General features: G+C 36.0%; 2 protein-coding genes across 3 annotated transcripts; one reads left to right on the top strand and one right to left on the bottom strand.

The window, feature by feature from the left end:
- The first annotated feature begins 9,743 nt into the window (after positions 1 to 9,743).
- LOC135410693 (microcephalin-like) lies at positions 9,744 to 109,039 on the top strand. The gene is made up of 5 exons (XM_064647401.1): positions 9,744 to 9,786; positions 11,888 to 12,051; positions 18,074 to 18,151; positions 76,934 to 77,041; positions 101,912 to 109,039. Exons 1-5 carry the CDS (start codon positions 9,744 to 9,746, stop codon positions 101,942 to 101,944), a joined length of 426 nt encoding a protein of 141 aa, XP_064503471.1. The 3' UTR covers positions 101,945 to 109,039.
- On the bottom strand, positions 20,819 to 61,711 carry ANGPT2 (angiopoietin 2). 2 transcript variants are annotated; one of them, XM_064650354.1, is made up of 9 exons: positions 61,052 to 61,711; positions 40,171 to 40,326; positions 37,985 to 38,106; positions 36,145 to 36,377; positions 33,771 to 33,898; positions 26,992 to 27,093; positions 26,279 to 26,445; positions 23,426 to 23,556; positions 20,819 to 22,113 (listed from the first exon to the last, which is right to left on the bottom strand). In XM_064650354.1, exons 1-9 carry the CDS (start codon positions 61,334 to 61,336, stop codon positions 21,953 to 21,955), a joined length of 1,485 nt encoding a protein of 494 aa, XP_064506424.1. In that variant the 5' UTR covers positions 61,337 to 61,711; the 3' UTR covers positions 20,819 to 21,952. The 2 variants fall into 2 exon arrangements, with proteins under 2 accessions (XP_064506424.1, XP_064506425.1); XM_064650355.1 differs by lacking the exon at positions 40,171 to 40,326 and having other exon boundaries at positions 61,052 to 61,710.
- Positions 109,040 to 110,718: the final 1,679 nt, after the last annotated feature.

The raw sequence follows: 110,718 nt of genomic DNA, 5'->3' as shown, positions 1-110,718 counted from the left end.
AAAAAAATTGTTTCCTAGTTTTAGAAGGATATAAGAGGCTATGGATGTCTTTTAAAGCATCTAACAGTATGATATCACTAGAAATGCAACTCAAATTTTACAGTAAAATAATCCTTAATATACTATTTTCTGAGTGAATAGAAGAAACTCTTTAACCACATAAAAAAAACAGTTAAATATCATGAGGGATAATTTAAACTGTATTTTCTCAAATATGACAGTATGGACTTAACTGGAATTCCTTCAGTTTTGTTTTTAAACATTCATCTTGGCTTGTATTTCTATAGCTTTTGGATTTGGGTGAAGGTACATGTGTCAACATTGAACTGATGAGATTTTTTTGAGAGGAGGGAAAACTTTTGCGAAGAGTCTAAGCTTGTGCTGTGAAACAATTGGTGTCACTAAATTTCTGCTCACTCAAAAAATTACATATTGGTTGTTTTTTAGAATCTTTTTCGAGAAATAGTGGCTTAAGTAGATGAAGAGTTTTGATTTTTTTGTTTGCACAGAATTAAGAAAAAAACCCACTTCACTGTTTTTTTGGGGGGTTTCTCTATAAGATTGGTAGGTATTGTGATTTTTGTTTCAGAGACTATTTATGAGGTCTTACATAAAGTCAGAACATATCTTTTATTATTATTTTTAGGCAAGTAGGAAATTGCTCAAGATCTATCCCTGGTGAACAGTAGATAGGGATAAGTATTGAGAATAAAATCCTGGAATCCCAGGTTACTTGAAGTACATCTATATCATCTCCATCCTTTTATTTAAAAGTCTATGCATTCTTGGATTTCATGGTGGAAGGGAGGCTTTAGTGCGAGAAATAGATGTAACTCTTTCTGGCTCAGAGCATGAGGGGAACAGTACATAAACATTGTGGAAGAAGTGAGAGCTTGGAGTCCGTGCTTGAAGTGTACATACCTCATTGCTGAACATAGGTATATATTCTGTTCTTTTCCAGTTTTGGGGTGCAGTGTTACATTTAGCGCTGAGGTCATAACCATCATGCCAGAAAACCAGCCAATCCACTGGGCTGCAGCTGGTTTGACAGAGAATCAGTGTAAAACTGAAACTGTTTTCCCTCTTGGCATCAGAAACTACCAGGAGGAAAAGGAACTGCTGCTTAGATCCTCTTTTCTTTTTTTTTTTTTAATTTAACTCTTGGAAAAATGAATGCCCAACATCAACCTGCTGGTGTCTGACATGACTCTATAGGTTGGAAATCCTTTAGTTGATACAACTGCTTTCTAAATTATAGTCTCACAGATCTTGAAAATTGTTGAAAATCAACCTGAACAAAAGACTTCCTAAACTCCATTTTATCAGCGTTTGACATGTCTTCATTGAGATTTTTTTAATATTTTAAAACAAATATCACCATGCTTTTCTACATTGAAATTAAACATTTTATAGATTAATGGTGTGATCTTTGTAGAATCGAATTACGAGCTTACACACAAATCTGTGTGGAACAGAAATATAAATATGCAATCAGCTAAACAGGAAAAAAATCTTGCAACACATTACACACACACTATACAAAAATCCTTTTTTTCAAAGATTTGTGTGCAAGTATGATTAATTAATAATTCTTCAAGATCCTAAAAAATTTTTTTTTCAATTATTATTCTACCCTTCCTAATATTGCTGTTGCACTTCAAAGCCTGAAATAAGTATTGTTCAGTTGTTTACCATATTGTCTGGAGTGCTGTATAGCTTTAACTTAGGTTGTTTACTATCATCAACAAGTGGGTTACAATCTTGTCAGAGAATTATTTACTGAAGTTTATGATCTTGTATCTTAACACAAAGTTAGCATAAATCCTGGCTTGGCTCTTTTGGGCTGCAAACATGTTCAGGATTATATTCACCTCAGATTCCACTCATTGCTGTATAGCTGGCATCTCCAAAAGACTTCAACTATCCAAATTAATGTCACACTGTTACTTATTGTGCAAACCCACCATGTAACAGTTAGGGGGATTCAAAATTGTTCTTTCCCTCTAAAAATGGTTCCATCCCTACAGCCTGCACCATGGAAATTTGTCTGTGCCTCAGTTGCTTCTGCCCAATGACCTGTTATGAACAGAGTTAATGAGCCAGTGATGTCTGCAATGAAGTAGCTGAGGCAAACATCATTTCTAATGAACCTTCCATGGTGAGTGGCAACCACTATTACCAAAAATCAAATGAGTGGCTGATGAGGTCTTAAATATCAAACCATTAATTTTGCTGAAGCTACTCTACTGTTGCCCACTACCCTTGGGCTTGTTTTTTATCTTGCAGTTATGGCACAGCTTCTCATTTGAAGCTTTACGAAGTGCTTTTAGTTGGTCATAAGTCAGCTGTCCAAAGAGATTGTTTGCTTCATTGGATCATAGTGAAAGCATAAACACTTTTTAATGTCTGAACAGATGAAACACATTCACTCCCACGTGATACTTAATTTTTTGTTGAAATTATTTACAGAAGGTTACAAACTAATTTTGTTAACCATGGTGAAGCTGGGATTTGGGGGGAGAAGTTCATGTTGCTTAAAATTTCAGCGGAAACTCACAGATCATTTGGGAAGGTGAGTATACATTGGGCATTATTTGGTACTAATGACAGAATTAATTTGTGCCTTAGTGTTGTCTTTAAAATGTTTCTTCTTGCCTATATGAGGTTTCTCTGTAACATAGTGTTGCCCTATGATAGCCCTTGTTCCTCTTTCTCCTGTCTTGTGACTTTTTTGGGGTGAGCGAGTGCCCTTCCTTCACCCAGTCTTTCATCTTCTGTTAGAATCTGAACTATGAAGTAACTTTCTCCCCCTCTTAGCATCCCGCTTCATGAAATTCACTTCTGTCACATTGTCTCTTTCTTATATTAGAAAAAGGTTCTTTACCCAGAGGGTGGTTGGGCACTGGAACAGGCTCTCCAGGGAAGTGGTCACAGCACCAAGACTGACAGAGTTCAAGAAGCATTTGGACAATGCTTTCAGGCACACAGTGAGATTCTTGGGGTTATCCTGTGCAGGGCTAGGAGCTGGACTTGATGGTCCTTGTGGGTGCCTTCCAACTGAGGATATTCTATGATTCAGTGATTCCTCAGGTTTCTCATAATAAGGTCTAGAGATGAAATTTTCCTAGTGAAAGACAGTTGAGAACTGGACTGCTGCTCTTCCTGAGCAGTGGACCCGGAAGCCAACCCCTAATTGGTACCTGTTGGAAAGACTTAAGCTTCCCATCAGAATGGGAATCACTGCTGCCTGTGCTTATAGAAATGATAATAAAACTTTTCATGTCATGTTGATTGACTTGGAAGTTTTTTTGTTGCAGCCAAAGGACAGGAAAGAAGCATCTGCTCTCCCCTTAACCTTTGGCTATTCTAATAGAAAAAGTCAGTCTCCAGTTTTGCTAACGATCGCAGACAGGTAAACATGTCCCTTAAACTTGCAGAATGCTGTGAAAGCTATCCCTTGCTACAGAGATTTTGTATCCCCTATGATTGACTTTTTTCTCTTAAATATAGTTGTTAGCTATGATTGGTTGTATGTGGAAAACTGAAAATGTCAGTAAGTTGTAAACTCTGACACTGCTAGTCTGAAAAGTCTGAAACCACTCATCATCTTTCATCTTGCAAACAGAAGTTCTAGGGGTTGCTGTGTCTGCGATTACAGGATTTCTCATGTTTTCTAGTATTTGGCAGTGAAGGAAAAATGGTGCCCAGGCACATGTCACATCATCTTATTTTTCTGTCTTCTAGTAGCCTACTTTGTTTTTTCATCTTTCCCCATGGCAGGATTGAATTTAGTTAGAACGGGTGCATTTTTTCATATCTTTCTAAGACCAAAGCAGAGGTGCTATATTTGGTTAGGAAATTACAGTTGAAATTGACTTTTGCAGCCAGAGGAAACTGGAAAAATGTCAGTATCAAAGGACTGATAAGAGGAGAAAGGCTAGCCAGAAAGTAAATTACAGCTTTGAATAATTGCTGTTTAAAAAATACTGAATAATAATCATTCATTACAATTACCAATTATTTTCAACTATGAGCCACAATTACTTGAATAAATTAATGTATTACAATTTATAGATTGTTTATAAAAGCAGACTTAAGGTTTTGGATCCAAGTTACAACCTTCCTAGATAAAAGCAAAGTGAAATTAACCTGATTGTTGAATATTCCTATGCTAAACATGGCTCTGTCTTTTGGCTCATGTACTAGTAGGACTGAAGATTGTTACTTCTGAAATACTGCTGTAAAGATCAAAAGTCAGTATAAGAGTTCTAAACCAATTTCAAAACCATCTGATGGACTTAAAATAGCCAGAGAAGAAGGGATTTGAAGTATACAAACAAGATAGGATAATAATCCTGTACTCTCCCTTACACTGTATTTGCATACACATGCACTGCTTTCCCCTGCCTCCCTCCTGGCCTCCAAAAAGGAGGTATATTGGCCAAATCACATAGGGCAAGTATCTTGTTGAGTCCTAAAGGAGAAGGTCTTTTTTTGCTCCATCAAAGCATATATCTGGAGATAGAGAGTACTCTGAGGAATATTTCTTTCAGAACTTCAGTCAACTTTAAGGCACAAGAGGAGCATTTGGACTAATATACAATTCAAAAGTGCTATTTATTGGTTGAAATCCTTTCTTGAAAAATATCTGAGGCCTAGGTTCTTGACTCAAAGACAAAATGAGATCCAATATACTTAAGCTGGAATTCAACCAGTCACAGATGTAAAATTATTATTGTCAAGTTAATTCTTTATGTGAATGCACTTTATTATTGAAAACTGACCTGGAAAAACATTTTATGGTCTAATTTCCATTTGTCACTTATGAAACAAAACCCATGACGTGCTTAAGGAAGGAAAATTTGAGCTCACCTTCTTGAAAAGCAGGTCGTACAAAATGGGACTTTTTTCTTCTTGTCCTTCAGCTCCAAGAAACACCTGCTCAAACTTAGAAGGAAGAAAAAAATACGTTTTGGACACCTTCTTTCTGGGATTGGTAAGTTAGCATACAGGAAGTATCACGTTATTTTTTAAGTACTGGGGAGATTTACAAATGCTATTTCCTCTCAGCTACTGAAATGCATGTTTTATATTTCAGATGACTTAGAAAAATCTTTCTTTCTTGGCAGACTCTGAAGAAGTACTTAATGCAACTGTGCTTCTAGAAAATATATAAAGGAAAGCTAAACTATATAGTTTATGTAAAAGCTTATATTCCAGACCTCAAAAATAATTCAGAAAGAAGTATGTTCTGAGTCAGAGTACAGATAATACCACTCTTCAGGATTCAGAGATTAATGATAAATAAAAGGACCAGTTAACTTAATACCACCTTTTCCAGTGTTTTATTAATAATAATTCTGCTACAAACATGCATTAGAACTCACAGTGATGCTCAGCAGATGTCTTTTTGCTGGTCAGAAAAGAAAGTGCTAACTCAATTTTTTTTGGTTGTTTTTCTTTGGGTCGGGTTGGATTTTTCTGCAATAAAAGCAACATAAAAAATAAAATAGACACAAAGAGCACAGAAGAAAAATTGCATAGCGAGGGGGGAAGCAATTAACTTGAAAAATGTAGAGCTGAAAATTAGAACATAGTTTGGCTAAGTTTTCCACTTGGTAACTGTAATTAAAGAGAACTGCTTGTCTTATTGAAGCAATAAAACAAAATATTGTCTGCTTAGCAAGTGACCTCTAACTTGGAAAAATATGCAGTTCTGAATGCAAATGAAATAACAGTTTGGAAGAAATGAAATTTATTACAATTTCTATGTTTTGTGTGCGTTCTTCTGCATTCTGAAGTCTTTGAATAACTTTTAAGTGCACTGACAGGACATTTTTTCAGAATACTCCCTGTACCATCATGTGTACCATGTACTGTAGCCTAAAAGCCACAATTCAAAAGCTGACTTTGCAGGGTAAGGTCAGGACAGGCTGCAGGTTTCCTCATTTGTGTGGATCCAGTATTTTCACTTACCTATAGACAAGGTATTAAAAAACTGTTAACAAACATTTCTGCTCTGAAGCTGAAGAAGCAGCTGTAGGATTTCAAGCTGCTCTGGTCCTGGTTTATATTAATGCTTTTTTTTTTTAACCCAAGTTTTGGCAAAAGTAGTAGTATGATTAGTGATACTTTCATAATGTATAAAAATTGCAGGGAACGATATTTTTTTGCACATTCCAACACATCCGGATCTAGCTTTAGAGTTAATGCTATACAAGGAGCCACAAGAACCTAGTGGAGTTCCTTTTTTTGGATTTAACTCCAAACTTTGACTAAAAGAGCTTAATTTTGATAGCAGCGAGCCTTGGCTTTACATGCTGAAGGAGAACATCATGACCATGCTGAAACATACATATTTGACTTAGATGAGTTTTTCCATGCAGAAAGATTGGACAGAGAAAAGCAAAACCTTGCTTTTAAGCCTTGGTTTTTGCCTTCTCAGGCTGTCACATCCCAGAATCCTTTAATGTTCATGATTTTTTGCAGATCTCACAATATGTATTAAGACAGTATGAAGTGTGTCCTCATAATTGTATAGTCTGACCCCATGTCTGATTTCAATCATCTGACCTAACCTGTGCAGTAGAGTGTCTAATATTGCAGTCCTTTCACCACAAGAACTATTACTTAATTTCTTACTAGATGTCTTTTTTGAGTGTTTATTCTTAAATTTTGAGTTTATGTAACTTACTATTAATACTAATTATATTCATGTTCTGATAGACATATCTAATATATATTGTTGCATTGTTGTTATTTTTGCACAAACTCTTTGTTTGTAAAACTCCAGTGTAGAATTGAGTTGGAACTTCCAAGAGCAATTGAATGTGACTGCTTGCTTGGAGTTGGAAAGTAATGCAGTAGAAAGTCTTTTGGCTAAGAACAGAACAAAATTTGATTACAGAGAAGTTCACTTTGTCCTCTCTTCAATGGTCAGGCTAGCAGTAGAGTAAGATATCAGCACTAAGTATTACTGGCAACAAGTTAGAATTCGGAAACTTACATTTCCAAAAATACTACATTGAATTTCTCTCAAATATTTCGATATAAAAGTTGCATCTTTTTGTCTTGAAGTTTTATTCCATTCTATTATTGATTTTGACATTATTCTATTATTATTCTATTATTATTCAATTATTTACATTTTGACATAGTATACATTTTCAGTTCTGAAGTATTGTAGACCTTACATGTTTATCATGAATTTAAAAGATTATTGAATATGCTGCATGATGTTGCTTCTGAAGCCTTAAATAGATGCGGTTTGTGGTTTTCAAATTTACCTACCCACAGAATGAAATTACCATGTGTATGTTGAAATGACTCCGTCTTATGTTATCTTTAATATCTGCCTTGTCAGTGGTATCTAAATTGTGTTCTGTTTATGCAAAGAATGTTCATATAATGAACAGTCACGGTGCACATTATTAGTCTACATTCTGTAAGTCTAATAGTCTACACAGGTAATTCCAACTCCATTCTTAAATGTGACAAATTGCTTGATTGCTCGATAGAGAACAGTTCTGTACTGATAAGAGAAGCCGGAGTTGCATCAGAGTATGTTCTCTCTTCTGTTCTTTGATTCATTAGTGGGTAAAATGAGTTACCCTCAAGTCTTTTTTTGGCCTGTACTAGCAATTCAAAATATTTTTGTGGTCTCAGGTCAGTACACTACTCAAAGGAAACTTTGGGAGCTTATTACTTGGGTTGTGGCAATATATTGGAGTGCAGAAGTGGGAATTATTTTTTCTTGTGGACCAATAGTTATCTGGAGAAATAATTTAAATTCATAAATTGATTTTGAAAATTAGGAGTTGTTTGAAATAATTTTATAAAATTCGGTCAATCTACTTTTTTCTACAAAATTAAAATGTTTATGTATTTGTGTATGTTTATGTAGCTACAAATAATTCTTAGCTAAGGTTTTCAAAACATCTTCTTACATGCATTTTTGATGACTATGTTCTGTTTAATTATGTATTTCTCTGATGCTGCTAAAATTCATGTTCTGTGCTACCTTTGTGCATGTTGGAGGCCTTCATGGTCGTTGCTGATGAACTCTCTCCTTTTCTGACTTCTATAATACTAATTCTTAAAAAGCTTCTTTATAGTCCATATGAGGCAAACACTCCTGCTTTGCACATAAGCTATGGGTGGTATTGCAGAGGAAGGCAGGGGTGCTTTTTAAGGTGTTTCAGAGTTGCTGGTTTGAGGATTGCTGTACTCTTTGAGTATCCCTTGTGTGTTACATTACATGAACAACTTCTATTTACTAGAAAATATTGAAGAGTGAAGGAATGTTTACTTAACCTGAACATCAAATACTGAAGGTATTTGATTTGGGTATATACCCACTATACTGTAAAAATAAAGTAATAAAAATTATATTTTTCAATAAATATACTCTTGTTTCTGCAGCATCTGGGCTAATCTCTGCCTTTCTTTTGGAAGAAACTGGAATTTTAAATTACAGGTTTTCTTTGTTGTAGGTAAGCTGCCTTTTCCTTTCCATCTGATCAGAAGGAGAGGGCGGAAAACAAATACTATCCTTTTTTCTGTGGCATCTCAGACTGGAAATCCTTTGCTTTTTGTTTTTGCTAATGAAAGCTTACACTACTGTCTTCTGCTATATCAGATGCTTTGATACAAGACATAATGGAAATGGTTTCCTTCCTTCCTTGTCTTCAAAGTTTAATATTTCTATTATATGTGTTAATTAAATCAGACTCTTCTCCAGGTAATACTGTAATTATGAAGTGGTTTAGTCCTTTTAATGGAACAGTTTCTAACTGAAATTTTTTTCAAAGGGGAATTTTTTTCAGATTTTTGATATTTTCTTGTCTCTTTCACATCTCTAGCCAACAAGGATACTGGTTATGACTGGTGTCTTCTAATTATTGAACATTCTATTTATTCAGCACACAGTTTAAATTTGAAGGTGGATAATCTTGTTATGTGTATGCAAAATTTTGGGGCCGTGCACTTTATTTCATTCTGTGTTCTGGCTAGAAATTCATACACACATGTATATGTCACTGCTGTTTGCACTGTGTGTGTTTCTGTTGCTATGGTGCAGACTGAAGTAGTTCCACAGGTGAGCTCAGCAGGGCTTCAGAGCAATAGAACTAGGATTTTAGGCAAGTTTTGAATTTTTCTGAAGGAAATGTAAATAGTAGTTGTACGTAGTAAATGGTTCAGCCCAAAACTTAGGTTTTCCCCGTACATTTTAATTATTTATATTTAAAAAATCATAATCTAAAACATAAGTTTAAAACGTTTTCTTTCATACAAATAGTTGCAGAGTAAATATCAGTTGTAGGCTTTTTAGCCCCTTAGTTTCAAAATATTTGAAGCAGCTGCCACTGCATATTTTGGGAGAGAGTTAATAATTTTCTGGCATGCTCTTATCATTCTCTTAGAGGTCTTACAGCATAAAGAACATCCAACAAAAACACAATTCCATATTTCATACTACACTTGCTTACAGTTTTTTAATTCTTTTTCAAAACTCAAGATATTTTTACTATCCATAAATCTGTTTCAGGCTTGATATACTTAAATCTTAATGGTTATATAGATATAAGTGCTCAGAAATGGCATTTAGTGGCTGTTCTTTCAGAAGTTTTATGTAAATGGTTGTCAATAGCTATTAACAAGTATATATGTCAGAAACATAAAATGTAAGTAATACTTTTCTGGTACTTAATGTGAATGGATGCTAGTAACACCAAGTTTATAAAATGGTCTTTGCAAGTCGTGCACTACAGGATCACTGTGGAGGAGGTAAAGATCACAGCTACAGTGCAGATAGTAGGGGAAAACAGAGGCTGTGGTCTGCCTAAAAGAGGAGAACAAATCCTGGCAGAGCTGGGGAAAATTTCATTTTTTATAAAGAGGTCATTATTTTATTATTTCTTTTATGTTGCTTGTATATTGACTTTTCCCACTAGCCAATTATTTCATTAAATTAAAATATCTGGTGATAACAATTGCTTTTCTTCAGAACCTTTTTGTCAAGACTGTGCTTTTGGCTGACTACAGCTGTAGGCATACATCAACTTTTAAATGGGTGAAAGGAAAGGGACTGCTTCCGAAAGAACTAAAGAACAGAAAATAGTCCTCCAAAATACAACCCAGTGGTCAAAAGCCAATTTTACTACCCAGTAACTACAACCTCAAAAGTGGTTAATTAGAATTTACATTTTAAGATACATGAGTTCAGTGGTTTCATAGCATCAGGTTTTGAGATTATATTAAATGCTGCTCACTGATTCACAGCCAGCAGCTACCTATTTTTCTGATTTACAAATCCAGTGAAATTTTGCTGTAAATTTTCATCCATCAGTTTTTGCAGTTGACTCAAGTATAAACTGGTGAGTTTTCTCTGCCATTTATAAGACATCTCAGATTCGAGTCTTGTACAACAGGAATTTTTCATCTCATTATAAGGAATTTTATGTAGACATGGGAAAGAACTAAGAAAAGGTTCAGGTAGAGCATGGAAATACATCCCCTGAGCATGCACTCTGGGCAGGACCAGCCACTGCGGGTTGCAGCGTTGTGAAAACATTCACTTGTAGGCTATGTCAAGTTAAAACTCACAAAATGTAAAGGGAATAGTAAATATTCTAGTAACAAGCAAAGCCATATAGCCAAGGCCAGAATTCACACTGGAGTGGTCAGTTGTTTGATTTTTTTTGAGTATCTCAGCATACAATATCGCCTTTTAATTTGTGTGAAATTAGTTTGCTACACTGTTTTTACTATTAATTTATTTGTTTTAAACTTCTTGAAAAATAGATTGCTCCAATCTCTATGAAGAAGTTTTTGCAGTTTTCTTTGAATTCCACTAAGTAGTTTGGTTTTTTTTAGCTGGGATACTTTGGGAGTTTGTAACAGATTTCCTTTCTGTGGAAATCTGGAAATGTAGTGAGAATGAAGTAACCACAGAGGCTTCTGGAGATGCTCTGAATGCTCTTTCGCTCTGCGTGTCAGTGATTAATGTTTTACCTGAAAAGATCACCAGTGTGATAAATGTGATAGTGTTCAATGTTGTGCTTAATTACTTTATCTTGTGTCAAATGCCCTGGATGTTTCAAAGTCAGTGGGGGGAGCAGAGAGGCCACCAGAACTTGGTAAAAATAATGATTAGTAAGAACAGTAAATTGTTCTCTTGCAACAGTTTTTCTTTAGTGATACCAAGATCTTACTCTTTTCACAATGATACATTTATGTGCTTCAGCACAGCTATGTAGAGACCTCAAATTAGAATTCCAGTTATAGGTGGACATTCTGGAATTTATATTTAATTTTAATTGTATTTAAGGATAAGCGAATTTTTAATTGAAACATTTGCTCAAATCTGTAGGTAGAAAGCCAGACAGAACTTTAGGATTTCTCTCTAAATTTAGACACAGCATATTATTCAGATGCTGAAAATCTCATGCTTCCTAATGAAAACCTGTTAAGAGTGCTATGTCTAAATGTTTACATTTCTTGGTAATACTTTTTTGATAGTACTACAAAAGCAACCAAGAATAAGGCTCTGTTGTACTGGGCATTGTACACAAACAACATATTAGATAATTCTGCACTCAAAAGCTTTTATTTAAACAGACAAGATAGATGGGGGGGACAAAAGGGCTTTGAAGTGCAAGTAGATATGACTGTATGATAACAGAAAAGGGTCTGTTTGGACTCTGTTGAGAGGGTAGTGAATTCGGGGCTACCAAGTGTGTAGAGGCTTAGTGAGAAAAGGACAAGAAATTATTAGTGAGGAAAGAGATGAGTTTGAGTTAATTTGTGTTGGGTGTATATGCTTTTATAATTCTGTAAATTCACTCAATGTTGTTTGGGGTCTTTTTTTTCCTTTTCTTCTTTTTAGGAAGCAGTAAGACAGTAATTCAGGTGATGAAAAGAACTTGGAGACTTTTGTTCTCAAATGATGTATGTGGAACAAGAAGTCATGTAGTTACTGGGGATCCTCATCATACCTTGAATGTTATGCTGAGAATTGCTCATGGGTGTTGGATTGTTTCTTATGAATGGGTGAGAAGTGCTTTTTAATTTTACTACACGATAACTTAAACTTATTTTGTATAGCTGAAATATCAACTGTGCTTGGGTCTATGTTACATACAATGGTGCAATGTTCAGATATTCAGACTTACCTAGAATTAATTCAGTTAGATGAAATTTGTCTGTGTGAAGCTCTGTTACTGTGAGTTACAGTCTTTCAGCGCTTAATCTAACCAAAGAATTTCTGTATTGTACCTCATTATGTATTTTAGGAAGGCCTGAACTTTTATCTCATGTATGAGAAACTCATCTCTTATGCGTTATTTTTGGACAGACTAAAGGCTAAATAAACCATTTCTGCTCAACGTTAGCCAGCTCACATTATTCAGATTGAATTTTTTGTATCCTGATAATATATTTCTGTTCTGTTCTGAAACATGCATTTTGTTCAGCATTTGGTAAAAATTAAGGGGAATTGTTAGATCCTTTGCTGCAAGTAGGAAAAATATAAAATAGAAATAGCAGTGACTGGGTGGGGAGCTTACCTGTCAGCCCAGGCTTAAGCCATCTCAATTGCTCCCTCTGATAATGGAACTATTTCTGGAACTATGAAACATAGCTGTTGGAATTTATATGGAATTAGCTCTTCATCTTATACAGAAAAGGTTTGTTGAATAACTTTCAATTTTGTAGTTTCCTTTTTCTTACAAATACTTGAAAATTTAATTGTTGGGCTGAAAATAAACTCCTATTGCCTTTTTGGTTTTGAGATGTCTGACACTTAGCAGTGTGTAGCTTGTCCTGTGTGATATATATGCAGTCATCTGAAGTTGTTGTGGTATCCTTCAGGGTTTTCATAAATTCTTGGTGATTAATTTCCCTTGGAATAGAGGGTTTGCATCTTTCGTCACCTTGAGGATCCAGTAATGTACCTTTGTGGCAAAAAAAAGACTAATAGCTGCATTAAGCTTGGCTGCCTTAAGAAGAACACATTTGAGCCAGGGGTTTGGAAAAGAAAATCTCCAGACATCCTTTCCAGCTGCAACTACTATATGATTCTTTGCATCTATGAATTAAATACACTGAAATATCTGTCCCACACTTGGCTTTGTATGGAGCATTTAACAAGTCAAAACGTAATTGCTATAAGCTATTTTTTCATAAGAGGGTAGTCAAACATGAAAGCTGCATTTTATCTCAGAAAAAAGCTTCAAATAACTACTGAGACAGTAAAGATGTAACCAGTACAAAATAGCTTCCTGTGTTTGTACATAAGACAGTATTTGGATAATCAGTATTCTGACAATTGCTGTCCTGGCATTTCACAGCCCATTTTATACTCTGAACTTCTGTGAACAAATTCATGGTGAAACCATCTACCCATACTTTTTGTAGACTGTATTGATCAGTAGTAATGCCAAATTTTGTCCTCCTGTCTTATAGTCTACCTTGTAGACTTATTCCCTCAAGTAATTAAGTAATCTCTTTCACTGAAATAAATTAGTGCTTTGAACTTTTTTAAAAAAATTATTTCTTAACTTGGTTAAATCAATGAATCTTATAATGTAAGAGCTTTTTTGTCTTATTTCTAATTGTGTCACTGGCATAATTTTGCCATCTTTTAACCCAAATTAATTAACTGAAAAACTAGAGAAGAGAAAGCTGAAGCCTTACTTAACCATCATTCAGTAGATGGAATTCAGGAATTCAGTAGAAAATTAGTTAGGAGAACTTCATTTAAGCAAAATAATCTTCTCCTTTTATTGATGCTACATTATTGAATCCTTTGAATGTAATCAACCCTATCATAAGTACTTTCACTGGTAAAATAGTTCAAATTGGATAATTAAAATAATCGATCAATCTGGAGAAATTAGTTACACTTTTTAAACAAGGTATTACTTTTGACTAGTGATGCTTATCTTTTGTAAGATGTCTCTCAACATTTTGAGAAGTCATTTACGTCTGCCTTTTGACTTGTAACATGGAGATAGTTTAGACTGAAATATTCTTTTTCTTCCGAGAAAAACTTAAAATTATATTTTTAAAGATGGATGTTGGAGAAATACCAGATTTGCCATCAGACATTTAATCTTCATAGCACTCTATTTATATATTCCAAGATGAATTATTTGAGTACAAATACCATATGATCATTCAGTGTGCTATCTGGATGGGTAAGAGACCATAAATAATGACTACTCAAACAGTGTGTTTTCAGATCATTGAGAACTTGATGTCTGACATACCTTTCCCTATATGATAAGAGAACATAGCTGATATGGATAAGCAGAGGAAAACTGCACCAAGGCTAAACTTTTAGCTGTATAACCTACAGAACACTTTTGGAGCTCCATGCCATACCGGTTGCCTGCTACTGAATTACTTGAAATAGCCCATACTTGAGGATGAAGTAACAGATTGATCAACTTGATTCTAGAGTCCAAAGCCAAAGGAAAACATTCTTTAAGGTTGTAAGAAGTCCACAGAAAAAATATACTTTTCTCACTCTCTTCTTCCTTCTCTGTTTTCTCCTAACTTGGGTCCTCCATGATCAGGAAGACTGTATTCTACTGGAATCTGGTATATTCTCAATATCTGAATGTTATCAGCTGTATTTTCCTAGCTTCTGATACTCCTATATCCAGCATTCTTACTTGATCCATACAGTACTGCTTTATCATTACAAGTTAAATCTTCTGTAATTGCACATTTGAAAACTTCTAGATAGCCCTTTCTTCTCAATAGAAAAGTGTTTATATTCTGAAGTATTTCAACTAAGAATAATATTGCAAATCATAACTTGGTTTTGTCCTATATGAATTTGAAGCATTTTTTCTAGTGTTGCTGTGAATATATACTAGTTGAAAATTTGTCAAAGGCAGAAACAAACTTTCAGTAGTTTGCAATGGAAAGCTCTTGTCTTTGTTTTCATGACAACTGAATGTTTTAGTGAATGGTGACCTAATTATTTGCTCCAGGACCTGTTCATGAACTCAGTATCTAATTTTCTTTTTATCTAGGAACATAGATACAATGCCTTTGTACTCAATTCCAGAACCATGATAGACAAGCATTAATCCATCTTTTGTTAAGACAAACAGAATTCATTTCTAAACAAAATTCTGTAAATACTACAAGGATTGATAGATCTGTTGCTGTAGAATTGGCCTGGAAAAGAAAAAAGGGATTACTTAATCATAACTAATCTTTTGGGTTTATGTTTTAATCTACGTGAGTTGTTGTCCAGCTACTTTTGGTACAAACATAATTTTGGTACTATAAGGACATGATGTACACATTACACAGCATGGTACATCTGTTCCTGCTGAAGATTATTTATGAAGAATTTATTTTCATGTAGCATGTCTCTGTGTTAAATTTTCTTGGTTCAGTTAAAAGAGAAGTGGAATTAAAAGAGAAATGGCTTGGATTAACAAGTTTTTTATTTTCAATAAATATACACAACTATAAAACTCACAGACTTCAATATTCTTACTTTAAATTGCTAGAAGTAATTGTACAAAATACACACAGCTACCACTTTAAAATTTATAATTTACAATCCTAAGTTGCAGACTGTATGTTTTTAAGAAGTTACTATACTTAGCTGAACACAGAAATGCATTATTGAGTTTTGAATATTTGTTAAATGTCACTGATTTATTAATGTGCTTAACTCTTATTTTTATGTTTGGTATGATATAGTGACTGTAGAAATTACTTTCTTTTTTTGTATATGCGTTGCATTTTCAAATATGTGGTTGTACATCTTCTAAAAGAAAACATAATATTCTTTGGAATTCTGTGATCAAGTTCAACAATAAGTTTGAAGATATGCTGCTTTTTATTACCAGCAACAAATCACTGTTCACTTCTAGTCACCTGCAAAATTAGATACCTCCCCTCACAAGTCAAACATGACTTGTCACATCACACAAAGCACCAGCTTTTGTAGCAGTTCACATTAAAAGTTGCTGGTTTCCCTGGAAGTCGTGAGACATAAGCTGCTTTCTACTGAAAACTCTAGAACTTAATTTATAAAATAATTTTTTTATCAAAAACAAGTTTGGAATTTTGCTTCATGTAGCAATAGATTGGGGCAAAAAAGTCCTTCACAGAAACTTACTTTCCTACATACAATTAGGCCATTTTATAAAGTTATGTTGCTAGTTTATAATCACTCTGTTCAGCTTAAAATTTTTCATCAATGAGTTTTAACATTGTAGAGGATAACTTTACCATGCTCAATATCTACAATGCCAGTTTTTATCCAAGTAGAATAGCTCACAGACTTGTTCCTAAATTTTATGAGGTAATGTTTTATAATTAAAATTAATAATATATGGATTTGTATGGCATCTTCCAAAAGAAAGAAAAATACAGAGTATTTCAGTTATTGTGAAACAAGCATGGGAATAATTTCACGCACTGATGAAATTCAGCTTGTTCTAGGGTGAATAATGACAGTTTAATGGTGCCTGGCTGTCCTAACAGTAAGAAACAGGCATCATCTATTTAAAATGGTGAGAGAGCTATTTAGGGTAAATGTGACAGAGTTAGAATTATTCTAAAACAGGGATTTACTCTCTGGTAAATTCCATATATCCCATTTTGGGGGTATATGTATGCTTCTTGTTCCCTTAATACTGTTTGTTGCTCTAGGAGAGCAGGGTAGGTACTCGTAGGTAGCATTGCTTGCTTTGGCTTGTATTTAAGAGGTGCCAGATGGCAACTGCTGGAAGGATGTTGTGAAGCTTAAATATCTTTTAAAGGGAAAAGTTGTTGAGTGGAATGAGTGGGCAAAACTGGCAAAGAATTTACCAGTCTTTTACCTATATAAGAAGCTTTATGGCTCACCACTGATAAAACCAATGAGGAAAATAATCTTGTCTTCCATCAGAATGTGCTTCTAAATTTAGACTATCTACAAATTAGTAGCAAAATGTCCTTTATATGACTCAAGGACAGAGCCAATGTAGAAATTTCACTCTTTTTCATTTTCTCATTAAGATGATGCTTTTACCAATTGAGGGATAGTATCTAAACACTATCTGGGGGCTCTTAATATTTTAGTCTACCAACTGCAAATTATGGTAAATTGTTTTGAAGAATGGTTTAGAAAATCAGTGTGGAAAAATATGCTGGATGAAGTAGTTTTGGGAAAGTTTTACCAAAAAAAAATAAAAGTAGTGTCTTTCAGAAATTAAAATACAACCATTTTAAGTAGGTTTTTTCTGCTAACAGTTTTGTGATGGCGCTGATGGGAACAAAAGTCTGAAAGTAGTCCAAAGTGTTAGGATTGCTAGTCTCCAAGGATCATATTGATCCACTGTTTCAGAGCTCAGTTGAACACAAATGATTATGTATTTTCTAGAGAGTCAGTGTTCTGCGCCTTTTTTTGTGCTCTAGAATGTGACATTGACAGAGGAGGGGACCAAAGTGAATTAAATTGAGTTTTTCTTCTTTGCAGGCTAATTTACATATGTAATGTATATTCTATGCAATAGTTACGTAATCCTTGTCACCATTGTTTAACATCTTCATTTATGATCTGGATGATGGGGAAGAGTGCAACCTCAGCAAGTTTGCAGATGTTAGAAAACTGTGAAGGAGTGTTTCGTACACCAGATGGGTATTCTTGTTCAGAGGGACCTTGAGAGGCTGGAGAAATGAGCTAACAGAAACCTCATGAAGTTCAATGATTAACTGAACCAAGAGAACAGAACTGATATAGTATAACTTCCCTTTTGGAATCTTTGTTCTAATTCTATGTATTGTGATGAAAATAAGTTGACTTTTCTAATACCCTCACAAGGTTTTAAATTTTAATGTAGCTATGCATAGAAATATGGCTGGTATTTTAATGGTTTGTTTCAGTTGTAAAATTTGTATCCTCTCTGATTGCGTGATTTTTCAGCAAATCATTTGGTTTGGATAAATGAAATATCAAACAACTGTTGCAACAGCACTGTCACTTCTAATTACACATTCAAAGAGTTTATTTTTTTAGAAACTATAAGAGCTCTACTTGCTACCTATTTAATTCTAGGTTCTGTGGTCTTTGGAACTGGGCCATTGGATTTCAGAAGAACCATATGAGCTTTCGTCCAGCTTTCCTGCAGCTCCTGTAAGTTTAATGGTCCTTTAAGCTTCTGAACCTTCTTTTGTTTATCTGGGAAATGACTGGCCCTCTAAACAGGTTTTGGGAACAAGAAAGCCTACTAGAAAAAAATATTTTTTAAAGCAAATACTGTAAGGAGTTATTTTCTCCTTTGTCCACTACTTTTTGAAGTGTGTGCAAAAACTCTGGTATGCGTGGAAAATGCAAAAAATTGATCCACCAATTAACATCTGAATAAACCAGGATCTTACTGAAGTATAAATGTACTTTAATTTTGTTTTTACCTGTGCTTGTATATAAAATGGAGAGGCATGCTATTGCCAAATGGAAAGACTTGCAGGTCCTGGACTCAATTTTTTTGATCCAGAAATTTCTTGGGCAATGGAAAATTACTGTGGTTTTCTAGAACTGCTAAGTAGGAAAAAATTAAGCATTTTTCCTGCCTGTAATGATCATTCTCAAATACTGATTCAGGAACAAGTGCAAAAGTGTGCATATCAGGGGCATTGTGTACCTGTGCAGACCTGCGAGTATCAGTACTTCATATGTTCTAATCAATTAAACAGTAATTTTATTTTTGTTATAAATCAAGTGTTTACTGTTATTTCATTCCTTCTGAAATGTTTCCTCTCACTTCACTTTGGTGTTTGCAGTTGAAGCCATGCAATCCTCTTTAGATAAAATGTCATTTAAAAACATATTCACTCTAAAATTTCACATTCGTGTTGATAAATTGCTCCATTTTCCCCCTAAATGAAAAAGTCTCATTAAACAGGTGATCTATTCAATATCTACATCAATATATTTGATCACTTTCCCAGAACAGTCATGAAAAAGTCTTAAGCTTTAGAAAGACTTGTTTTCAACAAATCAAAACTAGCCATGCAATATTGAATTATTTTTGTCATACGTTTTTTTCCAAAATAAATAAAATTTATGTCAACTGGAAGTTAACACTATTTTTCTCTGCCAAGTTGAGCATTCATACTGTGCCAGATTCCATCATGGTTTTTAAGAAGCTTTTTGTGGGTTGGTTTGTTTGGTTTTGTTGGCTTTTTTTTTCCTTGCTGTAAATTATTGGGGTGGATATGCTTAGTATCACAAATATTGGGAGCATTTTCTTTAGTTGTCTAATTAAAGGCAGCAAAGCAGGAAATGCAGGAATGTATACTCAGCATTTTTATTAGATTTCACAGGATCATAAAATATTTTAGATTAGCAGGGACCTCTGCAGGTTGTGTAGTTCAACACTCTGCTCCAAGGGACTCGTCCAGTCCACCCTCATGGTAATGAGAGAATAAATTAAAAAGAAAATTTACATTTTCCAATTCCGACTTGTATTTGCTGCATCTTGTCCCTGTCCCTTGTCTCACTGCAGCGCACCTCCCAGAAGAGTCTGGCTCTGTCTTCTCTGTGTCCTCGATCAGGCAGTTCTAGGCAGCAGTAAGGTCTCTCCTTCCCCTTCTCTCTCTAGCCTGAAAAATGCCAACTCTTTAGGCCTCTCTTTGTGTGTTGTGTACTTGGTATGCACAGCTCCTTTGCTACCTCCTTTATTACTTGCTCTCTAAGACATTTCTTAGGAATTCATGAAAGCAATTTTATGACATATTTTGTTTCAGTTTGGGATTCATATATCCTTACAAGTTTGCTATGAAAAACAATAAAATATTAAACAGTAATTTTAAGTACACTATTTTTGCAAGTCTTCAGACAATGACTGTTAATTTACATTCTTTAGATTTATCTAAAATCAGATCATGAAGTAATATTAGAAATATTTTTATGTATCCGCTATCCTTTAGTAGTGATGACACGTTTAGTGAAGAATGGTGGTGGTGTGAGTGGTGGGGTTCTCTGACAGCAGCTTTAATGACTGTCAGTATAAAATGGAGAGTTTTCTTCCATCTTTCTCAAAATCATTTACTGTTTTCAAGATAGAATCATAGAATCATCAAGGTTGACAGAGACTTACAAGATCATCCAGTCCAACCATCAACCCAGTACTGCCACTGTAACCCCGAAACCACATCACCCGGTGCCAGATCCAGATGCCTCTTAAACACCTCCAGGGATGATGACTCCACCACCTCCCTGGGCAACCTATTCCAATGCCTGGCCCCTCTAACAGTGAAAATTTTTTCCTGACATCTAATCTGAGTCTCCCCTGTCTCAGTTCAAGGCCATTTCCTCTATTCCCCTCGCTGCAGGTGCAGCAGAAGAGGCCAACCCCCACCTGGCTACAACCTCTGTTCAGGTAGTTGTAGAGAGTGATGAGGTCCCCCCTGAGCCTCCTCTTCTCAAGACTAAACAATCCCAGCTCTCTCAGCTGTTCCTCATAAGACATGTTTTCTAGACCTTTAATGAGCCTTGTTGCCCTTTTTGTAACTAAGCTTGCTGAAATTTTTTGCCTGAGGATTTTGTCTTGTTTTTGGCTATGTTCTTGCATTTTAACTAGTTCAGTCATCTGCTGAAAGTAAAGTTTTACAAAAATAATACATTAAGGCTAAGACTAAGCATGAGAAGTAAAAGCTAAACTTAATTTTGGGAAAAATCTCCATAAAATTATTTTGTGTGATTTATGAAGAAATATCTTCTCAGTCTGAACTGGAGTGTTTAGTACGCAATTTTAAGGCATATAGTAACAAAATGAGAAGGAGGAAAAAAAAGCAAGGATCACCTAGTAAAGTAATTTATTCACATTGTGGCATACATTAAGGGCCTACCTACAGAGAATTTTTAGGGAGAACTCCTAACCTTACTGAAAAAAAACAACAGTGTGACCTTTTAGATTACTTTCAGATTTTTGTTTCCTGTTTTTAAAATGTAGTAATTTGTATCATAAGCATAATTTTAATTGTATCAAAGAACATGCATATGTTTTTCAGATAAGTTATTTTTACAAAACATATAGATATACTACAGCACCAGGTGATAAATGATTGTCATAAACAACCGGACATCTGGTGTTAATGCCGTTGTCTCAGTTTGTAGAATACTGATCAATTATTTTACAGGTAAATGACAAGGGAACAAAAAAGGTACAATCTTCATAAAAATATAAAGAAATACATACTATATTGTAATTTATAGAGATTTTTGTAATTTAAAGATAGTTACTGTAATAGTACAAACTGAAAGAAATGGTGGGTTTTGTACATGGTATTTCCCCAAGAATAAATGCAAACTATTCAAATGCTATTTTTCCTCTGTTAAATAACATAATATAGGCTATTGGAAAAAATCCCCAAATAAATGTAAGAATTGTTTAGGAGATTATGGAGGGAAAGAATGTATTCTCTGACTACAGTATTGAGCTAATTACAGGAAAATATTTTTTTATATACATAAAGGGCAAACATGACACAGAAAGATAAAGATAAATAGTTCTAGATCTAGCTAAGTGTTTTATATTAATGTTTAAAGTACAGTGGTGAGGCAAAACGCGTATTTCTAAAACTATTTTAGGGTTTTTTTCACAGTTCCAGTTACTTACTAACACATACATAGCATAAATGATTGGTAAAACAGAGTCCTTGTCTGCCAGTTTCTTGGATGTTCTTTTTATTCAGTCATTTGGCCAAATCACTGTTATATCAGGTTGATACTTTAGACTTTGTGTCTGGTTAAATAATATGAGCGTTAGCTGATCAAGGCTATTGCAATTCAGGAATTATACTGAACTGACCCCTTCAGAGGACTAGTGCATGTTTTCTGGGCTTGAAAAATGAGACAAGTTGCAGATGTGTGTTTATATGCTTGGCAAATTAAGTCTTTGAAGACTATACAATTCACATAATTCAAAAACATTTAGAAATCTGCTGGTCGTATCATCATAGTTGTAGCTTTGAGAGAGTATCCCGAACCCTTCCAGTAGTACCACTTGATCCCATTAAACTTGTTGTTGTTCTGTCGTAATGGATAATACATTCCATTGAGGTTAGAAGGACCACAAGCATCAAACCACCATCCTGCAAGACAGAAGACAAACATCAGCAGAAGTAATTTTCAAAATAGTATATAAGGTCACTTTGTTGTCCAGAAATGAGAAAGAAATCCAAGTCCAGTTTGTCATTCTTGTGATTTGGAACTGTCAGTATAAAATATTTGCCTCAAAGTCAGGAAAGAAGTATATTTTATGTATCAACTACCTATTCTTGAAGCTTATGTAATACATTGTACTTTAAAATTGAAAAGGGAAGGTGTTCAATCAAGCTTAACAACATCAAACATTGTTGACAGTCTGAGGGCAGAACACAAACTATAATGATATCAAGTTGTGTTTGATTTTATTTACTCTTTGGTAAATTCCTGGTCTTCACAGATTTGAACTCAATTCTTTCTAGAGGGTTAATTCAGTTCTCTGTGCAGATCGGTTCAAAACCTTCTGAAACTTGGTAAGAAGGAAAAGGAAAAAAAAAACAGCCCTCATTATGTATCCTTATAGTCCTGACCTGTTAGTGGGTCATAAGGAAAATTTATTTTTATTAATATTATTTTTATACTTCTGTTATGATGGTGATAGTATATGTGTTCTGTTTTGCAGGGCAGTAATCCAATTATCCTTTTGGAAAAACTGAAGCTGTCTTTTTTTCTTGCAACTTTCACTAGAGGAAAACAAACCGTTGCTTAAGAGATAACAGGAAGAGAAGTCAAATTTACAAAGAATTTGTTTACATTTCAGAACGTGGAATTCTAGATTAAAAAATTATAGAATTTGGTTGAAGATAAAAATATCACTTAGAACTCAAATAACTAGTAAACGATCATTAGAAAAATGTAGATATCATATCGGTGATGTATCTTTACCACTTCATAATTATATCAAAATATATTTAGAATTCATGTTGCCTTCTGTAGCATGTGCAGTACACAGCAGCTTTTGGAGATTTTCTCCTCTGGGTAGTTAGGGAAAGAGTTTATGCCTAAAGAATCAGGAGCCATTTCACTGACGAGCTGGATCTCTGAAACAGGGTTTTTTCAGGGAGTTGTGTTTTGATCTCTGACTGTTATTTCATTCCTTGGAGGAAGAATCTGCTGTCTTTCTGGTTAGTTCCACAATTACAGACTTTCTTGTAGCCCAGCTTTAGAGACTTTTTTCCCTCCACTTTTAACTTCTCTTGTTTTACTTTAACTAACAATTGTAAAATGATAAAATACTTCATTTGGAGTCACCATACTAGTAGTCAAAATTTACTAATTCAAAATTATCACTGTTTATCTCGTAGACAATTTCACTGCCAATAAAAATAGGAAGACTGAAAAGCATAAAAACATTCCTACCTCCTGTTAACATTTGTGAACATTTGCAAATACATTTGTCATTGTCTGCATCCTTTGTGCTAAAATCATTTCCTGGTTGGCTTATACTGCTTATTTTGCCCGCTGTCCCAGTAAGTCCTTTAAGGTAAATCCTGTAGAAGTGAGAAATGGAAAAACAATTATTAAGTGGAAGTTGATGGTATCTGATCTGCAAAATAATGATGGAATACTTTGCAATAAATATCCTGTTCAAATAGTTAAGTTCTCTTCTGGCCAATGTACTGTTGTAAGCTGTTTTTCAGCATAATGTTTTCATGTGAATAGAAATGGTCAGCACAATATTCTCATGAACAGCCTCCACATTTATAGAGATGATGTTCATGTCATCGTATTAGAAGCAAATTAGAGCAAGTATATAATAACTCCTGGAATTTTTCATATAGATCATGTATTTCTTAATACTGAAATACACTGTTCTACTTTCGTGCCGCGGTAATAAAAATATTTTTTTATTAAGTTTAGAAGTTTAAAACAAAAGTTTTGGTTCCCATTTTGCTATTAACACAGCATAGCAGTTTATCATGACAACTCTGCATATATCAGAAATAATAGCATTATCTGGAGTATTAATTACAAGCTAGTGACTGGCATTTTAAAAGTTGCTCAGTGTTTCCCTTTCCACTTTCCTAATTATTCTTCCTTTTCACATCCCTCATAGATTTATTAGCATGAAATCATCGCAGGTATTTAAGTTTTCTTCAATTCCCTGGCAAGGTAAGCTTTCAGTGAGGCTGCTGCTGTGTTGGGATGTGCTTACACAGGTGCTGATGCAGTCGCAGTGGGGAGAGACAGAGCACCGAACTGGAAGGATTTGAACCCTCTACTCCCATAGTATCTCTTTGGTGGTTGCATTTCTGTATCGGATACCTCATGCTTCTCAGAGGCATTCTATTTGTTTAAGGAGGAGATCTGAATCTCTGAGGAGAATTGACTTGTCCCTGGGTCAATCTTTATCTTGCATGTAATTCTCTGCTTATGATAGAAGTTGTCTTTGGGAGTTTAACAGATTATTTTAACACATTTTATATTCCTTATTTGAAAACATATTGAATTAATGAATTTTTACTCATTTAGCTTTCAAAAGATCAGCTCATTACAGATTTCTCAAAAATGTCTTTCCAAAAAATTATTCTGTTTTTTTCTTAAGGTGAGTTCAAAATTATGTAAGCAAATTTATAACATAAATTATATTAAAATTTCCAAGTATAATGTATGCACCTAGGCTTGATCCTTAAATATAATTTGAAGTCTAATGTAAGCACAGTATTATTCATTTACTGTTATTAATAATTTTTTTTAAGTACATCTTAATATAAGAGAAGATGAGAGGCAGTGGATGGAAATCGAAATGAGAGGTTCTGACTAGGTATCAGGAAAAACTTTTTTTGCCACGAGGACAGACAAGCAGGTTGTGCAGTCCCCACTTCTGGAGGTTATCAAGACATAACTGAAAAGCCCTGAGCAACCTGGTTTGACTTCTTAGCTTTGAGGTCAGAAAGTTTGATTCAAAGTCCATTCTGATCTCAGTTTTTCTATAAAGAAATTTCAGTTTTATGGTCCAACTCATAGTCTTCCCAGCATTTGGAATGTATTAATCTTTTTTTATGTTATGGATCACAAATTCATAGAATGGTTTGGGTTGGAAGGGACTTTAAAGATCACCTAGTTCCAATCCACCTGCCACGGGCAGAGACACTTTCACTAAACCAGATTGCTCAAAGCCCTGTCCAGCCTGGCCTAGAACACTGCCCTCCAGATGGGGCATCGAAAATACTCTTAATTGAACACTTTCTTTGTTTTTTTTCTTTTTCATAATGTTAAATATATTCTTTAAACCACTCCATGTTATGATGCATTCCATGTTTGGTTGCATATTATAAGAAAGTTTCTTTTACCATCTTAGTTTTCAGTAATTATTTTTTAATATTGTAAATAGACAAGGGTAATGACCCAATTTGCAAAGGTTGCCTTTCTAAGTATTTTAAAGCATTACTTAAAAAAAAAATCTCTGCTGTAGATTCTGACTGCTTCCAGATGAAAAAATATTTACTTTGGAGCTGAGACAACTGTATACTACCAAGGCATTAAGATCTAGTGTTTTGTGGGGGGCAGATGCTGATGGTTTGGAATTGCTTTGCTTGCATATAAGACTTGAGTTGAAATAACAGCATCAGTTCTCTCAGGTGTCAGACTGACTTTATTTACAACAAATAGCTGCTAGAAATCTTGGAGAAATTCACCTAAATGTAGGTAATTTTTCTGTCCAGTCACCTAAAGCTCCATGATTCTGTACGATTATTAAAGAGAAACATTTCATGGACCATGTAGTAGGAAAGCTTCTGTTATACTGTGGAGTCTCTAGCTTCTTCTCGAACAAGTCAAACAGTATCTACTGCATTTACAGAGAGCTGGGAGAATGAACTATGAACTGCCCATATATTTTAGCTGTGGATGATATTATTTCAAAATGTATAATACTATGATAGTATTTATATAAAAAGTATTTCTTTAAAATTTATATTATTTCTTATTCTGAGATGTAAGAAGAAATTATGAAGCTTTACATTTTACAGGATGATGGGAGCATAATTAATAGGTCCATTAAAATCTGGTGTGTACTAGTAAAATACACATTTTCTCCTTTGGAAAAAGAAATAATTTTTTTAGGCAATAGGTAAAAAATGGAGCAAACATTATTTTCTGAGTGAAATGGAAAATAGTCAAGATTTGTACAAAATAAGTTCATGCATCTACTCAGTTTAGAATTATTACTATCAGAGCTTTGTTTTATTCAAGTCTGATTTTTCTGCTTACCTGTATTTTAGTTCTTCACTTGCTAGAGAGAAGTGGTCATACAATGAATACGCCTCATTTCCTTCCCAGTCTTTCAGGTGTATTTTAAGAACATAACGCTTCTGATTAGTCAGTTGAGAAACAAACTCATTTCCCAGCCAGTATTCCCCAGCAGGATCACCAAATCCCTGTAATTCAAGGTATATATTTTAAACTATATGTTATATTAAAGGTTTGTTTTGTTGGGTTGGGGTTTTTTTTTGCGTTTGAAATTGTCACTTTATCTGTTTTTAAGTTTAGTAGTTTTCAAGTCTGTCAACTGAGAATTTTACTGTGTCTATGAGGGTTATTGGTCTGTAATATTTCAAAAAGTTAATTTCAGCAAAGACAAGCTCAGGAATCTGAAACAGTGAATCAGTATTACTTCATAGATTTGGAGCAGTTTCGACTGTTGCCACTAGAAACACAAATATAAATAACTCAAAAAATGTAGACATATGATGGAACAGTTGATTAAAGAAAAGTAAGGTTTCTCTTTAAAAACAAACATCACACTTGCAAGTCTGCTTAGACAAACAACTTATTGGACTCTGACATTTTCTAAATGAGCATCTAAGGACATAGACAACTTTTTAAAGTTGTTTACATTCTAAGGATGCTATTAATGTAACTTTAGTGTATTAGATTTCAGATAATAATAACTAATATTTAAGGCTTCAGAAAACATTGCTTACCATCTTGTACTCTTTCCATGTCCGGTGAAAGTCCACACTGCCATCTTCACGTCTCTGAATAACTGTCCAACCTCCTCCACCAGTTTCCATGTCACAGTAGGCCTGTCAGAGTCAGTATGTAACAGCATAAGTCATAGCAAAACAAAAACAGAAAGGCAAGTTGTGCAAAATATGTGTTAAAAATGCAGGTTTTTCATAGCTGACATACAAATCAGTTGTGGTTGTCCACAAATAAATGTGATTCCTCTGTATATTCCTCTGTATCACACTTAACAGAATACAAATGACACCTTAAAAATAGCTGGTAGCTGCTGTTAAAGGAAGAAAAAAAAAAGGAATGTAATTTCTTATTCTATGCTTCCCTCTTGCACTGGTATTTTTATGAGTTTCCTTGCGATATATTTTTTCTAAAAGATGTTTTCACTTCTCCATTTTTTTTTGTGAGAGATCCGTTCAAGTTTCCCATGGCTTTTCAGAGTATACTGTCAAGTTCAGGCAGTGAGCAAACTGAAATATATTTTTATTTCCACAGTCATTGTTCAGTGCCTTTGCAAATGGTCTGACCCCAAAGTTAAATGTAAGTGTAGAACAGTTATTATCTCAAACTTAAATCTTGAAGCCATGTTATACAGACTGCAATGGATATCTTATATTCTTGAACAAAAAGGTAACAACTATAAGATGTTTCCAAATATTCCTAAATCACCTTTGATTTTACCAAGTCATTGCTAAAACTTTGAAAAGACTGACATGTAATAGGCAGTTCACTGAACTCAGTTTTAGAATTCCCAATAAATGCATCTCTGGGACATAAAATTCAAGTTTATAGGTGTCTTGCTCAGTCAATCTCCTTCTAGATTAAATCACTACAGTGTCAGAGATGAAAGGTATTTCTGAAGGTGCCAGTGTACTGGGGAGATGCTGATGGAAAAAAAGTCTTTTGACAATTAACAGGAATTTTGGAGTGATCTTTGGGAGAAATAGGGGACAAATTAACAAGAAAATTTTGTAAATATGTGAATATCTAGTACATTTTTTCTTAAGAAAGGATTTGAAATTGTTGCATCTAATTCTGCTTTTCTGAAACTAACAGAACTTATATCTAGATGTGTGAAGTTAGTGGAGCTAAGCTGGTGTAACTCAGTACAATGAAAGGCAAAGTGAAGTCAGGATCTGTTTAAATTGCATGTTAGTACCAATACTATCTTTAAGGAAAATATTAAATTGCTTATAGAAGTATTCCTGTCTGAAGAGTTCACAGTTAATGCTCTCTCATTTGTAAATTTAATTTTTTTTTACCACTTCCTGCCAAGATACTAAAGTTCTGAGTCTTCTTCAGAATTATTTCACATCTTTGAAAAGTTTTTATATTCTATTGTATTAAACTACATTAACTTCTAATCTGTATTCTAGATCTTTCACCTATTAAGTGAAGTTGCATCTTCCCATTTACAGATGTGGAGCTAAGATTTGGCTTCTTACACTTTGATAGGATATTTCATCTGTAGAGACTAATTAAATAAATAAATAAATAAATAAATAAATAAATAACCTAGCCAAGCATCTCAGTATGAATTTGGATGTTTCCTTCCTTGTTTAAAAATTCTCTCAGTGGTCTTACTTATTACCTAATTTATTACTGCTGCTCGTCACAATGTGCCTATAGATGTCCCAAATCATGACTGAATGACACTGTATGGCTTTTTCATCCTCTTCTTTGGGTCACTGGCTTATCAGTGCTAGCAGTTAGCAGATTTGAGCTCTTTGAACTGTTAAACATCCCAGAAATTCATTGAAAAAGTATGACTTCAGAGAAGCCAGAATTTCCTTCTGTCCTATGGCAGTTTTATATGTGTCATTTTAGAAAGTAAGGTGTACTCCTTACTAAATTTTCAATGTAGTTGGTCCTTTTAGGGTATGTGGATTGTACGTATGTGATACGCACACACATGTATATATTTATATAATTCAAACACGGTATTTACAGTTCAAGCAGTGTCATATATACTGTTCAAAGGCATCAGACTTCTGAAGGGAAAGAAAGCCCTTACAGCTGGAAATATCAAATATATTAGTGTTTCAATAGGCTGTAGCACATTAGAAATCCAAAGCAGATACTTTATTTTAAGCTTGTATCTAGACTCTTTGTTCAACATCAGAGAATCATAAGACATTCAATTTGAGATTTTTAGGAAAGATAAAATACATAAGGAAAAGAGTTGGATTAGAGATTACTTCTTAAAGTATATCATGTGAATGGAATTTAATTGAAAGCAGCAACTTTAATTTATACTGATGTGTGTAATTCCTTACATCTCAAAGCCTGGTTTTTCTTTGTTTTTACTAACATCTTTATTTAATGACCAGTAAAAAATTGGTAACAGTATATAAATTAAATTTAGTAAAATAAAAATTATCTTGTAAAGGAAAGGCAGAAGATGTAAGAGATCAGTCTGTTTCAGAAAGCTAACTCATGAAGTGTAATCTACATGTATGTGTGAAAACTAATTTCCACAGAGGGCTATGAGGAAGGATACTAAGAATGGGCTAAAGCAGATGCAGATACTTTTGTTAAGCATTGCTACAAGTTAAAAAGCTGATTTAACAGTGGTAAAATATCATTAGTTGTAGAGAAAGTTGTTGATTCTGAAGCTTCGCCCCACTTGAAAGAACAATATAAGCAGTCAGATGGAGAACAGAACTGTTTCACCCTTCTTTGAAACATGGAGTTTTTAAGTACGTACAGTAGGAGCCCATGTATTAATTTACTTGAGCTGCAAGTCCAGTTGATATTGCTACTGTAGACGTTAATTGATGGGAGTTTTGCATGTTACATTCTATTTCCTTGATGCCTATCATCTAAATTTTGATTCAGTTGGAATTATTACTTTGAAGAAATAAATGCCTTTAAATAGCAGTTTATTTTGTTCTAATGAGATTAAAATATTCTTGAATAGTGAATGACTGTGGATGTTCTACATAAAACATTCCTGTAACAGGCAGGAAAGTAAGCAAATGGTAAGACAACTAGCTGTTATAGGCACTGTAGGTTTGTTGGGATAAATGCTGGGGTACTGCAAATTTGTTCCCAAAGGGAAAAGCAACTAACTAGGAACTGAAACACATAATAAGAAATTGGAGAAGAGATGTCCATAAAAATCTCATATAGATTTTTTTTTTACCAGTAGCGATTTTAAGAAGTTTATGTAAATTTGTGAGTATAATATTTCCACACCAAAAAAAATTCATGTCAGTCATCTCTAAGGCTTTCTTTTATCACTTATTACTAGAACAGAACTCTTCTGACCTTTCAACCTAGCCTAGGTTTTATATTCAAAAGGAAGACATGTAACATTTGATAAAACTAGTAAAAATAGATACCAAGATTAGACAGGCAACAGGAGTCTTCAAACAGATGCCAAAAAGAATAAAGAGATTAGCCTCTCAAGTTACAACAAATTGGAATGGGGAATATTTGAAGTATCTTGTGAACTGCTTCAGTGCTTACAATTCTAGCAGCTGTAGCACTGTGAGAGGGTATTTGGGATGTGTTTTCAGACGTACTTTATGAATGGTAAGGCTCAGGCTGAGTTATCAGGATGAAGATCCACTACAGTTTTTATGCTAAAGCAGGTGCAGTTCAATGATTTTGTACTCTGCTTTCTCTATCTCCTAGAGATGTGACTAGATAAGAGCTGCAGTCCGAGTTTCCTTGTTCTGAAAAAAATAACTACACACACTGTTTATAATTTAATTTACCCTTATACCAGGTACCAGTGAAAAGACAGATGGTGACACTTCTAAGATTCACAGAAAAAAAAACAAAATCATCTTACTTATTCTTACTGTATTGGTGAAGCTACGCATATGATCTTTCTTAATGCTTGGCATTGGAAACAATGTGTATGTGTGTTTTAGACATAAAGTCCATGTCATAAGCTCCTTGTGAAATTACTAGCTAGTTTTTTGGAAGGTTATGATAAACCATTTTGTTGGTGAATTCAACCTTGCCGAAATCACTTCCTGCGAGAAAGTTTTGGTTAAAAGGCCTTGGCTCTGAATGTGTGTCAGTTCTGGGACAAAAATTCAGCTAAACATGGGTGGAAATGGGAAAGGCTTAGCCACTGTTTCAGTCACTATTTTAAGCTTTGGAGTAATACACTGGTAACAGTTTTATGTACTCTGCCTGGCTAAAACCAGGAGGTTAATTGGTTCATGCAGTTGCTGTAAACATGAAACTATTCACTTTTCTTGGGTTTGCCTCTGCCATTTTTCCTTGTGTCAGCAGTCTTTTGCTGTTTTTCCTCGGTGTTTTTAAAAGGACTTAGCTTTTGTCCTGGTGCAGAACAGGAAAGCTTGAAAATATTAATGGAATTAAATAATTGTTTTCCTCTCAACTCTCATATGCAGTTCCTTAGTTTTGGATTATGATGGGAGACAAATTAGTAAAGTGGGATCAGTTACAGATTACACAGGAGTTGTTTATAAGCCCATTGAGAGGTCAGAAGGTGTTACAAGAGGAAAAGATGAAAACATAAACAGCAGTGCAGCACTTTTGGCAAATAAAAAAGGTCACTCTGTTTCCTGGTCTGAGTAGCCATCCACATCATAAACAGTTGAAAATGGTGTAACATGTTGATTATCCCTAAACCTTCACTTCCCTTGACAACTCCTCTATATTTGTATAAAAATCAACATCAGATTAAAACTTTTTAGGCTCTTATTTTCAATGTCATATGGTAAGTAAAACCTTCCCTGTCTTTTTTTATCCGAAGTGGACAGAATACAATTTAAATTCTTTAATATTATTAAATTACTGATTTAATACTAATTTAATTAAATTAGTACATTTTAACTACTTTTTAGCCTAGTCAGTTACCAAAATGGGTATTTATGTTAAGTTTTTTAAGCCTCCATGTTCAAAGCATTTAATATTTTGTAGTCTATGAAATTTGTGATTTTACTTTTGAAAATGCAGTGTAAAGTTTATGGCAGAAATTTTCATTCTGTAATATGTCCTGCACTTGCATCTGATTTTAGAAAACATGCATGCTCTGTATATTATATATGACAGTAAAATTAACACCAAAGAAAAACACTTGAGACAAGTAATAGTAAGAGATCCAAGGAATGTAAACCTTCCTGAAATGTCTAACAAAGACTGCTGCAATCTATTACTTCAGAGATGTAGTAGCTTGCGTCTCCTTTAGCTATTAAAATTGTGATTGTAGATATCTGTGCTATTTAAATACCATTCATCTTTACTTTATGACATCTTATGTAACTAATTTTCTTGTGAAACAGATGTATTTAGACTAGAATATTTGACAAGAAAACTAACTTTTTTTTTCCCCAAGAGAAGCAGACTGTGAATAGTTTCTCTAGATTATATCTGCAAAAAATTACAGGTTTTATCTATTGTATTTTATAGGTCTTACCCAAACAAATTTCTTATTTCCTTTAGCTGAGAGCTTTGTAAATGTAAAGATCGCAGTCTGGCTTGGGCTAAACGAAGTTCTGGCACTTCAAAGACTAATCACTAGTGAATTTCATTTCTAAACCTTTGCTATCCAAGCTTGGGGAAAAAATGCTTTCTCTGTCTGGGTTTTACCAATTGCTTTTCCACATATGACTCATTTTTCTCTGGTTTTTTAAATTTTCTGTTAGTTTTTCTGATGTAATAAAGTAAAGACTTTGGAATTCCATAAAATATTTTTTTTGTGTGTGTAAGGAAATGTCTACAGTAGAAATTAGAAAATAAAAACATCAGAAAATTATTTAGTGTTTGTCTAAGAAATATATTAAGCATTTTTTTTCATATTCGAATGTCCTTTAGCCTGTTCATCTGTGTCTGAATAGTTAAAAGCAAACATTCATCTTTTGAGCCCCATTCCTCCCAATGCTCACTACAGGTTTTGGTTCTCTATCCTCACAATCCACGCGTGACTTTTCTCCCTTTCACATTCTTTTGACCGTTTCAGCTGACCTATACTATCTGAAGTTTTATCATTTTATTTATTTTAGTAGATGGAGCATCTGTCAGGCATCCAGTGTTTCATCTACTGAATGCCATTTTTGGCTCAAGGTCTCTTCTATAGAGCTATGGTGTATGGCTTTAAGTGAAATTGATGCTGAAGTTCATTTCAGTTAAACATAAGGGGAAAAAATATCCACAGAGGAATTTAAACTGATCTAGTGAAACCACTGCAAACTCACCTTTTATTTAAATCAGAGCAATAATTTCCAGAAAAATCCTCTCTGTTACCCAGTGTCAGTCGTGCTGATCTAATTGTTAATGCAAGTGTTACACAAATGTCCTTAAAACTCTGTCATGAGTATACATCCATGAGTACTCTTCTGCGTCCCTGATTTTACCTCCTTTTGCCATGTGAAGGGACTTGGGCATGTGAAAGAACTAAGAATTTAAGAGGAGATAGGAGTCTGCAGATCATGCAAGAGCAACTCTGATGGAGTTACAGACTTTATAAAGAAATGTCAGTACATTATTGCTTTAGCTGCGTTAATTTTTCAGAAAAAAAAAAAGAAATTCTGGCATGCTGACGCAAACAACAAAATGCTCATTAATTTTAAAGGAGCCAGGATTTCACCTGAAGGACTTTTTTCTTCCTGTTAGATATTCTGACTTAGGAGTGATGAAATGCTTATAAAAAGACCTTGGTAAGTAGTAAACTTCACTATTAACTAGCCTTCAAAATAGCATATTTGTCAGATCAAATAACTTTTAACATCCAGTATGCCTAGGTAGCTCTTTATCCTACCTTCTTTTCTTGTGCCGTGTTTGAAACTGTTAAAGTGTAGATTCCACTTGTTGTCAGTCCAGATTTGAAAGCTTCAGCACAGTCCTTGAAGCTGATTTGCTCCTCTTTAGCTATGAAGTTGTTTTTAGCTGTTAAAAATACAATTGAAATGGAAGGCATTAAGAAGAGACAAAAGTTACTAAGAAGCAATTTATGATCTAATCAGGGTAAAGCTTTGCAGCTCCAAAAGATATGCCTGGCCCTGAAAGAAATGACAGATCAAGATACTTATTATGTATGTTGTTACTTTGTATAATTTAGAGACATTATTCTGATAGGAGTCTGGTTGCTTGATAAATTGAAAAATGCCAATACTTATGTTGAATAAGAAAGGATATTGCATGACATTCAGTTAAACAGTTTCTGCTTCCACTCATTGCCTTTGCTGGACTCTTATGTGTATTACAACCTATGTGCTCATTAACTATTACTACATAAATACTTAACTAGCAAGTGATTATATTAAGAATCACTTTTGGGCAGTACTCTAATATTGTAAAATCCAATGTAAGAGTTATGAAATCTTTTATAATACAGCAGATTGGTGGAACTACTCTTACAAAGATTTTAGATATTTTTCTTTGCCCCTGTGCCGAGCAGGAACAAGTTTATATGTACCAAACTGAAGCTTGGCAGCTCAGCCTAACCCGCTGAAGAGACATCCCTTCTGGAATTGATTTATGCAAAAAATACATTTTCATATGTCTAAGCCTTCTTATTCTACAGAACAATCTAAGGTTCATCTTTTCGTTCAGTACTTTATAACTGTGGAGGTTGGAATTTCCTGGCATTTTGCCTGCTGACTGATATTTCATATTTGAACCTTTTGGGGTTGGTTCCGTGTGTTTTCCCTTTTAATTAAATCTAAAAAGCACAGTCAGTTACTACAAAGGTTTAGGTGCCATATAAATACATGCTTATATTACAGTTGCTTATTATGTTGGTTTTAGCTTGCTTATTCATTATTTACCTGTTTAAGTGTTTTGCCTTACATATAAAAATAACACGTTCAGTGTCTTAATTGCTTTTCCACACTCTATTGTTTGTATACTGTCTTAGAAGCTTTCCCTGCTAATTTTGTCTTTTTGGCAAACATTCATTATTTTTTCCACTCTGGGTTTAACAGTGCTGTAGCCAACATGACTTTGACTTGTTTACTTATTTGTGCACTAGCATAGCAGATAACATCAGCAGGAACATGTACAGCCTTGGTAATGGCATTTAAGAGGATAGCGTCAGTTATCAAGACAAAAAAACTTGGGATTTACTTTGTTTAGAAAAACCTACAACATCATATTATTTAGGATACTACTGAAAGTAAGGACTTCCGAACACTCTTTTCCTTTTCTGTGATCTAACTTGCAGTAATGTAACACAGACTACCTATACTGTCTTCTATGGTGTAATGACAACTTTTAAAATTTTTTTCTGGTATTTAATTTTAAATCGTTTTTTAGAGGTTCTGTATGTGTGTATATTTTAAGCCCTGAGAACTTTATGGGCAAATGTGCCAGATTCTACAGTCTTTTCTATGGAACAACTATACCTTCTTAATTTGTCCAGGTTCCATATCAGACATAAAATTCAAGGCAAGGAATGTTTAAATCTTGTGTAGCCATAACTTTGTGGTTTGTGTGGGGTTTTCTATGGAGCGTGTGAACCTGCACAAATTTGGAAACTATGCTCTGTGTCTATGATTTGTTGCAGGGTTGTCAGGCAATTAGGGGTGAGATTCTTGCCTATAAATTTGCTAGGCTGAGGGATTTTTAGGATGACCAAGGAAACTTCAGTGGAGGACTTTTGGGAGTACCTGTTGGCCTGGGCTGCTGCTTTCTGTTGTTGGGGGTAAAAACTATGCCTGTGCTGATTCCTTTGCCTTTAGCAGCCACTATAATTTGTCCTTTCTTTGATGAACTCTATGTGCATAAAGCAATGAGAGGTGGCAGAAACAACCTGTGTGAGCCAGGAAGAAATGTTGCAGGCCTACATCATGCAGTCTAACCTAGATTGGTCAATTGGTATATTGCCACGCAAATGAATGCTATGTGAGATGAATGACACTTGGCATCTCTCTATTTTGTTGAACCACTGGAGAAGTGGGCAGGCAAACCAATGTAAACCACAGAAGATGAACAAAATGTTGAAAAGGAACCACATAAATGATGTTTTTGTTTCCCCTACTCCCCTAAGAAGTAGGTTAATCAACTCAGGCAAAAAAATACAGACTTTTTGAGAAGCAGGTGTGACAGAACTAGGTGTAAGACTTTATAGGTAATAATGTACCTAAATTAGAAAATAGCACAGAAATCATATAAGCATATCTGCTTTTACTTACAGTTTGGTGTAGATATCATAGTAAGCAAGTTATGAACGGTCTCCATCAGATCATGTTGTTGTTTTTGCAGAACTGAGTTGTTTACTGTAGCTGTAACTAACTGTTTTTCTAGTTCTTCTATAATAGAATTCTGTCTGGATACTAGGACTTGAAGCTGATCTTTTTCATCTTTTATTGACTTCAGCTGAAGTGTGTGCTTGTCTTCCATCTCAAGAACTCTTTTTTCTAGAAAGCTAAATAAAAGATTACAATTAGGCTCCCCAGAAACAATTTTGAACTGATGTCAAGCCTGTTGTAGAAGTTTGTTTCTTCATAAGTACTCAATTTCATTCTCTGATGCCATATCTGCAGTAGATGACTAAATGAAAGTTCAGTTTCATACATATGCTTTAATTTATTATATAGGTGCATTAATAAAAAACATTGTCTGCTATAGTCTGTTTTGCAGGCTTTTTGGGTGTTTGATAATTCAGCATTATTAAAGTAAAGATATAGTGACTAAGATTTCATGGATTTACCCTATTAAAAGATGAAACTTATTCTCATCTTCAAACAGATGAAACTGTGAACTTTTCAAACATCCTATAATTAAAATATATACTTAATATGAATAAATGTTATGGCATTAAGACAGGGAAATGTGCAAATAGTTACTTGAAGATGTGTTAGCCATCTCCAGTTCTGGAGCTGGTATGATTAGGTCTCTGGATGGAACATTATTTCACTGCTAATTGTTCTGATGCAGACACTGAGAAAGCTGATGTTAAAAGGTGCATGGCCAGAAGACAGAAGTTCACCTAAAATCCATTGCTATTATTGAAAAAAAAATCCTGAATCTTATGTTTCAAGCAGATATAGCTCAAAGTCACATTGCCTTTTGTTAGGTGAGAAACAATGCTTTTGTGTTTACATGGATGTTGCAAGAGTAGTCTAAGATCTGCTGAGTTCAACACCAAAGAAAAGTGACCTTTAAAATTCAGTATTTCCTTCACTTTCCATTTGATAAGGATGCTTGCTCTTCTTAAGCTGGTAGATAAACCTTTAGGGAGCATATGTAAGTGTAGTAGAGTAGGGAACAAAAATGTCAAAACATGTCTCATGGGTTTTTTAAGCTAATTCTTTCAAAATAAAAAGCACTTTGCACATATGGTTCTCATCAAAAAACATGGTTTTGAAGGAGACAACTTACTGTTATTGCTGCTTTTAAATTTCTCTGTAAACTATTTATTGCCAAAAGTAAAATAAGACCCTGGTGATATGGAAACAAAACCAGCTGAAAAAAGGTATGAGCCTTTGGACCACAGCTGAGTACAGAAAAGGATAAGAATAACAGTTGGATATTGGTCTGAATTTCAAACATTGACTAGTAAGGAACATTGAATGTGATTAGTGTTTTATATTTCTCATGTTAGAAAAAAATTGCGGCCATGACCTGGTTGTTCATTAGGATAGCTGTGTACTACATGGAAATAAAATTTTGGAGATGTGGTTGCACTCAATTAGTTTGAATCAGGTTACTGATAACTTCATCTTGATCAGTCTAAAGAAGAATATAAATTGGCTACAACTGACGTACTGAGAAGTCCTGCAGTTTTAGCCTTAAGTTCCTTAAATAAGGGAGAACTTTAAATAGTGAAAAATGATATATAAAGAGAATATGAGAAGAAACCTGCATGATCTGCTAGGCTTTAAATAATATATGACCTTTGTAATGAGCATAGCTGGGTGTGGGGAGCTTGTGTACCAGGGCTTATTTTCCTACTTCAGTATATTTGTTTCTAAAACTATTAGAAGGGCACTTCAGGGAATAGCATTTCATTGGGCTGATAGGCAAACTTACCTGTTTTTTTCTTGTAATTTTGTTATCTCATTGGTCTGATCTGAAATCTGTCTTTCAAGTTTGTTTGTTGAAAGAGAGTGCTCCAAAAGCTGAAGTTCAAGTCTGGTTGTCTGGTTTAATACCTAAATAAAATTTACAAAAAAAATTGACAATTAAGATACTTCTCTTATATAAATTTTAATTTTGTTATGTTCTGAAATCATGCAAATATCTTCTTAAGCTTATGATTAAAAAATATATATTTTTCAACACTTAATGTGGGCACAAATGTTCATGGAATCAGAATGAAGAAGAATACACATAGTTGCACTAATTTTATTATTACGCTACCATATATGAGTGGGAATATTTCAGTAGTCTGCTACATTTCTGATTAATGGATGAGAGTTACTGTGTACTTTAGCTTTGCTGTTATACTTTCCCCTCTGTTATGATAATTCTTACTTCATTACTGGAACTGTTATGGTTGTTGCTCAAAGAATGAGTTGAGTTGTTATCTCAGTCTGGTGTAGAAAGTACGTACTCTCTCGCTGAAATCTTGGCCTAGTCCTAAAATCACTTGATAGTTCCCTCCTAGCTATTTTTCCCAATCCCAAATTATATTTTCAAATGTTTTTCCTGTGAACCACACTTTTGTCAATTCATTCTTTCCATTTTAATGTTACCTTTTCTAAATGTATTGTTTACACTTTACTTGCATCTTTAAATCAAGAGATACAGATACTAGGAAACATGGAAGATAGTGTTTGGTCTGTATGGGATTGCATTACTTTGAGGCATGTTTTCTAGAAATATTTTCTCATTGTTTTAGAACAGCTTTTTTTAATTCAACAGAATTTGGCTTTCCTTGACAGGAAGAATTGATTACTCATGTCCTTCATGTTAAACAGTCATTCAGGACATGATTTCACACTTAAGTGTAATTGAAAACTATTGCCAGAAGTAAGTGTCCTTGAGAGAGCAATTGTTTGGTTAATTTCCTTATGTTGCTAATTAAGCCTTAAACCCAGTCACCAGTAATTTCAAGCAGAGAAGGAAAGTTACAGTCAGGATTTTCTTCCTCTAAGCAGAAAATAATTGAGTAATTTCCATAAAGACATTACAGTGAATGAATAAATACATTCTCTCAACATGTGCAAAACATTAGGCTCCTGAATAATGCAATCAGAAAGTTAAATTCAGTACCTCTATGAGCTATGAACTATCAGTTTATCAAAGAATTCACAAAGACTTGTTAAAAACTGGAATTTTATTCACTGGATGAATTCTACAGATAGTAAAATGTCTAACATGGATTTTAGATTTTGTATGCTATTTATATTATATAAAATGTTATGTGCTGCATGCTATATTCATTATGTGTTTTGGCAGTTACATGTCTGAATTTTCCCACCATGTCTGCAAAAATACAAATGCATGCCATTCTACATTGATTGGACTTGTCCTCCTATTAATATCTGCATTCTGTTTAACAGAATGTTAATGTTTTTCAATTAAACCATAATTAAAGATAAACCCTTTTTTTAAAAGTAAGTTAGCAAGTAATATGTACAGCAGGGAGGTTTACTTCTGTGTGAATATGCTTTTCTAGAAGCCTTCTAATTTCTTTTTTCTTGATTTATCTCAGATTTGTTTATGTATCCCTCTGTTATCCATAATACAGTGCATTGTGCTGGAACTGCTTAGAGTATCTGTGAAAGCATTCATTAAAAAGACACATTTTTCTTGACAAGTTAAAAAAAAATAGAAAAGTTTCAATTTTAAGAAGCAATGAACCTGGTAGATGGAGCAAAGGCAGTTTGAAGGAACTTTCTTTTACCTAAAGTGGTGAATAATCAACAGAGATATACAATGAAGGTTGTATGAAAACACACTAGGACCCAACTGATGCTTAGATATAGTATAGTAGTTTTAAGTACATTCTGTTTAAAGATTAATGTAACAGTTATCTTGCTGGACTTACTTCAAATCCTGCTGTAAAGGAAATCACTCAGGTGACAACACTGGGCTTGAGATGGAACTAGGTATTATCAAATACTAATGTATCCTTAGGCTGGGTGGAGCTCTTGGTGATAATGATTGACTTGTAATTGTTGAACTAAATAGTGTAACAATAAATGGTGTTAAATGTATAGTTGTAGTATTTGGGAAGCAGAAGCATTTTTAGGTTGAAATTCATTACTTACTTGTGCTTCAACATCTGTTAATTTGCGGGTCTGTTCAGCTGTTTGATTTAGTAAGTTTGTGCCTATTTCAATCATTACTGCAGTCTGGTTCTGCACTGCAGTTTGCTGGATCTCTACCATTTCTTTCTTCATACTGTCTTGGATGTAATTCTCAAGCTACATGGGAAAGGAAAGAGAGAAGATAGTTGCATTCTTTAAAATGTTGGAAAGGGAGGTAGTACAGTAAGCCTGCTTGCTGCCTTGCTGAACAAATTTGTTCTTTGTCCTTGTTATGTGTTTATGTGAAGTTTCCCAATGTTAAGTTCTGTGAGAGGAAGGGCAAATGTGATAAGGAATGTGTGGCCACTCATTTTCTAAGGGAAGGAACAGAGATTTGCAGTGGTAGATAGAAGGTACAGTGGTAAGAATGCTTGTGGCACTTGGAAGATTTTCTGCCTTAGTGCTCCCACTATTTTAACCATCAGAGGAGCTTCACCAGCTTTGGCAGCGATGGGAATTTTTTAGAAGACAAAAGTTTAAGAGTTTAGTCATCTTCCTGTATTTACAGTTAAATATTTTCAAAAGCATTTTTCATCACATGACTAGTAGTCAGAGAAGAGGTCAGATGTCATTTAAAACTCTTACATGCACATTTTTGTCAGAGAGAATTTCAAATAAAGACATGAAACCATAGAAAAACCTATAAATACTTTAAATGCTTAGGATTTAGGAATGCAAAAGTTGTTTAAAATACTTGATTTTGAAGTAATTTCTGTAATTGGGCTTTTTTAGTAGTCATTTTATAACAGAGTACACAGCTTTCAAGGAAAGCAAGGAGAAAATAAGTAGCAAGGATAAAATTAAAGTAACCTTATATATGTCTCCTTCCACCTGTCTGGATTATCAAAAAGCAGTCTGATTTTTGTCCACACTTCTTTAATATCATTTTCTCAGTAACACTGCTAATACTTCATATTTCTTTCATGGCTTATGTTTGAACTCAAACCATTGACTGGTGAAATTTCTAGAAATTTCTAGAATCAAAGTTCTACTTCAACACAGTTCTAACAAGAGATCCATAATAAATTTTGAACTTCATGCTGTACCTACAAAGAGGATACTAGCTAATAACAAATAGCTAATGTCATTAAGCACAAATTATAACATATGACCAATTCCTAATCTAAGTAAAATGGTAAAACAGATTGATATCTTGAATTTCTGAAAATATTATTTTGATAATGCTATCTTGATATGAATGATGGCTTGTAGTAAGGAGAAACTTTAAACGTTACTGCATGGCTACTTTCCATATCAGTGAGGAAAAACATCTTATGATTTCATATTCTATCAAACCATGGGGGGAAAAAAAGGACATATAGAGGAAAAAAAAAAAGGAGTGAGACATCTCAGGTATCAAAGAGCTACTGTATGAGAAAGCATTGAAAATATTGCATCATCTTTAATTTAGAAAAAAAGGCCCACAAAAAGTAAAAAGAAAGACAGCAATGAATAGATCAACAAAGATAGACTGTTCATGAGCTTTGATTCTTTTATGAAATAGTTGTGGATATTAAAACTCAGTCTTCAAGGTTGATTCCTTTTTTCACTAGAGATCAGAATGATCCTTTTTCAGTGGAGATCAGATGAGAATCTCAGCAAAGTCATACAGGATTACAGAACTGCATGACTTCTTTGAAATTGTTATCGCTGAGTTATTCCAAAACACACAACTAAAAAATGAGTTAATTCTGGGCTTAAAGGTAAGGTAAACATTTTGTGGTAGGCTTAGGGAATTGCCCATTTCAAACACACAGCTGTAAGGTTGCTCTGATTACAGTATGCAAAACCTGTGATTACAATTTAAGGCATCTGGTGGTTCTGGTTGCCAGATTTTTATACCCCTTGTCACCATGCTTGCAACCTTAGCAAGAAGTTGTTTAGACATACAGATCTGCATTTTCATAATTTATCTTATTTGAGTATCTGTAAGTATAAGCATATCTCCAAGTATCTGACCTCTTTCAAATAATCTCATTGATGTGGTGAATTCTAAATCATTGAAGTATTCTCTTGATTCCAGTTTAATGGTTACGTCTTCACATCTGTTTTTCAACTTAAAAATATTAAATAAGTAGCTTAGGGAATATGGTATCTGTGCTTACTTGAAAGCACAAAATATGAACACCAAAAGGGATTTATATTAAGATTTAAAGCCAGTTTCATTATCTGACTTATTTATTCTAATTTAGAGTGACATGAAACATCAAAATTATATTGACCTATTAAGTGGCTTTGGAGCTTCTTGTGGTTTTTTTCCCTAAAAGTCCTACAAAGCATGATTACATAAATCCCTTCTGTTTTTTACTTCATATTCACCAGTCCTCTCCCACTTTTGTACATTCTCTGCATGTACATATCATATAAAATCTCTTTTCCTGACCTGAACCAAGATACGTACTCATCCCTCTGCTTATATTCCAGTCTCTCTTCATCATAAAATGCAAAACTGTAGAAAGCAGGACTTTTTACAACTTTATTTCCTAATTTTTTTTAAATGGCAGGTGCTTTCATCTCTCTTCAAAGAATGATGTTCATCCAAAATGCCCATCATCTCCCACTGACCTTAGTGAGAGCAGAACGTTCCCATTGCATACTCTCAGAAAGCAAGACCCTCAGCTTTCCCTGAGAGGGAGGTGGAAGATCATTTTAATTCAGGCTCCAGTTCCCACAACCACAGCTGAGCTTCATTGACAACACTGAGGATTAGCAGCCATTTTGCCAGACTGCAGTTCTTTGTGGCACATTTCTTTGTAGAGTACCATTCATCAGTTCCTGCAAAGGAGCCTCCTTCCTTTGTAAGCAGTAGCACACACAGAAATTGCTGAAGGGAGAAGAATAGGCTGAGTCATTTAAAGGAGGGAAAGACACAGGAATGAATGCTGCCGTCCCCATCTGTCAGTTGGGAAGTTTGGCAGTTTGGTTTGAACAGCATGTCTGTCATCTTCAATATTTTGCTCCAATTTGGAGGGTGCAGCAGCAATTATTGGCTAGATTTCTCCTTTGCCACGTAGCTAGTTATGGGAAAATAATTTTTAATCTCTTTTTAATTCAAATAATATTTGGCATGTAAGAATTGTGTTGATATATCGTAACCTTGATTACATGATGGTTATTTCAGACAAAGAAATTGTCAAAACCTAATAGCTGACTATTAGTGATGCATCTTCCTTCAGAAATTCTGTTTTTGAGGGAGTAAGTCAATCAATGAGTCCTAACTTAAGGCAATTACAGGGGAGAGGAAAAGAGGTATTAATACATTCACTTTTGAAAGAATGAATATTTGATAGCATTTCAGTGATTTTTTGTGGGATTTTTTTATAAAACATTCTATCTTTTGTGTAAGAAGTTGGCTTGCATGTATTTTGGAATAAAGTAAATATAAATATGAAAGCACAGATGGGGAAAAAACATGCCTGAAAGTATGTTTACATTGCCAAAAAGCTGGGAAAGTTGAAATAATTTCACAGTTAAAATCTGTAACAGTTAAAGTGATGCATTTTTAGAGAGAAGAAATTCTCTAAGGTCATCACTTTGGGGCTGTGTCGTGGTTTATTACTTCAAATTACATAAAATCATAAAGTTTGATGAAAATACTTTAGCCAAGTTGCCAAAAAAACAAGGACAGGTCAATCATAGCGGAACACATTCCAGCACATTGCTTTTGTAGCCAAGACTGTCCTTTTTTAAGCAAGCTTTAAATTGACAAGAAAGAAAAGACGTGTAGAGTATGCACTAAAAGAAATTTGTTTTCTAACCATTGGCAGAGATAGTATTAATCCTTTATGAAGAATTGTCAGTACTTACTCAAATGAAAAGCCTTCCTGACTGCTATCATATCGTTTGTTACATATTGCAGAACAATTTTACGAAGAATCAGTGACTTATTTTTGCATTTCAAAGACGCTTTGAGTTACCAATTTTTTCATTTACAGTTACAAATGAGATCTTGCTTTTGTTCTTTGCTGCCAAATGTTTAATCTGTACTAACTAAGCAGTCACGTTCCTGGCAGCATTTATAGCTACATGAATACATACATCACTTCTTTGCCAAATGCTACCCCATATAAATGGTACAAATAGTAGGGACTGCTTATTTTATTTTATAGAATTTGTCAGTTGTTGGAGCAGGCTTTCCAAATAAAGTTTGGTGATTTTCTTGATGTTTCTAATCTGATTCTGTCAACTGTAATGTTTATTTTCAGGGAGAGATAATGTTAAATATGAGTTTAATATTTAATATGGTACTGTGTCCTGTATGAACAGGTTGTATTACAACACATATTGCATGTTTAGTCATGTAATGTAGATACAGAGAAAATTGCAGGGCTAATGACATGTATGTGGTGTTTTTTCCTCTAGCTTTTGTTTTGAATTTCCAAGAGTGGAGTAGATCCAGCAGAAAACCTAGCAACAGAAAATACAATGTTTACAGCTAGGCATTTTTTGAATGTGCATTTGAAGCTACAATGTTTGACATATGTAGAAGCCTGGGCAGTAAGGCACAGACTGTCAACTGAGGGGGGGATCAAGACCATCAAAAGACCCTCAAAGTCCCCCAACCCATTTCTGTAAAAGTCCGGAAGAATGGATTGTGTGTGATGACTCATTTACGTGAAGAGTGAGAAACTTAATCCCAGGGTGGGGAAAACTCACCTATAAAAAGGTATCCCTCCAAAGCCTGGGTGGCACCACAAGGACATTGGACACCTTCTCAGCTGTTCTTTTATTACTATTATTATTAGAAGATAGGGGCAAACATATGCCAATTTCCACGCCAAGTGTGTAGTTTGTTAATAAAAATTCTTGAGCTTTTTTTTCTGAACCATTTTGGCTTTTGCCACTCTTTTACAACCACAGGCATCTACAACTTTTAGGTGTTCTCTTCCGCATAGGAGTGAGATGTGATACATACATTAAATTGTCAAAAGCTTTGTGAGTTATTGTTCTCACATTCCTACTAAAAATGTCCTGTGCTTTATTCAAAATTTACCTTTGTGAATTTAAACCATAGGAACTTAATCAGCCCTTCCAATACCTGTGGTCATCATCTTTGGGGTATTTTATTCCTCAAGATGTTTGGTATATTCACAAAAGTGAGCAAGATGGAAAAGGTACTTAAGCATCCATAATCAGTTTTGCTGAGTTCTAGTGACAGGGCAAAGTACAAAAACTGCTGATGAGACTCATCAGTTCTCTTCAAAATACATTTTCAGAGTACAGATGAGACCTTCCTACTTCTCATACTCCAGATGTCTTGAGTTATCTTTAACCCAGTAATGCTTGGTCTTAGTTGCCCTGCCCTTTTTTCAGAGTGGCAGTGATCTTTGGATTGTGGCCACATCTGGTTTCTTCATGAGTCATCTGAAGTAGAATTTAGCCCATAAGTTGGAACATTTTTTTCAAACTCTGTGCCAATGTGCAATTGTCTCATTGTAGAAGGTTATCCTTATATGCCATAAAATCCTTAAATTTCTGATTCACACATACATTTTTGTACATAAAGACAAAAATATGGGTTTTTAAAAGACTATTTTCACGTACTTAACTTCCAATTGAGATACTAAATATTTAAATCGTTTATTTGTAGTGTAATTGAAGTTTCTACATGAGGAAGTGTTTCTTGGGATGAGCCACCTTGGATCCTTGGATATGGTTAACAGTGAAATGTAATGTAGTCTTTAAAAAAGAAGAAACCATGGTCACAATTTCATCACAGCAGTTCATATAAGCAATATGTAGTATTTTATCTATATCTATATATAGAGAGAGAGAGATAGATATATATATATGCTACACATGCTGCTTAATGTGCATGTATGTAATTGCCAGGCTCTCCATGTGCACTTATATTTGTATTTCCATATCACTTTTATGTGTTGTGTATTGCTGTTGTGAAGCCAAAATACTGTACAGATTTCAGTTTTGTTCTCTTTAGAATAGCTTTTCATACTTGTTTTCACAGTCTGTCAATGTTGCTACTGCTTAAATTCAGAATAGAAATAGAAGGATCACTATCCCTTCCAAGAGTCATTTATCTTGACAGACCTAAGGGAACACATTTTTAAGGGCATTGCATCAATCCCCATCAATCAGACTTCAGGCTATTTTAAATCAGCTTTTAATAAAATAATTTATTTCTGTATGTTTTCTGAAAGTCATTTATCAATTTTAGTAGCTTATAACTTTTGGAAAATAATATTGCACTGCAGAAGGAAAAAAGCAACATTTTAAATTGCATTTTTATCTTTTTCCTTTTTTTTTTTTCTTTTTTCCCTAGAGCAGGATGTCCCCATGGTCTATGTGCTGTTTCTCAAGGGAGGAAAAAAATTCCTTTGGGAATGTATATGGGAATGCTTGAGATGTCTCTATGCTATTAGATTCTTACATGCTGCATTGAACATGTCTGCCTGTCCAGACCTCTGGCTAAGATTTTTCTCTTATCTCATTTTCCTGTCAGCAAACAAGAGGTGAAAAGCACATCATAAATGAATACTATCTGGAAGTGAGCTGAGATTTACTGGAAAATATTCAAGCTAAAATTGTGTAATAAAATACTAAAGATTTAAATGCTAATTGTTCAAATAATAAATACAGACTTTAAATGATACACAGGAGATGGTTCTGTTAATGACTCTTGTGCATTAAATGAAAGCTTACCAAGTTATTCTCACATCTGATTACATTTCATTTAGACAAAGCTGTTTGTTATGCTTTTATAATTTACACTTGCTAGCAGAAAAAAATCGCCCCCCCCTTACTGGCAATAATCTACTTACATAAAAACTAAATATTTCATTAATATAACATGAAACAAAATGCATTAAGTGCCTTCATTGTCTGTGCAAATATTTATGAAGAATGACTTTCACTCTCTGTTCTTGAATGGAAGTATTTTGTACCTAATACTAAAAGTTACTACGGCACAATCATGCTTTCTACTGCATGTCTTGAACTACAAATGTTACAATCCAAGTGATGATGTAGAAAAAGCAAAAGAGAAAGAAAAAGGGAAGAGACTGAGAGCTGAAACAGTCCCAAAGGCTAATGTAGAGTTGAGCTCCCACCATTCCAGATGCTGAGCTTGTTTTGTACATGTGATACTACACTACTGCTTTCCTAACTAATGTGCATTTTCATATGTTTTGTCATTTGGAGGATGACATGGGTTCTTCATACTGTATATGATGGTTATAGTTTCTATGGAGCATTTTTGGGGAGTTGTACATTAAATTGCAAATGAAAAATATTCTTGAGATTTAAAAAAAATATTATTAATAGAAACTAAATAGTCACCTAGACAACCATTTAATAGTGTGAATTTAGATAAGAAAAGAATTTGAAAAAAAACCCACAAAATTTAACAGCAATATCTTCAAAATTAAAATCAATTATTTAGTGATTAGCTGAACTCATTAAGAATTAAGGCTGTTCATTAAGGCAGTAATTTAAGATTCTGAATCACCATTTTTCAGGATCTCAGCTAAGTGGTATTTCTCTTAGAAATCAGGGAAGGAATTCATAAAGTTCCCATTAGTCTAAAAATAAAGAATAAATAAATAAATAGTATGAGTCATGAATGGCATTTTGCCGAAGTTCAGTAGCACTGAAGCCAGGAAGACAAGAAGCCAGTGATGCTTCTGCCATTCACTGATATGAATATAAATATTTTTTATATGCAACAATCCATCCCTATTCAAAATTAGAATTCTTTATGTATAAACAGTATAAGAAATACTGCTAATCAATATTTAATTTTTAAATACTAGATTGTGACATTCAGCTGTAATTTCACAAATTGAATAGTCAAACTTTTTGGAGACAAGCCTACATGTTTTCAGTTATATCTTGTACTTGTGTGCTACCATCGGGGAATCAGGACTTTACCAGACTGGTGTAAAGATGAGATTCTGCCCTAAAAAGGTGACATCTGAAAAAACACTTGCTATCCCAGATCTAAATAATCCTTTCCCATTTCTGTATTTCTGTCCATTCCACTGAGTATTAGACAGCTGAAATAAACTTGCTATCAGATATGCTGGTGGGGATACTTATGACATTTTTCATGAAAAACATTGGCTATGTAGCCTTATAAACTTTACAAAATATTTAGCAAATTTATCTGCCACAGATAAAGTCATTTATCATTTTTATCTCAACTTAGAATATCAAGTGATTTTTTTATGAACTCCTCTTTCAACAGGACTGCCTATTTTAAAGAATAACTCATGATGTGACCAAGCAAATCAGAGTGCAAGTTTGTGAAGAAATATGAAGCAAATTCCTCTTTTCAAAACATGTTATTGGGGAAATGAAAAAGAGCTAGGCATTCACAGTTCATTCTCAGCATTGCTTTCTAGGGAAGCAGTCATCTTGCATTCCACTTCCAACCAGAAGGAAGAATGATTTGGAGTTCAAGGATCAAACTAGTTAGGAAGCTGTGGAACACAATTAGTCCCTTTTGTGAGCTATAAAACTGGGTGTCTCCTGTTTCAAAGCTGTGTTCACAGAGCATCTTTCAGCATGAAAAATCATTAGATTTTCCTTTTAAGCTTCACAGATAAGGAAACTGAAAGCATTTTTAGTAGTTCTTAAACTTTGCAACATACTGGCATCTAAATATAGTTTATGGAGCTTTTCTAAGGTCTTTTTCTTGAAGAAGTTTCAATGATGATGCTAGCAAGAGACAACCAGTCATTTGAGCTGAAGGCCTGAAAATTTTTCATGCTCAAGACTTTGGGGAAGTACATGTCAGCTGCTGATTTCAGTTTTGAAGAACTGAATTTCTTTACTAAGAATGCAGGGGGGAAGAAAAGTAATTTCCTATCAAGTGCTGTAATTCTTTTTTTAAGAAATGCTGCATCTTTCTCTTTACTGTTTCCATTGATAATATGTTAGATGGACTGAGGAGGTGGGGTGTCTGAAAAGCTGCTACATTTACATCACCAGCCTGAAAATTCCTCTCTTGCTGGACCAGACCTGTCAGAGAACCTCTCTGAAGTTTCCAAAACACTGGGCAGGGCAGCAGGACTCAAAAACCAAAATAGGCTTAACTCTGACTACAGAAAGCACTAAGGGCTGCCTTAAATAATAGAAGCTCAGGTTAACCTTGGCTTAGTTTAAAAAATGAGCATCTTGATATGTTCTTGTCAAATGCCACTTATTTATTTCTCTTTGCTGTTCCATTAGCACAGTTAAGAGTCTTTCATGCAAAAGCTTCTGAGGAATTCCATGCTTGAAAGTTAAAACAGGAAGCTACTGTGTTGAGCTACTGTGTTAAGAGTGGACAAACACAAATATTTGGAAGCAAGATCAGCACATATAGGCAGCATATTGCAGAAACAAAATGTAGTGTGTGATACAGAAAAAAATATTTTAAATTATATAATCCTGATTAAAAATACATTTTTTTTTTGCCTCAATACCTAGGATTATCCATCTAAAAGCAGGCAGTTTAATTTTTTGGAACAGGAACAAGATGACAAGTCTTTCCATCCATTGCTTCCAATAGTTCCTCTTTGTCTGTGGTACCCCCTAAACACTCAGGCAGTGATGGAAAGTCACCGCTTGAGCTGAGTTCCAGTCAGTGCTCCTGAAAGCCTGACACCAGGCAGCTGCCAGTTGGTGCTCTTCTATGAAGACCAGAAACTGAAGCCAGATTCTCCCCCCCAAAAAATTATACTACTGGCATTAATAGTAGAAGAGGAGGAACTCTCACCAAAAATGGCTGAGAACCAAAGCTGTGTGCTGTAGGATGGGTATTTTATAGGAGGACACTGTTCCCTGTCTGTCAAGATCTGATGGGAAGGGCCACTTAAGAGGGAGACTTCTATATGCACTTTCCAGAGACTCTTGGATGCAAGACTCTGCTCTCAAGATGAGTAACCACATTAGCAACAGAGAAAGTACAATGACGTTGATACTACATGCACCTAGCCAGGAAAAGAAGCTATCTGTCTCAGACTTGAGAGGTGGGCCCATGCAAACCTCATAAATTTAAACAAGGCCAAGTGCAGAGTCCTGAACCTGGGTCAGGGCAATCCCAAGCCTAAACACACACTTGGCAGTAAATGACTGAGACCAGGCCTAAGGAGTGTTGGTGGATGAGAGGCTGAACATAAGCCAGAAATGTGCACTTGTAGCCCATAAAGTCAGTTGTGTCCTGGGCTGCATCAAAAGGAACATGGCCAGCAGGTTGAGGGAAGTGATTCTGCCTCTCTACTCTGTGCTTTTGAGGCCCAACCTGGAGTGCTGCATCCAGCTCTGGATCCCCCAGCATAAGAAGGGGATGTGGACCTGTTTGAGTGGGTCCAAAGGAAGGCTACAAAGATGATCTTGTGGCTGGAGCACCTCTCCTATGAAGACAGGCTGAGACAGTTGGGATTTTCCAGTCTGAAGAAAAGAAGGTCTGTGAGACCTTAGAGCAGCCTTCTAGTACCTGGAGGGACTACAAGAAAGCTGCAGAAGAATGTTTTTCACAGGGTCATGTAGTGATAGGACAAGGGGGAATGGCCTTAAGCTGAAGGAGAGTAGGTTCAGGCTAGATAGTAGGAAGAAATTCTTTGCTGTGAGAGTGGTTAAGCGCTGTAACAGGTTGCCAAGAGAATTTTTGGACTCCCCATCCCTGCAAGTGTTCAAGGACAGATTGTTTGGAGCTCAGAGTAACCTGGTCTAGTGGAAGGTGTCCCTGCCCATAGCAGGGTGGTTGGAACTAGATGACCTTTTAGGTCCCTTCCAACCCAAACCATTCTATGATTTTGTGAACTCTCAGGAGAATATCCATGCGGTTGAAGATTAAAACCAAATCTAACAATAAGGACAAACAAATCCAGAGTGAGAATCCTGAATGAGAAGGAACATAGAGAAAAGGGAGAGGCAGGAAGCTGGATAGCTTTAACACAGGGAAAGAAGCAGGAGGGAAAAAAAAAACCTGAAATGAATCTGTGTGAGCAGAATTTTAAAAATGGACGTATCACGGATAGGAATTCTTAATGGCAGTGAGCTGCAAAAGGGGACTGAAAGACTGCTCTTAAATCCAGCTGAGGGAAGGAATTGTCTGGTTTGCTTGAAGTTTAAAAAACATTGTGTAGTTGGAAGGAAATTCACTGAGGAAAATGGTGAGTGTGAAGGACTTGACTGGATGAGACTCTTGGGAGATGTTACTCCCACATGGACTTGAGAGGGACAAGAAAAGGAAAATGTTTATTTCCTTCTGATTAAAGTTATCACTTTTTTTTTCTATTCCAATAGCATCCTTACTTACTTAGAGGTAGTCCACATGAAATAAGCCTTAAAGCACACATCTACTCCATTATCAACTTAAAATAATTTTTTCAGTAATTTTTTTAATACTTCTTAGTGAAACTAAGAAGTCAATGGCAATTTTTCTACTTGTTTAGAGCAGAGCTAGGTTTTTGTATGCTGTCCTCAGAGCCTTTTTAAAATAATAAAGTTTACCATAACAAAGAAGCTGAACTCAAGACATGCCTGAGTTTTCTCTAGATGCAAGTCAAATAAACTTATGTGTCAGGGGAAAAAAATTAGGGTATTACTAATTATATTTAAACTTTCTTCCGTAGCTGGTAAACTGCAATTGTCAGAATCCTTGCTTGTATGTGCTAAGATTTCAGCAGGTCAGATTGTTTATATTTGTTGCAGTTTGTACTCTTTCTACGGGTTAGGTTATTAGTCTTGGGGCTTACCTTCTAGTTATTTGAACATTCTTTCATCACGTCAGAGTACTTTTCAGAAAACATTCTCAGTAAGGCTCCAGTAGCAGTTACAATAGGATTTTTTAATTTACTATTACTTTATAGGCAAACATTAATCTGACAGAAAATCTGCTATCAGGATGACAGTTTAACGTAAGTGAAAACACAAGGATAGTTAATATGGTCAAAGTTCAGACCTCATGCAAGGAAGTTCAGGAGTTTTTAAGTCAATTTCTTAAAAGCAGAAAACACAAGATTTTGTCTTTTTTACTTATTCACTTAAGCTCTCTTTTGCCTACTTTATCCAATTTTTTTAAGTTGTATTAAGAAACTGGACTAGTGTTCCCTTTGAATAGTTGAATTCCCTGTTTATAAAAGAAATTTCTGAAAAGAAAAGCAAAAATATGAAAATTGTTTCATTAAGTCTTCACCAGGGAATTTTCTTGAGTAAGAAAACTGCCTTAATGGACAGGGTATTTATTAATGCAATAGTAAAGTACGGCAAGTGTGTTTTCCATTGCTACATATATTTCAGTCCTGATCTGCAGCTTTTTGATGTTTGAATATTAAAATTTTTCACAGCTGAGATTGTCAGTTGACAGCTGGTACCATGGGAAAACAAGGCTACTGCTTCTTGACTGATTGGCGCATTCTCCTTAAGGTACTGGTTTATATGTCACTTCAAAACTGTGGATTTGAACTAGTATCTTGCAGGTAGTTACACCTTATAAGTGGAAAATGAGGAGGAAAATTGTTGCACAGAACATAATGTAGTTCATGGGAAAAGACCTAAAGGAAGTATATGAAATTTCATAGGATGATATCTACAAGTTCTGTCAAGGAGGACAAAACTGAAATGATTTTTAAGTGCCAGCAATCAAAATTAAACCTCTCAGCTTACTCAGATACCTCAGTGTCAATCTGTGCATCAGGTCACATGATGAACAACACCCCTGCTGTACACAGACGTCACTTCATGTGTAAGGGAGCTGCTATGGGGGCTATGGCTATTGCCCAGGAAATGTCCTTTCCACTGAGCTGGGTGTCTCCCCATTCCCACACCCTGACAGAATGGAACAAAGAGGCTTTTTCCTTCCAGGATCACGCGCATCAGGTGCAGGCCTGAACCAAAAGCAAGCATAGCGATGAAGCTGATACCGTGAGTGCAGGAGGTGAATGACTCCTAATGCCTGCAGCGTGAGAATGAACAGGTCTGCAGAGCTGTTGTTTGGACGGGGCTTAATACAGTGCTCAGTCATTTTATACTAGAGATTTTGAGAAAATCCTGCCATTTTTAAAGGGTACAATTATTTTCTCCAAAGGCGAGAACTTTGTTTTTCTTTCTCCCTGTCAAAAAGTTCTTTTAAGTGGAGTGATAAAGATCAAACATTTGCTTAGTGTGTTTTCATGTGGTTTTGACAAACGATTTATTAAAAAAAAATACTAAAGCATTGCTTCTGAAGTATCTCAAATTATGACAGTTGTGTGAATGATTATGCTGTACCACGCTGGAATGCTCTAATACGCTAGTTTTGATTTTATACTGAATTACTCTATGGTCCTTGACAATGCTTTAACACAGCTTTTGAAATGCACATAGCTATTTTCAATCTCTTGACAATTATATTGTTAAAAGATACTACAGAGTCTAACAATTGAATGCCTGTTAAAAGAATTTCAGTTGCTAATATTGAAAGAGCTGTAATGTATCAAGCAAGGCTTTCCCTCCCCTCCCCCCTGTTCTGGAAACTTAAATAATAAGTTTTCATACCTAGATATTCAATAAAAGAGTCTGTTAAGGTCTCAGCTGTGTTACCTCATCACATTGATTTTAATACCTGACCCAAATCAATGATAGAAAGTTGATATTTTGTTCCTCAGAGGGTAAAGAAACTAGAGTTTTGATTGGTTTTTTTTTATTTTAAAACACTATTATGATGCTTGAGATCTGAATAAAAATAAGGAACTAAAAAGATACTTTTTTTCCCTATGGTATTAAAGGGAGTATGAGCAAAGCTAGGACACTTATATGCCACTTGGGTTTAACAGGAATCCTCAGAGAGAGCTAAATTGGAAAGAAAGTTGCTGTCATCTAAGAATTCTGAAGTATTTGGTCATCTACAGGGGAAAATGCTTCCTTACAGCTGCTGTGAATAATGTAGCTGTGAAGAATACTAGATTTCTATCCGTATTTTTATTAACAGAGAGGGAAGTTAATAGAGAGAGGGTTGCATATTCTATCTCTTTTTAGCAGCAAGACCTTTTTATGACCTTAGTATGCTCCTGGAAGATTGTTAGCTAAACTTATAAAGCCACATATGGGCAGTATAAAGACAGCAGAAAAGTTCCTGTAGCTTCCCTCTCTCTCTCCAGACTAAGCCGTAATATGCTCTAAGTTGGAAAGAGAACAGATATCTTTTAGTCATACAAAGAGTGGGATATGTTTGCTGAGCTTTGTAAACAACATCTTAATTTTAGGGTTAACCTGTTCTACAGACAGATAAAAACTGACAGAATTTTCAGTAATTACTTGGATCATGGAAAAAAGAAATTTTAAAAGGCATTTAAGGAGTAGTAATGCCTTCCCTAGGCAGCTTGAAAACTCACACAGTAAGTGTTTGCAGAACTATTTAGGTGTAGGATTTTTTTTTATACAAAACATAGATCTGGATTTTGTAACCCAAGGAATTCTTTAACATCTCCTCTGAGCTTGGTTTACTTGGAATAGACTTCAAGTTCACCAAACAGTATTTCATTTATTCTCATTAGAGAATAAATACAATTCTTTTTTTGCCTCTGCCCCATTTCCTAGAAATGTCTGTTAAAGAAAATGAAACGACACACTATTTCCATTTGTAAAGCACTTTTTAACTTACTGTATATGTGTGATGTTATTTGGTTTAACACTGTGTAATGTGCCATAGCTCTAAGACACTTCTTAATATTAAATTACTGTGCTATACCTTTTTCCCCCCAAATGCTTTGCCTTTTTATATTATCTGATGTTCCTATTATTTTTCCACCTGTAATTTATATTTGGCCAGTCTGAGAAATTCAAATAATAAAATAGCAGATAAAATTGTCTTTGCTTATTTCTGAAACTTCTTATTCAATGCCATGGAAATTTTCCTTTTCTTGAAGGTTCTACGGTCCACTGACACATGGTTTGTTCATTGCTTTCACTGTTATTACCAGTGACAGAGTTCCTAGGGTGCATTTGGCCTACCAAAATATTTTCTGTGTGTGACAGCCTTGTTTCAGATACTAGTATATACATGAAATATTTTTTTATTCAGGAGTCATCGTCTCCTATTTTCCCTTCTGCAGTCTGTACAGGAATCCTTAGGGCTCCCATCAGTAGCTTATTGTTAACTAGATGCTGGAACCATTTTTGTCTGAAATTACAACTTGCATCTTCTGTTCTGGGAAGGCTTTTTTTTTTTTTTACGATAACAGTGGTGAGACACTGGAACAGGTTGCCATGAGAAGTTGGAGATGCCCCATCCCTGGAAGCGTTCAAGGCTGGGCTGCATGATGCTTTGAGCAACCTGGTATAGCAGAAGATGCTCCTGCCTGCAGCAAAGGGGTTGGAACAAGATGATCTTTGCAGATCCCTTCCAGCCCAAACCAATCCGTGATTCTATGATTCTGTCAGAATGTGGGGGAATAGGGAGACACCAAACTCTGTGGAAAAGCCATCAGTTCTGCTTTGACTCTTGTACCTAAGCTGATTTTTACAAGTGGGAAGCATAATGTTTACCTATATATTCATATAATATTTGCACTCTAGTCCACAGTTCTACCTTCTACCTCTCTAGATTCTGAGGCTTACAAACTTCAGTGCCAAAGTAATATGCAGGATGAGAGCCATGCAGCATGCTAGCTTTCCCAACTTCTTCAGCGGTGCTGATAGATCTGCCTCTTCAAGGAGGATTTCTATTAAGTTTTCCATTCCACTATTTCTCTCTTTTCCAGGCTGAAGAGGCACACTGAACTTACTCTGGGGAGCTAATTAATGCAGACTGAGGCACCTGATGAAACTCTGGTTTTGCCAAGTTCCAGGAAAGATCCATGAGTGGCACCTCTCTGTTGTAGACCCTAATCTAAGATATGACACTGTGTCTTCTAAATCAGTTGGCAACATTGTGCATGTCTAGCTCTATAATAATGGGAACAGTGGTGGAAGACTGTCTTACTTTGCCCCTATCCTGGCTTTCAGCTAAAGCTATGTAAAACCCCATGGAACAACAGATGCAACAAGAGGCTCTTGAATTAAAGCATGTAAAAAGTTATTAAAGAAATAGTTAACTAAGCTGCTTAGTATTGTAAATCAAATAGTGTGGTGCATTTTCGAAAGCAAATACTCTACTATGTAAAGGTACAGTCACTGAAGATACTAGTTGTCGCAGTTTGAAGGTTAGAAATGGGTAATCTCTGTCTTCTAGGGTAAGTTCCATTTTAAGCAATACATATGTGATAGTTTAGGAATCAACAAATTATATCGTTTCGCTTGGTAAATTAAGGGGAGATGCACACTGATGAATTTGTTCATAATGAACAAGAAAAGAGGAGCAGTAACAAGATAATTGTCTGAACCTCAGTCTATCTGCCAAAGTTTCAAAGATATTCTAAAGGTTATGCCTTAAATTTTATATGTTAAGTTATATGCAAACTAAAAGGACTGGAAACTGGTAATTCAGGCATCTCCAAGCTCATTTCCTATATGTACACTTGAAGAAAGAAAAAGAAGGGAAATTAAGCACTTGATGTTGATAATTGATGGAGAAAGTCTCCCAGTTTGCTGTTTGGACCAGTCAAAGACGAGAAGTTTATGATCACGTTAATCACAAAGCACAACAAATATATCTTGAATGCTAGCAAGTGACTAGTTCAGTAAAACAAGCCTCTGTTTATCACATTTTTTACTGATAAAATCTCAGAGATGGCAAACTGTCAACTTCAATTTTGTCTTGTGGATATGTGCAAGAAAAATCTCATCTTCTTTGGTGATTTTGTACAATTTCATACCTGTATCACCAATTTGGTATTTGTGGAATGATGCAGAAATGGTCTTTACAACGTAGTTTTTAAACACATGCAAAAGTGTAATTTCAAATCCTTTCACTGAAATTTACCTACAGGATATACAACAATAAACTACATAGTTGTATCATCCAGAATACTGTGGAAACTTTATCTGGTAACATGTACTAATCTGAAAGTAAAAACATATTTTCTTTTGAGTCCTGCCAGTACTCTTTTGCTTAGCAAATACATCATTGACAGACAGAAACAAGCACTTTTCACAATAAGTAAAAACAGATGCATTACTTAAGAAAGGAATGTGGGATTCAGAGGCAGAATCATCTCTTGCGTACTTCAAAATCCAACACTGTACAGTATATTTGTCTTTATCCATTGTGTGCAGATGGCTTTGGATGACAGGGTGTCAGAATATCTTTTTGTATCTGAGAAATGAACTTCAGTACAACAATAATTATAACCTTTCATTGATAATTACTTATAAAAAATTATAAGCATTCATTCTTGTATATATTAAAACATCTGATTTTGTTGTGCTTTAGGAAGAAACATATTTCAAAGTGACAAAGGGTTTTTGGCTTTCGGGATATCACGACAAGGGAAAACGAATCTCGTTTCAGTGTATACGAAGATACTGCATTTCTAACAGCAACGCATCCACCAGTCTGCTGGGATGGTTCAGAATGAAGTTCTACTCTTAGGTTTAAATGTTGATTCCCAGCACAGACTTTTATTTTCTAGTCTTTTGATCTGCTGATAAACTACAAATAAATTACCTATATTCCATTTGCTATAAGCAATTTGATCATACATTGTTTTCAGCTGTTGGCAACAGGAAAGACTAAGAAAAAATTACCTATTGCTTTTACACTATTGCTTTGGACAGTCATATGTCCTGAGTAATAGTCTAGTCAATGTGCTAAGAAGCAAATTCAAGTCAGCATTCAGTTATTTCAATGTCTTAATGCCTGAAAAAATGCAGTTCATTGAGTACAATGCCATGATCCAAATGGTAAAGCTGACATTTATTCAGAAAGAAATTTGTTTAATTGTTGAACTGAAAGGAATTGCCTGTCTTTTAGGAATATCTGAAAACCAAAAAGCTCCAAAGTATAATAGCCAACATACATATCAATATTTAAAATTTTCAGTCTCGTATCTCATCTGTATACCAGTCTGCTATCCTCTCAAATTAATTGAAGATTTTATTATTGAGAGGTTTACTCTCCCTGCTGACATGCACATTAGAAAAAATCTTACACTTCAGTATATAAATTGATCCTAAAGTAGGGAAAGGCAAAGAGAAAAGTTCATTTCAGGTATATTGCTACATGGTTCATCTAGGGTTTTGACCTTTGCTTCACAGCATCACTTACTGGCTTACTGCTAAACACTGGATTAGGTGGAATAGTGGTTTATTCTAGTATGTCATCGGAATGCTTAAACATAATCTACTTTTCAAAAGACATTCTCCAGTTTTATGTATGGCATGTACAGTAGTAGCATAATGCATTATTAAAGTTCAGACCAAAAAAAATGTATTTTCATGAAGAAGCAATTTGTAATAACTGTAGGAAAAATTCTTCTGCTCTCTACACAGAAGCAGATCAGAAAAGAACCTGGATGTATGTAACTCATTTTCTTCCCATTGTGTTTGTCCATTAAGCAGATGAAGTGCACACTTCCCATGCTGTTCCATTCATACAACCCAGTGTTCATTCAGAAACAGAACATTTCCTTTAGTTGATGGATTAAAGGCAGGAGAGGGGGAGGTGTGTAAAAATGTTTAGGGATGTGCAATACTTCAGGAACAACGTTTAAAGTTAATTCACACTTTTGTAGTTTGTACTGTATTTTTTTACACAACTTCAAAACAACACAGTTGCTGCCTCTTAAATGAACAGAAGTAACTTTTAAAGAGCAAGACCTAATGCAGGTTTTTGTGCAAGTTAATTTCAGGTTATTTTTAAAACCAGTCTCATATTACACTTTCAATTCACTAAAAAAATTAAGTGAACACAATTTTTTTGCCCTGCCTCGACTGATCTTGCATTATATTTTGGTAAGTTGAAATATGGACCTAGGAATGTGTGTTAGTGACCTTAAAAAGAACAGCAAGTAAACTCTAAACAACTTTAAAGGTTATTGTTTGCTTTTCATCTTCACTTGCAGACCAGGTGTCTCTAGCAAAGCAAATCTGAGGAAAAGCTACTTTTTGTTGGAGGTTCTTTGTGAACAAAACAGATGACATTAAGAACAGGTGTTAAAATAGTGAAAAAAGCAAACAGCAATTATTTTACAGGATGTTTAGCTGTGGAACAGCTAGAAAAAAAAAATCAGGCTATTCTAAAGCATCTTATTTGGAAGTCTTTGCTCAAATAAAAGAAACATTTCTCTGTCTAGTAAATCATAATCTGCCTTTCAATCCCCCAAAGAACGGGTTAGAGATACTTATCCTATTCCTCTTAGAACCGATTTCCCAGGGACTAACAGGAAAAAGCATAGTTTTTACTAAATAAGGATGCTGGAATTTGTTTACCTGATGCCACTTATGATACTGTGTTTGCCCACTTAAGTAGCATTTAGCACTGGAGTCTTTTGTGATTTTACTATTTGTGTTAGGAAATTCCTTAGCAGCTGGGTAGATTGGACTGTTTTACTTTGTGTGTTTTTCATCTTGCATTGCACATCTGTAAATGTTGGTCTTAACACTACAATAGTGAGCATTGTAAATTAACAAGTAGAATGGCAAGTAAGGATGTGGAGAGAAGTATGTTTGCCTTTTAGATTAAAAAAACAAGAGCTACTTAACTGACATTATTTGGGTGTCTAAATTAAGTATCCTAAACCCATAAAGAGAGATTTAGAGTCCCACACTGGAGCCTTCAAGTGTATGCATTTTGGATTTAAGCTTCAAGGCTCATTTTCAGGTTGATGAAAACACTGTGTTGTCTACTTTGGAGTGTGACTTCTGCTTCTTACACTCAAATTTGCCAGCAGGTTTCTTTGGTTATATCATTCTAGTTCTCTAACTTTTTAACTGATGAGAGAAGTGAACCCTAATGCAAGGTTATTTTATAGCTATGTATGAAGTGGCTACTCATTGTAGAAAACTGAATTCTCTCCATTTCCAACACATATTTCTTACATTTAAAAAAAAAAATTATGACATCACTGGAACACCTATTTGGAAATACAATGTCAAGTCCTCAAAATATTTATTGCTGAGAAGATAGGCATCTTGGTACAGAACATAAATGCTTACAAATTTATTATGCAATTAAACTATATTGTCACACTTTTTCAGGTACTAGTGAAATAAAGGTTTTTTAAATCAAAATCTCTTGAACTGCATAGCATTTTGAATCAAATTGTTTTCTATAATAATGTGAAATAGTTATCAAGGTTAATTCTCCAGTAATATTAAGAATATATACAGCACAATTTTTTTCTGCTCTTTCAGATATAATGTTAGAAATGTTGTCACTTTCAGGTATGATGTTACAAATGTTGCCACTTTGGCAATAGACATGTCATTTTCCCTTAGGTCCAATGGAGTTGCATTAAAGGAAGCTCTGTGGCATCTTCAACACCTTTTCCAGAATATTTTCCCTTGAATGTTGTACATTTGAGTGGGAATGTTACAGGATGCAAAGAATATCCTCTAATGCACTTTCTTGAAATTCTATCACTTCACAGGGCTAATTTCACTGCAAGTCTGACTTGCAGTCTTTGCTTAGAATTAGTTCTTTATCAATGGTGATTAATAGGTTTATTTCTGCATCCAAGTTTTGAAATCACATTTCAGATAACATTTATCAAACATGCCTTGGATAAAGGTACATTCCATATTCTTCAAATAGGGCTAGAATAGCAGTGAACTCTGCAGTTCACTGGTCCTTCCTAGTCAGTAATGTTCTAGACTTCAAAACAACTTTTTTACTGAAAGGTAATTCAAAAATCTATCTTAGACAATACATTTTGTGAATTTAGAAACTGTTAGAGAAAACAAACATACAAACAAACAATTAAATAGATAACAGGATGTTGCAAACAAGATTTTTAGAATAGAAATTATATTACCCCACCTTCATTAGCCACTGAGTGTTGTTTTCCATGATGTTCTCAAGTAGCTGCAGTCTTTGAACTGAATCATCATAGTCCAGCGGCGCATCCCTCTGCACCGCGTTGGACACGTACGGAGTGGAGGACCGGCAATTGTCCGTCTCGGGCAGGAGGAAGGTGTAGCTGCACGCCCCATGCTGAACCTGGTACTGCTTCTTGCCTATCGTCTCCATACTCTTACTGAAGGAGTTGTATCCTGAAGCTAGGAAGATACCGCAGCCCAAAAAGAAGCAGGCAGCCAGCTGCATTTTAATCCCTGCGGCAACCCGGCGGACCGAGAGAGCCTGGGTGCGCCGGCCGGAGCCCGGCCCTAGTTAACCTGCGGAGCAGCCGAGCGCTCTGCTGCCATGTGCCGCCAGGGCAGGGCAGGGCAGGGCAGGACTGAGTTTCCCTCCCTCCCTCCCTCCCTCAGACGCCCGGGGCGGTGCGGCCGCTCCCGCCGTGCCCGCAGCTGTCAGGGAAGCAGCTGGGCCGGCCCCGCCTGGCCCACCGGCCCGCTGCCTTCCCTTCCGAGCTCCTGCCGCCTTAGCACCCCGATCAATCCCTTCCCGGCCCTTATATGATAAGTTGAGAGAGCGGGCAGACACGGGGAGCGGAGCTGCTCCTCCCTCCCGCGCTCGCCGGTGCCGGGGGGGCACCGCGGGACGGCTGGAGGGAGCGGGGCGGCGAGAGGAAACCCCAGGGAGGAGCCGGCAGAGCAGGACCCCTGCGAATTCCTGCGGCACGGCTCTAATTAAGGGTTTCCTAGACAGAGCAATCAGTTCCGATAGCCTCCAACTATGCTTGTAAATTATTTGAGGGGGTAATAATTTTTAAACTGTTCCACCTCCTTCCACCCTCCCCCCACCAAAAAAAAAAAGTTCCTGGGCTTGCTTGTTCTTAAAAATGTGTTAATTTTTAAATGTGCTGAACCAAGATGTAATTTAGTTGGTGTTTAATGCATTGTGTAATAACAGAGAAAGACACTGTCCCAAGCATACAAAAGCAGGCATGGGCACCTCCTTGCAAAGAGAACAAGGGGCCGTTTTCAGCTGAACACAGACTTCGTATTTTACTGAATCTCTGAGATGAATACTCATTTTTAAGCATATCTTTCAAGAGTTAAGCATTTACAAGCTTTTTATTTATTATTTTAAAAGCCTTGTTTGTCTGTATGAAATGGCTAACTTTGGAAGTGCTAACGTTAATAAGAGTTAGAAATCACGAGTCAGCTGGGACTGAAAGAGGGAATAACCATTCAGAGGCAGTGGCAGTAAGGCATGGCCCAGGAAGTGGCATGGCTGAATAGCAGTCACCCTGTCAGCTCTCCCTAGCCCAATTCTGTGCCCTTAGAAGTGGGAAATACCCATAAAAGGTGAGGGAAACGCTAATAAATTAAGTTTTTGAAATGTATATGTAAGAGTAAAAAGGAGGTTCCCCCTGCTTCCCACTCCCATGTTCTCTGCAGTGATCAGTCATCTTGAAAAAGTGGAAAATTACTAGCCAACTACCAGACCCTGGGAAAGAGTTCATTCCACTGAAAGTTTGGAAAAATTTACTTCTCTGTAGAAAGAAAATGACTTCTTGAAACCACGATGATAGGATTCTGACTCCTGAAGACAAACTGCCTGATGAGATTTTGGCTAGGTCTGGATCTGGAAGCTATAGATTTTTTTTAATTAAACAGAGGGAATGCCATGCTCATGAAACTAACATGAATTACTGACCAAAGTTCCTCTTATTCAAGGAAAATCCCAACATGCCTCAGGATCTCTTAAGACAGACTGTCTTACACTATTTGCTATATCTCATATAGTGTATTAACGTGGCTTTTACTTTTTAAATCGTGGAAATTGTGTCCAGAAATTGTCAAAAATAGTTGTAGCAGTTAAAATGCATGTCTTACATTGTTGGAAGCTGCTGGGATCTCATTATATACTACATAGTTACTCTGGAAAGGATAATCTCTAGACTTCAATTCTGGAGAATTCCAGAAAGATTCTAATGACAAGTGGAACCAATTTGTCAGATTTTTTCCTATGGAGTATTCATCTGCCATTGTTCATCCTTCCAGCCAGAGGAAACAGAGGAGTATGTTTGGAACAGTCTAGATTATTTTCTACAAAATGTACATATTTGGAGTGTTTGGTATATAAATTATGCATTCTCCATCCCTTCAGCTTTGTATTGCAATAATAAAGCAGATTAATGCGATAGCTGCATTGATAGCAAAAGTTTCAAACATTGGTATACTGATGTCTAACTTTCAGTGTATTAAAGTCTTTGAAAGGATGTTTAATTCCATGTGAATAACAGTATTTTGTGAGGTACTTGAGAAACCTACTATTACCCAGTGAAGACAGAATGTAGCATTAGATTAATGCACTAGACTGTGTGAAGCATTTCTAAGTATCTAACCAGACACTGAAATTCAGGATTTTCTATTTGAGTGCTTTAATTAATTTGTTAAATTAAATGAGAATTTCCTATTATGACTTTTACTTGCTCTTAAATTGGCCTGTTCTATGTTTTCTTTTCCTTGAACAGCTAGCTCAAAAAATACATATCTTACTAGTCATTCCCCCTTTCCCTACCGTTTGCTTATACTCAATAGAGTAGTGCTGAAAATTAGATTGCTGCACCCCTGAAAATATCTGTCTCTTAATGAGGAAGAACTGGAGGATTATCTTTATTTTTATTACTATATTTTCATGGATTTTTTCATTCTTTATTTAGATATTAAATATCCAAAGATGAAACTGAGCAGTGTAGTCTTTTAGAAGTTTTCTTTTTAATTATTAGACCTCTACTCAATGGACTACACATATATAAAAGACAAGACTTAAGGAAGAGTCTGCTGAGAATTCATTAGACAGGATCTCTATGAGAGGCTTGATTAAATCAGTAGTTTTTGAATGGCTATGAAACATGCCATCTGTGTACCACTCTAGTGAGTCAGATCACCAGCGTAATCTGGCAGCTCAGTTTTGCTGGGTTTTTGAGGAGAGACTGGAGTGTCTCTAAAAGTTTGAACTGGAGTCTGTTTTCCTTTAGGAAAGGCCAAAGCATGACCCCCGGGAGGCCCTTGCGATCTAACGGGGCCAGGAGCAAAACTGAACTTGGAGACTGCCTAGGAAGGCTTGCTGTATCCTGGGCCTCCACTAGGGAGAACTGTGGTTGTAGGAATACTGGAGAGAGAAACAAGTTCACCTTTTGCTGCATTTTTGGATGGGTTTGTTTTTTGGGGGTTTTTGTTGTTGTTTTGAATCAATGAATGAATAAATGAGTAAATGGCCAGTTGCTACGGCAGCAATTTGGCAAAAAGGTACAGAAAACACAGGCATTATTCTGAGAACTGACAACAGACTACTAGTGGAAGACTCTTACCAGCGCAGCAGGCATCACCAGTTAGTTACTACTTGCTGTGCTTCTCATCTAGCTCATGGAGTAACACCATGAGGTTCACCATGGTAATATTTTCCCCAACTTTTTCTTGATACTCCCAGGCTGTAGGGGCAATAACTGGAATACAACCCCCAACACACGTAACTGAGAGAGGGTTTTCTGTTTCCCCATCTGGGTCCAATGGACTCGTATTGCTTTAATGAAGTGCTCTGTCCTGCTGTCCAGGAAAGTTAGTGAGCATTCACCTTGCCAACGAAATAAATACACATCCCTTTAACCCTTCACTGCAGGATACTGCCGTATTTGGTTCATCTTTTGGAGCATTTGATTGTGATCCTTCACCCATTCTATCCCTTTGGGAGCAGCTTTCCCAGCTGTGGAGGAGGAAGTGGTCTTCTCTGCCTCCCCAGGGAGTCAAAGCCAGTCAGAGTTCAGGGGCAAAGAAAGTAGTAACAGCTAAATTTAGAAAACTGGTGTGAAAAGTAAGGCAAGTTAAATACACTTTTGTCCTTGAAATCTGAGGAAGAGGAAGGAAGATGCCTGAATGCAAGCCTTTTTACTGAGCCGCAGAGGCATTATGACAAGTCTGCTTGAAGGGAAGGGCTTATTCCAAAAAAGCTGAATGACGGAGAAGATCTGTCCCCCGTCAGTTATGAGAAGGACCGTCTCGTTATTAGACATGTTGAAATAGGGAGGAATTTAAATAATTTGGCATGGAGTCTTATAAATGTCAGTATGAAATTGAGTAAAAAGTTATAATTCAGACTAGTCGCTTCCTCTCGGTGTTTCTTTCGTGGTTGTTCTCTTTAATTTCTACTGACATTATGGAGTGTCATATTTACACTCATGATACTTTTATTCTGTAAACTAAAATATAGCTGTTTAGCCTGTGATTTCCAGCTTGCTTTAGAGCTGAGTGTATACAGTATTTGCCATAAAATAGCAAATAGTGGCTTGGTATATTTAAAGTACAAATTAGATCTTTCCCTTTTTAGAAAGAAGATACCCACTCTACAAGACTCACCTTATAAGCAGAGCTGAAATGTATATTTTCTCAAAACTAAACATTTAGAACGTTTTGCCAGATGTGTGCAGGCAATTTCCTTTCCTTGGGAAACAGTAAATTCCCTTACTCAGCCAATCCTGGTTCTATTCCATGCAGCATATAACTGAGCTGCTTTGAGAGAGATGCCTGAATTCTACTAACATTATCTTTCCAATTATCATTTTACATACAGCTGCACAGCTTCTGTTTGACAGGCAGATACAGAAATCTTGTGAGATCTCTGATAGAAAAGGAAGCATATAAATTTTTGAAGCAGTGTAAGAAAATGTTGACTTGGCTTTAGTCCGCTATCTGTAGACTTTGCCACCTAAAACTTATAAGATGTTGATTTAGTAGATAAGTTTCCATTTCAGAAGTTTTCTTTTTTTAGCAAGGGAAAAGTACATAATGAAATATGTGCAAAATGAAGGCAGAACAATTTAAGCAAGTAGGGTTTGGTGCTGCTTTCTTACAGGGGTATTTGATCTACACATATAAATGAAAATGCCGTAATGTGAGAATGTATAACTTCAAAACCAAATCTGAGATGAAAAATTATCTAAAACATGGAATAAATTAGTGAACTATTTCATATATTCCTGGTATTTACATTCCTCACATTTTGACACTCCATGTTAAGTCCCTACCTTTGGTTCCTGGTACTTAAATATTAGTTTGTGATAGTTCCATTTGCTGTCTTCAAAATATTTTCTTCCACTGGGACTATTTTAGCATTTTTCTCAGGAACAAATGTCAACAAGGACAAGACTCATGAACTTGTAACTTAAAAAACAGGGGACAGGATCTAGGACCCTACTGGATTTCTAGTCTGCTGAAAATCTTATCTGTTTTTAGATCTTTCACTCTCTCTGAAAGAGAGGAGTGACAGGTTATTATGTTTTCCTAAAAGCCAAACCATTTCTTTTCATCAAGACTCATAGTTCAGATCTTTAGCACTTTAAAATTAATGATAATATCTTACCAATCATTCCTCCTTTCCTCACTATTTGCTTATTATCCTTTTTTATTCAGTCTGAACTTTTCTGTCAGCCTCTCATGATTTATTTAAAAAAATCTCAGGATTCCCCCTCGCTTTTTCAGATGCAGCTTATTTCTAATCACTCAGAACATCTGGTGTAACACCTTGTGAATTCATAATCATCTTTATGTTCCATCTCTGATGTTCTGTCATGTCTGCTTCGAGTGCTTTTCTTTTCAAAAGAGGGCATTTGCCCAGTAGTTCTCATATTGTACTTCTGCTGAAGGGACAAGAGGTCAATAATCTGATCCACTGAAAATTTCATTTACCACCCTGACTTGGTGACTCAGTCTGTTTGTTCCCATCTTGCCTTGTAACATCCAATCCATCATTTCAGTACGCAGTATTTTTGCTAGATGTCACAACATTAGTGGAAGCATAATGCAGCCAAAACCAGACTTTGTGTCTTCCCTTGGAAATGCTTGCGTGCTCCCTTTTTCTCTTTCACAGTTGATACTGCCACCATCCTTCAATGCATTTAAATCTATAATCTGCAAGTTATGTTTATATTCCTTCATTTCTTTGGTATTTTATTCTCTCCCGTTTTTGAGCTATGCTTTCATTAATGTATCTAAAATTCCTATCTTGATCCTTATCATCAACACACTGAATTTCATAACATATTCTGTCTGACTCCTCCATAACATTTGAAATGTGACTTGCTTATGAAGCTTATTATAGCAGTTCTACCTCACTTAGTAAATTACATTCAACTTTGCTATCTGTCAGAGCTTCACACAAGTAGACTATCTATTTAATTGCTTTGAATATTTTCATTTTTGGAAGGTCTAAATTCAGCACCTCTCCTACCAATATGGCAGTTTCATTGCTTGCTTTGTAGCCACTGGCTGGATTGGCTTTTGTGGATTGTCTTGGGTTGAACTTGGGATGTCTTTTCTCAGTTAATCTGACATTTAACATGACCATATTTTCCGATTATAGATTTATTTTGGTGTCCCACTTTTTGTTATATATTTGCTTAAGGCTTTTTGACCAAGATTGCATCAACATTAAAAGGAATTATACATTTTATGTATACATAATTATATCTGTATGCTTGGTTGTAGATGTTGTAGATGCTAAAATATAATTGGTCATGTTAATTTCATCATCATCACGGCCAGGCTTCACGAACGATGATTTGGGGAGGGCTCTACCCACGTTTGTTACAAGCACACTGGTGGCTAAAAAGGCCAACACGAGATAGACATGTCCGGTTGCAAAAGGCACAGCAGAAAGACTCCTTAGGTGGGCTTCTGCAAGGCACAATTCTTTCTGCATTGTCTTTTCTGCGTAGCATGTTAATTTAGATGGGGACTTTATAATATCACACCTTGAGCAAGAACAATAACACAAATTAATGTTTTTTTGAAATTCTTGTCATTATCACTCCAGATTCCAAAAACTCCTTAAATACAAAATGCTTCTTACTTTATACTGTTTCATTACTTTTATAGTGATTTCCTGTATCAGTCCAAATTTTCAAGCAATAGCTAAGGTAGAATTCACAAATATCTATAAAACTGTAATCTATACAGATGTAGGTAAATATGTAAGAAGATTCTCACTGTACATTAATGAAGTTCCTGTTTGTAGGACAGATGGTAGGTTTCTTCACTCCAAGCATTTTATAATAGTGAATGTTATTTTAATCTTTGAATGATGAATCATCCATGTGTAGAACTAGGAAGTGAGTCCTTGGATTGTGAAGAATAGCTGCTATATGTCCTTCCTCCCTAACACTTATATTGTTTGGCTATACTACTCAAAGAGTGAGCTTATTCTCTTCAGTTATGTGATGACAGCAAACTTCAGCTGGTAAAAAGTGTAATTACATCTTAAACTCAAATAGCACAAGTTCAAAATTTACATGGAAATTACAGCTGTGTTAAGGATCTTGCAATTGCATTGTTGAGTATCTTTGACAGTGTTAAGTATTGTGCCCTGTGTTATCTCCCATAGTGGGCAAAACATAATACAGCACTTGTTTAAACAAGTTGCCATTGGTTTGAAGCTGAATAACTTGTGTGCTAATGTGTAGCAACTACTCTAGTAAAGCCTTTAAAACCTGTTTTTAAAAATTGTTCCCATAGCACTTGCATATTTACTCTTCATTGTTGAACTATAAGGGAAAGAATATAACAGATGTTCTTACTCTATATGCTTATATACTGTTTATATACTTTGAAAAATGTCGTTTAATTACAGTTTTGTGCACTTGGACAATTTAAACCTAAAATCTTTATGCAAGGGTTTGACTTTTGTTGTATTATGTCAATGTTGTATTATGTTGATGTGAAAAGGCAGCAGACTCTGAAAGAATCCAGAAGGCTTTTGGAGAATGAGAAATCTGCCTTACTGACATCCTAAAGAAAAATACATGTGTCGTTTGTTTAAAAGGATGTATTTTTAAAATGTCTAAGAAGTTGACAATAAGTTAGCCCTACAAATCACCCCAGTCCCTGTGATTTAAACCCTTCCTCTTGTAAGCAGTCATTCAGGTTGGCGGAAGGTTCTCTCATCTGATAATAGCACACTTATTTGATAATAACAGCCTGTCATACTTCCGAAGAGCATGTTCAAGTTAAGAATCTGAATTCAAAGATAAATTGATGTCAAAGAGAGAATGAAAAGGAAGTGAGAAATTGTGTAAGAGGAATAAACAAAGCTTTCAGAGAGAGAGAGGACATTTACAGCAACAGTAAGGTACCTAGTTCCTGACATCTGTTTCCCTCAAGAAAAAAATACAGTACGTGCTCTAACCTTTTTATGGAGAGTGCAAGAAAAATATTTGCAGCATATTTTCATATACTCATATTTGTTGAACTGTATTATGGATGTGTAATTTGAAGAGGGCAGAGCAACTGCAAACTATTTTTGCAGTCCATAAAGATAAATATTTTCTTTTTTCAGTACTAATAAACATAGTTCAGTAATAGTTCTCAAAAAAAGTGCCCACCCTCTTTCTGATTCTGCCATAAAAACTGGGCATTCTTTTTATCACCGATCTTTCTGCTGTACAAGGAAAGGAAGGAACAAAAGTGGGGATTTTTCCCCAGTTAGTGAGGCATCAGAACCCATGATGGGACAGGACAAAGATTACCTGCATACAGACACTAAGATTAGGGCTCCTTTGAGTTTGGACTCCTTGCCTCTATACAACCTATTACTCTGTAAATATTGACATAGGTACCTCACTGGCTGAGTAACAGTCTGTTCTTTATCTCTCCAAATAAATCATTTGCTGGAAAGACAATCCTCCATCTCCAGTGGAATGTGTACAGAAGATCAAATCTCTTATGAGTATCCTATCATGAAAGTGGTATATTTTCTTCCCAACACAAACCAATTAGAAAGTCCTCTTACTGGTCTTTCACTTTATCTAAATCTGATTTACTTTTTGAGTAGTTTTACTACACAGAAAATTCAAATCTTTTAAAAACTTTATTTTGTTCCACTAGAAATATATATGTACAGGAAATCTGAAAACATTAGTCGATGATGTCTATATTGTTTTGAGTATGAATCCACATTCAGCCTAGCCACAGTCAAACTGACTTATATTTACAAATCCTTTCAAATATTTCAATTTTAGCTTAGTAGCTTCAGTTTAAACTTGATTATAGAACATCTTGCTCGTAGTTGTATGTTCTTACTTGATTTTTATGTCAATATTTTCAGTCAAATCTCTGATCAAATTCTATTATAAAATAATAAAGCTTCAGCTTTGGTGTTAAATGATACATTCTCAGTTGTCACTGTTTCAGCCATAGCCTGAGGGATGTTACTAATAGCAATGTCCTGTGAATAGCATTTTTCTTGAACATAAATAGTTTTATTTCTGGTTCATCAAATTAATAATCAGATTATGTTCTTCTACTAATTTCTGCCTTTCTTTGCCTGTTTGTCCACTTAAGTATCATTGTTAGGAGGCAAAATGCATATATTAAAATATTTACTAGATGATGCCATGACAATTAGAAGAACATCTCCTAATTCAGCCAACTTAGAATATTTTCCTTTTATATTAATGAAGATTGTATCCTTGTACAGGATGTCGAGATGGCCTTCTTGGATTAAATGCAAAAATCAGGTCAACCAAGACTTTCTTGTTGAGTCAGAGAGATTTTTCTCAGTTGATCAGAAGGGAACTCTTGAGTAACAAGCTCAGATGACAGCATCTGAACTTAGGTGAAGTGAATGTCATGAAACTTATGGAAATAAGTGATGGTTATTCCAGATTTCAGACGTGTTTCATTGTCTCATGTTTAAGTGATAGATATATTATGAGTATTTTTCATTTTATTACAATTCAGACTATTGTATCCAAACTATATTGTTTTGCCTCTCATCTCTTTTGGTAATGGATTCATGTGGACTGTGAATTGATTAAAAAAAACAAGCCAGCAAAAAATTGGGTCTAAGTGGATTATTCACCCTGGAAAGATAATTCTTTTACACTTTAACTTCAAGGTTAAGAGCACTATACCTTTGGTAAATGTCAGCTGAAATGTTGAAGCAGTGACTGTTCTGGAGCCCCACTGCAGCTCCTGGTGAGAAAGGGTGGGCTAACAAAGGACTGAGTTTTCAACCAGCTTTGAAGTATTCCAGGCAGGACTAGAGCAAGCAGGGAAATGGTTAGGAGTCATGGCCTAAACTTTGTTTCAATTTCATACAAAGTATAAAGATACATTTTCTGAAGCTAAGATCTATGAGGCTGTAGAAAAGCCTCTCATGAGAAACGGTGGAATCCCTTTTGTATGAGTAATTTAATATAGATGGGCAAAACACTGAAATATGTAAAGAAAAATCCTGTACTGGCAGGAGTATGAATTAAGTGACCTAATAAGCTTTTTCATCTCTTAATTTCTCTCATCAAACCTCATCACTTTGATGAAAGAAAGAAAAATGTTTATGTTGGATCTCCGTGTGAAAAGTGCTTATAGGAAAAAATATCCCTCCTCAGATGATAAAAATATAATTAATATATTTGAAAGAATTCTTGCGTTTTCTCATAGCTGTGAAATTAAACCTGTCAGCCACAAGCTAATTTAGTGTCTGCAAACTGCTAAGCACAATTATTGCTATATAATGCAGCAGTGATTTTAATATTGGAAATTATTATGGATTTATATTTTTTTGCAATATTGGGACAGCTTCATTTTGTATTATCCATAAGTGACATGCAAAAGAATATAGTTAATCCAATTGATAAAAACATCAGAGTGAGACTGTTCATAGACTACTATTGCCCACAAGAGAACCTGCACTTCATAGATATCATGAACATAACAGACCACAAAGTTTACATCAAAATCAGACTGCTCTTCTTTTCTATTAAGTTGGGATAGATTCATTTCTGACTTTTAAAACCTCTGTTTTGGAACATTTATTTTATGTGAAGTGGACTCCTTTGTATTCTTATGCTTTAACCTTGCTGGTTCTGCCATGGGGGCAGAAAATCTGCACTCACCTACTTCTGACCTAACTCTGCTGGCCCACAGCTTAAGACTGCAGTACACCCAATAAAGAAAAATAACACATACTTTTAAGATAGCTATTTCAATAAACTGATAGCCTGCAGGACTAAGAAAAAAGTGATGCTTTAAAGGCAATCTGGACGCCTCTCATTTAGACTTTTCTTGTATCAATCAAAACCTTTTTCTGATGTGTCTATCGTGCGAAGTGGTTAGAAGCTGCTGAAGTAAACAAAATGTGGGTCTGTTCTCCATTATTGTAATTTGCAGATACCCTGTGACTGCTTAGAGAGGATGGCCCAAGGCTTTTAAAGCTGTTAATGACATGAAGAGAGGCCAAGAACTGTCTTTATTTGCAACATATAAGTGTATTTTAAAAAATAAACCAGAATGTGTGAATCCTCAAACAGTTGCCATTTGCATTAGTTTTACACAGTGAGAATTTTTTTTTAAAGGTACAGATTTCTCACCAAACATTCATTGGACTAGTTAAACATTTGGAAGCATTTTCAAGAGGTGTCACCACTAGTTAAAATATTGGTTTTCATGGCTGGTCCAAATGAGAATCAGGCTTTGCACTATGTGAAACTCGGTTCCCTTTCATTGGTTTCTCAATGTTCATAAATTCATTAAATGTTCGATCATCAAATTCCATCTCTTTTCAGTCTCTTTCATGTCAGAAGGAGCACCTGTTCCCAAACAATGAATTGGCAGATGGTGTAGTCAGTACTGCCCCATATTACAGCTAGGGGAATTAAGTAAGAAGGTAAACAGAATGGAAGGTGTTCAGGATTAGAAATAAGGGAGAGGGGGTTTCTTATCTTGTCCTTTTTTTTTTTTTTTAATTATTCTCTTTTTAGTTAATCTTCTGTTATAAAAGTAGAGTTGTGAATCCTAAATACTAAATGTTGAATTTTGGGACAGTTTGGGACTGTGTAACAGCTCTGCACATGGACATCAAATACACTGTAGTTGGTACTGCATTTGCTGTACATGCAGATTTTATCCATGTATGCACTGTGCCATTTTCCCAGCTTACTAGGCATCTGAAAAACAGCCTGGTTTCAATGAAAATATGTGGAAAGCCATGCTCCATATGCTTTTCATATGAGACACAAGACTTGACTGTGTAATACTGGACATCCCCTGGTACATGGGACACCTGCCAAGCTCAGCAGAAAGAAAAGATACAGGCAAGAGAATAAAACCAGAGGAATAAATGATTTCTAAATCCTTATTCTGTTTCTAATTTTTATATTCTACTCTGGTCTCAGCTGTTACAGTCACCTTCTAACAATGTATCTGAGCTGGAATAGCCATGTATTCTGTACTTTAAAATCCTTTGTGGTCAAAACTTTAAGATGTTTAATATGCATAAATGAATGACAGATTTTCAGAGGTTCTCAGTGTAGGCTTAGAGTCTTCCAAAAATCCTAGTATGTCTCCCTTTGTATCTTTAGGTAAGAATGTATCTCTGATCTATTAGCTTGGAAAAGCATAAGAGCATTTCAGTATGTTACATGCATGAGTAATTTAGATTTTATTTGAAATGTAAATGGCAGATGTTATAAATTTGCTAAACAGTTTTGGGGTAAAAATTAAGTCTTACCTTGTTTTGAGCCATACTAGTGTTGCCAATTCTTAGGTTACTCAGCCATTTTGGTCTGTTACATCCTACATTGTGAACTAATTAGATTAAGAAAAAAAATATTGTTTCAATTTTGGGGAAATAGTTCTATTCCTCATGGTTACAGAAGCATGAAAATTTTACTCTGCAAAATGGCAATAGAATGCAGCAAATAAATAAAAACCATAATTTTTTAGCATGATTTTGGAAGCCAGGATCCTGATTTCTGTGCAGTTCAGTTAGCAGTCCTAGACATCTGAATTCCCCTCAAAAGTCCCATTGTAAGACCTTCCTTTCACATCTCCAAAATGTGAAAGTAAATACGGATAACATCAACTTATTTGACTTTGCTTTTGAGACTTTGTTTTCTTGTATCTATTTATACATCTAATACTGTTAAACCCCTTCATATTGGAATGTACATGTTTATTATGCCTAGTGAGAAACAAGTCCTCTCAATACCTTTGATGCTGTAGAAAACTTCAAATTAAATTGGAATTGGGTGTCCTGCCTACAGTATGATCCACAGTCACAGGTTTCACTTACTAAAACATACTGTGGCTGTTAGTAGAACTTTTATAATACGCAGGCTAATTCACGTGGAGGATTTTTTTAAGCACTTCAACTCTCAGTCTAACAGAAGGAATCATGAGAATATTTACCTTCATTTATAATGGTTTAAATATTAACTACATTACAATAGATGGCATAAATCACCTACTTGGGATTGTCTCACTTTATGTACTAGGTCAAAAAAGGTACTAATAGGCCATCACTTTCTGCAAGTCATATGCTGCTTCTCCAATATTCTGATACTCTACCACTGTTAGTTTTCCTGTGTTACATCCGTGAAACTCAGAATAATCCCTATATTAATTTGATACATTGCTACAGACAAGAAAAAAAGGAACTTTCATATATTCAGGATGAGAACGTAAATTACTATTTTTATTTAATAAAGATAGATTGTTGAGCCTGGCACTAATTTTATCCTTTATTACCAGTGAAGACATGAGAACTTGAAGTACATCCTGCTTCCATACCAGGGAAATTGGCTCAAACTGGAAGGAGGAAGACATAGTGTCATTTTTTTTGTGGACTGTGTCCTTTAAATGTTAGTTTACAAAGGCATTCTGAGTCAAAAGGCCAATTTTAGCCAAAAGTTGTTTTTTAAGATGTAGTACATTCAGACATACATAGCCTATGCAGACAAAATAGCCAAGATGAGTTCCAAAACCTGTTGGACTTTATGGGCGCATCTGATTATTGCTCAGGAACCCATTCTGGGAAGGACCCCCACATACCTGTGTGGTTTCTCTGGCTGATGTCCTTATCTATGCACTTGAGCACAGGGTCATGTCCTGCAATGACTTACAAATAACCTTTAGCACCACACTAGCTGCTAAAAAGAATTCTGTTGTAGCTACATAGCTAATTCTCTGGTATAAAAATCATTGTCTGTAATTCCTTTTTACCACTCTGTAGTCTTGCTTACACCATGATGACCTCATATGTCTCACTAGTAGGATCCTGATGCCTTCCATACACTTTGGTCACAAACTTTTTGCTGGTTACTTTGCTTGCAATTTTGATGTATGACACCAGTTTTCTCTCTGCATTTAATTGGTTTGGACAACATGGAAATGAAAAATGAGTGAATGTAAATTTTTTTGCTAAAGGAAGGTGCTAAGTGTTGACAGGATGGCTGATTCCAGCCGAGAATTTTCTGTGCAATATAAACATAGAATACATTTCATAAACCTAAACTGCAGTTTTTGTTTGTTTACTTTTGGGTTTTGTTCCAAGTTTCTTGAGAGAACATGATCCTTAAATGAAAAGAAACACTAGGATGTGTTTCCATATACTTATATGGGAAATACTGTGATAACAAGGTACCAGAAGAGCAAGCAAGCCTGCAGTAAGGAAGCTGAACTTAATGTATAGGTAATAAGAAAAGCAGAGTCAGGCCCAGTCATCTTTGCAGCCAATATTCATTGCTAACAGAAACAGAGGTTTCTATTGTTCTGTTGATGTAGTTTTGGTAGAATTCTGGTTTGCTGCAATTGTAACACATTCTACTTTTACATTATCATCTTAACTGTAACCTTGCACTTCTAGAAAATCAGCGTTTGGGAAAACTGTACTATCATTAAAAAAACACAGTTAGAGTTTTATTCTGGTCTTTTTTCCATGTTAGAAAAAAACCTGATCGAGTTTATGTGCCTTTGTGGATTTTTTCTCTTCTAGTGATGTTACATTGTGATTGTGTTTGCCTGTATGAATCATTACAAGCTTGCTGGCAGATGGTCAGTTACACTTTGCAAAAGTGCTTAATGTTAATAATCAGCTTTTAGCTTTAATATTTCTTTTCTTGGGATAAGTAATATATATTATCCTAATGCCTAGAAAAATCATGGTTGTTTTAGTCACTGCCATCTAAATACTTTTATCCTTCAGTAAAAAAGTTTTCTCTGTACATGTTCAGTATTTCATGAGTGAAACTTATTGCATGTATAGATGGTAATGCAGAAAAATTAGTGTTCCATCTTTCTTATATGAATGAAATGGAAGAGTGAGTGATTCATGAGACCAATATGTGCTAAAAAACCCCCTGGGTTCTGCACATCAATGATTTTTTTGTTGGTTAAGCCATTCAAGCACCATGGGGGCTATATACTTAAAGCTTCAGCAATCATGCTTTGTCTTACTTGAATCTCACACTTGTTATGGTGGAAGGATATTGCTCATGTATATTTTATTGCATAACAGTAAATCAGGCTTCTATGCAGTGTTTATCTGTAATGGTTAAAATGCTGTCAGTCCAAAATACATTCCATTTATTTCAAAGGTGAAATTGTAAAGAATTACTTCTGTGTAGCGCAGTAAAATGTGTTTATCAAGAAATGTTGTTTTATAAGAGGAAAAATTTATTGGATTATGTGCTCTTATCATTATATTATAATTTATTTAAAATAGTTTTAGATGGAATAGCTGAATAAGCCAAAATATGGTGGAACTTTGTGGAGACTCTTTATGCTGGGAAGGTAAAATTTCTAGTCTAGCAGTTTTAGTGGAGACAGCTGTTGAGATGTTCTTGTTGGCTTTTGTTTATTATAATTGTAGTACACTATATCCAGGCAATAAAATTAGTTATAAATCTGACTCCCTCAAAACAGTGTCATGCAATAGTTCCAGCAAAAGTGAATCTTAGTAATTTAATTAAAGTTCCCTTATTTTTAATAAATTCCTTACTTTTTTTTCATTTATTTATAGGCAAAAGGTTGTATTGCAACTCTATTCATGTTCTTGGAAGAGCATATGAAACTGAAGTCCATGACAAGGTTTCTACAGTGTAGGATCACGGCCTACAGACCTGATAAGGTATTTTTATGAATGGAATTTTCAGTTACATCTCCTGAGAGCATTAGAATGTATATTTTAGCTGATACAGCTCCCCTTCTCAGACACTTTCGTTTGTCTAAGGCACAGTCTTAACGGCAGCATTCTGTCCTCCAAAATCGAGGCTGAAGTAATTCACAGATAATATGGAGAAAATACTCCATGAACCTATGCCAAATTTCATCCTGCTAATCTTAGTTTCACTGATATAATGGGCTCCTTTGATTTCTAACTCCCATACCTTTCCTTGAAAAAAAATTCAATTTTGAAATGTATTCATAAGATAGTTGCCGAACCAAATTCCAACTTCAGCTGATTTATTTTGCATTTTTTAATTTCTTTTTCTTGTGGGTATATATTTTTATATATAGACATACTTCTGTACTTGTTATTACTGTTTTGTGATTTATTATGTGTTGATGAGATTCTATTATTATGTGTTGATGATATTGTAGACCTTGGGGGATTTTTCAAAGAAAAGAAGTTCCACTGTCATGTTTTTCTTACAGTGATTTATATTCTTGTATTGAAGTTATTTATCAGAAGTATTTAAAAGATCATCTAAATTCATAATTTTAAAAAAGTATTATTTAATATTTGCCCAAAGTTGGTCCCAGAGGCTGCAATCATGAAAGAGCCTCACTTTGCTAGTCAATATATTACTATTACAAAGGTAGTATTTATTCATTATTTTCCACTGAACATAAAACCAGACTTTGCATCTAAATGCATTGTACAAATTCAAAACAAAAGATAGTGTCTGCACTAGGGACCTTTTAAGCTACAGAGGAATACTTCCATCCTTTTTTTTTCCCAGTCTGACTGAAAGGTCACATTTTACCCATATTGCATCCTACCGGATTTATTTGTGGCCTGGGGCTTTATCAACTTCATTTCAAGCAGAAAACTCTGGCAGTGGTTGACATGACAGACTTTTACCTGTGGAGCTTATTTGAGACAGCCTGATTCTGCTGACCCTCAAAAGTCTTTGCTGCATGGCATGCCTACTTTTAAATCTATAGTAGAGAGAGAAGTTTATTGGGAATATGCCTGAGGGATGGGAATTTTATAGGTAGTCTGAATGGAGTGGATTTTTGTTGGCTGTTTTAACAGTAACTGTTAATTAATATCTAACTTTTAAACTTGTTAGTTTTGGGCAATCCAGGGAAAAAGTGTAAAAATTTTGTGTAGTACTAACTTTTAACTCCCTAAAATGGAAGGAAATAAACATTGCAGAATTAGCTTAAAGGAGTCCTTGCTAGCATGTTAAAACTGAAAAACTTGTCCCAAAATTTTACTGATATAACAAAAGTTTTGCCTGGCCTCATAGATTCCTTCCCGAATCAAGGTACATTTTAAGTGTCTGAAACATCTGAAGTTTCAACACAAAGCAATGCCAAACTTTACAGATTTCTTGAATATTATTATTGAAATTCTGGTTTTAGTCTAACATGAAGGAGGTAGACAACTACGACGTTTTGCACAAAACTTTGCTATGTGAAACTATATAGGTGACTTGATTGTGGCTTAGAAGAAAAACTATTGAAAGCTCTGTTTGTCACATCCCATTGGGTTTTTGGTGTAGCTCAACTCATGCTAATAAAACAAAAAATGTTCTTCTTGAAGTGGTAGCATAGTGTGATCCCATTATATTCTCTCCGTGGTGTAGATTGAGCTGGTTGCTCACGTAGGAGATGCTGAAGGACACACAGTGGTTCATCTGACATGAAGTTCAACAATGTTTCTTCTTAGGTTATTGTGGTTTTTTCCTGATATTTATAGAATCATAAATCATAGAATGTTTTGGGTTGGAAGAGACCTTAAAGGTTGTCGAGCTTCAACCCCCTCCAGCATGGACAGGGACACTTCCTTCCATTAGACCAGGTTGCTCAGAGCCCCATCCAACCTGGCCTTGAACACTCCCAGGGACGAAGCATCCACAACTTCTCTGAGCAACCTGTTTCAGTGTCTCATCACCCTCACAGTAAAGAATTTCTTCCTAATATCTAATTTAAACCTGCCCTTGTTCAGCTTAATGCCATTCCTTCTTGTCCTATCACTACTGCCCTTGTAAAAAGTCTCTCCCCAGCTTTCTTGTAAGCCCCCTGTAGGTACTGGAAAGTGCTCTAAGATCTCCCAGGAGCCTTCTCCCAGGCTGAACAACGTGAGCTCTCTCAGCCTGTCTTTGCTGGAGAGGTGCTCCAGCCCTTTGATCATCTTTGTGGCCTCCTCTGGAATTGCTCCAAAAGATCCATGTCCTTATGCTGGGGGACCCAGAGCTGGATGCAGCACTCCAGGTGGGGTCTTACGAGAGCAGAGGAGAGGGGCAGAGTCACTTCCCTCAACCTGCTGGCCACATTGCTTTTGATGCACCCCATGTTATGGTTGGCTTTCTTGGTTTTCTGGGCTGCAGGCACACACTGCCATCCAATCTCCTATTGTGTGCTTTACCCTAGAGCATGACACCAGTGTTCTGGAGCTGCTGGCTGATTCTCAACCAACACCCACAAATCATTCTCCTTTTTTGGTGAGATCATTTCTCAAATTTAGGATTTTTCCAAGATTAACTGGGCTATTTCTATTTTCATGCTGACTTTGGAGGGTGTTGCAGAAGTAGTAGTGGTTCTTTTATCAGAAGTTTTCCACATCCTCTATTGGCTTCAACCATTTACAGTGCATGTTTTTTCTACTGCATTTCAGATTTGTCTAGAAAAAAAGCCTGAGCAGCTGGCTAGGATTTTAACTGCATATACTGGAGAACTTACCTTTAGTTTATAAGAAAAAGAAGCAGTGCTTTCCACAAAGATACAATGTGCACATGAACACCTGTTAGCAACAGTTACTTTAGTTACTCAAAATTACATTTGTCTGACTAATTATAACTCCTATTATAATGTTATTTTAAGTTTGAACTTCTGCCTTGGTAAATCAGCACTTCCATTTGTATGATTAAATGAATTTAGGAAAGAAACCACATACATTTTCAAATATAGGCTGTATTGTACCTAACCAGACAATTATATTATGTTGTGTTTGCAGGTCTGGTGTTTAATTTTTCATGGGAATTTGTCTTTCTCATGGTAATTGCAAATGAAGTAGACAGAAGTCTTTCATATGGAATCTAAACATTAACAAAAACTGAAAACTAAGGAAAGAGGACATTGTAAAGGATTCTTATTGCTCTTATCTTGTAAATCATGTTGAGGAAAACACAGGAATATTTCCATTAAAAAAAAATCCAATTATATGTCAGAGAATAGTGTATTACAAGTATTCTAAAAATATTCTTGAATCACTTCACAAGGTTGTATTACATTTGCGTGGCATTAGAGTAATTGATTATTACCTTCAATAGCTTTCATGAGACACTATTAGTGGAAATGCTGTTATCCATGTTTCATCTCAGAGAACTGCATTCCATAATTAAGTGCACTTAAAAAGCCAAATTAAACTGAATGAACAAAGTAACCAGTAAGGATGTTCTCTTGAGCATTCATTCTTACCATGATGAATGATGCTTGTTTTTCTCTTCTCTTTAATTAGAATGTTTCTACATTTGCCAAAGAAAATGTTGGAATGTGGACAAAAACTGAAATTATAGGAACGGAGTTTGATGTAATAGCTTATTTGTAAAGGAAACACAACTTGTTTGGTATTTTATTGAAACAGGAAGTTCAGAACCTCAGTACACACAAGCACAACAAATTCTCAGGTGCTAGTTGAGTCATCTGTTGTTGGAAGTAGTCTCATAGAAGGTTTCCCCTTGATTTAGTTTTAATCTTCAATTAACAAAGGGAAGGAAATTACAAACAGATTTAGTTTTAGATTATGTGCAAAGCTCTCTGTTGCTTTTTAGCTGTCACCCTGATGTGCATGCTTTGTGACTATATCATGCTGGCACTACCGGAGTGTGTCTGAGTGAATATATTCAGCTTTTAATGGGCAGAAGAAACCTGATGTGTTAATTTCATTTATGAAATAATATAAAACTTACTTACTCAAAGTACTCTTATTTTTCCTTCTTCTAGTCATCTCATACCTGATTTCAGCTTTACTGCAAACTGGAAAAGTAATCAGCTGTGATAAGGTTGTAATTGATAAAACTACTGTTTTTAGTATGGGATTATTTAATGTTTAATTGTCATATTTGTTTGTAATAAGAGGTCTGTTATATAGCAGAACAGAGTGTGATGATACATGTAGTTTTGTTTAACCGTGAAATCTTTAAAAAACAGTTTGGAGTTTATGTGAATATCTTCTCTTGCACAACTTAGCTTTTTCCTTCCTTCAAAGTCTGCATGACACTGGCCATCTTTGAATGAGAAGGATTTTATTGAATTCCCTCCAAATCCCATCATTACTGTTCCTCTGTTTAACCCCAGGAGTATTCCAGTGTTGTGCAGTAAGTTCTTTCCTCCATCAACAGTCTGAGCAATGATGGCTTTATAGCTCTCCCAGTACTAGTCCATAGCATAAGGACAAATGCATTAGCACTTTAACCAATAATGCAATTTTGAGAAAAAATTCCATGGATAGCATTAAAATTATCATGTTAGCTCCTCAATTTTAAAGTTAATAGAATTTTAAAATAAAAACAGACACGAATGCACAGAGTGTGCATTTTTAAACGTTTGCCCTTATGCAGGGATAGCTGTATTAGGTTCTTTTTCCTCATTCTCTGTGTATATACTTTAGTATAGTATGTGTGCAAGCAACAGTACCTTCTGTTACATCATGGTAGTTTACATCGTTATAGGACTAAAGCTGTATTCCTGATACACTCACCTTATTCCTACTGATTTTAGTGGGAATTCTGGACAGAGCCAGATATGGAAAATATTTATTTACACACTTTTACTAAAAAACTAGTTTGCAGGAGAGGAGTTACTGAGCATTTGTATTTTATCTAAGCTATCCAGATGTTTGACTAGAAAATAACTAGTAATCTTGCTTGTAGATCATGACTGTTTCTGTGCTTCAGAGTATTTGTCTTGCATTTAAGCTCAAATCCCAGTTGCTCACATTTTATGTACAGTATCAGCTTAGTATGCTTTGGTTTTCAAATTGCAACTGCTTGCTTATGCAAGGATTACCTCTTGAAAAGGCTTTCTGCTTTCACTAAAGTTAAAGCACTTCAGGAAAAATCCAGACAGACTAGAAAGTAGTTGCCTCTCTGTCCTGCACCATTCTTAGATGAAGAATGGTAGGAATACAGGAAAGGAACTAAGAAAGGAGGACAGGGTCAGCAGCTTGACCCTGCAAACTTTGCCCAGCTAGCATAAGAAGTCACTGAAAGTCCACTACCATAATAAGTCTGCCTATTTCTCTGTATTTAACTGTATCATAGCTGGCAGGCTCAAATTTAAAACAAAACCAAATTCCATAAGGAATTTACAAGAATATTTCTTTTTTTAAAAAAAGTTTTTTAGTAGATCACCATTACATTTTCAGTAAACAGAACTGGAATTTTTTGTGAATTGATTTTGCATTGCCACTTCAGATTTACACTTCAATAGCTTCACCTGTAGAGTCATCCTTTTATTTTATTCTTCTGCAAGATCACATGCAAATATAAAATAAGTCAAATTAATATTGTTTCATCATCTCTGTCACTAAAAAGAGCTAAACTAGAAATAAGTGATAAAAAAGTAGAAAAGGTATTACATGTTGAAATCCCAAATGCATTTAAAATCCTAATCAGGAATACAATTCTATTCTAAATAAGATATGTTCCAAATTTCTTCTTACTCACAGCAACAACTGAGATATCAAAATGAAGAAAGTGGTGTTCTCCAACAAACTTTTCTTGAGTACTGGTAACTTTAAAACATAATTGACAAAAAGCACCTGGTCAAATATTTAAACACCTGGGGTTTTTTTTGTTGTGTATGCACTGGCAATTCCACTTGCTACTCCTAGTGCTGAAGGATTAAATTACTTTGCTTTCCATGCTTCCTATGGGATCTTTTCTTCTAGTTTGTGATATAGATTAAGTGAAGAAGAGATGTTATGATGCATAAAGAAGTATTCCTGCCAAGCAGTACTGCTCAGGGAAGTTGTAGAGCAGAGTTGATCATGTCAGCAGTTCTTTCTGGAGTTTCTGAAAGCAACTCCAACCAGGTCTAGTCTTGCAGTTGGCAGCATTCCACAGCAATGACATCCAGTTTTGTGATGCCAGGTAATCTTTGAGTGGATTTATTTTTGTAATTCTCAGACATTTTTAAAGACTTTTCTCTGTTGAACATTGAATTTCAACTGAACCTTTAGTTCATATTTTAAAAACCAAGTGTTTCCTGCTAATTATAAGTGTAGTGCATGTGTTTCCCTGTAAGTAGAGAGGTTTACATGGAACTTCTGAATGCAGCTCTCCAGGTTTCTGCTGTGCTTCATCATTACCATGCATCTTTTTTAAACAATTGAAGAAAAAAACAGTTTTTAATTATACATGACTTTTTCATTAATATGTGGTCTGTTATGTTGTAATATATTGGGTGCTGAACAGAAACATTTTATGTTTTTGTTGATGAGGGAATACTTTAGGCTGCCCTACTTAGTTTTTCCTCTGCTGATACAAAAAAAAAATTAAAATAAGAAAGCAACTTTAAAAAAACCTAATATGCTGATGCCTGATTTTTTTAAAGCGAAGTCCTTTTTATTTGTCTCATGGCAGCATATAAAAAAAAAAGATTGAGAAAAGTCAAGCCTAAAAAATTTGAAGGAAAACTAACTCACTGTGTTCAAGCTTTGACATATTTCATAAAGCTGTTGAAAACCAAACCATGAAAGCCAGATTTATGAGCTTTTTTAAAGTTATTTGTAGATTCCCAAGACAATTGTGTTCCCATCACTTACTGTAGCCTTTAAAACTCAAATGACACTTAAAAATATTCGTGTTTGGCACACACTGAGTTACTACTGAGTGTTGCAGTGGCACACAGCTAAAACTAGAGAGAATAATGTATTCTGCCTTCACTTAAAACATTTCAATCTGTTGAGGCACAGCAAGAGGACTCACATTTTCATATTTTAAGATAAAACTAGGAATTATTTTTAATGTTAAGATTACTTTTATTGTGGGTTAATACAACTGTTTGGGAAACGAGCCTTTTGGGAGCATCTGTGTAACCCTTCACATTTGCCAGGCTTTTCTTTTCAACAAGATCACTCACTTTGTTATTACTGGAACAGAAAACTCTTTTATTTATCAAAGCATTATTCATCTGCACATTGCCAGGTATAGCAAATCTGTTGACAGCATTGGATTTATCATTTACTGTTAAAGGCAAATGGAAGGATTCCCCACTTTCCTAAGCCAGCAAAACAAATGTCATTCTTGAAACTCACTGAACAATATCCTGTGTTGATTAAAAAAGAAAGCTGGACAGTCCAAAATGATTCAATATTTGAAAAGTCTAAGGTAGTTGAAATGAGCTTAGAATTTTTTTCAATGCAAATACTAGGCTTCCACATCTCATGTCTTCATTATTTGTAGTATTTAACCATGGGGAGTATCAAGTTGTTTTCCATGAGCTGCAGTGTGTTATTAGCTCATGGAATTTCTGTTTCAGTGTGGTCTTTCATCACTGAAATATAGTTATCTGGAAATGTATTCTTTCAGTCTGTGAAAATGCAGATGTGTTTACTCCCATATGATTAAACATTGCTATTTACTTCATTAATACTTCATTCCTTAAGCTACTCTGCTGAAATTAATAACCTATTCCTAGATTACATACTGGTCTCATGCAATAGCTATTAGTCTGCCTAAACAAAAAAACCAAAACAAAACAATAGACAATTTGCCTTATGTGGGTTGGGAGAGTTCAATAAGCCTCAAGGATACTTTATGTAAAATATGGGTAAATGGTTGCAAGATGAGGGAATAAATGCCAAGATGCAAGTAATCTTCCTCCTTCCTGTTGCCATATGGGAATGAACTATGAGATACCAATACAGGCAACTTATAAAATTGGCTACATTTAGTTGAGATCTTTCAAATTCCCATACGTATGTCACTAGCCCACTACCTCTGCCAGAAGTGACTCTATGCTCACTTGTGCCCCTGTCTATAAGTCAGTAACACAGGCAAATGGAAAGGGATCTGCAGAGCATGAGCTGGTGCCAAGAGCACCATGCACACAACACATACTTGGGGCTCTGGGCTCATTCCAGCCTGCTCCCCTGAACTGATCACATCTTTTAGTGTATTTCATCCAAACAGAGTACAGTCTATGCTCCAATGGCTGCTCCACAGTGGGAACCAAAAGTACACCCAATGGGAATGACCAAGAGATTAGTTTCAAAATTGCACTAAACTAGACCAGTAAGAATGTAAGTAGCATTTTGCCAAAGGTCTTGTGAGGATATATCCAGCAAGAATAGATCTTTGTCAGCTGTGAGGAAAAACATGTCCATGTATATATTACATACCTTTTAAAATTATGGCTGGTTGTCTAAAGCGAATTATTTAGAGGATGAGATTGTCTTGGTTTGCATGTTGTCTCAACTGCTTTTGTTCAACTGTCAGATGAGTTACAGGAAAAAACTTTCTGTTCTTGCTTTACTTCCTTTGTGGGTTTGAGACATATTATCTTGCATGCATTTAAAAACTGAATTAGTTGGAGAGTCCTATAGATAATGCTAGATATAAAACAGTAGATTCCATGTGGCTTACTTAGATCTGCTGCACAGATGATTCATATGTGCTCATGGGAGCTCTTTGTCATTCCTGTAATGAGGCCACCACCAGCACACGTAGGAACCACTGGCATAGAAGGTACAACTATCCCATCCATATTCTGCATTTTTTGTCTAGGATTTTGCTAAGCTACCAGGCTGGAAAATTTTATTAATCATGACCTAAAGTAGTAGAACTGGAGATTGAAACTGCAAGTTCTTTAACTACTTAACTGTCTTCATCTCACCTCATGAGTTTTCTCATTCTCACCTTTCTGAATTTCCACACCCCCCCATCGCAGAGAGTGGGGAAGCAAATTGCTGTGTGGTGCCTGGCTGCCACCAGGGCCAAACTATAACAGATTGTAATTAAAATAACCCTGAGAGATAGAAGGAATGATCAGAGATAAGTTTGATGGAGTTCAGTAAGGACAAGTGCAAAGGGGGAGAAATAATCACTTGCAGATTCGCAATGCAATATTTCTGCTCAAAGAGCAACTCAGTAGAGGATCCAAACTGATATATGTAACTTCTGTCATACCCAGATAAGGAAGCAGGCATACCAGGATGTGTTAACACGCATGCTAAGCATAAGAGACATGAATTGTTTGCAGTGTACAGAGAGCAGTGGTGGGGCTTGAGCTGGAATACCATGTCTAGCTCTGGGCACTGCACTTCAGGAAAGATGTGGATCCATTGGCAAGAATCCAGGGGAGAATAAAAAAATGATCAGAGGTCTCCAAATATGACCCAGGAGCAAAGACTGAAAGAACTGTGTTTGTTTAGTCTAGAGAAGACTGAGTGGAGACATGATAGCTGTCTTCAAATATTTAAAAGGTTGTTGCAAATAGGAAAAGAAGAAATTGTTCTCCATGTCCTTTGGCACTAGGACAAGAAATAACGGACTGAAAATGCAGCAGAGATGATTTCGGTTATATTATTAAAGAAAGCTTTCTAACTGTGAGAGAAGATAAGCATTGGACTAGACCGTGTATGGAGGTGGAAGATTTCTGCCTTTGAATTTTACTGGGATTCTTGGGGGCTTGTCACATGTTCTGTATGGACATACCTCATGGTATGCCAGTGGTGCAGGACTCAGAGTCGTATGTGCCACACTCATACTCCACTTATGTGATGCGTGGCACATTGCTTCATTACTGATATTCGAGCAACTGGTAATTATATGCAGAATTTTGACATAAGTTTCTGATTGTAATTTGCATTCTCATCACTCTCTGGTAGTCACTTAAGCTCTCTTGAAATAAGATAAAACCAAGGATGGACAAGTTTTGAGGTATTTCTGAAGAAAGGTTTTAATTTCTAATCCTGAAAAATACTCCCTTTTTCAGCTAATTTTTAATGAAAGGATTTTTTTTAATTTCAAAAATAATTAGTTTGTGTTGAAACCAAATGCAAATATATTTATTTCAGTATACTTTTGAAGTTCTAAACAAATAGTTATAGTAAAGTGACCACCTCTTACAATATTATCAGAGTGGTTTTAGATTATATATATGTTGGGAAAAGATTTATTGTTTTACCCTGGTTTGTTTTTATTAATGTATAGTTGATTACGTTGATATTACATAGTATTTAAAAATAGTTCTACCTCTGGAAAACAAGGAAATTAAACTAAAAATAAGTGAATTTGTTATCTTTTTTCCTGCAAAAATTTGCTACGCTGGAAAAAAATGTTCAAACATCCTTCAGTATAGTTTTGAATATCAGCCAAACAGTAGATTTATTTGCCAAACATTTTCATGCAGTGTTCCCACTGGACTTGGTCTTTCAGAGAATAAATTGGTGAAATTAACTTTTCTTATCAGTCTGTGGGATTTGAGAGAAGCAAAGTTGTCTGCCAAAACGCAGTAGAAAGAAATAATATCAGCTAAATTGTCTGGATTCAAGTGTTCTTCCCTTGGCCCTCGCCTTGGCCAGGAAACACTTACATGAAGGACTATCAGAGGAGGGGAAGAAACTGAGTTTTGAAGAACTTTTCAGATAATACAGTCTTGACTGTATGCCATTTCTCCTTCTTTTACTTTCCTTTTTGTTTTTCAAGACCAAACTTCAAAGGTTTCTTTTTTTCTGGATGAAATTTTTCACTCTATCTGCCTTCACTTCTGGCTCCTGGCTCAGGGCACCAGTCGTCTTCTACCACAGAAACCTACACCCAGTTTGCCTGTACATAATCTACAGGTGTGTGCACATGCTGGGGTGCTGATGTAGCCTTATCAAGTGTCCAAAAAGTATGTTCTCACTTCTGTCTGAAGGCTTATGCTTCTCTGACTTGACAGAAAGAGAGCTTCTGTTTTAGCCAAAGGATATTGATAACCAATGAGAAAGCATTGTTTCAATAGTCACAAATAAGGATGCAATATTTGCAATTAATTAATGAATGTTGCAAGTTGAGTTTTGCTCTGAGAATAGAAAACATCGCTAGCAATAACAAATGCATGTCATACCAAAGAGTGGAATAAGGTTCTGGGTGCTGTTGAGATGTAGTATGGTAGTACGTCCTGAACAAGTTGGGGTCCTGCACATGTGTGATGTTCCATGAACTTATTTAAGATTCCTCAAAGCTGAGGAACAGCTTGCTGAAGAAAGTTGTTTCCAGCTCTTAGCATGCTCCTTTTATATCAGAGAGCACCAATTTATTTATCTAGTGCAGCATTTCAATGTAATTTTTAAAGTCTTTAGTGAATACTCTTTCAATTTTGGTATTCTCGACATGTTAAAAAAATCAGCAAACTGCTAAAATAAGAGAAAGCAAACTAAAATGATGAGCTTTTTAAGTAGAAAATGTATGGCACATATTGTTCCTACAAAAATAGAGTTGCTGTTTGCTTAGTTGCTTCTATCCTATTAAACCTGATATTTATAAAGATGAAAAAGAGAGCATTTCTTCTTTGTCCTGCAGCAGTACTGCATTGTTAACACAAACCTCCTTGATCCCTGTAGGGTCCTGCAGATTCTGCAAATTCCTCACTGCAGGACAACTGTACTTTCAGAAGTCTACACACTGCAATACTCTCCTCTTTATCAGAAGCAGGCTGGTGCTCCACTTGTGTGGATGTGTGTGAGCCCTTGATCTTTACATGTATATGGGATTCCACATATGTGTTTTTCTTTTAAATTTTTACTAAATGATGGACTGTCTGAAAATGCATATCACTATGCAAATGTAATGTTTCCTAATGGAGTTGTAATTTTGATTTCGTTCTTCACAAGGGCTTCATAAAGAATTATAGTAACTGAAAATATAAATATTACTTGGCCAGTATAATGAACCATACTGAAATCATATGAATATTAAAATCTCAGAGCTTAATATTTCCCCAGCAACACCACTCAACTATATTAAATGGATATGCTATTTTATATGTCTTTTTTTGATAAATTTGAACATTATGAAACCATAAAGCTTGTGAGTTTTGGTGTTTATCAGTTTTATGGGTTTCTGTCATTTACTTGCAGAGTGATGAACTAATCCATAGGACTTTAACAGTCAGATCATTTTTTTTTTAGTGAAAATGAACAATTTCTCATCAACTTCAAATGAAATAATACTTGGTCTTTGGATAGATATAAACCAAGAAATACAATCTTCTCCCTTCAAACTTGTGTCTGCAATTTTATCTTCTGCTGTTTGCATTTAATAGAATATATTTATTATTTTTGCAAGTAATAGTAACCAAGGCATAATTACAGCTTTCCATAAGTTCAGTAAATGCTATATTAAATGGTCAAATAGTAATAATAAAATAAATCAAAAGTTTATTTTTGTAGATTTATTTATCTCCGGTGAATAATTGAAATTAATAATAAAGATAAATAATGCATACATTGTGTAATGCATGCAAAAATTTTCAGATGTATAATCATTAAAGATGGCTACATTGTATACATTTTTGAAGGTAATACTTCACATTATCAATTGTAGCCTACAAATACAATTTCTATTAATTGTAATAAGTCATAATCATGTAGGTTTTGTGAAATATTATTATTCTAATACCAATTTGGACTGGAAATTTCTTCAAGTGCTATTTTCTGGAAGCTGGACACTGAAAATTGTGTGCTGTATATAGGAAATTAGCAGTTTCAATGCTTAAAAATTTCCAGTTACATCCAGGATAATTATTTTCTTACATATTGCATGAATTCAGGTATTTATTCAGAGATAATACCTTTGTGGCACTTGATAGCTATCTCCTGAGCCTCATGAAAAGATCACACCCTTGGACTTTTATGGAGTTTTGTATTTGTTCTGGCAACTCACCCAGCACAAGATATTTTCATAAAGTTCTAGACAAAACTGCAGAGTTTGGGTTTTTTTATGGTATGTGCTCATTCGGCCTGTGGGGACTGAAAATCAGTCACAGGAGGGACAAAAGTTGGTGAAACATTTTCTGTGGGGTTTTTTCTTTACAGGGAAGAAAGGCTTTATTTATTTATTTATCATACATTCTCCTTAAGTTTTACTTCTGTCAACAGTGATTTTTTTTTCCTTTTTGAAACATACATTCAAACAAACAACTAAATTAACGGTACATTTATGAGAAATGCATGCATGTAAAAGGTGTCTTCCTGCCATTCACCTAGCTAGTGAAAGAATGAGGTTAATGCTTAGAATCTTACCAAAAAGATTAAATAGGTGTTTTTATAATGTTTGGTGGTTTTGTCCATCTGCTAAAGAATATAATTGGAAAGGAAAATTGGTGCTGTCTGTTATAATAGGCCCTGACAAAACTGTAACCATAACTACTGACTTATAGATACACAATTTGTGGAAATAGTCCCTTTTGGGGTCTGATGTTTTCCCAGGCTTGGTCTCTGCTAAGGAATTATTTATTTATTTGTAAAAGCGTACGCGAAATGTGTGTGGTTTCAAAGGGCTGCGAGCACCCCTGGAGTGCTGCAAAGGCTTTGATGTTGGGAAGGCAGCTGAGTCAATTCAGGAGGAAGAGCTTAGTTGTGCCCTCTCATCCCACCGCCAAACCCTGTGTGGTCAGCTGGCTGCCCTTTCAGCAACTGGCCAGAGGTGTTTCTTTCAGGTTAGTGGGCCAGAAAGCAAAGTTAACCTTCCAGACTGCTCTCTGAGCTCTGAACATAAAGGCTGGGATTTTTCCCTCTCTCTGTGGCCTGTGAGTGGACCCGATGTGCTTGAGCAAATCCAAGCACAGCCGGCTGGGAACGTGGTGGTGGTGGTGACCCAAACAAAGGAAACATAAATACGACACTGCATGTTGGAGCTTTCCTTTGACGGTCCCACAAAGATGTACTGTGTTCTTACCCTGTCCTCCTCTCAAATGCACTGATAATGCACCCAGATGAAATTGTAAAGCCAATTTAAGAAAACCATCTCTAAAGCATGTCAGCATTTCACTTCCCTGGGTGCTCCTAGTATGTTCTAAATGTTTTAAAAAAATATAAAATAAAATCTGTGGACATCAGCTGAAGTGAGCTCTGTTGGGTCCTTAAAATTTGGATTTCCTTATTTGATGATTAGCTACATAAACATTTGCTTTAATATTAATTTCATCCAACAGTTGTTTCTATAGGGAGATGTATCATATAAATGAGTTTTCGTTACAGTGGCAGCAAATAAATCTTTTCAGGAAAAATGTTTGAGGAAGTGGGAATACAATTAGCCCTTTTAAATCATTTTCCCTAAAATATGTGAAATATCAGGTCACAACAATTTATATTTGGTGTCTTCTATCTAACACAAGTCCAATTCCATTCTTAAGTTAAAAGCTTCTCAATCTTAATAATTTTCATCTTTAAAATCTTAGAGTTCCAGGTTGACAAAATCAGTGTGACTTCTGTCGTTTTTAGTTAAATCTGATTTTTTTTTAGACAAACTAGTATTATAGTCTCTTGGTAATTTTCTTTTTTCTATCAATTCCATCTGATTTGTGCCAATAAACAGTTCCGGAGAGCGTGTTATTTTTCACTATAGTGTGCTCTTTAATTAGTTGACCTTGCTTACCACAAGCACTTTAATAGTTTCACAATTGCACAGTTTTTAAATTGATAAAATTTTATGATTGCAGTCATAGTAATACCAAAATCACACTGCTCTGTACATTGGAGATTGCAGAGTGTTTTATGTTCCTGACCTCGTCCCCTTTTAAGAGAGTGATCACGGCCTCTAAGCCTCACAAGATCCATCAGCAAGTGAATTCTAAATCTGATACTATATATTAAAACAGTACAATTGATAGTTTTCTGGTCTTTGTGACATCAAGATGCCCAGCAGACAGGGATTCACAGAACAGCATTCTGCTCAGATGGAGGTAGGCAGTACTCCACTGAGTCCACAACCAGATCTTCTGCATGTGTGTAAGGCACTGGGTGCCAATTTATAGGAAGGGCCATTGGATATATTCAATGAGTTTGTGTCCTCCAAAATCTGCAGTATAACTCTTCATTGATACTGTGATCAACAAAATTATTTAGCAGCTCTTTGACTTCCATGAGACAGGATTAGGTGCCATGACATTCATAAACTTAAGTTCACAGAGGAATAGAAAATAAAAAAATATAGGGTATTTCTTGGATTGTGATTGAGTCTCTTTGGCCTGCTTCAACCATAGCAGTCACTGTCTTTATAACTTACTGAACTCAGAACCCAAAGAATCAACCTAATTTTATTCTCAGGAGATCAATCAAGGAGTTAATGATCAGAGAAAGCTGAATTATTTATTGATGAAGATCTCAAAAATTCAGATGAGGATTGACATGTCCCAGAATAGTAGAGGCCAATGACACAGAACCACTGATCAACAAAGTCTCGTGTTAGCATGGGCTTCACACTTTGCAGGTGCTTGCTCTAGCTCTAGCTAATTGATCAGAAGTGCTAAGGCAATTCGCTTTTATCTGTGAACATGCCATGGAACTGGCATGTACAAACCCCTGTAAACCAGGTGAAGGCTCACTTTGGCTGCCCAGCATATATGTTATCACATTGACTTCCAAAGAGCCTGTGGTTTCACAGCATGTTTGTGTCAGGATTGGAGTAAGGAATCCACCCAACAGGTAATTTCTTCCACTGTTCCAGTTACACCTTCTCACTGACTACAGTTCCACATTCAAATGTCTCATATAAACCAGACATATGCAAAGTGACCTTTCCTCTATGCTCATGTTGGTCATCTGTATGAAAAATTCCAAGCATTACATAATACGAAACATTTCTTTTTGTTGTCATCTTACTATTAACTCCAATCTCAGCCCCTGAGGCTGGCTCAGTAGGTTAGAGTCTGGTGCTAATAATGCCAAGGTTGTGGGTTCAATCCCTGTGTGGGCCATTCACTAGGGAGTTGGACTTCAAGATCCTTGTGGATCCCTTCCAACTCTGAATATTCTGTGATTCCATAAATTTTCCAAACTTTGACAAGCGATACAGAATCAGACCTGTTACATATGTTGCTATAGCAGGTCAATGGCAGCCTCGCTCTAAGAAATACAAACTTGCTTTGTTTTAAATTTTGGTATGAAAACTTTATATTGCATACCATGGTGTGTGCATTTGCTGTATGCACTGCTTTTATGCACATTATGGCTAAAGGAGATGGCTTTAACTGCTGAAGCAGTATCCTGCCTGGTACATACAGAGAAGAAAATTTGCCTTATATAGATCAAGCAGGCTTTTATTATAATGATCAAATGTTACAAGCTGCACAGCATTCATAGAGAGCTTTTTTTCGTGTTTTGGAGACAAAAGGGTCTACATTAAATGTTTTGTTTTGAGTGCTGGTACATTTGTGTCACTTTATACATCTGAGAGAAAAAACAGTTGGTATCTGTGGAGCACAGGAGGGGAAAAGAGGTCCTAGAGTAGTTTAAGCTCTGAATTAGATCCATTTCTAAAGCTCACCAACATGAACCGATGAGCACTATGTATTATAAAGGCTATCATGGTTTGTATTTGTGCTGCAAGACTACTGCATAATTTATAATATCCTTTAATATTTCTGTGTGATGGCCAGTGCTATAAGCATAAGAATGTAAGACTATGGTGAAAAATAATACTGTCAAGTGCTTTAAGAAGTTTTATACTTAAACTGTCTGACCTATAATGAAATAGTCTCAAACTCTGGTTTGGGAATTGTATCAATCCAGTAGAGCAAATTCTTTGTATATTTTATGCAAGAATTTGAAAAAGTAAAGTTCCTACTCATATATTATATTTCTTTTTTTCTGAACTAGAGAAACCAAGGATTAGTTTTACTTTGAGTGAAAATGTAACACATTGGTTAATAAATTTTCTTGTTGGTTAATAAATTTTCTTGTTTCCTCAAATACAGATCTGCAGACTTCAGTGTCACCTATCAACAGGAAAATACTAGCAGAATCTTTTTTCAAACCAGCCTGTCATGTTTATATCTCCTACCAGTCAACCACCCTGCAAAAAGCTCATTGAACTTATACAGCTGTCAGGGGGGAAAATACTTAAAGCCTCACATCAGGCAAAAATCTTTATAAGAAAAAAAACAAGGAAAGAAGTACCAGGAAATAATATATTTATCATAAACATGTGTATTAGGTAAGACACTAAATTTCAACTTATGTAAAATATTGCAGAATATGTATTCAAAAATTTATCATAAATAGGTCACTGAATTGAGGTTATAGAGGGAAGAAAATAGAACCAACTGCTACAGCAGTTTCAGGAAAGTTCTCTCCATGGTTAGGACTTTCTCTTACAGCTAAGAGCACTTTCTAAAATGGCATGTATTTCAATTTTAGGTGTAGTAAGAAAGGTTTGTAAGTGGTATAAATTGGCATAGCACTACTGAAATATGGTAACTGGCACCCTGTGATAATCTGTCCTGAATCCTGTACTGCACATCTGAAAGACAATTTTCTGAAGTCTGTATTTCACTTGCAAAAAGTTTCTTTTTAAAATCTGCTGTTAAGTTTCTGAGAGTTGTTAGTCTATCGCTTTTCCGACTCATTCACGACACAGTCTGACAGTCTCTCTTTTTTTCAGACAAGGGTGTTTTTCAAAAAGGGACCTTCTTCATATGAGAAAAAATAAGATCATATAACTTAAAACCTGAAAGAAAATACCACTAAAGAAGAAAGGAAAAGTGAGCTATAAGGGACAAAACACTCATATAAATGTAAATTTTATTTCATGCTTACTTAAGGTATAAGATAAAATTGTGAAGATTGGCGAGAGAGCCGTAAGAAGGTGGCGCTGTTTATTGTGCCCTTCTCTGGCTTCAAAGACTTTAAGAGCAAGTGTGGCAAAAGAAAGTGACCAGATGAGGAAACCAGAGGTTTCTGCAGGACTAAAAATAAGAGTAAATTAAACAAAAAAGTTTCCTGTAGTAGTACTCCAGTCATAAATTCCAGGTGGACAAATGTAATGGTCTAAAGTGCCATGTGATTCACGTGGTATGCCCCTCTCTTCTACTGGTTTCATGAAGTTCTGCCTCACCCCAGGTCCAAGATCTCATGAGCTGCCTGCAGCTGGACAGGCCACCTTCAGCTTATCAGTTGACTGAAGGAGTTGCATGTCCATCTGCTAAAGAAAAATTACTCTGAATTCTTTGTGGCCTTTACAAATTTCTCAGTTCACTTTTGCAGTCTGATGGTGCCTTTTCTAATTGCTATATCCCACTCACAAGACACGGTTATACAAGATCCAGCTAATGGGTTTTAAATGATGAATCATCAAAGCTCAGAAAAAAGAAGCATTTCTGTATGATGCTTTAAAGGAATTATACAGGCCTTTGAAGCTCTGCCCCTTCCTCAGCATCTGTGTACACAATAGGATGAACAATGTCACCTATAAATTGCTGTCTTAATCAAATAAATCAGATCTCAAGTTTTTTCTAATCTTTGACACTTCACTGTTGCAATCCAGTTGGTTTGTGGCTAACTGCTTTCTGCTGTTAATACCAGCTGCCAAGTAATTCACTTAAGGTTGACCAGAATAAAAAGCATATAGGTCAATAATGCAGCACCTTTTTAAAACTTAATAAATGGTAAGTGCTTGCACTATTATCATTTCACTGTTTGCATTTGTTTTCTCTCTCTGGGTTCTCAGCCCCACCAAACTGTTTTATAACAGAAATTGCTCTGAAGTACGTGGTTGCTTTATCCTCTGTTTCTTTTCATTTTATCTTAAATAATCCTGCTTTTTTTTTTAAATTTATTTTAGACTCAATCACTCAGTATACAATATGTCCCAAGCAAAACCACATTTTTCAGCTGTGAGCTAACTCAAGAGCTTCCATATGGTTGTAAGGAAACACGCCTAGTTTGGATTCAACGAAAAAATAAACTATGAAAAAAATTTCTATGAAAATGCAAGGTACATATTCATAAATTCAGGAGAATTGTTTCTACGTTTTTAATACTTGTACAAGAGTTCATCTTGTGAAATCTTTAGTTTTTGAAATAAAGTACTTCCCTAATAAAAGTCAACTTGCTTTTATTTATTTGTTGAAGACTTTTGGACTTAAAATGAATGAATCATTATTAACTCAGAGGAAGTGGAAAGATATTATTTAATCTTTAAGTGAAGTTGATCATGTTACAGTGTAATTAGAAGATGTGCAGTCAGTGTGAGTGAGCATGCCTGAGCTCCATCTGATGTAGTCAGCAGGAGCTGTGTTACCAGGGCAGATCCACAAATCCTATAGGTTCCTCTAGTCCAAGTGTCTCTGTGGCCAGCTGAAGGCCCATGTTGCCACATCTTCATGACCATTGCTAAATACATTTCTTTGGTAAAAGAACAAGGCTGCCCATGGTGCTCAACTCACACCTGTGAGTGTAAACTTGCACTTCTAAACTGAGTTTTCAAAACTAATTGAAACTCAGTGATTATGCTCAGATGTGTAATTAAGGTATTATTTTATTTCAATGCCTTTAACTGAATCTCAAACTGTGTCTACCTTACACCTAGGCTGAAACCACAGTTACTGACTCTGAGTCAAATGCATTGACAGCATATCATTCAAATGCTAAAATCTGCTGAATTTATGAAATCCTTTAGGTATGATTGAAAAATGTATGCAAATGTCTTAAATGTTGAATTCCTCTTCAGTCTGTGGATTTGTTTTTAGCAGGTACAAAGTAGTGTTTATATGTAAAGAATGTTGCATAACACCTGTATATCTATAAAGGTACAAACTCCTTTAAATATTTCCAAGTTCCATAAAAATGATGTATCATCATAGAGAATAATGTGTTATCAAGTAACTTAATGGCAGGTCATAACTCACACTTTACAAACTAAGTGCTTCCCTCAGAGTTCTCTCAGTGTAAGGAAGTGGAAACTCTGTACAAAAAATTAATTATTTCAAGTTAACATTATGGAACAGTCAAAGTACAATGGTTTATAAACATTGCCATTCTATTGCATTGTTCTAACTTCTTGGGCTTTTAAAGAGATTTTGAATATAGAAGTTCCGTAAACAAAGATTATACAATTTTTTTTCTTCAAAACTAGTTCAGCAGTATCTGGGTGGCAGGCTGTTTCAGGTATAAATTACATTTGTATAGTTGCTCTGTAAAATGTTAAACTTACTTCATAATGGAAAAGTTCCAAGTTATGATTATTTTATGGAAAATTAAACTGATTTTATTTTCAGAAATACTGAGCACCTGTGACTCAAAAGGTTTAACATTTCATTTTCAAATCCTATATAGCTGGATTTAGTATATAAACTAGAAAATACAATTTCTTTAGGTCTTTTCCTTGCTTAGTGTTCTGACATGCACATTTTTAACAGCATCTTATCTAGGAAAAGTATGTCTGATAGAAAAACTGGTATGTTTGATACAAACACTGATAATCGGGTCTGTCTACAAATTGCACTATTTATCATCAAAACTATTTACCTATTCACTGCAGATCGCTGGTAACATGTTATATTATCACTCTGCACCTCTGATCTTATGAGCCCCTTTATGAAGAAACTAGTTGCCAAGTACTATAGACTAAAATAAAAATACTTAAATAGGTTATAGCATGTGAACATCTGATTCCCAGTAAATAACGGAATAATTTATTTGAATTATACTGCTTAACTTTGAATATAATGACCTCCAAGTTTTATTTTGTAGTCATTTCCTAAGTGTACTACCCATAAAAATCTGTCACTATTAATTTATATAATATAGCATTCCAAATCAGCTTTCTCATAAATCTTCTTAAGATTAATCTCAGCTATTTAAGTTGTAAATTCTTGGATCAACTTCTTGGTCTTTATTACTCACACATGTAACAAATTTGACAATGAAAAGTCCAATATCCTTTTTCCCTAAACTGAAACATTTCAGATAAAACAATTGGTCAATTTAGATAATTTCATTTTAAATTATATGGTTTGATAGAAATCCCTATCAGCTGTTCTTGCAAAATTTGTAGTAGACAGGCAGATACAGCCAGAAGAAAACTAAATTCCTAATTTTGGTCTCATGGTTGGCAACAGGAGTGCTGTCCATCTTGACTGACTCTTGCTTTGTAATAGTCCATAGCAAATACAGGAGAGGTTAGAAATAAATCCAAAGACTGACACCTTGTACAGGTAGCAAAAAAATTTGTCAGAAGAAATCCACCAAGCAAAAAACCACTTGTACTTGATACTAAGTCCTAAAGACAGTAACACTGAGAAGAAAAGGCAGAACACCAAGCAGCAAGAAGCATCAGTGATTCATGAGTAGTTTTGAGTTGGTCAGTGCTAAGATCTTTGCAGTGTACAGTGGTTTGTGAACATTCTGTCACAGCACAGCCACGCATTCTGTCCTCTACAAACTAGTACCAGGCTCTCCTTATAAGGAATCTACTTTATGTTTTTTAATTTCCTTTATTTCTCTCAATTATTTTTTTTTTTTTGTGGAGGAGAGGTTGTCTTAACCCTACCTTTTTCATCCTGCATGAATATTTTTGCCATTCATTTGTGAAAATGGCTCAGCTTAGCCACTGTCCCTCCTTCTCAGAGCTTCTGCGCCCCTGCTAAAGGCTGTCACTAGCAAAACCCCATTAGCACAATTAAAGATCTTTGTAATCTTCATTTGGTTAGGAATCTGTTTAAACTCAAATACATTTAATGTACACTAAAATACATTTAGTTTAAACTAAAATACATGAAAAGTCAAAATAAGTATTATTCCTTCCTGAGATTCACATTAGCTGAGTTAATTTGTAAATGTAGTATAAGTCCCAGCACAAGTCCTATTTTAACTCACTTTACTTTCATTGGTGGTATAGGTGGTATCACTTGAGTGCAGACCACCAATATCCCTCCCATCCTTCCCTTTCCAGAGATAAGAAGAGCTTTTACCACACTTTGCATAATTTTGTGGGGACTTGCACTGGTAAATGTGGAAATACTAAGGAAAAACACAGGCATGGCCTTGAAGAATGTATTGCTTAAGCTGGGTAAGAATGGCGGTAAAATTGGTGTCCTCTTCAGACAGTATATCCCTAAAAATAAACTGGGATTTAAATAATTTCTTAGTTTCAGTGACTAATGATGTGGGATTACCTAAGGATGTGTTTGAAAGCAAGACTGACAGAAACTCATAAGGTGGATGGCTCTTATGTCTTTTCCCCCCTTTCTCTGCTTTTGTAATCAGTTTTAGATTGGAATTGCATTTGTGGCGTGTATATCAATTGAGTAAAAGGTCTCTATGTATTCACAATGATCCTAGTACATGAACCATCTGGCACTGACTTATTAAACTACAGATTTGTTGAACTGGTTTTATGTTTCTGGATTTTTTCCTCACTCAACTATACTCAACTTTTTGAAGACTGTTACTTTTTAAATAAAAATAACTAATAAAACTATTGCATGACTTGATCTTCTGTTTATAGTTCCAATAAAATAAACTTGTGTTATCTTAATTGTTCTGTATAGAATGTAATTTAGGCTTAACTGCATTATGTGGTGAAGTGTTATCAGCATATTCAGTACTAGGAAGCTGCTAACGCACACATGCATTTTTTTGATGAAACCTATAATCAGCTTAGGAACTGTAAAGCAAAGGTGCTTTTAATTAGTATTTCTGAGCAGGAACTGTGGCTCTGTGAAGCTGTGTTTCTGACCCTTCTAGAGCACAAAATTGAGGTATCCCAGGAACTATATCTAGAAAGATGACTTTTTTCCTCAAAACCAACACACAACCCTGGGAAAAAAATTAAATATTTGCTCACACTGAAAACTGAAAAGCATTAAAAAGTCTGTATCTGTGCCAGCAGTCTCCTTTAATGACAGATCTAATAACATAAAACCAAATAGCTGTAGTCCTATTGCACTGATCAGTTTTATTTCTGATCTCCTTATATTGCTTTTTTTTCAGAATTATCTCTTTGCATGACATGACCAAACAGCAGGCTCTGGAAGAGCATCACCTTTACTACAGCAATATGCAGCAGCTGATAACAGGGTGGTTTAAAAGTGCCAGTAGTAAAAAAATAACAGCTGATGTTGTTATCAGGACAGGTGTCTGCTGAGAGCTTTTGCTGGGCCCTCACAAAGCAGAGTTTTTCTTCTGTTGATACAGATGTGAAACAACCCTCTAAGCCCCCAGGAGTGGCTTAAACTCCTGCACGGGGCTGAGGTGTTGATAAGAAACAGCCAGGTGTAATGTAGGACGGACTGCACGTTTCCTTGATCTGCCCGAGTCAGCATCCTTCAGAGGGTAATTTGTGGCATAGTGCTGGAGGCACAGCTCTCCCAGCCTGCCAACACGTCCACACCCTCCTCACCTCGGGAATCTCGAGGTCACACTAGCTGAACCTTCATGCAACCTCTTCCGTGCCAGCTTGTGTTGTTTGCCTAGTAGCTTCTGTTGTCTTGAAGGCACCTGAACAATCACTAGAGACAGAACTGCCCTGGGGTGTTTATTTTCCAAGCGGATTTATCAATGCCCACAGTGTCTTTCACATTGTTCTTAGAGATGTAAGAAAAAAAAAAAAAAGGTGAAGCTACACGTGAGGTGGTGAAAAGAATTGTTACTACCAGTCCAGGCAAGTTTAGGGATTGCTTGGGGTTTGCTTTTTCCTTCTTCATGACAGATTTTATGGAGCTATACATTTGGATCTTTTATGAGAGGAGTGTGCAGAGGAAGGTGGTTTCACAATATCACTGCTGTGACATGTGCATGTGATAGTCAAGGCAGCTGAAGCTGAAACGTGGAAAGTCTGCTGCAATAGTTACTTTTTGCAGTACATAAGTCTTTCTTAAGACTGTGCCTTTTCAAAAAAATGAATAATTAAAGAAATATACTGTAGAAATTGCAGGAGGAGATATTTTATGATTGAGAACTGTTAGGGAGATGATCTCATCTCTAAATTAAAATGCAAGATATTTACACACAAAAATCAAAAGAAGGCAGCCTAGAGCATAGTGTAAGTAAGGGTGAATTAGTTTTACCAAAAAAATTCCTTGATTAGAACAACTGAAACCTTGCTACTAGGCAGTGAAGTACTATCTGCAGAGGAACAGAGGTAAATCTTTTCACTCAAACCAAGAAGCAGTACACCTTTTATATTATACAGTGACTGGGTATCATCTTTTCCTCCTTCACGTTCTTTGCAAATAACTATTTCTTGATAGTACCTGCAGATTCCTTAGTGTTGTGTCAATCAAGTTCATAAAACATAACCTGTCTCTTTTAACAGACGCTTCCAAGATGGATCCTTCCCTCTGCTATTCTTTTCCATCTTCCCTGATTTAGTCACAATTTGTTTCATTCTTCCAGCTCATCAAACAAAACCTTCCTTTCTCTTCTGAGCTCTCATCACTGTAGTCCCACCTTCTCTATCAGATCTGGCACGTACCTATGTTTTGCTTTTCACTTTTGTTTCATTAAAGAGTACCAGCCTTAAGCATTAAATCTAGTGAGGAAAGAAAGGGATGGGGTGGTTAATAACCATTTTCATGCTTTGCTTTTCAGACTTCCATTTTAAAAGTCATTGTAGAAGTCTGTGGTGCAGTTCTTCATTCTCTCCATGTCCTACTTTAAAGGTCTCCACTTCTTTACTACTTGTACACTGCAACTACCTGGTTAGGGATAGGCAGGTAGAAAGCTATACTCTGAGCTTCTGATGGGCTAAGAACTATTTATTTCCTTTTGTATTTAGATGATATTACTCTATTCCATCTAATCTAATCCTCTGTTTCATCTGCTTCATGTTCCCAGAGGAAGCTCTCCAGCACATTGTCATATTTGTAAGAGGGCGAGGGCCTGGGACCATCAGATTCTACCTTGCTGTAAAATTGGAGGAAGATTCATAATAGAAGAGCTTCCCATCATATTAAGGTAAGACACGGGTTATGTACTTGGCATAACCCTGTGCCTATTTTCAACAAACAGTAAATACTGTAACATGTTGTTCCAGAATGACTGTGTAGACTCAAACTGTATGCAAGACACATTATACGCTTGAGCCTTAAATTGCTTTTCAGGCTTTTTTTTCAACTCAGTAGGGCTGTTTTTCTTTAGATCATTTTCAGTTGCTGTCTTGGCTACAAATATGGGGAAGGTAAAGGAAGAGCATTTTCCAGATTTTCTGCTCTGGAGTGAAGCATTCCAGCTCATTCACTCACAAATCGGAAGTTTGTTCAGGGGAAGTTTCGCTAAGTAAGTAGCCCCCAGGATTTAGAGATAAGCCTAAATCCAAGATGAATACATGAAGTACGAAAGATGCCATGACTTTAAATGTTCTGTGGAGCACACGTGGATAAAACTAAACCAACATCTATGATTCTGCATTACATTCTTTAAATGTTAAGTTGAGCAAATCCAGGATTTTTATCTTAACAGATGTGGGGAGGGTAAAGGTTTTAGTTCAAGAAATGAACAATATGGACCTGCTCTGATTGTAGTCTAATGTCTTGATTCATATGAAAATCAAGACACTTGGGAACCTGCTACAAGCTAACAGATATTTGACCTCTGTGAAGAGCCTGATTGGTCCCTCTGCCACTTTTAATGTGCACTTTAAGAAATCTGGTGCTCTCCTCCCCCCACACTGATGACTGAATATTTCTGAATAACTTGAAATTCACACCCACTTGAAATGCTGACTTGGGAATACACTTTTTTGGACACATGCTTCATCATATTTCAGCTGTACACAAAGATAAGCACTTTAGAAGTTTGGAGGCAGAGCATTTCCTCCTACAGAAGAGAATTTATATTTTCCCTGACATTGCCCAGGCAACACAGGCTTGAATAAAAAATTGACGCTAAAAGCAGAGTTCTCTAGTCTGGGAATCAACACTGTTATTTTATTCCCAGCTACATTCAGTATCCTACTTGAAGAAGAGAAGAATGTCTTTCATAAGTCCAGGGATGTTGAACATATGACCCATATAGAAGCTATTGGAGGCCATGAAGATGCAAAGAAAAGAATTTGAAGTTATAGAATGATCGAACTGGAGATTCACTTTGCCCTGATTTTATCCAGCCTTTCCTCCTTTTGTGCTTTCTTGCCTTTTTTCCCCCTCTGATCTTAGTAGTGATATTGCATGTCTATTATATTTAGAGTGTTGTATGAGAGACAGAAACCCATATTCTCTAAACAGTACTCTGCTGCACAGTATCATAGCTACTATGTTACAGAATCAGATCTCTTCTGCCTTCCCATTTGAAATCTTTTGCATACCTAGAACAGCAGTGGTGAGCCACACACAAACTATGAAGCTATAGAAATCTCATGGGAGATATGAGCCTGAATCTACCCAGGCTAACAAGGGCTTTGCACCCAAGTCTTCAGTTCTCTGGATACCTTTATGAGGATTAGTCATACACTGACATGCAATCTAGAGCATCTAAGTTAAAAGCACAGGTAAGCACGGAGACAGCAGAAGCATGAAGACTCCTAATAAAGGTTGCCTGAATATCCAACTGCAGTTTTTCAGGAGATTATATCATTAATGAGGATAGGTTTGTATCTCTGAAAGTTTCTTCTAATGCCTAAATTAGAGCACTAAAGGCGTAAGTAATCCAAAAGGTGACCACCCACTGAATTCAAGAAAGGCTCTTTACTTCCTGCCAGACTAGCAGCATCGTCCCTTACATTTCCAACATACGGGTATGCAGTTCTGTTCTCCCTGTATCTAAACCAACAAGGTATGTGCTGAAGAGGTTTAGAAAGGGGCAGAAAAGTCAAATCTACAAAGTGGTCTCTGTATGAGAAGTGATTGGACAAACTGGGATTCTCCTGCCTGCAAAAGAGATGGCTGAGAAAGCCATGTTGCTTTTCACATAAAATACAAGTGAGCTATGGAACTTCAACTGTGAACATTAAAAGTTCATATGGATTTAAAAACAACTGATCTAGGAATTGTTGGAGGCTGAACTATTCTGTTGAGTGGCATGGTAGCTCCCTTGATCTTGATGGAACCAATTCCAGGCACTTCCTGGCCTTTTTGCTGCCAGGCAGCAGTTATACAAGATACCATGAACCTTGCAAAACTAGCTGGAAGTGATGGGTATGATGATCTTCTAAAATGGTTTGCAATACAGCAGAGACAAAACATCCTGATGATGACCCATTAGATATGGTCAGGGCAGCAGATAAAATGTGTCTGTGACAGTTCAAGGAAGTTAATGAGTGCTAACTCTGCTATGGCTTCCTTTGTGACTGTCAGCCTGAAATAGTGTGGGCTGAAAATCTTAAGAATACCCATACTAATTAACCATCATCTTTCCAACTCTGCAGGTAAGTCTGCATTCAAATAATCTTAGCAATCCAACTTTGTGGTCTCACCACTACTGCACCAAATAAGACATATTTTCCCTTTTTTTATGTTCTTCCTACACTGCTGAAAGACCATGCCTTCCAATATCAACAACACAAACCTGTTTCTCTTCATGGACCAGAGACTAGGAAATGGGTACATAACCGCAGGAAATTACTAGAAAGTGGTCAGCTCTGCCTACTCTAACTCTCCTGACACAGCTGGCATGAGCTGTTCTTTGTGGCATGCAGTGAGTAGGAAAACTTGCTCACTTACAGGAACTCCCAATACAGTTGCCAACCACCTCTGTGTCTGTATTCAGAAAGAGATCTGTGCCGCTGTCCCAGGGAAAGCTCAAAATGGCATATTGCTCTCACCATGCTGAGATGCAAACAGCAGCCTGCCTTGTCAGTGACATGCCATGGCACCTTCTGCAATGCCGTTCCTCGATGGCTGACTTGAGACACGTCTTTTCAGAGGAGCTACCCAAATTAACCTGCAGTGTAAGCCATCCCACAGCACACAGGCCGTGGTAGGCTGGGCACCGGGCAGTCGTGCAATACAAGCAATAAGCATCTGGCTGAGAAATCACAACTGAGTGCTTTTTGCATTTGTTGCTGTTCACAGGAAGTGTATTTCTTCTAGCTGAGTGCTCATATTCAGTGCTACAGATCATGGTATCTCACTCCTAATGAATTAGCCTCGGAAAGTTTTCCTGTCTGCTTCTTAGTTATTTATACATTCCTGTAATGGCTAAGAATTATTCAGTATTTGAAATAACAATGCTTTTTTCTTTTTTTTTTTTTTGCCCTGGAGCCATTTTGTTAGTGGCTAATGGTAGCTATTGATTAATACTACTCTTTATATCTAAAATAATACCCGAATTCTTTCCAATTAATCAAAGAATAGTGTTACAATGAACTTATGAATAAATAACTGAAGCTAATAACGATAACTTTTTGCTTTTGTATTTTTGGCAGAATTAGCTTCAGTTACTGAGGCAAGAAAATCTTTGCTTTTTTCAAATCAGGAACAAGTGCTCTGTTTTGTTGTAACTAATACAATTTATTCACATCAGTGGCCTTATTTTTTTTCCAATTCTGTCTTAGTTGCTGGACCCTCTAAAACCAGCAATTCACTCAGATGATTACTACTTTACTCCCTAGTGAGACTAAACATTCTTAAGCTACCTTCCAAATGCAGACTTTCAGCTTCCAACACAGAGAAAAAAATTGTGTACAAATGTCCAATCCCAAGTTATACAAGGAAAGTACAAATACAGGGGTCTCTCAGGAAAACTGGATGGTGCAAATCGAGTGTGGGAAAATGCTGAGAGCTTCAGGTCACAGCTGACATTTAAACTCAACACCTCTGCTTCTGCAGTGCTATTACTGGTCATCAGTGACGTAAAACACTGCTTCACAGTGGCTTTGATATTGAGATAATCTGTACAATCAGCCACTGAATACAGCTATATTTACAGGCTTAATAAACTCTTTCTGCAGAATATCAATATGGGTGCCTACAACCAATGTTTCTTTTTAACTTCCATAGTTGTGCTTTTTTTGCATGACCTGCACAAGAGAAGTACTAGCACCTGCCTCTTCAGAAGTGATTTCCATCCCATTATTATTGTCCATGATTCAGGTAACTGAATACCTGAAAACTGATAGCTACATTTCACAAGTTCGAAAATTCCAAGCGAAACTAGTGAGGCAACTCACCTCCATACTTTATTTCTGCTTCACCAAAGAGGACCAGATGTGCTTCACTTCATCCTTGGCCATTGCCTGTGGTATCCTTAATAAGGTGAAAGAACTAACTTTGAACTGAAACAGCACAAACTCTGTCTGTCCACTGCTCATGCAGAACATTCAGGTGGTGTGGTTTATGGACAAATGATGTTATTTATTTTACATCCTGATTTTTTTAAAATATGTTGCTGCAAAACATTTTTCTATCTTTTAGAGAAATAAATGAGCTCAAGTTTTGATGAATTTGAGGTTTGTAAAAAAGGAGGCACATTGCAATAGGAGAAATAAGTTTGAAAATACCCTTTAGAAACACCCAGCATTGTCATAGAGAATTCTTGAGTAATATACATGTGGCTCCTAATAACATTGTAAATGCCTGCATTATTGCCAATAAAAGAAGCCATCTGGTAGGTCTCCCTATTAAAACAGAGGTTTATCTGCAACCTTTTAAGTCTGGGGGTTTTTTTGCTGTGGGATGTTGCTGAATCATTAAGAGAATCATGGCAGTGTTAATAAAATTATTTATGAAGTTATCAAAATGCCAGTTGTGATAAATTAGATCCTAAAGTCAAGTCACTTCTAAATTGGACTTTGACTTTGTTAAACCAACTTTATCTCAACTTTGGTCATCAGCCCTTCATACTATGAAGGGAGGTAAAAGCACGAGTGCATCAATCACAGAATCACAGAATATGCTGAACTGGATGGGAGCCACAAGGATCTTTGAGTCCAACTCCTGGCCCTGCACAGGACCATCCCCCAGAGTCACACCATGTGCTTGAGAGTATCATCCAAATGCTTCTTGAACTCTGTCAGGCTTGGTGCTGTGACCACTTCCCTGGGGAGCCTGTTCCGGTGTCAGAACACCCTCTGGGTGAAGAACCTTTTCCTAATACCCAACCTAAACCTCTCCTGACACAACTTCAGGCTTGTCACTGGTCACCACAAAGAAGAGATCAGTGCCTGCCCCTCCTCTTCCCCTCACAAGGAAGTTGTAACTGCAATGAGGTCTCCCCTCAGTCTTCTCCAGGCTGAACAGACCAAGTGACCTCAGCTGCTCCTCATACGGCTTCCTCTCAAGGCCCTTCACCATCTTCATTGCCCTCCTTTCGACACTCTCTAATAGCTTTATATCTTTCTTACATTGAGATGCCCAAAACTGCACACAATATTCAAGGTGAGGCTGCCCCAGAGCAGAGCAGAGCAGGACAATCCTCTCCCTCGACCAGCTGGTGATATTTTGCCTGATGCCCCCCAGGACATGGTTGGCCCTCCTGGCTGCCAGGGCACTGCTGACTTATATTCAACTTGCTGTCGATCAGGACCCCCAGGTCCCTTTCCATGGCACTACTTTCCAGCATCTCATTCCCCAATCTGTATGTATATATGGGGTTGCCCCATCCCAGGTGCAGGATCTGGCACTTTCCCTTGTTGAACTTCATATGGTTGGTGATTGACCAGCCCAAGGCTGAAGTCTGACCTGGGGGAGTAATTCTGTGCACATATTGGCATGTGATTCCAGTGTCATCTGTGAAACCTGTTATACCTGAAGGAGGAGGTGGGGAGAAAAAAGGATACCTTATTTCAAAATGGTGTTTTTACCCCAAGGAACCTCTTTCTTCACTCTGTGTCACTACAGAAATATAGTCAAGTTGGGGAAAGTATGGTAAAATAGAAGAAGAACAGGTAGGTAGTTATGCACATATCCACCCCATGCTTCTATTCCCAGAGACTGCAGGCACAAGGTAAGATAATCTAGACACCCAATGAAAACATACTTGTCCAAAAGGCTGGAAGGACCAGTAAAATCACTAGCAAGCAAAAATCCATTTTAAGTAAGAAGTTACTGCCTACCTTTATTAGTGGCATCACCACATAGCATCTCCTTGATGACCCTAAAAGCATGGCAAAATGCAAGCCATACAAGTTTTAAGGACACTTGCACAAATTCAGGATTAGGAAGGACCAAGGAGAAAAATGGCCTAAAGAAAAAATAAAAGACAACTCTCATTTGAAATGAGACATTTAAATCCATTATCAAAGAACAAAAAGTGAGTTTATCTGAAGATACTAAAAGATTCTTCTTTCAGTACTTGAAATAATCCATTTATCAGTGATACTAATTGAAAGATACACGTCAGGTAGCATAAAAAGTGTTGGATGGCAGGAGAGGGTTTTTAAATAATAATAGTAATGCTTTATGGCATTTGGGTTTGGGGATTTTTAAAGAGAGTTGATTTTGCATGCAAACTTCAATGAAGCACAGCAATGGGAAGGATGCAGCACTGTAATTTCATCTTTGACATTATGCTGGTTACGGTAGAAAAAGCTTCCCCTAAAATGTTTGGTTACACTAAGAGTATTGTTTATATGATATTTCTGTACTAATGAGCTGCATTTCAGCATTTTTCTCAGGTTGTACAGAACATGTTTGTTTAGATGTCATCTAAACCAGCATCTGGTGGTTGTGTTCAACTGTCAGTAGAGTGGTAAAGAGATATTCCTACTGAGTTCTTCAATCACTTATGGCAAATTCAGGCTTGTTCCAAACAATTCTCACAAAAGCATAAAAAGCTTTAGAGATGATTTATTTTCGAAATACAGTCAAGTCACCAAGGTGCTGTGACAACAGGGGGCCCTAACAAGGCCAAGGGACCAGCCCTGCAATTCCAGCCCGTCACCATCCACATACAGGCAATCCTAGTTGCTGGAGCTTCAGAGGGAGTTCAGCCATGAACATACATATAATGCACCTAGTGATACCTGGTGCCCTCTGATGCCTGAGAGAGCTCACTGAAGAAAGAGTTCATGCACACTTCCAAGCATTTAAAGCACCAAAGCAAGTAGAGACAGTAGCTTGAACACAGTAGTAGCTGGCATGTTATTCCTCTAACAGCCAGGACAGAGAAGCCTGTGGCAGAGGACGACACTAAATTGCTATCAACAGCCACAGCTGAAGAGCAAGTGTGCACATCCCGACCACTCTTTGGCACTGGGCAAAGTCGGCAGGTGCTCAGGGGCAGCTGCAGCCACCACAGGCCCCACGCAGGAGCCCCTGCCAGTTTCCACAACATGGTGTGTGTGTTTCACCGAATGAGTGTCTTTACCTCGTCTTTGATTCCTGTTAGTTTTCATCAATTTCAGCTGGTCCCATCCCATGCTCAGAAGTCTCATTTAATCTGACGGATAAGAAGCATAGGCAACTTTTTCAATAAGATTTCTGACTTCACCCTTTTAACCCAGAGAATAACTATAAATAGTTTATAATGTCTGGGATTTCCACAGCCTAAGTGCAGCTATAAATAGTTCTAAACATTTTCCCACTTCATGCTTTTGAAAAGAACATTCTCCACTTCCTTTCTTGGAGAACCCCTGGGAATAAGGCTAGATCACAGCTCAGAAAATATGTATATTAGGAGAGTTGAGCAAGACGGAGCTACAGCAGGGCTAATTTCGCGTCAGCAAAGGGTCAAGCATCTTTCCCCAGGAGTTCACGTCCGCGATGTCCCCAGGCAGGTCTTGCCAGCCGACTGCAGTAGGTTCCTGCCCGCTCAGCCCATCGGTGTGTTGGAGCTTGTTCCCGCAGGCAGGCGCTGTTCCCGAACCACACAGCCCACGGCGGGGTTTGGCCGCAGTTACGTGCAGGACGTGTGTGCTCAGCGGTCGCTATTTTAAACACCACAGCAGGACACGTCCCTTCGGCTCACATTCAGGCATGGACTTCAGCGGCCCCGACTCGGAGCCGCCGGTCCGCGCCGAACCACCGAGGGCCCGTGCTGGAAGGAAAGGTCCGGGAATGGTGCCGGGAATGGCCCGGCCGGGAAGGGGCCGCCCCCTGCCGGCCGCCCGCCCGCCCGCCCCCAGGGCCGCTGGCACCGCGTCCCGCAAGGCACCGCACAACCAGACGGCGACAGCAAACAGGAATTCCCGCTTTGGCGGAGAGTAAAGTCGTTCTGAAGAGAGTTCGGAACTGGAAATCTGACGAAAAGAAGAAAGAAAAAAACCCCTGACCTAATGGCAAATCATGTCCTGCCATTCTGTCCTTCATTTCCTCTGTCTTGCCTTTTTTATGTCACCTTAAGTCACCACACTGCTTTCACTTTAAAAGATCTAAAACCTTTGATATCTGTTTTAACCCTTATGTGAAGATGTTTGAAGTTGTTGATCAGAAAAGACTGGAATTTATCACTACAGAAGATGATAAATTATTTGCTCAGGGACAGCAGATCATGTACCTCCTAATGAACAAGCATTTGCAAGATGCAGCTACAGGAAACAGCTTCACATAAAAATTTAGGAAGTAGAGCAGTAGAACAGCTTGGTTGAGAGACCCAGACCATTTATTCTATGTGGCCCAGAAAAATGTTTATGCGAAAAAAAAAAATCCATTATGCCATTATATCTTTTAAAAGTACAGAGCAGTTTGATGAGACCATTTTATGCATGGCTTCATGTCTACAGAAATACAGATGAGCGGTAATGAAAGACCAGTTTCAAAACAAACATT

This window comes from Pseudopipra pipra, chromosome 3 (genome assembly GCF_036250125.1).
Source record: "Pseudopipra pipra isolate bDixPip1 chromosome 3, bDixPip1.hap1, whole genome shotgun sequence".
Taxonomy (NCBI): Eukaryota; Metazoa; Chordata; class Aves; order Passeriformes; family Pipridae; genus Pseudopipra; species Pseudopipra pipra.
Note: the sequence above shows the minus strand (reverse complement) of the source record. Positions and strands in the feature narration are given on the sequence as shown.

What these genes read in the sequence shown, in the direction of transcription:
- ANGPT2 (XM_064650354.1), bottom strand. Translation starts at nt 61,336, where the DNA reads ATGCAGCTGGCTGCCTGCTTCTTTTTGGGCTGCGGTATCTTCCTAGCT. An exon ending in TAACAGATGTTGAAGCACAA is followed by an intron (nt 38,107 to 40,170) that starts GTAAGTAATGAA and finishes AATTTTATTTAG; the next exon opens with GTATTAAACCAGACAACCAG. An exon ending in AAATTACAAGAAAAAAACAG is followed by an intron (nt 36,378 to 37,984) that starts GTAAGTTTGCCT and finishes TCTTTTATTTAG; the next exon opens with CTTTCTAGAAAAAAGAGTTC.
- LOC135410693 (XM_064647401.1), top strand. Translation starts at nt 9,744, where the DNA reads ATGGTCTTTGCAAGTCGTGCACTACAGGATCACTGTGGAGGAG. An exon ending in CCAGCTTTCCTGCAGCTCCT is followed by an intron (nt 18,152 to 76,933) that starts GTAAGTTTAATG and finishes ATTTATTTATAG; the next exon opens with GCAAAAGGTTGTATTGCAAC. An exon ending in CGGCCTACAGACCTGATAAG is followed by an intron (nt 77,042 to 101,911) that starts GTATTTTTATGA and finishes TCATGTTCCCAG; the next exon opens with AGGAAGCTCTCCAGCACATT.